This window comes from Bacillus rossius, chromosome 6 (genome assembly GCF_032445375.1).
Source record: "Bacillus rossius redtenbacheri isolate Brsri chromosome 6, Brsri_v3, whole genome shotgun sequence".
Lineage (NCBI taxonomy): Eukaryota > Metazoa > Arthropoda > Insecta > Phasmatodea > Bacillidae > Bacillus > Bacillus rossius.
The window spans coordinates 71903244-72047422 of NC_086334.1; the positions used below are offsets into that span (position 1 = coordinate 71903244).

General features: G+C 40.7%; 2 protein-coding genes across 6 annotated transcripts; one reads left to right on the top strand and one right to left on the bottom strand.

Annotated features, from left to right (window-relative positions):
- Positions 1-58214: 58214 nt before the first annotated feature.
- On the bottom strand, positions 58215-100876 carry LOC134533297 (terpene synthase). 5 transcript variants are annotated; one of them, XM_063370772.1, is made up of 7 exons: positions 100424-100876; positions 97147-97268; positions 95034-95299; positions 82842-82981; positions 82327-82429; positions 74779-75020; positions 58215-68047 (listed from the first exon to the last, which is right to left on the bottom strand). In XM_063370772.1, exons 1-6 carry the CDS (start codon positions 100490-100492, stop codon positions 74824-74826), a joined length of 897 nt encoding a protein of 298 aa, XP_063226842.1. In that variant the 5' UTR covers positions 100493-100876; the 3' UTR covers positions 58215-68047; positions 74779-74823. The 5 variants fall into 5 exon arrangements, with proteins under 5 accessions (XP_063226842.1, XP_063226839.1, XP_063226843.1 ...); XM_063370769.1 differs by having other exon boundaries at positions 97147-97301; positions 100424-100689; XM_063370773.1 differs by lacking the exon at positions 58215-68047 and adding an exon at positions 72624-74419.
- On the top strand, positions 85330-89661 carry LOC134533296 (uncharacterized). The gene is made up of 4 exons (XM_063370768.1): positions 85330-85957; positions 87312-87916; positions 89116-89252; positions 89344-89661. The coding sequence occupies exons 1-4, from the start codon at positions 85945-85947 to the stop codon at positions 89564-89566; spliced, it is 978 nt and encodes a 325-aa protein (XP_063226838.1). The 5' UTR covers positions 85330-85944; the 3' UTR covers positions 89567-89661.
- Positions 100877-144179: the final 43303 nt, after the last annotated feature.

Below are 144179 nucleotides of genomic sequence, written 5' to 3' on the forward strand. Positions count from 1 at the left end.
CATCTATAACACACAGTAAAACAGAGTTAGAGGAGATAGGTCAAACGACAAGTGCTAGTCACTCATATGGTAAGGAACATGTGTTCGATACCTATCTCAGTCATTGTAGCATCTATGTATTTTTCTTACCTCATGTAGAAAAATATCTTCCAATGCATACGAATTTTAAATTATTTTCGTGCGACTAGTAAAAAGTACCTAAAATCAAGCACGTTAACCTCAAAGCAAATTAAAAAAAAAAAATCTCAAGGATAGAGGCAGAGACTACACGATCGAGACACGCCTACCGTCACCCGCAAATGAACATTGACCCCTTGCGCAGGAGTTGCAAGCTTGCAGAATGCTGCAACAGTCATATGTTTGCCCGAGACATGCGTACATCACGTCGCTAGTCTTCCCACTAATTTCACTTAAAACTCCAGTGAAATCGTAATCCAGCATACGTAAAGTACTTGCTGGAACCACTTCAAAGTATGCATCACTGAACCAGAGCAGAAAATCAGCTTACGAATGAATAACTTGCTACCAACAAAAAAATTTGTAGCACATATACGAGAGGAGTCAGGCCCTACATACCATACTGTGAAAGTCGATACTCGGATAATTATAAGCGGCAAAATATTTTTATTCAAGACCCCGACCAGTATACATTTTTTTTGATGTTGTAAATATTCATGTTAGTCATCAGCAACGAAGGAGTGAGTAACTTGATCGATGAACCGCTTACCAAGTATCCAGAATCTTACTGATACAGCCCATACAGTGCACCAGCTTACTCCGAAGTGTGCTCAATTGATTTACATTCTTTAAATTTTTAATATCATCACCGTAGTGTACACCAATATAGGATAGGTTACGATTTAAGACCACAAATTTTCCTCAAGTCTGTTAGTTTAATTTTGGGGAGTAAATAATAAATCAAGTTCCTATCAGATTTTCTCTAATGTTACGGTATTACCTGTACCAGCACTTTACCAAATCATCTCCCATAAAAAATCTTAAGAATGCAGATGACATACCTACTCAGACAAAAATAATTTTAGCAAAAAAAACTGTCTTCAGGATTATTGGTAAAAAAAATATACACACAAACAAGACAAATCGAGCAATACAAATCCGACCTAAATTTCGTGTCACATGTAGTTTTTTACATTACGATAAACGATGTAGGTTAGAGAATAATAAATAAAAAAATCTTTAATTCTTTAATTTATTTAAAATTGTACATTTATACACATTAAAATCTCACACTGTATATATATTGTATACATTGCTCAGTCCATGCGACATTTAATTTTATTAAATTAAGTTATTATAAGTAGTTCGTATTAAGAGTGACAAAATACAACTAATTCATACAGATCACGATACATCAGTTCAGGAGTGTAACACATTAGAGGACCAGAAATGTTGATGCTAGAAACCTTCCTTTACAAAACTTATAATGTTTTTTCAAGTAAAATCCTTGTGTAACCTGTGCACCGCACTTCTCACACAGAAATTTTACACGGTCAAGATTTCTTCTGCAGCCATGCCTTTCATGGATGCGTGTACTTCGTACTCGTTCAAAACGTTTACCACAGTAGCGTCACTGATATAGATATTCATCGCAATTAACATCGCTTCCCCGATGTACAACTTGCAAATGAACTTTGCTTTTAAAATGCCTAATCAAATTACTTTTGATTGTGAAATCTACACCACATGGCTCACATATATATGGTTCGATAAATACAAATTTCCATTATGGTGGTCTTGATGTCTGATAGGATGATGGTAGTAGAGGATTTAAAGTCTCTTTACGAATGTTGAACGTGGTTTATTGAAATTATGATCTTTTCATAAAATTAAACATTTTTGCATCGATCGGGTATCGAACCGAGGACATAAATCGATCGAATAATAATGTAAATTAATGAGTGATTTATTTAATGAATTTTGGAACTTTTCCCGAATTCATAGCTAAATAATTACGGATTTTCAAGATAGCGGCCAAAATTCAAGATGGCGGGTGTCACAGTAATAAATGATTACTGCACTTTAGCGGATAAGAATTAAACTAACATGGCGTCAGCGCACTCTCGCCGACGATACAATGATGATGGCTTCCATAATCGAAGACAAGATGGCGGACATGGCGTCATACTAGATGACGTTATATATACTTTGAAAAAAAGAAAGTGGTGGGAGTCAGGCTGCCTGCAGCCACCATGAGGGAAGGATCGGTCGCCATTTTTTAATTTTTTTTGTCCTCGTCGGGTTCAAACCGAGGACTCCGAACTCCGTGTCGTAAATGTTTGTTTTTTAGATTATTTTTATTTAATTTTTATTTTTGAATTTTTTTATAAGTTTTAATTTTTTTTCCATTAAAATCGGTTAATAAATAAAGATTTTAAAGATGGCGACCGTAACGGAAATTGCAACGGTGACGTCATAATTCGAAATGTCGGTCATGGTAACCTTATTCCTAGAAATGGCTTAGACTATAAGCGGTTAACTCTTAGGAGTTTTTAGCCAGTTTAAGGAATTTTCAGCCGCTGGGATTTTTAAGGACTAAAAACGGGAAATTTTCCCTCGAAACGGGAAATTTTTCCCTCGAAAAGAGAAATTTTTAATTTATGGAATTTTTTGAGATTTTTTGGCAGAATTTTTTTACCTAAAAAAAAGGAAATTTTGGCGATTTTTGAGGAATTTTGGGCAAATTTCGCTAAATTTTGACTAATTTTGAAGATCAAATTCAAGGTCAAGGTAAAAGGTCAAGGTCACAACCATCTAAGATGGCCGCCGTGACGTCACAATCCAATATGGCGTCCCCGGCAACGGCACCACGCTCCTGGCGCCTGTTTCCGGAGCCCCTATTATATACTACTATTGTACCTTCACTAGACTGTACGTACTCCATAATGGTTGAATAGTGACTAAAGTATTTTTTAGGTACTTCGTATTATTATGTATGGACATTCGTCAATTATTTACGACAAAAGATTTTTTTTTCTCATTTAAAAAAAAAATCATGTCCCAAGTAGTTTTTACTACCCACCTTCATATTTCCTCATACGATGGGTTGTAACAGCAACCGAAGTTGGTTGTAGGTTGCGGAATGCTCACTCACGATCTGTTGAAAAAGGTGTGCTTCCCTACATCTCAAGAGGAAGAACATCGACCTTATTTAAAAATTAGTGAATAATGTCATGGCCTAGCGAGAATCACAAGATAACCTATTCACATATTAGCAACCATCATGCATCAGTTGTCTGTATAAGCAGTCTCTGTTGTCTGTATAAGCAGTCATTGTTTTGTGTGGGATGCGGGATGCTCCCTAACGATCGCAACAGAAGGAGGGCTTCGCTAGAACTCAAGGGAAAGGGAAATCTTCGTGTGTGATAGCGTTTCTCAGTTGTTTCATGACGTAGTAATCGTCTGATTAATGAACTTTTGTTTTTGTCTGCTTTCCACCTGATAAAAAAATTTAAGTGATGATTTGATAATATGAATTCGGAAATTTATACGAAACTCTGAATAAAATTACCTGTCTTAGACATCAAGGACAATGCAGTTTTTCTTACATGTTAATGCTTCTCAGCTGTCTCAAAGCATATTATTTGTCTGAGTAAGGTTATTTTTCTAATCCACCTGATAAAAATATTTTAAGTGTCAAGTTATTAGCAGAATTTCACAAATTAAATGTAACTCTGAATAAAATGACATGACTCATTAAGTAAAAATTCCTTCATGCAGATATCGATTTCTTACAAATAAGCAGGAGCACTCGGAGAAAACCATCAGATGTCTAGCCAGGAATAATCAGAAGCATTTGGAGAAAACCATCAAAATATTAACAAGTATAATCAGGAGCACACGGAGAAAACCATCTTAATATTGACAAGGATAATCAGAAGCACACGGAGAAAACCATCAGATGTCTAGCCAGGAATAATCGGGAGCACACGGAGAAAACCACCATAATATACAAGGATAATAGGGAGCACACGGAGAAAACCACCATAATATTGACAAGGATAATCAGGAGCACGCGGAGAAAACCACCATAATATTGACAAGAATAATCGGGAGCACACGGAGAAAACCACCATAATATTGACAAGGATAATCAGGAGCACGCGGAGAAAACCACCATAATATTGACCAGAATAACCAGAGCACACGGAGAAAACCACTACAAGTTAACTTTGATATCATAAAAATACAGGGAAAAAAATATTTAAATTAAAAAAATAATAAAAAATACATAAATAGATTCTGCTAGCTTGTAAATTTACATTGTTGAGCAAAGACTGAGTTCTAGTACAAGCCAGAATTTTATGTATTTTATTATTATTATTTTTATTTAAAATATATTTTTTCCCTGTATTTTTATGATATCAAAGTAAACTTGTGGTGGTTTTCTCCGTGTGCTTCTGATTATTCTTGTCAATATTATGGTGGTTTTCTCCGCGTGCTCCTGATTATCCTTGTCAATATTATGGTGGTTTTCTCCGTGTGCTCTCTATTATCCTTGTCAATATTATGGTGGTTTTCTCCGTGTCCTCCCGATTATTCCTGGTTAGACATCTGATGGTTTTCTCCGTGTGCTTCTGATTATCCTTGTCAATATTATGATGGTTTTCTCCGTGTGCTCCCGATTATTCTTGTTAATATTTTGATGGTTTTCTTCAAATGCTTCTGATTATTCCTGGCTAGACATCTGATGGTTTTCTCCGAGTGCTCCTGCTTATTTGTGAGAAATCGATCTCTGCATGAAGGAATTTTTACTTAATGAGTCATGTCATTTTATTCAGAGTTACATTTAATTAGTGAAATTCTGCTAATTAATTGACACTTACAATATTTTTATCAGGTGGATTAGAAAAATAACCTTACTCAGACAAATAATATGCTTTGAGACAGCTGAGAAGCATTAACATGTAAGACAAACTGCATTGTGCTTGATGTCTAAGACAGGTAATTTTATTCAGAGTTTCGTATAAATTTCCGAATTCATATTATCAAATCATCACTTAATTTTTTTTTATCAGGTGGAAAGCAGACAAAAACAAAAGTTCATTAATCAGACGATTACTACGTCATGAAACAACTGAGAAACGCTATCACACACGAAGATTTCCCTTTCCCTTGAGTTCTAGCGAAGCCCTCCTTCTGTTGCGATCGTTAGGGAGCATCCCGCATCCCACACAAAACAATGACTGCTTATACAGACAACAGAGACTGCTTATACAGACAACTGATGCATGATGGTTGCTAATATGTGAATAGGTTATCTTGTGATTCTCGCTAGGCCATGATATTATTCACTAATTTTTAAATAAGGTCGATGTTCTTCCTCTTGAGATGTAGGGAAGCACACCTTTTTCAACAGATCGTGAGTGAGCATTCCGCAACCTACAACCAACTTCGGTTGCTGTTACAACACATCGTATGAGGAAATAAGAAGGTGGGTATTTAAAACTACTTGGGACATGATTTTTTTTTTAAATAAGAAAAAAAAAATATTTTGTCGTAAAAGATTGACGAATGTCCATACATAATAATACTAAGTACCTAAAAAATACTTTTGTCGCTAATCAACCATTATGGAGTACGTACAGTCTAGTGAAGGTACGATACTCAAATATCGATCTCGATCTCAAGGACATTGTCCATACTGTAGCAAATACTTTGATAAAAGCTATAATGCTCGTAGACATGAAAAGAACAATTGTGTTAAAAGTCCATTCCATAAAAATCTAAGTTTTGGCAAGTTCGGTAGGCGGATGACACGAAGGGAGAATTTAAAAAATACACGGCAAAACTTGTAAAGCCAGGTTCGCGCAGGAGATAAAGTACATAGATGTAGACGATATGCTCTCCAGGTCTTGAGAAAGGATATAGCTTAAATGGTATTGGAGATATAAGTAAGGTAGAAGATAATGAAGGTAACATCTCCAGCAAAAAGTGGCAAGTCGACTTATGGTAGACTTCTACGGACATTGGAATATTTTTTTGGTGAATTATCAAGTAAACTTGATGGAAATGATGGTACTACAATGTCAAAAAATTCGAAATCCTGGGATAAACACGATGAGGATGTCAGTGTGTTTGATAAAGATGTGGATAGCACCGATGATGATGATTTAAATTATCATAAACATTATTACAACGATTTTCAGAATATGTTCAGCAAACACTCGAAGAAATTGTTGTATCAAGTGAAATTGATTATATATCGTGGAAAGACCCGAACGTGTTAGTGAACAGGTTGCGACTTTTACTTGTTTCGCAAGATGACGAAATTTTATTAGTTATCAAAGAAACGTTGACTATTCTTGATGAACTAAGAATTTCAGGGTATATAGAATAAGTTATTAATGTGTATTGACTGACGAATTTTTATACTTTTGTATTTTATATGTATTTATAATTTTGAAAATTAATATTTAAAATGTGTCGTTATTCATACCCTAATAAATTTCATGTGTTTGCTACTTTAAAGGATTGAGTTGAGTATGAATATTTTAATATATAGGTGTGTGTATGTGTGAATGATGGAAAGTTTCCATTTTATTGTATGTAGATGATGGAAAATAAGTGTCGAAGTTGGAAAGAGTATGTAAAATTGAGTGTCGATGACGGAAAAAATGAGTGTTGATTTGAGTGTCGATTATGGGAAATGAGTGTTTATGATGGAAAATTAGTGTTGAATTGAGTGTCGATGATGGAAAATTACTGTTGAATTGAGTGTCTATGATGGAAACTTAGTGTCGAATTGAGTGTCGGTGATGGAAAATGAGTGTCGAATTGAGTGTCAGTGATGGAAAATGAGTGTCGAATTGAGTGTCGGTGATGGGAAATGAGTGTTGAATTGAGTGTCGTTGATTGAATTGAGTGTCGGTGATTGAATAGAGTGTCGAAATGAGTGTCGATGATGGAAAATGAGTGTCGAATTGAGTGTCGATGATGGAAAATGAGTGTCGAATTTAATGTGGATTATGGAAAATGAGTGTTGTATTTAGTGTCAATTATGGAAAGAGAGTGTCGAATTGGTGTCGATGATGGGTAATTTGCATTTTATTGCATGTTAATGATGGACAATGAGTGTTGACTCGAGTGTCTATGATCTAATATAAGTGTCAGTGATGGCAAATGAGTGTAGAATTAACTTGCATCCTGCACTGTGTATGTGTAGCTAGGTTCTGAAGGTTCAATGGATTTCTGGTCATATATAAAAGTAAACTTTACTAACATGTTCACTGTCAGGCTTATTTAACTAACCGACGGCATGCTGTTAAATAAATAATAGGTTGATAATTGACTTCTTGTAGTTTTTGTATGCTGAGTGTAGCCGAGTAGACTGATGGACGTAAGTGAGGAGCTTAATGTAGAATGGTCTTGTGTTGATGAATATGTTGGTGACCTACTTACTGTATGTGCATAATCGAATGCTTGTGGTCTGATAATATTTAGGGTTATTTACGAAGATATTTATCGATGTGTGCTATGACAAGCTTAAAAATATCTGGTAAACTTATAGAGTAGGTCTCTTGTTTCGGAGACTTTTGTCGTAAGGCTTAACAAGGATCGTCCCTGAAGGGTTAGGATTTTGAAGATGCATGGTACTGAGCATGTCTTGGCTGTAGCTATATCAACACTGAAGCTCCCCTGAACTGTAGATGAGAGGTACAAAAAATAATTGACTTTGGACCTAGCCTGGTATCGGATAAAATAATTTAGTCATGTATTGTAGACATTTGGAGTCAGTTGAAGGTTATGTGTAGCTGTACATAATAAAATTTACATTTGAGTAGTTTAAATTTTGTTTGAATTCTGAAAGTTCCATTGTTTACAGACTCTTGCTCCTCTAGTAAGTCTAAATGAACCTTGTATGTACGATGTGCGATTAGTTGTTTGAATATATAATTTAAACTTTTATTCTTTGAAATTCCTACTATTTTTAAGTAATAAGAATGAATGATGTATTGACTTGCGTATTATACAAGCGGACACTGTTATTTAAGTGAGTCTTAGACAGCAGGTCCCTCAGTCCACCTCTTGAAGTGGTACAGTGCAGATCTGATGAATTGTCTTGTCTGCATATAAGTCTGGTATATGAATATTCATATGTATTCGAACTCAATGGTAGCAACGTCGACATCGGTATGAATCCCAATGGTGGCGGGATCAACGGCTGCAGAGATCTTGGTGGAGGGTCTCGCGTCTTCACCGGGGACCCTGACGACGGAGGCGATTATGACGAAGAAGATCCCGATGACAACGATGAGGGCAGCTCCAGATATTCAGATGGTAACGAGGCTACCATCTCCAGAGATCCCGATGATGGCTGTATCTACTGCCTCTACACTCCAAGAGACTTCAATGTGTGCATTAACGAACGCAGAGGAGACTCCGATACATGCAACTACACCGCATTTGGTAAATAAAACATTTTGTGAGCAATTCCCAGCTTCTGCATCAGTCGTGTATACTTCAGATTCTGTGACATCCAGTACAGATGATCTGTCAATGTCGACTGGGAAATCTCCAGCTCATGCAACATACGGGACTTCGTCGCATACAACAGCAGTGTACATTGAAAGTAATATACTTTCCGAGCCGTTGGTGACTCAAGGTGTAACGACGAGACATCTGTGTACGTACTGTGACAAAAGTTTTAAATACCGACAACATGCAAGAAGTCGTGAAAATCATGTCTATAGAAGAAACGTTAATCGTGTGACATTTACGTGTGAGCCATGTGGTGTACATTTCACAATCAAAAGTAATTTGATTAGGCATTTTAAAAGCAAAGTTCATTTGCAAGTTGTACATCGGGGAAGCGATGTTAATTGCGATGAATATCTGTATCAGTGACGCTACTGTGGTAAACGTTTTGAACGAGTACGAAGTACACGCATCCATGAAAGGCATGGCTGCAGAAGAAATCTTGACCGTGTAAAATTTCTGTGTGAGAAGTGCGGTGCACAGGTTACACAAGGATTTTACTTGAAAAAACATTATAAGTTTTGTAAAGGAAGGTTTCTAGCATCAACATTTCTGGTCCTCTAATGTGTTACACTCCTGAACTGATGTATCGTGATCTGTATGAATTAGTTGTATTTTGTCACTCTTAATACGAACTACTTATAATAACTTAATTTAATAAAATTAAATGTCGCATGGACTGAGCAATGTATACAATATATATACAGTGTGAGATTTTAATGTGTATAAATGTACAATTTTAAATAAATTAAAGAATTAAAGATTTTTTTATTTATTATTCTCTAACCTACATCGTTTATCGTAATGTAAAAAACTACATGTGACACGAAATTTAGGTCGGATTTGTATTGCTCGATTTGTCTTGTTTGTGTGTATATTTTTTTTACCAATAATCCTGAAGACAGTTTTTTTTTGCTAAAATTATTTTTGTCTGAGTAGGTATGTCATCTGCATTCTTAAGATTTTTTATGGGAGATGATTTGGTAAAGTGCTGGTACAGGTAATACCGTAACATTAGAGAAAATCTGATAGGAACTTGATTTATTATTTACTCCCCAAAATTAAACTAACAGACTTGAGGAAAATTTGTGGTCTTAAATCGTAACCTATCCTATATTGGTGTACACTACGGTAATGATATTAAAAATTTAAAGAATGTAAATCAATTGAGCACACTTCGGAGTAAGCTGGTGCACTGTATGGGCTGTATCAGTAAGATTCTGGATACTTGGTAAGCGGTTCATCAATCAAGTTACTCACTCATTCGTTGCTGATGACTAACATGAATATTTACAACATCAAAAAAAATGTATACTGGTCGGGGTCTTGAATAAAAATATTTTGCCGCTTATAATTATCCGAGTATCGACATTCATAGTATGGTATGTAGGGCCTGACTCCTCTCGTATATGTGCTACAAATTTTTTTGTTGGTAGCAAGTTATTCATTCGTAAGCTGATTTTCTGCTCTGGATCAGTGATGCATACTTTGAAGTGGTTCCAGCTAGTACTTTACGTATGCTGGATTACGATTTCACTGGAGTTTTAAGTGAAATTAGTGGGAAGACTAGCGACGTGATGTACGCATGTCTCGGGCAAACATATGACTGTTGCAGCATTCTGCAAGCTTGCAACTCCTGCGCAAGGGGTCAATGTTTATTTGCGGGTGACGGTAGGCGTGTCTCGATCGTGTAGTCTCTGCCTCTATCCTTGATATTTTTTATTTTTTTTAATTTTCTTGGAGGTAAACGTGCTTGATTTTAGGTACTTTTTACTAATCACACGAGAATATTTTAAAATTCGTATGCATTGGAAAATATTTTTCTACATGAGGTAAGAAAAATACATAGATGCTACAATGACTGAGATAGGTATCGAACACATGTTCCTTACCCTATGAGTGATTAGCAATTGTCGTTTGACCTATCTCCTCTAACTCTGTTTTACTGTGTGTTATAGATGGGACATGGTTGTTTTCAGAGATGATGGTTAAAATGTCTTGGGCAATGTGTGCTTTTTTTTAGGAATTACTATGTGTGGTAATTATTTTAGTCGAAGTGATAATTTAATAAAACACGTAAATATTAACTTGGAGCTTTTTTTTTCTAATGTGTCGACAGATCAATGATAGGATGGATTTGTATGTAGAACTAGTAGTATACCACATCTCTTGAAGAACACTGCATGGTATATAATGTAAGACTCTTGGGCTCAAGAAACTATACAATATAGTTGGGAAGGATGATGCGGTTCCTAAGATTAAATGGAGGAACTTTGTTGATTTTTTTTTCTGTATACTATGATGATTTAATTGTGTTTGGGATGATGGGTTGAAGGATTAAATACTAAAACTGGATACATATGCTTTTAAAGAAAATGAGAATGGAGCTAATCATGTCTACAAAACAATAGAGAATATTGTGAAGCTAACAAGATCATAGATTGTGATAAATCTCTGACAACTGAAATGTGGTAACGATATCATAAAATGAGTGATATTGATGCAGCTCCTGGTATTATAACTGGTAGCTACGATAGACTTTGCATCTGTGATAGTGACACGGACGTGAAGATTTTAAGACTAATAAAAATATCTAAAGAACATGGAAGCCGTAGTACGCCGATCGTGATGAAGAACAAATATTGAAGTATGCTGATGGCTTCGGGAAGACTGAAACTAATGGAAGTATCAACACCGTGAAAAGTGAGTATACACTGAAGCCTATATTCAGTAGATCCTCCATACTTTGTAAAAATAATGGACTCCTAAAAAGGAAGCATGAAGGCGATGAAGACATTTCGACATCAACGAGATCAAATTCTTACGGTAATCTGGGTGAAGACGATGCCTTCTACGGTGATTGCTACAGTGACTCTGAAGCTGGCGACGTGATCGAAGACTGTGCTGAGGCAGCTAAAGCTGACAAGACCGAAGACTGTAATGGTGTCAAAACGATGGAAACGTCGTGTTATATTAAATAAATCTTATCAAGCTTGTGATGATCACTGACTCGATGATTAAAGTGACCTTGTGGTTGGTGTTAAAACGGAAGACACCAGAGAAAATAATACTTATTATAAACGTGCAAGGGAGATGGTGGAAGATGATTACACATCATGGAAAGATTCATACATATTGGTTGACCGGCTAAGACTTCTACATGGTTCGCTTTGTGAAGGTAACTATTCGAGCATCAAAGAAATATCCTTCATACTCAAAGATCTGAAGGAGGCTGGCTACATACAATAATGACTTGATTTACCTGCATTTGTATAATGTTGGGAAATAAAATAGATAATTTAAATTATGGAAATTTAATGTTTTATTTATTGTATTCTGGTTTCCAACTAAGCCTGTGTTTCCGCTTCTGTGTGTGTGATAATTCCGTTTCCTGTATGTACTGTGTGTACGTTCCGTTTCCTGTGTGTACGTTCCATTTCCTGTGTGTGTCCGTGTGTCCATTCCGTTTCCTGTGTGTATATTCCGTTTTTTTCCTGTGTTTTTTATGGTTGAAGTGTGTCATTCGTTTAATGTGCGTAGTAAAATTTTTTATTAGCTGTAAATTGTGTGCAGGGTCAGAGCGGTGTCCTCCGCGCAGTGTTTCTTGGCGCGTCCAACAGAAAAATGAAGGTAGCTCCCCCCTCTATTCTGTTCTGGAGGAGGAGGCGTGGCTATCGCTTCCATCGGTGAGCGGACATGCTCTTGCGAATTTCTCCTCCTTCCGCCTAAGACGCACACGCACGTGCTTTGTGGTCATCACCCGCCGGATGCGTGGTATATATACGTTTCCTCTCCTAGCACTGCTGAACTGTATTCACGTAGATGTTTCTATAAATGTAGAAAATTTTTATTTTAAATATCACTTTTTTTATAAATGTAACACATAAATATTTTAAATATCAATTTTTTATACGTGTAACCCATTATTATTTTAAATATGAATTTTTTTATAAATGTAAATAACTTTTATATTGAAACTTTTCCCTGCTATTTTTTAATACATAATAATATTTAATGTGAAACTAGAATATTTAATATTTTTGAAACATTAATTTAGTATAGTGATGGAGGGTTAATATAAACATTTACTTACACACATAAATTGGATTTATTTTATTTCCTACAATTCCCCGTCTGGTACCAGATGAATACAGAGGACGCATTTCAATGTAGAGGCGTAGTTCATTACATATAGTTCAGTTTGTATATTTTCTTTATAATCTCACACAGAACATATACATTTTTATGGGTGATAAAAATATAAAACGTAATTTTAAATCACTGATGATGATTATGATTATTTAGTTCACACTTGATTCACATAGTAGTTTTGATATAGCTACGGAACAATAACTATCGCAACAGGAGTGACAAAGCTTGAACATTGTAAATATCTCACGCTATACTTGACGTCACGCAGATCATTTTTCTTCTTCTGAGAACTCTGGTATGGAACGTTGACTATACGTACACTTCGGCACGGGATGGTGTTGTGGTAGCGATGGCGACGGTGTAGATTTAGCAGAATTTGTCAATCAACGTGATGCAATTGACGTTGGCGGCGAAAATGGACTCGTTAGGGTGGAAGATGACAAAGATGGTGATCCGTCACGAGATGTAGCAGGCTCTCGAACAGCACCAGCAATGGTGGTGTGGAGCGATGACGACCCACGTGATGGTCCATGGTTCACGAACTGACGAGAGTCCACCTCTCCAAACACTTGACGGACAGACTCCACTGGTGAGAGGTCACGTTCGGGGGATCGACCCCATGGCTCGTCTCGCGACCAGCGACGTCCCTGTCGTCTGCAGCACTCGATGGCATACCAGTTGTGAAGGTACGTTTCCTCATCTTCTTCATCGCTTATATCGTCACTACGTATTTGCGTCGAGGACTCCAGCATCCATGGGTCATCGATTGATCATTTCGTTGACATGTTAGCTGCTGCAAGGACCTCGATGCTTGCGAAGAGGAGAGGAACTGATGTAAACTGAAGGCTACCGGGGCCGGCGGTATTTATAGGCTAAAAGGTAGGATAGGGGGTAGAGGGGTCAGAAATTTGCGGTGGGTGTAAGTGGTGGAGGTGGTAATGGTTGGTTCATGGTAGGAAAAAATAATAATAATTTTTTTTCGGCCGTGGGGGGGGGGGGGGTTATTTTGGGAAGAGGGGGGGGGGGAGAAATTCCGAGAGACGAATATTTAGGGGAGGGGGAAAATTTCCAAGGAAAAAATAGAATGACGGAAAAGAGAGGGAAAGAGGGAGGGAGGGTGAACAACAAAAGTAAAAGTGTGGGTTTTTTTTTTGGGGGGGGTGGTTACTCCAAAAAAAAAATTAAGAAAGGGTGGTGGGGGAGGGGTGGATAGTCATGTGCGAGATATAATAATTTCTTTGGAGAGCGGTGAGGGGTGTGAGTGGTAAGGGATGAGGGGGGGGTGTTTGTAAGTTCGTATATGCACATGGTAAAAGTGGTGGGGGTCAGTCTGTCATCACCCACCACGGGGGAAGGATCGGTCGCCATTATTATTTTTGCCCTCAGTGGGTTCGAACCTAGGGCTCCGAGCTCCGTGTCGTAAAAGTGATTTTTTTCAATATTTTTTCTCTCAAATTTAATAATTGAGTTCTTTTGCAAATTTTTAAAATTTTTTCGTTATATTCGGATAATAAATAAAGATTTTAAAGATGGCGGCCGTAATGTAAATTGAAACAGTGACGCCATAATTCAAAATGGCGGAAAACACAACGCCGGAATGTTCGAGAAAACAAAATGACGTCATCTAAAATTGCGGATCCGAAATGGCCGCTGGGCCAAGGTCAAGGTCAAAGGTAAAGGTCACACACATCCAAGATGGCCGCCGTGACGTCACAATCCAATATGGCGATCGGCTCTACAGGCTCCACACCCTGGAACCTGTTTCAGGACCGGCTATTCTATACTACTAAGGAGACTAATTGCGTCTCAGGCCGAAGTCTATACTCTCTTCTCATGTTGGGTTTCAGCCATGCAGGAGGGGTAGTATGCATCATGTTCTAGGAGGGGGATTGGTCAGCCATGGCTGCGATTGGCGCCGTGACTAACTCCCCTCACTACTTAACTCTTGATTAAAAACTAGGTAAGTTGGGCCCAGGTAAATCCTGCATAGACACAGGGAAAATCCTGGCACTTACATACGGGATGCGAAATTTCGTGCATTAATTACAAGCAGGTTGGTTACGGGACACAGAAGGATGATTCAAGAAAGAAAGAAAGAAAATTCTGGGACCCCTCTCAGCATAAACCCTCCGGGGTGTCGTTGTTCTTGTAATTAATAGGTGTTACTGTTAGTGGTCTCACAGCATATAGAGACCGATACCCCAATCCCTAAGGTTCCACTCGGTTGGGGTGCAAGGGTGGCCCCCCTGTGCGCTCTCCTTTTCGAGAGGCTGCCACCACCCGTCCCCCAACTCCCTCCCCCCAAGGGCACCAGCCTCCACACACCATCAGCACTTCCAGCACTGGTAAAATTAGAGAAAAATAAATAAAATTAGAAACATTTTAATGGGAATACAACGTGGTGTGAACGAAGAAAATTACAAAACACAAAACAATTCACACCAAGTTACACAATGCGCTCATATAAGTAAAGGAGTATATAAATTCACCCTTTCTATTAAGTGTACCTAGCAGAGCGTGTCTTGTAAAAACAATATATCTGATTACTATAAATTGTAAGAACAAGAATAATACGTTTAATCGAATTGAGTTCTTTTTAATAATGTTTTCCATAAACGTTCACAAAATACATGCAAAATACAAAATGAGATTATGCCGGTCTACAAGGACATAAAAAGAGGACAATAATTCAGACAATTTCTTCAACAACATATGCTTCATTAAGGCCGCAGCCAAAGTTCATTTAGTATGTTACAAATTCGTGATGCGACCTCAATTCTCATGAGCTTAAACTTTCATTCACTTTACGCAACAATTTGCGTTAAATAATAACATGTTTTTGAATAAATACAAAGAACGTGTGCGTTGCCCAATAATGAATACTATCTCTACGTGCATATGATGCACCCTTACATGATACAGGACAGAAAGTTAGGTTTACTTTATAAATTGTACGAGCATTTAACAAAATATTACATAGAGCACCAACGTGCTCCGCGCGGAGCTACAACAAGCAAGTTACAAAAGAAAATATGTAAAAATTTAATATTTAAAGAATTGTAACATGTAGACTAGATATCAAGGCCGGCATAGCCGTTTACAGGTTCCTACAAACCACGAGCTCTCCAAACATAACAAGTGCATGGCCCGAGGGAGCACTTACCCTAGACGTGGCGAGAAACAGATAGGAAAGACAACAGCAAGGCAAAGTCACTCAGGCAGGCAACTCGTGACAGCGGCACTTATGGTGCTTAAAAAATAAGGTACAACGACATCAGGAGACAATAGGCATGAACGGACGGCAATGCAAACCGCGACATGAAAGAGTGAAAAAGAACCTGGAATAGGCGAACCATCGAGGTCCCAGCAGCCATACAAAGACAAACCTGCATAATGGCAAACAATTACATTACTTTAAACGCTGGGATCCTCGGAGCAAACTGTAGCTACTTTACCACACGGCCATCTCGTGCGAGCAAACAAAAAACCAAACCACAGCAGTCTCTCCCTCGGCGCCGTCACTGCCTAACAAACTAACTGATCACATGCTTATCACAGCTCAAAGTATGCTAAGCTAAAGAGGCCGAGGCACAGCCGACGGCTGCTTATAAAGCCTCGCATAGAGCGCGCTGCGGTCGGAGCATCGGTAGGGAAGCTGAAAAAAGGAGGGGGGAAACAAACTCACAAGGAAAAGAGGAGAGAGGAGAGAGGGGTGGGAAGGCTGTGACGTAGCGACATACGAGGTGGCGGGCCGCTTCAGGAAAAGTAAATATTTTTACTGCCTTAGGTATATTAATGTTTGGGAAATTAAAAATAGAGGTTAAAATTTGGAAAAGTGTATCCGGGCTTGGAAATCTCGTTCGGAAGTCCATTTTGGGGGGTCCCAAAAGGGGGTCCACCCAGAATGGAGGAAAGCCTTTAGCCTGGGAGCCAGCAGACTAGCGTTACCCGTATCTGAAACCCCCCTCCCCTAAGAGGGGGGACAGGGGGGACTTTCTACTATCCCTCTCTCCACTTCAAGAGCGCCGAGCGGGGCGGGAGAGGGACGGATAGTGGGATGGTTCATACATACATATGTCACAGGGGTTTCCCCCCCATTTTCTTTGTTAACCCGGCGCTCTTAGCCTAACGGCCCTACCGCCCCGGGCCCCCCATGGGCGTGGATGCGGATCACGCCACATACGCAACCAGGAAGGGCGTTAGAGATTTAGCTATACACAGGGGCTGAGGAACTCATCCCAGCATATGTACCACCTCGGCCCCCTACCCCACTCGGCTAACCAGAAAGGAGGATGCTCCTTTAGCCCTCTAGAGTTGTCATCACTCCTGGCGCCTGTCCCGATCTTCCGCCTCACACTGGGACTCCTCAAATCACCTAGCGAACCCGCGGTCCGGTGGAGGCCTATCCAACCTCTCCCAGCTATCCAGGCCGGTAACCGGAGCTGTCTCCGTCACTCACTACGTCAGCATGTCTCAGGGCTAGGGAACCCTCGTGCTTGTCCCTAAAGCACACGGGGCACCACCGCCTAGTGCGAGGCCGACACCAATTGTGGTCCTGGGCCGACAAAGGAAACCTCAGTGGGTAACCTGTGTGTCAAGGTTTAAGGTCAAGGTCACGGTCATCCAAGATGGCCGCCATGATGTCACAATCCAAAATGGCAGTCAGCTCCTCTGGGTCCTCCTGCGAGCGCCTGCACCAGGTCATACTATTATATACTACTGTGAATTATTTGTATGATAAAAAATTCAGTATGGGTACCACCACTTTTGTTGGAACCCATTGTTTCTGTACTTCACAATAAGTGACACTTTCACCACTTTTTAGTTTACATGACATGGACACTTATTTTTGTTAAATAAGTCACAATCCCACTGTATGCAATTAGTCAGGTTTTTGACTAAGCATTTCAATAATGCAGGTAGCAAAAGATTGTCACTTATTGGTAGTAATGATCCTGGCTCAGAATTCAGGGTTAGTTGCTTAATGAAGCAACCCCAAGCAGACATCACGTCCGACTGACAGGGGTTTCATCGCCCGTGCGGGCCTAGGGGGCCGATACCTAGACTTGGCATCGAACACCGAGGCCCGTGAAGGAGTCCCAGGTCGCGTGATGCGACCACTAACCTCCTGGTTTGACCTATGTGTGTTTAGTTTTGGCGTATTCGTGAATTGTTTTCTAAAAATACTGCGAAGTAGTGGTGAATGTAAGTGGCCAAAAAATTTAAATTTAATTTCGTGTGGTGGCTTTATTTTTTACTTTAAACTCGTGGTGTTGTCCAGCCCTCTCTTTAAGTTTAAGTTTAAAAGGAGGGGGTATATAAGTTTAAGCTGAGCAATTGGCCTTAGCTGCTCAGGTTGTCGTGATAATATTATTATCTGTTGTTTATTTGTTTATTTAGTTATGCTTGTGGGAAATGGCTGGACTAATTTACTGTGTTTTGCTACGTATTGTGTGTCAGGCGAGGTTCCTGAGACTGTGGGCCACTGACCCCCTCCCTTTACGGGATGAAGGGCTAGGCCGGCGGAGCTGGCTCGCTGTGTACCTGGGGTGGCTCAGAACTGCCAACTGCAGCACTGCGCCGCGCGGAATAGACTGCAGCTAGGTGCGACCCCAGGCCCTGTGGGCTGGTTCGGCTGGGAGGTGGGCGCCCTGGATGACGAGTCGGCCCCCAGGAGTCGAGTGGCCTCTTCTGAAGTGGCAAAAGCCACTCGGTGGAGGCCGGTGGGGTGCCCTGTTGCCAGGCTGTTGGTTCGCTTGTGGCCGACCTCGCGCAGTGCAGTCTCCACTTCTTCAGTCGGCACCCCGGCCCCTCCACCGCCCCGGAGGACGACAAAGTGCCAGGGCACTCTCTTCAGTTGCGGAGGCTGCTGGCGTCGCTCTTCAGCAGGCTGTACTCGTGGCTCCCGCGCAGCTGTGGTCGCCTCCCTCTTCTTGGCAGGAGCGGCCTGTGTCGCTATGCGAGCTCTCGGCATCGGCAGCTGTTGTTGGTGAGCTGTGACACCTGTGCGAGCAATGCTGGCATCTTTCACTGCCGTGAGAACGGCTATTTGTGTCCCTGAGTGTTTCCACTCGGCTGGGGCGGGCATCTGACACGAGGTGTGTCGGAGCTTCGCTGGCTGGTCTGTCTGTGTGCTGCTATTATGCAGCTCTGGAGTGGACTGGCTGAACTGCGTAGACTGGCTGGGAAGAGTCGACTGGGCTGCACTTTAGCCGGAGTCTCTCCTCGCATGCTACCACAGTACTGTACGTCTCCCAGGAGATGTACTCATCTTCCGGCTCTGCTGGTATGCGGACGGCCGGGATGAGTTTCCCTATGCGGTACCTGGTGTCTTCAACTTTTTAGTGTTTCTTCATGTAGTAAGACTCTCGTAGGTACACCAGTGCTTCAGTGAAGCCTGGGGAAGTGGGTAATTTTAACAACCACTACTTCCTCCTGGTATAATTCTTCCGGATCTAGGTATTCGCAGATCAGCTGGCGCAGTTTCTCCGGCTCCATGTCACCATCCCACGAGAGCCCGATGCAGAAGACCAGGGAACCGAAGTACTCCGGCATGTCGCCCTCGTACCTTATTGCGACAAGGCCCACAGGCGAACTGCACCGCAGGTGGTTTGGCGACACTGCAGATCCGAAGTCCGCTTCCATATCTTGGCTTGAGTCACGCTGCTCTAGATGCTTGTGGCTGTTGTTCTTCCCCCTCCTCTTTCGGTGCTGGCTTGGCATCTTGACGGGAGCGAAGAGAGGACACGACCGATCAGGCTGGCAGCTAGGGCGCGACTCCCAGTAATGTTCCTGTCCATCTTCCCATGAGGCATTGAGCAGGGGATCCAATCCTACCTCTGGGCATGTTTCTGTAATGCAGGAGAGCCAACATAAAATCTGTATCTTTTACATGGCATTTTGACGATATTTTTGATTTTTTGAACGTAATGTTCAGCCAATCCATTTGAGCAGGGAAAATGGGGGGTGGATATGCAGAGTTTAGTTTTATATTCAACCCTAAAGGATTCGAATTCCCAAGAAGTGTATTGAGGGCCTCCGTCTGTTCTCATTTCCTTTGGGATGCCTTGCAAGGAAAAACAGTGCTTCAATTCTCTGATTACAAACTTACGTGTAGTTGATCTCAAAGTACAAAATTTAAAAAAAAATACAGAGTAACTGTCTGCTATGACCATTTAATTAGATCCTTTAAACTCGAATAGGCCATAACCAACATACATCCATGGAAGAGAAGGGATATATCTCTCACTAAAACATTCTTTCAGGGAGTCTGTATTTGATTGTAAGTAACACATTGACGCCGTCCCCGCTGCCTGTTTTGAAATTACGTTAATTAAAAGGTTTTAAAGAATTTTGATCTCAAGGGCGGGGTTCCTGGCCTCGTGGCTGCAGGCAGGGACGCGTCGGCAAAGGGCTCCCCGGGCTGTTATGGCCTCCCAGGACGCCGTATTAGAGAAAACACACACGTACATTTACTAGATTTATTACGTCGCACACATTACACTTCTCTACATCACATGTGTCACTCTCACGCTTTTGGCCGCATCATCGTCGACCTCCACTCAGCCTACACCACCCTCACGTGGCGGTACTCTTTATGGTCGCTTGGTAGCCCGGCGGCTAGTACTTTAAAAGGGGTAGGTAACCCGGTGAGTTACGAGACGAATGCTCGGGAGAGCGGCAAGTCCGTTTCTGCACACGTGGATGTTGGTGCGGGACGTAACACGGGGTACACTGACGTCTGGTTATACAAGTTCACTTAACAAAGAAAGATTACATTAGAGTCACTAAGGGTTAGTCCCGAGTTCGGGGTAAAGTTCAAGTGTCCCACTCAGGTGGTCACACAAAAGCGGCTAATCCGCGTGGTTGCGAGGGCCACGTTATGCTGGGGACGGGCGCGGTGGAATCCGGCGGGATATCTCGTCCGCGACCGTTGCACGCAGGGCCGGAACTAAGGGGGGGGGGGCATGGGGGGCATGTGCCCCGGGCGGCAAATATCAGGGGGCGGCAAAATATGAAAAGTGGTTCACTAAAACAAAATGAAACTAGTCATTAAAAAAAGTTTTCAAAGTGTACATATCGCAACCAATAAGTTAGCCAAGAAATGAAGAAATTTTATTTAACTTGATTATGCATAATTTGTAAATATATTCGTACTTCAAATGCGTTACTTCACTCTAAGAAACAAGTATTACCATAATTCGTGGTCTGGAGTGAGTAAAACCACTGCGATGAGAGCTGGTATCTCAAGGACCCGTTGCGCGGGTGGTCACTTGGCTGAGCAAGATGTACAGTCCTTTCTCTGATAAATACCCTCATTTTTCCAGCCCCTACTCAGTCGCACCTGTGTTTTCGTACCATGTGCGTCTCTGCCTGAGGACGGGAGCAGATAGCAGTTCCCGAAACGTCGCTTGTTTCTGTTTTGGAAAAACTATTGTATTTGTTTCGTCTTTTCGTTTTGTCGTGTTATTGTCTCGTTTCAACTGTTGTGCTGAATTTTTTTGGGTTCAATATTTTTGTGCTGTCATAATTTGTGGGGGTTTTATCGTTATATTCTGTTTTGTGTTTGTTTCGTCTTTTCGTTTTTTCGTGATTTTGTCTCGTTTCAACCATTGTGCTGAATTTTTTTGGGTTCAATATTTTTGTGTCGTCATCATTTGTGTTTTTTTTTCGTTCTGTTAGTACATTTTTCTTTGTTTTTCTTTGTTTGTTGACCATATTCCTGTTACGGAATATTTTGTAGTGTTTATATCCTGTTGACAACAGCAATTTTTTGCTTAATTTGTGCTTTTTGTCTTTTGGTTATTTTTACTTATTTATTTATTTTATTTTTTAGTTTTCTTCTACAGAAAAAGTGCTTAGCAATGGCGTATGTCCAAAAAACTTACATCAAGTAATGTTGGAAGTCATTGACAGATTAATTATGGATTTTTAAGTGGTGTTCAAATTCATAAAATGGAAGTAGAAGATTTAAAAGTCAAAGGTGCAGAATTAGGAAACACAGTGCCGATCTTAACAAAGAAGAATTCATATTTGAAATTGAAAGTTTTAAGCACCATGCATTAACAGTAGGCTATGAATTAAAAAAAGATGCTACAGCATCAACAATGTTGAAACTTATCTACAAAAATAAACTGGAGGAGGCACATCCTAACATTACTACTGCTCTGAGAATGTTTCTCACCCTTCCAGTTACAATTGCGTCAGGTGAAAGAAGTTTTAGTAAACTTAAAATTATTAAAAGCTATTTGAGAAGCACGATGGGCCAGCAGAGATTAAAATATCTAAGTATTATATCTATTGAACACAAACGAGCTGATTTGATCAATTTTGATGATATTATTAACACTTTTGCAGCTAATCATGCTCGAAAAATTAAATTTTTAACTGAATTTCTTTGTATGGTTATGAAAACATTATTATACTTAATTCAGAATCACATGTTTCTTATGTAATTTTAGTACTTAATAAACTTATTGGTAAGACATTAATTTTCACTGTTGTGCAAACAATAAACAATACCTAGTTTGATAACAATCTATTTCATTATAATAAAAAATGTAATTGTATTAGTTTTCCAATTAGTGTACTTGATAAATAAAAGTTCTCAATTATGTATAAGTGAATTGTATCATTTCAACCACCGCTTCTAACGAAAAAGGGTATTTTATAATGTTGGTAAAGAGGGGGCAGCAAATTAAGCTTTGCCCCCCCCCCCCCCCCTAACGAATCTCCTAGTTCCGGCCCTGGTTGCACGTCCCAGGTGATGAATCGTTATTAAACTCCGTTTCGCATTCGGCACTGTGTCGCCCCGCGTGGGCTATGAACTAAGTCCCCGAGGTTTTTTTTAATAGCGTGAGGCGCAGGTGCCACGACGGGCCGCCTAAACAATTAAACTTACGTAGCACTGGAAAAGACTCGATGGCGAGTCACACATTTTAACGAAAGACCGCACAAAATATCGTACGGCCAGTTCGGGCCGACCGGGGAGCTGTTGAAAAGGATTTGAAGATAGTTACCTATTGCTGTTAACGTGGAGATGGCGCGAAAGATGAATGCTCCCCGTGCGCGGGGCTGCCGGCCCAGGTGAGAGCTAGATCGCTACTGCGACTGCCTAACCTCCCTGACCACTGTGGCAGGGAGGGGGAAAATTCCGCGGGAAACTGCGGAGCGCGGGAAGATGATTCCGGCCAGTTTTGTGAACGATATTGGTTTACAACATGATTAGTTAGATAACAATAATTATTGGCTATTTTAAAAGTTTTAGTTTTTGATTGTTTTATCAAATGCATGTACACAGACTACCTAGTTGCGCAGTGCCACACCCGGCCGGGCGCTTTGCACACGTAGGAGGCCGTGACTGATGTCACGCCGTTCGGGGCACTGCACTACGTTGCACGCACGGGCGTGTTCGTGGCACGGCACTGATCAGGTGTTGAGGACACATAACGGCCTGTGCTCTCAGAGGGAGCACCGATGGCGGCGTAAACATATTCAATAATGTCTTGAGTCATTCCTGGCCAGAACATGCCATCTCTTGCCAGTTTAAGTGAACCTTGGATTCCCTTGTGACCACCATGCACGTGTGAATGAGTTCTGGAATGAGTGTCTGTGTTCCTTTAAATATGATTTCGTTATAAAATGCTAAGTCTTTTCTGTAGGTCCAGTATTTTTACAGACTTGATTTTAACAGGAGACTATATAGGATGGTGTTGTGCAAGTCTAATATTTCTTCATTTGGGCCTCTTATTTCGTTAAGATCTAAAGTAGGTACACTCTTTCTTCATTGGAACCACAACATGAACTTTAAAGGTTGGCGATACTTTAGTTTCGAACACACTGTCAAAATCTCTTCTGAGGGTAGGCCTACATATATGCAAAGCACAATTGTGAACTTTTTTTGTGTGTAAAGGTAGGATAATATAGTAGTACTTCAAACAGGATTCGTTGAAGCCTTGCAGGTGCATACAGTAGTTTTTTGAATATGACTTCTAGGGGCATATGGTTTGATTATACTAGCTAGTGTTTATTACCCCGGATATACTCGTGAATTTTCTTGCAAGCTTTTAAAATGACAAGTGTTTCAAACTTTCAAACTGACTGTAATTCAGTTGAGCTATTCTTGAGTCGACGGAAAACATTGTTAGTCCTGCTCTTTCACACCACCGAAGTTAGCGTTAAAGTTACCTCCACAAAAGCCAATTACGTTTTTATTCAAATCGTTTTGCAACAGAACAAAGCATAAGTAATTTGTAAGAATTTAAGATGTTTCACCCGCCACAGATTTGAAATCTAACAAATTTAATTGCACACCTGAATTAGGATTAAAGTAACGCACAACAAATGGCACAAGTTTTATTTCCTGTTTGATGCATCCATACTTACAGATACGTAGTTTGACTTGGTCAAGTCTTATTTAAGTACTTCTTGAGCTAAAGGAGCTATGACTTTTAAAACTATTGCCTCACACTAAGTTTTTCCGAGTGAGAATTTAGGTTCATAAAACTTAAAAATAAGTTTTGATGAACAATTATTCAAATTGAAAACTTAGGCCATGGTTTGCTGTGTGGTAAGCAAAGGTCACCTCTTTCGCTGCTAATTCTTTAAGTTTTTGTCATTAGAACTCGCAGTCTTAAAAAAAAACTGGCCAGTTTTGATGAGTTAGCAGCACATGCTAAACTCTTTTTGTGTTTACTCGACTGCAAATGATCGTTTATATCGGAGCGACCACTGTGAGCAACCTAAAACTCAGAATTACAATGTGAACATTTAACTCTATCATCTTGCTCTTAATTACCAGTACCAGTACATACCTTCTTCAAAAAAGGAAATTCATTCTGTAAATCCTCGGTGAATTTACACGACCGTTTTGGCATTTTAACAGAAAACGCATAAACTTTATCTTAAAACATAAATAAAACAGTGCTAGCTCACTAACACAACAGGCACCGCTGACAGGGACTGACAACTGACTGACTTATCTCTATCGCAAACGGCTGGTGCCAAGGTGGGCGAGTACAGTTTATTGCACACGAGGGGGTGTAGCGTGCCGCAAAATCTCTTCTGGCGCTAAATCTACACCCCTTAGTCTCCCTCCAATATTGAACTCGCCCGGAGAGCCTCTCGCATGGTCACGATTGGCGAGACAATACAATACGATGGCAATATTATTTATTAGCAAACCATCACTCTTCTATAGTTTTCACTTTTCATACAGTACAGAAATAAATGACAAAGTTATCATGATAAACCATTCACCACAGTTAATTATTTTTAGACTTTTCTGGTCATCTATAAAATCAAATTTAATTTGTACCGGGACGTGAAGTAAACCGGCCGGAACACCGGGATTTTGTCTGAAAACCAGGACTGTTCCAGTCAAGCATATGTACACCTGAACCTGTCTTCATTTTGGGTTGACGCCGCCATCGGTGCTCCCTCTGAGAGCACAGGCCTTTATGTGTCCTCACCTGAATTAGGACATGTGTAACGAACACGCCCGCGCGTGCCAAGTAGAGTAGGGTAGGGCAGTGCATCGTGCGGCGCGACACTAGTCACGGCTGGCTATGTTGTGCGAGAGCCCGGCCGGGTGTGGCAATGCGCAATACGAACATAGTGCACATGCAAATATCATTAGGAGAAATAACTAAAACTTTTTATGTACTTAATATTCATGAATAATTATTACATGTTAATTGATATGCTTTTATGTTACAAAACTGGATGCCACCATCTTCCCGCGCTCTGCACCTTTCCGCGGGAATTCGAGCCCTCTCTGGCCGGGTTGCCAGGGAGAGTCGTCAGTCGCCATCTAGCACTCACCAGGGCCGGCAGCTCTGCACACGTGGAGCCTTCAACCTACGCGCCAAAACCAGCATGTAGATTACATAGGTAAATTCTTGTAATCCGTTTTCATCCGCTCCACGGTCGGCCCTAAATCGACTGTACGATATGTCGTGTGGTTTTTATTAATAATGTGTGACTAAGCCACGAGTAGTTTCGCGTAATACATAAATATAATTGTTCTGGGCAGCACGCCGATGTGCCTGCGCTTCACGCCATAATTCCTCCCTCAGGAGATTTGGACTTTGCCCACGCAGGGCGGCATTGCGCCAAACGCAAACAGTGACTTAATAACGATTCAGTTCCTGGGACGTGGCGCGGTCGCGAGTGAGTTTCCGTGCCCTGGTACCGTCGCGTCCGCGCCCAGCATTACGTGGCTCCACGCTGCCGTCGTCCGGGGTCTCGGGCTCGAGTCCCGGTGCGGTTCCTAGCGGGAGTGGCTGTTGCGAATGTAATGAGTCCGGGTGGGCGCCAGACTAGTTCTGGTGCTAGTCGGTAGTTGGGTCGTGGGGTCGATTGCCCTGCGTGGCCCACTAGGACCATCGGCGGTGTTACGTGGGTCTGAGAGATTCCCTACTCGGCGGTGGTTGGGGATAGCAGGTTTAAAGAAGCGTACGCTGGAGTGAGTTAATAAATGACGTGTGTCATTTATTCAGTCGACAGTGGCTCTGGTGTAACGTTGTCGGTTACACGCCACGTTGTACAATAGGTGACGTTACAAGATACAAATTACACAATTACACTCAACTGAGTCTGAAAGTTAATGAATTACCGTAGCACAAGTTTACAAAAGGAATGTTACACGAGGTTGCGTTATATAAGTTCACGAATGTTACGTGGAGAGGTGCGTCGCACAAGTTTACAAAAGAAATGTTACACGAGGTTGCGTTGCACAAGTTTACAAAAGAATGTTACACGAGGGTGCATTGCACAAGTTTACAAAAGAAATGTTACACGAGGTTGCGTTGCACAAGTTTATACAAGAATGTTACAACGTCAGTAGTTGTTCCGTATTATCGTGTCCCTAGGCGTTTCTGAGCCTGACTGCTCAACGAGGGGTGAGGGTGATTGGAGGCGGCCAATCCCGTAAATCTGCGTATTGAGGCGGTGCTCGCGTCCACGGCAGTGGAGCACGGACCGCAGCTAAATTCGCTCAAGAGTTCCCTTACGGGGAGTGTCAGCGCCGGAGCGACTGAGATTAACAAAAGTTCTGTCCTCGGGAGTCGGCCCGTACCGGATAGTGCACCTACCCCGCGGACCAAGTGTGGTGCAGGGGGGGGGTGTGATATTTATGCGGCCGGATTAGGTCCTGGACCGAAAAAGCTGGACCGGGTACACACGGAGAGATTATTAAAAAGGTTTTGAAGAATGACTATAGTTACCAGAAGTGAACTCGGTGTGGACAAAGGATGATGTCTCTCCGTGGGACGTGCGTCCGCCCCGGTCCACGAGTCGCGCTGTACTGGCGTCATGTCATGGCGTCCGGCCGAGGCTCGGTGGCCCTCGCGCCAGGGTTGACCTCATTACGTTAATTTCTGATCTGATAAGTTAATAAGAGAATTTAATGATGTTAAATTCTTATATAAATTATAAAGGCTGAATTAAAGTCATTTGTCCCTTCTATGAATTGAAAGTTATTATATTTAAGAATTATTGTGTTTGAATTTTTTACGTCACACCAGCGACTGTTCGTTTCTCGTCAGATTGTTCTGGTGTGGTTAATGACGCAACACAAGGTTTGAATAATTATGTCATAAGGTCTGATTGATTGATTCAGGCAGAAGGCCGCCAGGGGAACACTCACACGCGTATTTATGTAGTTGCACACGTGAGTGCCCAGGCCCTCCTACGTCGCATTTCTGTCAATCGACTTTAAATTACTACGTAATATAGTTTAATAATTAGTGTTTGTTTTTATACGTGGTTGATTGAAGTGACGGTCTGTTTATTTGGGGGAGGCCGGGTTCTACCTTAGTTGTTGGTGGCTCGCCTGACTCGGGTGGGCCATGGCTAGGGGCGCGTTCCGTTAGCGGGGTGAATACTGGCGGTTGCAGGTCGGGCTTTAGGGTGGCCTTCGGTCGGACGACGTCAAACGCCCCCCCCTCGAGAAGCCCGACCTTGCGCTGCTAGTGACCCCGCTACGTGGGGGCGCCCCTAGCTTCGGCAGCAGCTCCAGCCAGGTGGTGCTCGCGGTGGCCGCAGCTGGTAGGGTCTGCGTACTGGATCCAGGTCGTCCCACGTCGAACAGCCGGGTGTTGGCTCGTCGGCGTGGTCCGGCAGCTGATAGGGCCCGCGCTCTGGACCTGGTGCGTCCCGCGTCGAGTGCCCGAGGTGGTCCGGCAGCTGGTAGGGCCCGCGCTCTGGACCTGGTGCGTCCCGCGTCGAGTGCCCGAGGTGGTCCGGCAGCTGGTAGGGCCCGCGCTCTGGACCTGTTGCGTCCCGCGTCGTGAGTCCAGGTGGTGGGACGTGGGCGGGGGCCCGTGGCGCCTTCCCCCGTACGTAGTCGTCCAGGTACCTGGGTGGTCGGCGGTTTCTCGGGGGGAGGTTCCCTGGGGCGTCTCCTGGGCCCGGGGGCTCCTGGGGCGATGTGGCGGCGTCTGGCCGTAGGTCGTCCAGGGCTGAACGCGGCGTAGTGTGGTACGGACATCTCTCCCGCTCTGGGATGCCAGGCGGCCCCAGGTCAGTGGTCTCGTCGTCGGGTTCCATCACCACGGGAATGGTCTCAGCCTCGCCGTCCTCTGTCGGGGTGCTGAGGGGGTCCGGGAGCTCGGTGATCGAGAGTGTCTCGACGCCGTCCTCTGGCGGTCTCGGTGTAGTCGTGGGATCGTCAGTGTCCGGAGGCCACTCGATGAGGGGTCCTTGGGGCTCGTCTTCGCGGGTAGGTGTTCCGCTGGGCTCGTCGGTTACCTCTGGTGCCGGTGTGGCCGTCGTGTCCTCGTACACGAGCGTCCGTGGGCGGCTCTGACCAGTTGGGCTTCGTGCCGGGGTGGTCTCGGCGGGCGTGTCCCCCTCAGGCGCTCCCTCGGTGCCCGGTGTGGGTGCTACCTCCTCGTCGGGGGGTTCTCCCCGGGTAGGTGGGCCAGCCGCAGATCGTCGCGGTGTACCTTCCTGTCCCGTCTCCCGCCGGTGCGTACTAGGAAAGTGGTCCTCCCGAGCCGTCGGCGTACGGAGTGGGGGCCGCTCCACCTTGGGGTGAGTGAAGCGCAATAGTTGCGGGGCGCGTTGGAGAGGGGGTGCACGCGGACAAACACCTGGTCGCCTACCCGCACCGCAGGCGGGGGGTGTTCGGTCGTGGGTGTTATTTCCTGTGCGTATCGCCTCTGACGTTGTCGAGCCTCGTCGTGTTCGGTGGTGCGCCGCCGATCGCGGTCGGCTGTGTCTTCCGCCGGGTGGGGTGGTCCGTGTGTGGTCCATTCCCCTGGCAGTGGCAGGTTGTGCCCCTGCACCATCTCTGCCGGTGTGCGGCCGGTGGCGGCGTTGGTGCGTCTCCGGACGCAGAACAGTGCGTCTGGCACGTGGGTATCCCACTAAGTGTGGTCCGCCCCCAGTCGTATGCGCAGTTGTGCCTTCAGCTCCTGGTTCCGTCGTTCGGTGGGGTTTGCCCTCGGGTGGTAGGCTGGCGTCGAGTGGGGTTCGACCTCGTGGTCGGTGCACCAGGCCTTCCACTGACGACCCAGGAACTGGCTGGCGTTGTCTGTTAATATGGACTGGGGGTAGCCCCAACGTGACATAAACTCGTTGGTCAGGATGTGAAGTAGAGTGGTGGTCCTGATGTTGCTGCACGGGTACGCTTCGGTCCACCGCGTGAATAAGTCCGTCACGACAAGCAGGAAGCGTTTCCTGCGAGGCGTGCGGGGGTAGGGGCCCATCACATCCAGTGCAATGGTCTGGAAGGCGGTGGTGGGCTCCCTGGGCCGTTGTTGCTCCTCCCCGTCCCGTCGGCGTGCCTTTCGTCTCTGGCAGACCTCGCACTCGCGTACGTACTCATGGACGTCGTGGGTCAGACCTGGCCAGTGGTAGTGTCAGCCCACTTCACGGCGGGTCTGGTCCGTCCCGGGGTGCCCCGCGAGGTCGTGGTCGTGGTGGAACCGCAATGTGGCCTCTCGCGCCTCCGTGGGGACGTAGGTTCGCCAGTCGCCGTGGTTGCCTGGGGTCCGCGTCATGACTACGCCGTCCTGCACACGCCAGGTACCGTGCTCGGCCGCTGGGATCTGTCGACGTCGGCGGTCGGCGTCGGCTGACGTCTCCTGGGCCTGGCATACGCGCCGATACAGGTCGGCGGCGGTGTTGGGCGGTCCTTCCTCGTTCTGGGCATCGGCCGTGAGGCGGCTACATGTAGTGCCACCGTGTTCGGGTGGGTTTGGAGTGACTGGGGGTAGCATGGCGTCCCAGTCGTCGTCGTCCCGCAGTTCGGTGTTCTGGTCGGGTTCTCGTGATAACAGGTCGGGCAGCTGATTTTCGGTGCCGGGGACATGCTCTACCTCAAAATCAAACGATTGGAGAAACAAGGCCCACCGAATCAGTTTGCCATTCCTGCCCTGCATTGTGTGTAGCCACGTCAGGCATCGGTTATCTGTCCGAAGTGTAAAGGTCTTTCCCTCGAGGTGTGGCCGGTACTTTTTCATGGCCCAGACTACGGCTAGGCACTCCTGCTCGTTGCTGTGATATCGGCGCTCTGCCGAGCCAAGCTTTGCGCTAGCGTAGTCTGTGACCTCACGCTCGCCGTCCGGGCCTACGTGGTATAGTACCGCGCCCACCCCGAGGTTACTCGCGTCTGTCTGCAGGTAGAGGTGACGTTCTGGGTTTACACGTGTGAGCGTGTGACACTGTGTGAAGGCGAGTTTGACCTCTTCGAATGCGCGCTGGGCGTGGTCGTTCCACCGGTAACGTGCCTGGGGTGACAGGAGGTCCGTCAGGAGGGCTATTGTCCTCGAGAAGTTAGGGACGTAGCACCGGAGCCAGTTGATCAGGCCGATGAAGCGCTGTAACTGTTTCCGCGTTCGCGGTACCTCGGCTTCCGCGATCTTCGTGAGGTGGCTCGCTTGCGGCCGGTTACCCGCGGCGCTCACGACATGCCCCAGAAACTCGACTTCCTGCGTCCCGATGTGGCACTTGTGTTGCGCGACGGTCAAGTGGTGGGTAGCGAGGCGTTCTAGGACCAGTGTAAGGTGTCGGATGTGTTCCTCCCAGGTCTCCGAGAATACGATTACGTCGTCGAGGTACGCTAGTGCGAAGCGATCGACGTAGCCCTCAAGTACACGCGTCATCATCCCCTGGAACGTCGCAGGGGAGCATTTCAGTCCGAATGGCATCGCTCGAAATTGGAATTTGCGGCCGTCGGGGATGGTGAACGCGGTCTTCTCGCGGTCTTCGGTCCGGATGGGAACCTGCCAGTACCCTGATTTAAGGTCGAGGGTACTGAACACCATTGCTCGTCCTAGTCCTGCTACCGCGTTCTCCACGCTGATCTGGAGTGGCGGGGCGCTAACTGTGATAGTGTTCAGTGGCCGGAAGTCTACGCAGAACCGCAGTGATCCGTCCTTCTTCGGCGCGAGTACTATGCAGGCGTTGTAGCGATTATTCTACGGTTCAATAACACCATCCCGGAGCATCTCCGCGACCTGTTCCCGTATGGCACGTTGCTCCCGGAAACCGTATCCTCTGGGGGGGCTCGTACACCGGGTTGTTGTGGGTGGTCGGGATGTGGTGCTCGGTGACCGTGGTTCGTCTGAGGGGGTCGGACACCGTGAATATTTCCTGTCGCTCTGCTAGTACCCGGTCTACGGCGGCGCGGTACTCGGGTGGGACGTCGTGACGTACCTGGTGAAGTGTGACGGTTTCATGAGCCCGTGTGGGTAGGGACCCGACGGCATAGACTACCAGCCGCTCTTGCGTGCCGATGTGTACCCGAGTGGCCTTGGTCTCGATTACGGCGTCCTGCTCCGCTAGCCAGGGCTGCCCCAGGACTATCTCCTCGCGGAGGTCCTCGACAACGAGGGCGGTCACGGTGGTGGTGTAGCCCCTTATCCTAACCTGGAGTGTCGCTCGCCCTACGGTCAGGCCTGGTCGGGTGTTCGTGGCTAATTGCAATTCCGTCTGTTGAGGTTGGAGTTTCCTGGGCGGTACCAGGTGGGGGGCTACGAATACGTGACTCGCCCCTGTGTCGACTAGAGCAGCCGCGGCTCGCCCGTCAACCTCTACGGGGATGCGCAGGAGGCTGTCCCGCGGGTGGGTCAGCTGGTACAGTTGGGGGGGTCTTTCCCTTCCCGTGACAACCGGGAGCGGTGTACCTAATGCTCCGCCCCCGGGTTGGCGTTTCCCGGCGGTTTGTTCGCGCGAGGAAGTGGTAATGGGCAATCCTTGTGCCAGTGGCGTGTACCATCTGGGCAACCTCGCTGGCACAGTGGTAGTCCCTGGACGTCCTGTGTTGCCGACCTGGTGGGTGTGGCGTTGGTTTGGGGCGTGTTTTCGATGGCTCGTCGTCGGGTCGGTGGCTGGTTGTCAGCCCCCCCCCCTGTGGTGAGGCCTGGCTGAGGCGTCCCCGACTCGTGTTCGGTGTGCCCCGTTGCCAGAGGTCGCGCAGGTTCTGTTCGATGGCCGCTGCTTGTTGCACGTATTCCTCTACCGACTCTGGGTGACAACAACGCATGAAAGGCTGGAGGCCGGTGTGGAGTAACGCTGTGACAGTGGGTAGCGCTGTCGCGGGTCGAGCATGCGGGTTGACGCGCGCGAAGAGACGTAGTTTCCGTGCTACGAATTGTTCGGCCGTCTCGCCGTCCTTCTGCCGCTCGCCATAGAACTGTGAGGTGCAGTCGACTAATGCCTGTTCAGTGTCGAATCGGCGGGTTAGTGCGCCGGCGAACTCCGTCCACGGCATGCCGAACCGTCCCCATATATCCCACCATTCGTGGGCTGTGCCTCGCAGTTGTCCGCTGGCCTGTCCCGACCACTCGTCTACTGGTATACCTGCTCGGGTCAATCGCACTTCACAGTTTTCTACGAAAGTCCGTGGGTCCTCATGTGTGAGGCCACCGAATTCAGGTAGTGTGAACTTGCCCTGATAACCTTGGGGGCGGTTGTACGTAACGAGGTTTGGGTCGGCGGGTGGCGTTGGCTGTTGCGCATGGTGTTCCTCTTTCGCGGCGTGTGTGCATGTCGTGCAGGTGGTCGGGCGGGTGCTCACCACGGTGGTGTTACTTACTGTTTCCGTCTTTACGGTTGGTGCTTGGTTCTTCCCCGGGAACTGTCCGTCCCACGGCTGTACCCATGAGTGGTCGTGTGGGTCCTAACTGTGGGGGGTGCATTGGCAGGTCATGTACCATGGTCTCGATCCCGTCAGTAGATCTGTCCCCCTGGGCAGCAAGCACTGGGCGCATACAACGTCGGAGTTCCGGGTTTGCATGTTGCGCTAGTTATGGTGCGTGTTTAGCGGTGTTGGTCTGTGCTTCTCGCTCGCGGCTCTGTGCGCGCGGCGCAGGCTTGCGCGCGGGATCGCGCTCGCCGGCTGGGCAGGTGCCCGGACAGCCGCACAAAACGGAGGCCGAGAATGGCCGCGGCGGAGGTGGTGCGCAGATTGTCGTGCGCAGCGGCGGCCGAGAGCGCCCGGACAGCCGCACGAAGCGGAGGTCGAGAACTGTCCGCGTTGGGGAGGGGGTACGGATGAGCGTGCGAGGCAACTGGCGAGGGCGCCCGGACACTCGCACAAAGCGGAGGCCGATGATGGCCGCTGCGGAGAGGGGGGTCGGGCTGTGACGTAGGCTTCTGCGTCGCGGCTGGCGCTGGAATGCCGAGTGGGGTGGAGGGTGGTTGAAGCCCCTTTGTCCGCTTGCTTCGTCGCGCCGGCCTGTCTTGACCCTAATTACTTTTGCCTGTGCAAAATGGCCGTCCCGTGTCCGTGCTGTGGCTTGCGTGGCCGGGGAAAAAATTTTATGATTTAATAATGGCTCAAAATTTCCGTTTTTTCGTGAAAGTTCTTGCAATTTTGTGTGGGGAAAATCTTGATTTTTCTATCTTCGCCCCACGCAGCGGGCGCCAAATGCCGTCGTCCGGGGTCTCGGGCTCGAGTCCCGGTGCGGTTCCTAGCGGGAGTGGCTGTTGCGAATGTAATGAGTCCGGGTGGGCGCCAGACTAGTTCTGGTGCTAGTCGGTAGTTGGGTCGTGGGGTCGATTGCCCTGCGTGGTCCACTAGGACCGTCGGCGGTGTTACGTGGGTCTGAGAGATTCCCTACTCGGCGGTGGTTGGGGATAGCAGGTTTAAAGAAGCGTACGCTGGAGTGAGTTAATAAATGACGTGTGTCATTTATTCAGTCGACAGTGGCTCTGGTGTAACGTTGTCGGTTACACGCCACGTTGTACAATAGGTGACGTTACAAGATACAAATTACACAATTACACTCAACTGAGTCTGAGAGTTACTGAATTACCGTAGCACAAGTTTACAAAAGGAATGTTACACGAGGTTGCGTTATATAAGTTCACGAATGTTACGTGGAGAGGTGCGTCGCACAAGTTTACAAAAGAAATGTTACACGAGGTTGCGTTGCACAAGTTTACAAAAGAATGTTACACGAGGGTGCGTTGCACAAGTTTACAAAAGAAATGTTACACGAGGTTGCGTTGCACAAGTTTATACAAGAATGTTACGTCAGTAGTTGTTCTGTATTATCGTGTCCCTAGGCATTTCTGAGCCTGACTGCTCAACGAGGGGTGAGGGTGATTGGAGGTGGCCAATCCCGTAAATCTGCGTATTGAGGCGGTGCTCGCGTCCACGGCAGTGGAGCGCGGACCGCAGCTAAATTCGCTCAAGAGTTCCCTTACGGGGAGTGTCAGCGCCGGAGCGACTGAGATTAACAAAAGTTCTGTCCTCGGGAGTCGGCCCGTACCGGATAGTGCACCTACCCCGCGGACCAAGTGTGGTGCAGGGGGGGGGTGTGTGATATTTATGCGGCCTGATTAGGTCCTGGACCGAAAAAGCTGGACCGGGTACACACGGAGAGATTATTAAAAAGGTTTTGAAGAATGACTATAGTTACCAGAAGTGAACTCGGTGTGGACAAAGGATGATGTCTCTCCGTGGGACGTGCGTCCGCCCCGGTCCACGAGTCGCGCTGTACTGGCGTCACGTCATGGCGTCCGGCCGAGGCTCGGTGGCCCTCGCGCCAGGGTTGACCTCATTACGTTAATTTCTGATCTGATAAGTTAATAAGAGAATTTAATGATGTTAAATTCTTATATAAATTATAAAGGCTGAATTAAAGTCATTTGTCCCTTCTATGAATTGAAAGTTATTATATTTAAGAATTATTGTGTTTGAATTTTTTACGTCACACCAGCGACTGTTCGTTTCTCGTCAGATTGTTCTGGTGTGGTTAATGACGCAACACAAGGTTTGAATAATTATGTCATAAGGTCTGATTGATTGATTCAGGCAGAAGGCCGCCAGGGGAACACTCACACGCGTATTTATGTAGTTGCACACGTGAGTGCCCGGGCACTCCTACGTCGCACTTCTGTCAATCGACTTTAAATTACTACGTAATATAGTTTAATAATTAGTGTTTGTTTTTATACGTGGTTGATTGAAGTGACGGTCTGTTTATTTGGGGGAGGCCGGGTTCTACCTTAGTTGTTGGTGGCTCGCCTGACTCGGGTGGGCCATGGCTAGGGGCGCGTTCCGTTAGCGGGGTGAATACTGGCGGTTGCAGGTCGGGCTTTAGGGTGGCCTTCGGTCGGACGACGTCAACGCCACCATGAGGATGGACCCTCGGTAACTATGTTATTATAATCTGAGTAGTATTCCTGTATCAGACTCTTCCGACCTACGGGACAATTCCCGGTCAGACTCTTTCCTCCGACCTACGGGACAATTCCCGGTCAGACTCTTTCCCTGGTAGCGATGTTAGTATTAGTTTTCAGCCCACAGCCAATCACGTGTGGATAATCCTAGTGGTTCAACTAAGACAGTTATTCATTAATTAATTGGAGTGTTCCTCTGTTTCACTGTCCCGAGTATCATTAGCCACAACCTCTAGATGCGCCACGCACCTTCATCGCCTCTACTACGGCTCTCAGGGTAGCATGCAACCCTCGGTGGGGTATTTCTAGGGAATTCCGCAAACCGTGATCAATACCGCCATTCGAGGGCTGTGTGTACAGGTATGAGAAGGTAGACGATGATACGGCCAGTTACGTGATGGTGTTCTGTATCAAGTGACGTAGTGTACCATGTGACGTGTTAATAAATCAAGTACTATTTACGTGTTATTTTAATCGTATGGCATCCTGGGTGGCCTTAACAGCCCAGGGAGTCCTTGTCGACGCGTCCCTGCCTGCAGCCACGAGGCAAAGAACCCCGCCCTCGAGTCAAAATTCTAGTTTTCATAATTAAAATTCAGTAATTTTAAAACAGGCAGCAGGGCGTCAGGGTAGGCGGCAAAACAACCAAATTGTTACTTAAAAAAAAAAAAATAAAAAATCGCCTATGTGACCAAAAGCCAAATTTTTAGGATTAGTAACTGAATGAAACCTGATGTTAAAAAAATACCCACATAAGCACATTGTTGGATTTTCGGCTACTCCATGAGAAGACGCAAAATGTTTGCATTTTCATGGAAAAACAAATAACTAATTTTTCAAAGAAGATTATATTTAGGTGGTGGTGTTTTTTAAGCAATGTAATATAAAGTTTTATCCAAATCTGCATACTATGTTAGAAAACAATACGATATTCATGTATCCAAATAGGGGAGAGGCTTGTACCTTAGGACGCTTTTTTAAAAATATTTTTTGTAAGAAGCATTTTAGGAATTCAATATTGTTAGAAATGGTACAGTAATACTAAATACATTATTTTTCATCTCCCATGAAGTATATTTTTGTAATACAAAAAAATAATTCACAATTAATTCATAAAAAATGTGCATTTGTCCCAAGGTACATGAAGGTCATGTACCGTGGGACAACATAAATAGCTGCCCAGTAAAAGCTAATTATTCAGTTTGGTTATCACTTATGCATTTTAGAAAATCTTGGAGATGATTGCAATACACCACAAAAATTATTCAACACTATAACCTTTAAAATGTTCACGGGAAATAACAAATTTGCGTTGCCTTGCTGTTGGTCCAACTCTGATGGGAGGAGACAGTTTACACACAATGTCTTCCGTGGTGACATCAAATACAGTATCACTGTTGTATACAAATTTATTCGTACCAAGCTGATTTTTAACTCTCTTGAGATATTTAACTTGTACTGCCGTCGCCCGGGTTCTCGTGTTCGAGACTCGGCGGTGTTCCTAGCGGGAAGGCTGTTCTGTTGCGGGGAAACGTGTCCGGGAGGGTGCCAGGCTAACGCGGTGGTTAGCCACGAGGTGGGTCGTGAGGTCCGAAAGCCCCTGCGTGGCCCACTAGGAACGGCGGCGGTGGTGATGATGGTGTTAGGGATCCCTAATGCTTGTTGCCCCACTGGCCCTGCACAGCATAGGACGCTGGTCCCTAACTAGGTTGGTGAGGTTCAGAAATAACGTACACAGTTTTGCACTGTCGTTGACACATCGCGCACAGAGTGTGTGGAGTGGACGTTTAATTACGATGGCAAATTACACGGCACTTACAATCACACGAATTCCCTAACATAAAGTACATTGTCAATTACACACGAGGCGCTCTGACGCGCCGTCACTAACGTTATGCCCTCACGCCAGTTGCAGTTGAGGGAGTGTTTGATTAGAGTCGGCTAATTCCGTAATTGGTAAACTGCGACGCGCGGGCCCACCTGTGTGGACCGCAGCTCGCTATTAAATTAAGAACACGTCTACGATTGGATGTAGCCAGTGCCTGTGCACTTGGCAATTAATTAAAGGTCTGTGATGGTGGGAGTCGGCCCGTACCGTATATGGCACGGCCCCACGCAATGCGTTGTGTGGGGCGTGTTAAGTTGATGCGGCTGGGTTAGGCCCTACACCGAAAAGAACCGGTCGCACACGGGGAGTATTTAAAAAAGGTTTCGGTTGTGACTATAATTACCAGATGGAAGTTCGATGGATACAAAGAGATGATGGCTCCCCGTGGGACGTGCGTCCGTCCCGGTCCGCAAGTCGCGCTGTACTGGTGTCTGGCCCTGGCGCGAGGGGAGGGGTGAGCTCCCTGTCACGCCAGAGTTTCTAAAGTTCCGTTATTCGTAAAAAATTACATTAATAAAAAGCAAGTGGCTCTAAATTCATACAATAAAACTTAATGATTAACTTAATATCTATATATGTTTTAGAAATTACATTTAATAAATTGGTATAAAATAAGTTTGAATTATAAGAGTCACACTGGAGACTGTCTGTTGCTTGATAACTACTCCAGTGGCAATATTGATAAATGCTAATTTGGGTGGTTTGAGTTACGTCACATATTACACTATTGAATTTAGGCTGAAGGCCTCAAGGGTTGCACTCAAAGCTGTTTTAGTAGAAAACTACACGTGAGTGACCCGGGAACTCCTACGTCGCACTTGTGTTGCATGGTGTTATTAATTCAAAGTGTCGGGTTCATTAAAGTATAGTGAATTTACTGTGTACATGACTCGGTTTGTCTTGCCGATTACGTTAAGGGCGTTGATAATACCCAAGTCCCGCGGCGCTCGTGTGACGGGTGGGCCATGGCTAGGGGCGTGTTCCGTTAGCGGGGTCGGATACTGGCGGTTGCAGGTCAGGCTTTAGGGTGGCCTTCGGTCGGACGACGCCAGTACAACACGGTCTTCCTTAGACATAATTTCCACGACGACGTCAGTACAACACGGTCTTCCTTAGACATAATTTCCACCACATAAAATTGCTCTTTCTTCTTCCCTACAACATGTGCCAAGGCAAAATCTCTACCATAAACTTCACAGGATCTTCTTTCATGATCATCTTCAGAGTCAGAGGTCTTACTGGTAGCTTCATTACTTGGGAATTAAGTTATATCATCCTCTGATGAACCAAAGTCAACCAATTTGCTTTTGATATTTCTTTTTCGGGACTTTCTTTGCATTTAGGACTAATTTCTGTGCCTCAGTTTCTATCTGAACTTTTTCGGGATTGTCAGTTAGTATTCGACACCTCACTTGGTTGGGTTCACTTCGCAGTCCTTTTCTTGCTGGAGCTTTGGGATAAGGTCTGATCTCTTGAGGCATAATGGTCGGCCTACTCTGTCCTAGCAAACTACATTTATCAGCCGGTTCATTGTAAGGCCTACTAGAAGATTCTGTTAGGCCTACTTCAAGCCTAGAGGGATTTTCTCGGTCTGTATCATAGCTCGTAATAAACTCATCATCAGAAAATACATTCTCATTCAAAGGCCATATTCCTGAGACACGAAAAACTGAGCAAATATTTTGTGGTGTAAATGCACGAGAATAGGCCTTACCTATGCATTCAGCAACATCGTTAATTGTCAATGTACAACCACAGTTGGATAGCATCCACTCAGTGCAAGCTAAATTGTAATATTTTTTTGAAAGGTTGACATCGTCCGGGCCTGCGGCCCCTGTTAAGTCCGATATTCCACCGCCCAAACACCACCCACCCTCCATTCAAACCTCCCGCCTACCCGTGCGTACGTGAGCGTGCGTGTGTGTTCGCCCTATGCTATGTATTATCTACACATATACACAGAGACCGTGTGGTGTTGTTAGGTAGAAACAAAAATATAGTCGTTTTGGCTATTACTATTTTTAATAATAAAGTTAACTCTGTTTCATACAACCTCCTTCACTCAGTTAAAAGCATTTAGTGTAATGAGATTTGAATAATAAATGATTCTCTTTAGCTATTTATGGCTCTGTAAAATAAGTATATTCTTAAATTAATTTTCAAAATTGATATATGGGCGCCACCCTTATGCACAACTTAAATTCCTTAATAGGTCAAGGCTAATGTAGTGTGGTACATAAGAGAAATATTAAATATTCTCGCAATTTAAAATCTTCAAAGGGCATGAGACTAAACAACAGACAAATTGAAATCATAAAGGACACATACACATACACTGCAAAATGACGACAGGTAAACATATGATTAACACAAATATCCTTTAATAAAATAAAAATATAATTTAATTTCTGGTTGGTCCAGTGGTAAGCCATTCATATTTGATAAAATTACTGGAGTTAGGTTGCACACATGATAGAAGGAAATCAAAAGTTCATATAGTTCAAAATAATAATGTCTGTTGAAATCTCAATTTATAATCGAAAATTAGCGTGAGAAAATAATGTTTATTTGTAGTGTTCGTGATTAAAGTTGATTTTTATATTCCGCGGCTGAACTCAATAAATAATTGCGGTAAAGCATCTTGAGACATCTGTCTCAGTTCACCTCTGGGTGTTTGAACAAAATCAAGTGTAGAAACAGGATGCGTAATTGTTTTTAATAAAATGTTTGTCTCAATAGGTTCTTTAACATGCTCAGCAATAAAATGTAATATTTAAAAGTCCGTCGGAAATATTACGATGTTTGTAGGTAGAAAACAGTTAAATTAGTATAGCATCATGAGTCGGCTGTTTACTCACGGTAAATCACTCCTAAATACACGTCAGTTATGACGTGCCCTAATTAAATAACATGTACTTTAGGTTTATACGACGTTTTAAACATCCTGGTTGTAGGATGATCTACCCAGCTATTTATCTTCGTTGATTTTTGAGGGGATTTAAACCCGGGCTATGCAGCCATCGTCGCCGTTAATTGAAGACTCTCTACCGTTAATTCCGTAGTGACGCTTCTCTTAAGTAACACGGCCACTGATTGGCCGAAACACTAAGATTGTTGACCTAATTACACGTTCAAAATCACTCACAGACAATTAACAAAACAAATTAATACATCAAAATGCCTTAAATTTAAAATAGGATTTTCCAACAATGAAAATTCTGTTGTGTAATTATTGAATAAAAAGTTCAATTTGCCGTTTTAAGTCTATTGTTCCCTAGAGGGGTCTTGTTAATTGAGCTTCCGCGTCACTCAGATTACACCATAGAGAATGGTAGTTGCAGATACGTCCAAATACATAACCATAGAACAAAACATAAAATGTCAATAAATAATAATAATTAAAAATGTTATTTAAATAAAACAAAACTTTCTGTGCGTAGGACAGTCATGTTTCAGCACAGAATTGCCGCCCTTGATAAGCATAGTGTGTTGCAGTTTTCAAATTTTCAAACAAGACACGGTGTGCTTTTCAGTTGGAAAACTTGCCGCTCAAGTTAAATAAAAAAAGTTAGTTGCCAGGCAACGACTCGCACGACACCACAAAACGACGAAAGAAAGAGGGAGAATAAAAAAACTTTGGCGCGAGAAAGGACACCTGTCCCGCACCCCTCTTCCTGATTCGTGGACTATTCTAGAGGTGTAAAAGTAACGAAAAAATGTGTACCCGTATTTATTCGTTACTATAACAATTAGTACTCGTTACTTTCGTATCGTTACTCGTTACTTCTGATACCGCATGACATGGCACATGCTATGTTATGTAACAGCATCGAATCGAGTCGTATTTCGTACGCGTACAGTATGACGTCGCGTAAATAAAAATAAAACGAATATAAACAATTAAAAATATTTGATAATTAACAGCTTTTGTTAACCAAGAAACAATTAACTCTCATTAGAGCGGCTTTATTATAATATATATTTTAAGATAAGAACATAAAACGTGAAAATACGCGATTATAAAAAACAAAAACATACATATTTATAATTTGTAAAAAATACTTTCTTACGTTGTTTCTGTTAGAATCTAAATCTTTGTCTACACACACAATACCTTTAATAAACAGTAAAAAACTTGGACGACGAATTTCCAAATTATACTTTTATTAATAAACAAACATCGTTCTTTGTAACGAATACGCGCGCGCATGCGTGAAACATACGAAAGATGCGAGTAACGAAATGCATTCGTGTGTAACGTTTCGTTACTCGTTACTAGATGCCGCACCCGTTACTCACAGTAACGAATACATACGGTTTGCTACAGCTCTAGACTATTCCCTCAGTACGCGGCACTCCGTCACAGAGTTCAGACCTGCGCTGGTCTTCGGTGCATTTTCACGGGAAAACTTGCAATCTTGTTGAAGTTCTCATCATCGTCAGTCCTGGAACTAAGTTGGATGCAGTGGCACTCGGAGGATAATACTTACAGTAAGTATTCGTCGCAATCACAAGGGAAATATGTGAGGCAATGTACATGTTGCATAACAATGGGACTTTATCCAGGTCATCACTGTAGCAGTGGATCAGCCTCCATCCGTGGTGCTGGCAGCATTCTGTGGAAGGCGGACCTGGGACCATACATCACCGGGTGGTGATTCAGCTGCCCTTGGACAGCCCTGCCGACCAAATCAGCGCGGGACGTCAGCTGACGTCACAGGCGCGCGGCGGCGACGGAGCAGCAGACGGGGTCACTGCCACCTGCTCCCGCTGGGGTAGTCGTCTCAGAGCGACGACACCTGCCGCCCTGGTCCTGGCCCAGTGCGTGACGCGGCGGAGCACCGCGGCGCCAGCACATCGTTTGCAGCACACGTCATTGTTAGGTACACTTCCGAAGGAATTCGCGTCTCTGTTCGCTCCTATTGTCGAGTGTCATCACTGCACTCACTTAACTTAAACCTCTCGTTCGTAAATCAAAGTTTATCAATTACAACATGTGTGATCGTGCACTTGCAAGCACGAGTGTCTGCAGGCCTATCAACTTCTTTCCTTGATGCAGGCATACCACTAGACAACCAAATATACTTAAAATATTAATGCTTATATGTAATAATAATAATAAATAAAATCATTTAGATAGCTCTCGGTTCGTAACCTATTAACAAGAATAATATCTTAGCTTAATTAACAATAAGATCATTAAACATGAGTAACATATTTCTTGAAAGTTTTAAATTCAAGTTACCACAACTTTGCATAAATTAATTAGAAAATTAATTCATTTCTCATATTGTTAAAATGTGATTTTCACAATGTTCATTTGCATGCAGCCTAAGCCTAGTGCTACCTGTATGCTTCACAATATCATTTCACATATCAACTTCATGTATATCTTACATTTACATTTCATCAACAATTCATAAAAATTTTACAATTCACAATTTCATATCATAATATTTACATTACATTTATATACAGTGTTATAGGCTGTTATTATAATAGCCTGATTTTAATAACATTTTAAATGAGTTCTTTAAATTCTTTAAACAAAAATTGTTTTTAGCTAAACAAAGTGTTTTTAGCTATGTAACAAGGCTGTGTGAAAGAAATCACACTATATGTTCCTTTTATTGTTTAATCTTCATCTGCCTCTTTTCTTACAGCAGCAGGCGAATTCTCTTGTCTTTTCTTTTTTTCTTTTCTTATATCAGTCGTCTCGGCGAGTGAGTAACTTGAACTCTGTTATCTGACTGGTGGTCTCCGATTTCACTCCGGCGACTATCAGAGCAGATCAGCTGTTCGGTGCTCTTTCATTTCACTTTCATTTTCGTCGTGTTTTATCGACCCGCAGCGGGCCTCGCTGGGTCGGAAATTCACGTTAATTTTTCACGAATATATTCCTCACAGGAATTTAGCCTTGTAATGTGTCTGAGGCTTCTAGCCTCAGTGTAGATAGCAACATGCTATCTTATCAATTGTAAACAAAACATGTGTTCTTCAGGATAGCTTGCAACAGCTCCTGTTAAGTAGTACATTTTTCATTTCCTCTTTTCTCAGAGCTGAATTAAGTATTTTAATTATGACAAAAAAAAATTATATTTTCTTGAAAATTTTTCTCTTTTGCTGGGAGAATTGTATAGCTTGAAGTTGGTTTACTTTGAGGCCTGTGGACACGCACTGCAAGAGCGTGTCATCTCGCAACATAGGATTCTACACAGTGTTTTTCAGGTCAGCCTATACCAAGATTTTTCTTCAAGGAAATAAAATACATAAACAACTTCGAAAAATCGAGTGATTCATATAATGAAAATTTATAAATTTTCTGTATAGGGTCCTTTCTCACAATAAAACTTCATATAGATGTTTTCTGCAAATTTTCTTGTTATCATTTCATAGCAGATCAGCATACCCCTTTCTTTTTCTTTTAACAACAAATATAGGAATAAAACCTAATTAAATTCAACACTACTAACAGATTGGATTTGTATGCGAAATGAATGCATACTTTTCTAATCAGTATCCCCAAGTGATACCAACCTAAAACATCAGAAAAGGGATTACTCCTTCATATTTCATTAGTTTTCTCATATCAAACCAAAAATAATATATCTATTTTCATTTTAAATTGTGGTGAACTCTGCAAGAAAAAGTGTTACAGTGCAACGAAATATCAACTGGAATAACCTATAACAAGGTAACCTAGAATAATTTTGCTTGTAGTTGCAAAGTGTTTTGTGCTTGTAGAACTGCTTTGCATGCCAGTGTTTACACATGTGTACACAGCTAGGTGAATTAACATCACACTTGTATTATGTCGAACACAGTTACACTCATGTCGTCTTGCTAGATAATTACAGAGCTCTTCACAGTAAATAGGGCGAGTCTAGTGCTTCCCAATATGTGTTAGTGTTAGTGGGTCAGTACCCAAATCGAAGAATACATTAGCCGTAAAATACTCAAATACCTCATAAATAATTTATACCCATAATAGCTTCACTGGCTACTCAAAATCCCAGTGCGTGTGGCATGTCACTTCACCTCGTCACAGGACACTGGCGGGAATTACACTTCTGCTCTTATGCAAGGATCTACTCAACGGCTATATTACGCCTCTTCTGGCGTACCATATACATAACAACATAACACACTATAAACACGGGGATTATATGGCTCTTGTGTTAGCCATCACATACAGACTGCTCTCAGCTGTTACTCCAGCTTACTCGCTCACATGACAATGAGGTAAACATTAACTAGTGCATCGACCAATATTTATTTTGCAGTGGTAGGGTTCTTATATTCCCTCAGCTGTGCAATGTTGTAACGGCCTATTGACTGGCCTCTTGATGGCTCGGCTAAAGCATAGCAATTTTCATGAGTGGATCCAGTTATAACATATGGACCATCAAATAATAAAAACAATTTCTTGGTAACATTTTACCAAGCTCTGCTCACTGGATTAGTTTCCTTGAGCACTAGGTCACCAATTTTGAAGGTTGCTAATTTTGATGCGGGGTGCCTCCTCTTGCGGACTGCAGCTTCTGCTGTAAGCTTCTTGCTTATAAACTCCTCCACATCTTCACCAGTGGGTAAATCTTTCTCCTCTTGCTCTTGACTCAGTCGGGGCAGGTAGATAGGGTTGATCGCCTCGGACCTATCCAATTAGTACAGGGTGCCTGCTGATACTCGCGCATCCTGCGAGTCTGGCACAGTCCTGTTGTTGTTGTACCATGTACTGGTACCAGCTGCTTCCTGTACTGCGGACTTAAACTCTGCCGCAACAGGGTTTTCCAGTAGATAGCGTGGACGTGCTCCATGCTGATTGGTCATTTCAGGTTGTTGGCTCTGGCGAAACGTCCTGTTGGGCGACGCCGGTTGCTCAGACGGGTGGCTGTAGTGGGGCTTGCCTCCACCGCTGTCTGTCGTCTTGGGACTTCGGTAGTATGGCAGGCGGGAATCTTCACGCTGGTCGTGGTACTGTCTCTCCTTCATCCTACGGTGCTGGTTGTAGTGATATTCTCTCTCGTCATCGGATGAGGCACGACGACCGTAGTTGCGGGACTCCCTGGGTGGCCGTTGCTCTGGCGAGTAGGACCGCCTTCTCTCTTCATAACGGGCACTCTTCCTGGCTCGTTCTGCCCCCTCTTCACCACTGTGGTATCCCTTGTTGCTGGGCCACCAGGTACACTTCCTGTTGTAGTGTGCCCCTTTGTATCTGTTGTGGTAGGGTCCGCCGTTACCACGAGGTGCTTCCCCCCTTGCCTGCCAGCTCATGTAGTTTACTGCGGCCTGGCGCTCTGGTTTCTGTTTCCCCTCACGTCCTTGCCAGTAAGGGTTGACCTGGTGCTGCTTCTGGTGAGGTGGTGCTCGGTCTGCCTCCTCTGTCCTAGGTACTACTCGATCCAGTTTCTCGAGCTTATCGTATTTGAGCAGCCGGTCACAGTGACATCACGATAGTGTAGGCCAAACAACTGCTTCTGGTATTTCAGCGGCAGCTGTGTTAACATGGCAGCCACAAACTCCTCATCGGTCATAGGGAGGTCCAAATACCTTGTCTTGTCATACATGGTAGACAAATGTGCCTCCAGAGATGTGCCCTTCCTTGGGTCGTATTTCTCTGTGTGGAGTTGTGCCCTCAGATTACTCTGGATTCTGATGTTCCAGAATTGCAGTCTGAACAGCTCCCTGAACTGGGTGAAACTGTGGGTGTTGGTGCTGGTCAGCTCCCACCAATAGAATGCCTGACCCTTTAACACGTTGTTCAAACATTTCATAACCTCTCCGTCGGTGAGGTTAAACATGGTCACATATTCCTCGAATTTTCTGAGGAACCTCATAGGACTCTCATTTGCTCTGCCTGTGAACGTAGGCATTGCCTCTGCCCACAGCTTTGCTGGATGGTGCATCAGAGCTACCGGGTCCAGATGGCGCTCTGTTGTTGTTGTAGTTACTCTAGGCTCGACTGTTGCCCTATTCTCTACAGACTGTCTGGGTAGTGAATCAGCAGGTTGGATGTCATAACTGCACCCAGGTGTGTTGTACGGCTGTCTATCTGTACGTGTAGGTGGCACTTCAGTTGCCTCTCGATGTGTATTACCAGTTGTGTCAGGTGTACAACTCTGACTTACAGTCAGATTCTGCAGGCAATCTCGTAGGCTAGAGGTCGCCACCTCTATGTCATCCAGTCTGACTTCGAGTCGTTGAGTCTGTCCATGCAGCTCGTCCCTCATGCTGACCTGACTGCGCTGACAAAACTCCCTCAGACCATGTTGTTCTAGGGTCACATTTTCGCGAATGGCTAGTAGTTGTGTTTCCAACTCACCTACCCGCTCAACTGTCTGAGTCACCTTCTCCACTACCTGGTTAACCTCTCTTTGTTGTTGCACAAGCTTCTCCTCTATGCTATGTTCCAAACTTTGTACACTGGAACAAGTGAGGTCTAGTTTTGTCTCCATCTGCTCTGCCTGCTTGGAGAGTTGGGACATGATTCTATTTTCAGATTGCTCTGTGTGTTCGGCCTGTTTGGCGAGCTGTTGTAACACCTGTTGTAGCATTAGTGTCATGTCAGGACTCGATGTGGATGTTCCCGGTGCAGTTGTAGTTTTGTCCTGTTCTGGTGTTACCCCTGCTGTGGGAAGAGGTGACACTGGCCGCCCTAACCTCTCACTATGCTGCGTGTGTGAGTGTGTAGGTATATCCATTACTCTTGTCTCTGGCGAATTACAGTCCTCCATGGCCGACGATGTGTCACTGTCGGAGCTGTGAGTCGTGGGGCACTCTTCACACATACTGTTGGCCCTACTTCTTAAATTATATGTCTGCTGAGCCATTGTGTAAGACCTCTAACAAACTACAATTAACAATCACAACAAATATCCTGCGCACTTGAAAGTTCAATAAAATACTTGTATGTAAACAAACCTGATAGATTTGATACAAACAAATCGGGCCCCACTAGTTGGGTTGCCACTTTCTATGCTATGTATTATCTACACATATACACAGAGAACGTGTGGTGTTGTTAGGTAGAAACAAAAATATAGTCGTTTTGGCTATTACTATTTTTAATAATAAAGTTAACTCTGTTTCATACAACCTCCTTCACTCAGTTAAAAGCATTTAGTGTAATGAGATTTGAATAATAAATGATTCTCTTTAGCTATTTATGGCTCTGTAAAATAAGTATATTCTTAAATTAATTTTCAAAATTGATATATGGGCGCCACCCTTATGCACAACTTAAATTCCTTAATAGGTCAAGGCTAATGTAGTGTGGTACATAAGAGAAATATTAAATATTCTCGCAATTTAAAATCTTCAAAGGGCATGAGACTAAACAACAGACAAATTGAAATCATAAAGGACACATACACATACACTGCAAAATGACGACAGGTAAACATATGATTAACACAAATATCCTTTAATAAAATAAAAATATAATTTAATTTCTGGTTGGTCCAGTGGTAAGCCATTCATATTTGATAAAATTACTGGAGTTAGGTTGCACACATGATAGAAGGAAATCAAAAGTTCATATAGTTCAAAATAATAATGTCTGTTGAAATCTCAATTTATAATCGAAAATTAGCGTGAGAAAATAATGTTTATTTGTAGTGTTCGTGATTAAAGTTGATTTTTATATTCCGCGGCTGAACTCAATAAATAATTGCGGTAAAGCATCTTGAGACATCTGTCTCAGTTCACCTCTGGGTGTTTGAACAAAATCAAGTGTAGAAACAGGATGCGTAATTGTTTTTAATAAAATGTTTGTCTCAATAGGTTCTTTAACATGCTCAGCAATAAAATGTAATATTTAAAAGTCCGTCGGAAATATTACGATGTTTGTAGGTAGAAAACAGTTAAATTAGTATAGCATCATGAGTCGGCTGTTTACTCACGGTAAATCACTCCTAAATACACGTCAGTTATGACGTGCCCTAATTAAATAACATGTACTTTAGGTTTATACGACGTTTTAAACATCCTGGTTGTAGGATGATCTACCCAGCTATTTATCTTCGTTGATTTTTGAGGGGATTTAAACCCGGGCTATGCAGCCATCGTCGCCGTTAATTGAAGACTCTCTACCGTTAATTCCGTAGTGACGCTTCTCTTAAGTAACACGGCCACTGATTGGCCGAAACACTAAGATTGTTGACCTAATTACACGTTCAAAATCACTCACAGACAATTAACAAAACAAATTAATACATCAAAATGCCTTAAATTTAAAATAGGATTTTCCAACAATGAAAATTCTGTTGTGTAATTATTGAATAAAAAGTTCAATTTGCCGTTTTAAGTCTATTGTTCCCTAGAGGGGTCTTGTTAATTGAGCTTCCGCGTCACTCAGATTACACCATAGAGAATGGTAGTTGCAGATACGTCCAAATACATAACCATAGAACAAAACATAAAATGTAAATAAATAATAATAATTAAAAATGTTATTTAAATAAAACAAAACTTTCTGTGCGTAGGACAGTCATGTTTCAGCACAGAATTGCCGCCCTTGATAAGCATAGTGTGTTGCAGTTTTCAAATTTTCAAACAAGACACGGTGTGCTTTTCAGTTGGAAAACTTGCCGCTCAAGTTAAATAAAAAAAGTTAGTTGCCAGGCAACGACTCGCACGACACCACAAAACGACGAAAGAAAGAGGGAGAATAAAAAAACTTTGGCGCGAGAAAGGACACCTGTCCCGCACCCCTCTTCCTGATTCGTGGACTATTCTAGAGGTGTAAAAGTAACGAAAAAATGTGTACCCGTATTTATTCGTTACTATAACAATTAGTACTCGTTACTTTCGTATCGTTACTCGTTACTTCTGATACCGCATGACATGGCACATGCTATGTTATGTAACAGCATCGAATCGAGTCGTATTTCGTACGCGTACAGTATGACGTCGCGTAAATAAAAATAAAACGAATATAAACAATTAAAAATATTTGATAACTAACAGCTTTTGTTAACCAAGAAACAATTAACTCTCATTAGAGCGGCTTTATTATAATATATCTTTTAAGATAAGAACATAAAACGTGAAAATACGCGATTATAAAAAACAAAAACATACATATTTATAATTTGTAAAAAATACTTTCTTACGTTGTTTCTGTTAGAATCTAAATCTTTGTCTACACACACAATACCTTTAATAAACAGTAAAAAACTTGGACGACGAATTTCCAAATTATACTTTTATTAATAAACAAACATCGTTCTTTGTAACGAATACGCGCGCGCATGCGTGAAACATACGAAAGATGCGAGTAACGAAATGCATTCGTGTGTAACGTTTCGTTACTCGTTACTAGATGCCGCACCCGTTACTCACAGTAACGAATACATACGGTTTGCTACAGCTCTAGACTATTCCCTCAGTACGCGGCACTCCGTCACAGAGTTCAGACCTGCGCTGGTCTTCGGTGCATTTTCACGGGAAAACTTGCAATCTTGTTGAAGTTCTCGTCATCGTCAGTCCTGGAACTAAGTTGGATGCAGTGGCACTCGGAGGATAATACTTACAGTAAGTATTCGTCGCAATCACAAGGGAAATATGTGAGGCAATGTACATGTTGCATAACAATGGGACTTTATCCAGGTCATCACTGTAGCAGTGGATCAGCCTCCATCCGTGGTGCTGGCAGCATTCTGTGGAAGGCGGACCTGGGACCATACATCACCAGGTGGTGATTCAGCTGCCCTTGGACAGCCCTGCCGACCAAATCAGCGCGGGACGTCAGCTGACGTCACAGGCGCGCGGCGGCGACGGAGCAGCAGACGGGGTCACTGCCACCTGCTCCCGCTGGGGTAGTCGTCTCAGAGCGACGACACCTGCCGCCCTGGTCCTGGCCCAGTGCGTGACGCGGCGGAGCACCGCGGCGCCAGCACATCGTTTGCAGCACACGTCATTGTTAGGTACACTTCCGAAGGAATTCGCGTCTCTGTTCGCTCCTATTGTCGAGTGTCATCACTGCACTCACTTAACTTAAACCTCTCGTTCGTAAATCAAAGTTTATCAATTACAACATGTGTGATCGTGCACTTGCAAGCACGAGTGTCTGCAGGCCTATCAACTTCTTTCCTTGATGCAGGCATACCACTAGACAACCAAATATACTTAAAATATTAATGCTTATATGTAATAATAATAATAAATAAAATCATTTAGATAGCTCTCGGTTCGTAACCTATTAACAAGAATAATATCTTAGCTTAATTAACAATAAGATCATTAAACATGAGTAACATATTTCTTGAAAGTTTTAAATTCAAGTTACCACAACTTTGCATAAATTAATTAGAAAATTAATTCATTTCTCATATTGTTAAAATGTGATTTTCACAATGTTCATTTGCATGCAGCCTAAGCCTAGTGCTACCTGTATGATTCACAATATCATTTCACATATCAACTTCATGTATATCTTACATTTACATTTCATCAACAATTCCTAAAAATTTTACAATTCACAATTTCATATCATAACATTTACATTACATTTATATACAGTGTTATAGGCTGTTATTATAATAGCCTGATTTTAATAACATTTTAAATGAGTTCTTTAAATTCTTTAAACAAAAATTGTTTTTAGCTAAACAAAGTGTTTTTAGCTATGTAACAAGGCTGTGTGAAAGAAATCACACTATATGTTCCTTTTCTTGTTTAATCTTCATCCGCCTCTTTTCTTACAGCAGCAGGCGAATTCTCTTGTCTTTTCTTTTTTTCTTTTCTTATATCAGTCGTCTCGGCGAGTGAGTAACTTGAACTCTGTTATCTGACTGGTGGTCTCCGATTTCACTCCGGCGACTATCAGAGGAGATCAGCTGTTCGGTGCTCTTTCATTTCACTTTCATTTTCGTCGTGTTTTATCGACCCGCAGCGGGCCTCGCTGGGTCGTAAATTCACGTTAATTTTTCACGAATATATTCCTCACAGGAATTTAGCCTTGTAATGTGTCTGAGGCTTCTAGCCTCAGTGTAGATAGCAACATGCTATCTTATCAATTGTAAACAAAACATGTGTTCTTCAGGATAGCTTGCAACAGCTCCTGTTAAGTAGTACATTTTTCATTTCCTCTTTTCTCAGAGCTGAATTAAGTATTTTTTTTATGACAAAAAAAAATTATATTTTCTTGAAAATTTTTCTCTTTTGCTGGGAGAATTGTATAGCTTGAAGTTGGTTTACTTTGAGGCCTGTGGACACGCACTGCAAGAGCGTGTCATCTCGCGACATAGGATTCTACACAGTGTTTTTCAGGTCAGCCTATACCAAGATTTTTCTTCAAGGAAATAAAATACATAAACAACTTCGAAAAATCGAGTGATTCATATAATGAAAATTTATAAATTTTCTGTATAGGGTCCTTTCTCACAATAAAACTTCATATAGATGTTTTCTGCAAATTTTCTTGTTATCATTTCATAGCAGATCAGCATACCCCTTTCTTTTTCTTTTAACAACAAATATAGGAATAAAACCTAATTAAATTCAACACTACTAACAGATTGGATTTGTATGCGAAATGAATGCATACTTTTCTAATCAGTATCCCCAAGTGATACCAACCTAAAACATCAGAAAAGGGATTACTCCTTCATATTTCATTAGTTTTCTCATATCAAACCAAAAATAATATATCTATTTTCATTTTAAATTGTGGTGAACTCTGCAAGAAAAAGTGTTACAGTGCAACGAAATATCAACTGGAATAACCTATAACAAGGTAACCTAGAATAATTTTGCTTGTAGTTGCAAAGTGTTTTGTGCTTGTAGAACTGCTTTGCATGCCAGTGTTTACACATGTGTACACAGCTAGGTGAATTAACATCACACTTGTATTATGTCGAACACAGTTACACTCATGTCGTCTTGCTAGATAATTACAGAGCTCTTCACAGTAAATAGGGCGAGTCTAGTGCTTCCCAATATGTGTTAGTGTTAGTGGGTCAGTACCCAAATCGAAGAATACATTAGCCGTAAAATACTCAAATACCTCATAAATAATTTATACCCATAATAGCTTCACTGGCTACTCAAAATCCCAGTGCGTGTGGCATGTCACTTCACCTCGTCACAGGACACTGGCGGGAATTACACTTCTGCTCTTATGCAAGGATCTACTCAACGGCTATATTACGCCTCTTCTGGCGTACCATATACATAACAACATAACACACTATAAACACGGGGATTATATGGCTCTTGTGTTAGCCATCACATACAGACTGCTCTCAGCTGTTACTCCAGCTTACTCGCTCACATGACAATGAGGTAAACATTAACTAGTGCATCGACCAATATTTATTTTGCAGTGGTAGGGTTCTTATATTCCCTCAGCTGTGCAATGTTGTAACGGCCTATTGACTGGCCTCTTGATGGCTCGGCTAAAGCATAGCAATTTTCATGAGTGGATCCAGTTATAACATATGGACCATCAAATAATAAAAACAATTTCTTGGTAACATTTTACCAAGCTCTGCTCACTGGATTAGTTTCCTTGAGCACTAGGTCACCAATTTTGAAGGTTGCTAATTTTGATGCGGGGTGCCTCCTCTTGCGGACTGCAGCTTCTGCTGTAAGCTTCTTGCTTATAAACTCCTCCACATCTTCACCAGTGGGTAAATCTTTCTCCTCTTGCTCTTGACTCAGTCGGGGCAGGTAGATAGGGTTGATCGCCTCGGACCTATCCAATTAGTACAGGGTGCCTGCTGATACTCGCGCATCCTGCGAGTCTGGCACAGTCCTGTTGTTGTTGTACCATGTACTGGTACCAGCTGCTTCCTGTACTGCGGACTTAAACTCTGCCGCAACAGGGTTTTCCAGTAGATAGCGTGGACGTGCTCCATGCTGATTGGTCATTTCAGGTTGTTGGCTCTGGCGAAACGTCCTGTTGGGCGACGCCGGTTGCTCAGACGGGTGGCTGTAGTGGGGCTTGCCTCCACCGCTGTCTGTCGTCTTGGGACTTCGGTAGTATGGCAGGCGGGAATCTTCACGCTGGTCGTGGTACTGTCTCTCCTTCATCCTACGGTGCTGGTTGTAGTGATATTCTCTCTCGTCATCGGATGAGGCACGACGACCGTAGTTGCGGGACTCCCTGGGTGGCCGTTGCTCTGGCGAGTAGGACCGCCTTCTCTCTTCATAACGGGCACTCTTCCTGGCTCGTTCTGCCCCCTCTTCACCACTGTGGTATCCCTTGTTGCTGGGCCACCAGGTACACTTCCTGTTGTAGTGTGCCCCTTTGTATCTGTTGTGGTAGGGTCCGCCGTTACCACGAGGTGCTTCTCCCCTTGCCTGCCAGCTCATGTAGTTTACTGCGGCCTGGCGCTCTGGTTTCTGTTTCCCCTCACGTCCTTGCCAGTAAGGGTTGACCTGGTGCTGCTTCTGGTGAGGTGGTGCTCGGTCTGCCTCCTCTGTCCTGGGTACTACTCGATCCAGTTTCTCGAGCTTATCGTATTTGAGCAGCCGGTCACAGTGACATCACGATAGTGTAGGCCAAACAACTGCTTCTGGTATTTCAGCGGCAGCTGTGTTAACATGGCAGCCACAAACTCCTCATCGGTCATAGGGAGGTCCAAATACCTTGTCTTGTCATACATGGTAGACAAATGTGCCTCCAGAGATGTGCCCTTCCTTGGGTCGTATTTCTCTGTGTGGAGTTGTGCCCTCAGATTACTCTGGATTCTGATGTTCCAGAATTGCAGTCTGAACAGCTCCCTGAACTGGGTGAAACTGTGGGTGTTGGTGCTGGTCAGCTCCCACCAATAGAATGCCTGACCCTTTAACACGTTGTTCAAACATTTCATAACCTCTCCGTCGGTGAGGTTAAACATGGTCACATATTCCTCGAATTTTCTGAGGAACCTCATAGGACTCTCATTTGCTCTGCCTGCGAACGTAGGCATTGCCTCTGCCCACAGCTTTGCTGGATGGTGCATCAGAGCTACCGGGTCCAGATGGCGCTCTGTTGTTGTTGTAGTTACTCTAGGCTCGACTGTTGCCCTATTCTCTACAGACTGTCTGGGTAGTGAATCAGCAGGTTGGATGTCATAACTGCACCCAGGTGTGTTGTACGGCTGTCTATCTGTACGTGTAGGTGGCACTTCAGTTGCCTCTCGATGTGTATTACCAGTTGTGTCAGGTGTACAACTCTGACTTACAGTCAGATTCTGCAGGCAATCTCGTAGGCTAGAGGTCGCCACCTCTATGTCATCCAGTCTGACTTCGAGTCGTTGAGTCTGTCCATGCAGCTCGTCCCTCATGCTGACCTGACTGCGCTGACAAAACTCCCTCAGACCATGTTGTTCTAGGGTCACATTTTCGCGAATGGCTAGTAGTTGTGTTTCCAACTCACCTACCCGCTCAACTGTCTGAGTCACCTTCTCCACTACCTGGTTAACCTCTCTTTGTTGTTGCACTAGCTTCTCCTCTATGCTATGTTCCAAACTTTGTACACTGGAACAAGTGAGGTCTAGTTTTGTCTCCATCTGCTCTGCCTGCTTGGAGAGTTGGGACATGATTCTATTTTCAGATTGCTCTGTGTGTTCGGCCTGTTTGGCGAGCTGTTGTAACACCTGTTGTAGCATTAGTGTCATGTCAGGACTCGATGTGGATGTTCCCGGTGCAGTTGTAGTTTTGTCCTGTTCTGGTGTTACCCCTGCTGTGGGAAGAGGTGACACTGGCCGCCCTAACCTCTCACTATGCTGCGTGTGTGAGTGTGTAGGTATATCCATTACTCTTGTCTCTGGCGAATTACAGTCCTCCATGGCCGACGATGTGTCACTGTCGGAGCTGTGAGTCGTGGGGCACTCTTCACACATACTGTTGGCCCTACTTCTTAAATTATATGTCTGCTGAGCCATTGTGTAAGACCTCTAACAAACTACAATTAACAATCACAACAAATATCCTGCGCACTTGAAAGTTCAATAAAATACTTGTATGTAAACAAACCTGATAGATTTGATACAAACAAATCGGGCCCCACTAGTTGGGTTGCCACTTTCTATGCTATGTATTATCTACACATATACACAGAGAACGTGTGGTGTTGTTAGGTAGAAACAAAAATATAGTTGTTTTGACTATTACTATTTTTAATAATAAAGTTAACTCTGTTTCATACAACCTCCTTCACTCAGTTAAAAGCATTTAGTGTAATGAGATTTGAATAATAAATGATTCTCTTTAGCTATTTATGGCTCTGTAAAATAAGTATATTCTTAAATTAATTTTCAAAATTGATATATGGGCGCCACCCTTATGCACAACTTAAATTCCTTAATAGGTCAAGGCTAATGTAGTGTGGTACATAAGAGAAATATTAAATATTCTCGCAATTTAAAATCTTCAAAGGGCATGAGACTAAACAACAGACAAATTGAAATCATAAAGGACACATACACATACACTGCAAAATGACGACAGGTAAACATATGATTAACACAAATATCCTTTAATAAAATAAAAATATAATTTAATTTCTGGTTGGTCCAGTGGTAAGCCATTCATATTTGATAAAATTACTGGAGTTAGGTTGCACACATGATAGAAGGAAATCAAAAGTTCATATAGTTCAAAATAATAATGTCTGTTGAAATCTCAATTTATAATCAAAAATTAGCGTGAGAAAATAATGTTTATTTGTAGTGTTCGTGATTAAAGTTGATTTTTATATTCCGCGGCTGAACTCAATAAATAATTGCGGTAAAGCATCTTGAGACATCTGTCTCAGTTCACCTCTGGGTGTTTGAACAAAATCAAGTGTAGAAACAGGATGCGTAATTGTTTTTAATAAAATGTTTGTCTCAATAGGTTCTTTAACATGCTCAGCAATAAAATGTAATATTTAAAAGTCCGTCGGAAATATTACGATGTTTGTAGGTAGAAAACAGTTAAATTAGTATAGCATCATGAGTCGGCTGTTTACTCACGGTAAATCACTCCTAAATACACGTCAGTTATGACGTGCCCTAATTAAATAACATGTACTTTAGGTTTATACGACGTTTTAAACATCCTGGTTGTAGGATGATCTACCCAGCTATTTATCTTCGTTGATTTTTGAGGGGATTTAAACCCGGGCTATGCAGCCATCGTCGCCGTTAATTGAAGACTCTCTACCGTTAATTCCGTAGTGACGCTTCTCTTAAGTAACACGGCCGCTGATTGGCCGAAACACTAAGATTGTTGACCTAATTACACGTTCAAAATCACTCACAGACAATTAACAAAACAAATTAATACATCAAAATGCCTTAAATTTAAAATAGGATTTTCCAACAATGAAAATTCTGTTATGCAATTATTGAATAAAATGTTCAATTTGCCGTTTTAAGTCTATTGTTCCCTAGAGGGGTCTTGTTAATTGAGCTTCGGCGTCACTCAGATTACACCATAGAGAATGGTAGTTGCAGATACGTCCAAATACATAACCATAGAACAAAACATAAAATGTCAATAAATAATAATAATAATAATTAAAAATGTTATTTAAATAAAACAAAACACTTTCTGTGCGTAGGACAGTCATGTTTCAGCACAGCCCGGCAAGAGGGCACTGTCAAGTCAGTACACCGCACCCCTAAAACATAATTAAATGTTATTGTGTTATTTGTTTTAATGTTACCCAAGTGCAACGTGACGGCAGATCGGCTGGAGGGTTTTATGTACTTTTAATTAAAATAAGGTATCAAAATATAATAGCGTTTCTGGACATTCCAGAGGAAACCCGAAGCCAGACAATAATTAAATGTCATTCTTAATAATTGTAATTTGTAGTATTCTTTTGCATTATTCAGAAAATGTCACGTAATTTTTAAATCATTCTTGTTATGTTACTTACTTTAGTTTCCCGTGGCACGAATTCACAAATATCTTCAACGGCAATTGTTTCGGCGGGAGGACGCCATGTTAGTCGAGCTGAGCCATGAGCTCAGCCCAGTCTTCCGCTATCAACGACCGAGAGCAGACGCTTCAGCACTCCGGGGACCTCACCGCTTGTTTTCACTGCTAAGTAATTCTGTTTAACTTTAATTCTTTCCAAATCGTTTTCTTTTCGTCCTAGGAGCTCCTCTCGGTCGGGGGACTGTTACGACCAGTAATGGTCCTTTCTTCTATGTATTACGTAATTTGAAATGTGACCACATGGTGGGTCTTTACACCTAAACCGATTCGTGCCGCGGGCGTTTTATACTGTTTCAATCGTGTACGTGTGTGAGTTGAATTAGCCGAATAAATCAGGTGTGTAAATCTAACGTATTATTTTATTATTTAAATCTGTATGACCACGTGGAGTGTGACGGCGTGTGGGACGCCTGAGAGTCCACTGCGTGATAATAGCGTGCCCGACGCTGAGAGCGGGCAGGATTTAGTGCTAGGTGTTTTCAGGGGGTAAAATCACGCCTCACATGGGTGACGTCACACCCTGAGTTAGGAGTCTCACCGGGTCCACGTGCCTCACCACGTGGTGGCGCCCACTAACATATCACCTTAAAACCGTCCGAACAACCCCCGGCCCCAGCAAGTGCCCCCGTAACAATGTGTAAAAACTGTGCGAACTAATGGCTGGAGCTTATGGCTTGTTTGTGGCGGGAAAGTCAATAAAACTAGTCCAGAATCCTTAGAAAGATATAAACAGTGAGTTAAAAAAAAACTAACAGTGCCAGCTATTGGTTCTTTGGCATACAATACCGTGATGATCGTGTCACTGAGATAAACATCCAAAAACTTCTGCGAGTGCCTTTCAAAAAGCAACTAATGAAGAGCTATCTTAAACCCCATGAAAATTTGTGTATTAGTTTTGGAGATTAGTGTGTTAAAACAGAAAAATGTTAAAAATAGTCATTGTATTTGTTACACTAATTACATCACCTGCAATATTTTCAATTTACAGACATGACGGTTTACAGTTTTATTATAGTATATGATGGGGCCCCAAAAAACCTGGATTTCTATCACAAAACAATTATATATTACTTTGTTTACAAAATTCCTTCAGACACCTTCAAATTATTCTCCATTAGATGCAATGCATTAGTCAAGTCTTTTTCCCCACTGTTTGAAGCACCTCTGGAACTCTTTAAATTTTATATCCTCCAATGCCCGTTGCGAAGCTGTTTTTACCACCTCCACATCAAAATGCTTCCTTTTTAGAATTTTTTTCTTTTATTCTCGGGAACAGGAAGAGCTAGGTCTGTTGAATACGGAAAGTGGGGAACGATAGACCATCCCTGAGAGGCTAAATAGCAGTTCACTCATAAGGCCATGTGTGCGGGGGCATTGACATGATGAAGAAACCAGTCACCTGATCGCCAAAGTTCCGGGCATTTCCTCAGCACATCCCACGCAAACGTCTTAAAACTTCCAAATAAAGTGCTGGTTAACTGTCTGGCCAGGGGGAACAAATTCCCGGTGCACAAATCCACGAACATCATAAAAGATAATGATCATTGTCTTAACATTCAACCTCACTTGTCTTGCTTCTTTTGGTCTGGGGGATATGGGAGTCTTCCACTGGCTTGACGCTTGGTTTCTGGGTCATACCCGTAACACCAACTCTCAACACTCGTAATGACTTCGGTCAAAAAGTTTGGACCACTTACAATCTTTCTTTTCAAGTCCTGGCTCAAATTAAAATGGATGGTCTTTCTGATCCTGTTTGAATGTTAGGAACAAATTTAGCGACAACTCATCTCATTTGCAAATCCTCAGTCAAAATCTGCTGGCAAATGTTTTCAATGTTTTCATAGTTTCGAGATGTCAAAGGGCGCCCAGAATGAGCATGGTCTTCAACACTCATCTCACCATGTTTACAGCACCCAAACCACTCAAAAACTTGTGTGCGGCTCATAGCATCCTCCTTGAAAGTCTGCTAAAGCATTTGGTAAGCTTCCAATGCTGATTTTTGAAGTAGGAAACAAAATTTCAAACATAATCTTTCTTCTTTTACACCTGCCACGACGACTTTGCAGGCGGAACACGAGAACAGTAAGAGAAAAACAATACTATGATCAAACGTTAACCTAAAAAATGATGCCGACTGGGCAGCTGTTTAGTGAAGGTATCTACTAACCCCATATAGCGAGAGAACTCACTACTACATCTACGAATGGGTCCTCCCTCATAGAAGTACTATACAAGAGGAATGAGAAGTTGTGAGCAACCTATTATAATATAATAAAATTTAGCATGAGAACCTGTTGATAGTATAAACATTAGGAATTTTACAACCCATAGAACCAGACTTTTGTGATATTGACCATAGGAATACAATAATATGTACATATAAAAATTGATGGATTTTTTTTTTTTTTAGGTGATCAGGTTAGAAATAAACTAGAAAAATAATCAGCACAGCAGTTGACATTAAGTTCTCTGTCTTTATGACAAAATCATTAACCTACACAGATGGTTGTTGTACACAGCCATTTCTCATAATACGTGTGTAGCTCCAGAATAACTTAGGATTCTGCTTAATTTTGTTAATATATTGTAGCCAATATTTTTTTATACCTAGATATGAGAAAATAATGGCTCTTTACGATACTGAAAAAACTAAGAATAATAATATTGTTCATGTTGCGTTTGTATGATTATGGTTATGTGTTTTTGATTTCAATGACTGAGTATGTTGTTTAGAGATGCAATGTGGATATCTATATATTGATTTCACAGACTTTGGCTATAAAGTTGTTTATATAATGATTCACTGTGGAAGTTAAATAATCTACCATAATATTTTACAACACACAAATTATAGATGACAGACCATTAATGAAAAAATAAAATAAATACAAAAAAAAATATTACCATCAATGTAACTTCCGACAAAAGCACGCACATCAACTCCTCTCTTGACTACCACCATGATTTTTTGTGGTTCCCCATGCCCCAAGATCAGGATGCATTAACATGTGAATTTGTAGTTGACAATATGAACAACAGCAAGATTTCAGTCCTGAAGATATCCAGGAAAGGAAAGAATCAAATATCGTACTGTCTACACCTGTCAACTGAGGCTTACGAACAAACTGAATTAATTGACTGTAAAAACACATCTGTCCACTTCAGACATTCGGCCGCAACGAGAGTACAGTTTGAATGGGAATACCAAATGTAAAAGCGTTAAATGTTAAATGTAATTCTAGAAAACAGGAAGCACTGTAAAGATAAACTCTGAGCGAACTCAAAATGAAGGCAGTGCATGAATGCAACTGACAGCCTAAAGGTCTAAAGCCCGAATCCAACTGAATCATATATCATGTATCATATCACATATAACTGTCACACTTTAAGCTGCTATTCTTGTGGACAACTAACTCAGTTGAAGGAGTGCTAGTCTCGTAGAAGGCTGCTCACTTGGTCTGGCTAGAGACGAGAGAGCTTCTAAGGTGGAAGGGATGACATAGTATCAGGGCACTGTACACTGAATCAATGAAGATATACAGAGGCAGGAACCTCACATTTATATCTTCCTTACATGTTCATGATAAATACATAAAAAAATGTTTTTAACACAGTTTTGTGATAGATTATTTCATTTGGGGCAATATGTTAATATAGACAATAGAGTAAACCACAATGGAGTGTAAAAATTGTAAAATACATAGTTAGCAAAAGTTGGATATAAGACAGAAAATAGCAAACCAAAAAATTATTTAAACAAATTTATTGAAACAGTTAAAATGTAATTTGTTCCTGATAATTGCCATTACTTTACAGCTAACAAACAATTAGTCACTAAATACAGAAAGAAAAAGCTTATATTGTCAGTTCATAATAAACAATTTTATTACATCTTAATATATGCTAGCAATATATTTGCTTGTCAAATAAACATCAAAATAAAAATTAATACAATTTGAGCCACTCTGTGTTTAAATTTTATCTGGCCGTGACAAGTAAAGTTTGAATTTTAATTCATAACTTAGTAGATTGCACAGGCAGTGAATATTGTTAGGTATTTCATTCAAAAAATTTGGAAGCTGGACTGTCTTGTAATGCAAACAGTAGAGACTTGCTGACAGAGGGCTTTGTGATTTAATCCATCAAAACTTACAGATAAGTACACATGAGAACTATATACATGTAGGTACCGTATTTACTCGCATATAGGTCGCCATCGCAGATAGGTCGCACCCATAATTTGAGGTCTTGAATTTGGTATTTAAGATTCCCCCCATATAGGTCGCACCGGTAATTCATTACCGCGCCGTGGGCCGTGCGCGGAGAAAGGTCATTGTACCTGATCAGCTGCTGTTACGGCGCGCCTGCTCGCTCTTTGGTCACTGAGCTGCGCATGCGCAGTATAACTCACTCAACGCTCCGCCCAGACTCGTGACGTTCCATCAGCAGTCAGCCAGTAGATGAGAGTTTGGTGGAAAAAAATATAAGCTCCACCTCCCGTGTACCAGTTTTTTACAGTTCTAATACCAGTTTATTGGTATACGCACCAGTTTTCTCGCTGCCGTGACATGTTCAAGTTTACGTTAATCTTGATGTCTTGACCAATAATTAATTAATTACGATCCCCAGAAATAAATTGTTGGTTTAAAAAATATGCGTCAACTGTACAATACTTCCGAAATTATAAAATACGTATAAAACAGTTACCAAGACTCCGCTCATTTTATCTTGTGAAGTTTGTCTCGTACCAGTATTTCGGCTAAGTTGTGACATAAATACAGTATCAGAAATTAACAATCAGCCACGTTCTACATTCGTGAGTTTACGTTTTTTCCTCGTGCGTTTTAGATTGTCTCCTGCTATAATTACTCGGACTTTTACACGCCTAGGCTTAAATTATTACATGTTTAGAAATAAAAGCAACTTTTCATGTTATAAAAAATGTATATTTTGCGATTTAAAATGTTCATTGCCGACTATAAGCGCAAATGTTTTTCACGATGTTTTTAGTGTTTTTAGGCCTACTAGCTAATCTTATTTACTCTTAAAGTACCCACTGTATTTTCTGGTTGTTTATGGTTGTTACGTGACGTAAATAGCGGGATGGATTCGATTTTTGAGTCGTAATTTGCGTGAAAGTTTTGTATTGGACTAAATGGGAACTAAACGGGACCTGAAGAATATAGTGCAAATAACGGGAAAACGTAAATAACGGTAACGTAAATAAGGGGTTTCGCTGTATGTGTACATTGTAAATAAATTTGCCTATACCTATATAAACTTTTTAAAGCAAAATACTGCAAAAAAATTCCTCAAAAAATTAAAAAAAAATTTTTTTCACATATAGGTCGCACTTCATTTTTTCCCCACAAAATCTGGTAAAATTGCCGCGACCTATATGCGAGTAAATACAGTATATATCGGCACCTTAAAAAATTACTATGAAAACATGTACCTTATTTATCATTAAAAGAAGAAAAAAAACTACAAATCAAAAATGTTCAACATGGGACTAAATACACGGTTCATTACACTGCCCAGCCAAAATATTTCAAGTGATTATGGTTGCGAGCTTACAAATAAATGTTTTTATTTAAGCTATTCCCAATGTTGTGCAAAACGTGTTTTGTAAACCAGTTATTTTACATCTCATTAATTTAAATCTCTTAGAAAAAGTTTGCCCAATACCCAGTGTAAACTTAACTGGTGCATGTACTTCCAGCATACAGTGCACTCAACCAAAAATTCACCACACTTTAATTACTACAAATATGACAAATATATACATTTATAAATAAATAAAAACTGACTTTTATCACATATCAAATGACTTCATTTTAAATCACACCATAGTTGTTACCTATAAAACATAATACTGATGCCATGCCTGACAAAATAAATTTACGTAAATAAAGAATATTTCTACGTACCTAAAAAAGATTTTATACATAGCACCCTTCTTAAAGAATGAACATAATAACTAACTGTAACACTTCCACACATTTAACCAATTTCTATGTAAGGGTTAACATTGAGGAAACATGTATTTATTGTCAATACAAGAAAGCTTTCAGACAAATGCTGTGTATTCGTAGAGCATTATGGCACTATAATATGCTACACTATATCACTTACATTAACTGCCTGGGACTCCGACTCAACATAATGCTTATAAAAACATCGTTGAAGAGCACAGAGCTCACTACCAAAGAAGTCTACACGTGTAGCTGACTACCATTAATGGAAACATCTGCACAGAATACTGTAGCTGCCAATGTGATAGTCCTAAACCTCCATGGCACTATTGGGTAGACGCAGGCACCCGTAAGCAACGTGTTTGACACGTGACATCACCACAGAGGAACTGGCCAGCCACATAGCTAACACGATCACACTTTAAGCTAAGTATACAAGTATTTTAGCTCTTTCAACAGCACATTAACTTCATTCGAACACACTGACTTTTACTGTTGTAGTGTCCACACATGCTGTCAAAGACTGCTATAAATCAAACACGTTGTTTAAAAGAAGATGTTTTGGTGTTGAAGTATACTTACCATAGATAACTGTAACGTATCTATACACACGCATATACATATATATGAGAAGCAGAATTGTTTTTATAAATTAGAATTTTAGATAAAGAAATTATTAAAATAATTAAGTGAAAGAAATATTGGAACAACAAAAAATGGTAATATAAAAATCAAAACAAATAGCACATTTCTTGTCATACAACATTTCATAACGATTTTTGTTTTAAGTTGACTTAATTTATCATCATCTCTAGCTACCCTTTACTTACATAATACATTATACTATGTATATACAATAGAGAAAATTAAATTTGCAAATTTATAACCAAAATAACACATAAAAGGGAAATACATTACTTTTGTAAAATCACTGTACGTATATGACACCAAAAATGTTTATTTACTGTAAATTTAACAAACATTTTCAGAAAAAAAAAAATAGTTTTTAAATCATCTTATAAATATGTGATTTTTTTTCCCTCCACTTAAAAAGTAGCCAATACTGATTAAAAAGTATTATGAGATGTAGCCTAACATAACATTTTCAAATTTGAAACATTAATGATCAATATAAAGAACTGTACCCGAACAGGTAATCAGAGCTTAGCCAGAACTCCCCATCCAATTTGAAATAAATATCATTTAAAAATTGAAACTTAATTAAAAACAAATATGCATGCCTACAAATTCCTAGATAAATCAAACTAAAAATAAAAAAAAAAAAATATTCTAATGCAACTATATCATTTAGTATAGTATTTGGTCTGCAAAAGAAATACAACTTATCTTCTTCACGTACTTACGAGGGCCATTTAATAATTAAAGAGACAAATTGATGAAGAAATGAAACAGTTCGTAGGAGGAGTTTTGTACTTTCATGACTTTAGGTTTGCATCACTTGGATGAGCTGAGAAAAGCTGAAGGTTAAAAATGTTTTGTTTATAACCTCAATATTGCATTTAACAATGGCATGTCCGCTTAAAGTTTCCACATTAGTTGAACAACGTTCAGTAATAAGTTTTTTTGCTATCTGAAGGTGAAAAACTGGCTAAAATATTATCTGAAATGATTTTACAGTACGGTAAAAAAAGTATGAACTGCGGAAATTTTTATAAGTGAGTAAAACAGTTCAAAAACAGTTGAATCTCCGGGATTGATGAGCAATGTCTTGACCGGCCAGTTTAAGTGTCAACTCCGCTGGAAACCAGCACTGATGACATTATTCGTGAAGTCAGATGTGTTATAGTTGAACATATAGCAAAAACAGTTGCAGTAAATATTGGCAAAGTTCATATCGTTATCAGGAACAAGCTCAAGTACAGCAAAACAAGTGCACGATGGGTCCTGAAAGAGTTAATGCAAAAACACAAGGAAACAAGACTCAAAGTGTGTACAGACTTGAAAGAAACCATGAAAAGGAAGATGACTCTTTTCTAAGCAATATTTTAACATGTGATTAAATTTGAGTCCACCATTTTGAATCAGAGTCCAAAAGACAAAGCATGGAATGGAAAAACATCAGCTCACCTGTCCAAAATAAATTCAGAGCGCAAGCATCAGCGTGAAAAGTCATGTTGACCATCATTTGGAATGGCCAAGGTGTCATCCTTTGTGATTATTTGGACAATCAGCGTACAATAAAGTGTCTACTACTCAGACATGTTGACCATCATTTGGAATGGCCAAGGTGTCATCCTTTGTAATTATTTGGACAATCAGCGTACAATAAACAGTGTCTACTACTCAGACAGTTTGACCATCATTTGGAATGGCCAAGGTGTCATCCTTTGTGATTATTTGGAATGGCCAAGGTGTCATCTTTTGTGATTATTTGGACAATCAGTGTACAATAAACAGTGTCTACTACTCAGACATGTTGACCAACAAAGTAGCCAGCAAAGAGAGCTAAATCTCGCAGATCTCCAAAAAAAAAAGGCACAATGTTGCTACACGACAATGCTTGCCCTCACTCCGCCAAGCTGACCCAGAAACCAGTAAAGAAATGGGTTGGGAGATACAACCTCATCCTCCCTACAGTCCAGATTTGGCTACCTCAGATTTTCATGTCTGGTCCACCCAAGGGACGTTACGTGGAAGAAAGTTCAGTAGCGATGATAAGGTCAAGGAATTTGTGGGAAAGTGGGTCAAACAACAAGACAAACCCTTCTTTGCATCAGGTATAAAAAAATTGTGAAATCATTGGGACAAGTGTATTAATATTGGTAAGGGTTTATGTTGAGAAGTAGTAAAAGTCTCATTTTGTTAAAACACACAGTATTTATTACATCAATCTGTCTCTTTATTATTGAATGACCCTCATATATGTCCCTGACATTGCAACCATACATGCAGAACCCACATGTTGTCTCAGCAGCTCGTATTAGAGCCAAAGGCAAGACGTGTAGTGACTCGTGATGTCACGCACATTCTAAACCCATAGTGCCATTCCTCAGCTACAGAAATAAACAGCAGCTTACTTCACAGTCTTAAAAATACACTTATCTACAACTGCACCGCTCTCATAAGTACGTACCTCTTACCACAGCTAACAGCAGTCACTTCCAAGTTAGTAAGTACTCCACTATGTTAACTTGCCAGTTAGAACAGCAACTATGTATGCACTTTGTACTACATAGTTAACATTTTTTTAAATATATAAAATATACATTTTGAACGTAACTTCAATACAACTTTGTATCTCTTGCAAATTACTGCTTTCCCAACTCCAGGCCAGACCAGCTCTCGCAAATTTTAACTGTCAGAGAAAAATCCAAAAGCATATGAGTAGCATTCCTTCTTATTGTGGTATTAGGTAAAGCTTGCCAATATTATTTATTCATACACCTACAATTTTCACAAACATTTTACAGTTTGATTGTAATATGCTCATGAAGCAAATATTGTAATATAATGTAGATATGAGATTATGTCGTTTTCACTGCTCCTTAGTCATACAAATACAGGGAATGAAACCTTAAAGTATGATTTGCCAAAAATTTTTTGTCATCTTTGGACGTGTGCCGGACAGGTTTCCACTACTGTGCACTCATAATATTGCCATTTGAAGAACAATGGGAATTTTATATTTAAAATCAGCTTTGACGATGTGTAACTTGCAGAATTAGTAATGTAAACAAGCCAAGTGTTTTGAAGGCAGTGCCGGGCATTTTGGGTAGCTTGAAGCAATCAATGGTCAGAAGATTTACGTGTGCCCAAATGCCACATTGTTAGTATAAATATCAATAAAACAAAACAGTTTTTTAGTTTAAACTCAGCATCTTCAAAGTAACCCTAGACTAACTACCCATCAGAATGCACATGTTAAATTAAAAAGTACGGTATACAAAAGGACGACAAACAATTTAAATTATTTAGTCATGCAACAAAAACAAATTTCGTTCAACATAAAATAGAAAAACCAAAACAGTAACTAAAACGTGAGCAAGAATTAATGTTGTGTACGAATAACTATTATTGTAGTTAACACTAATCACGAAAAAGTGTAGGCTATAGAATGTAAATTAATCGGCATGAGACAGAGCGCACACATTGCATGCTTTCAGCGCGCTCTCTATATGGGCATCAAGTAACAAAACATGAATGATGCCAACTAGCCATGGGTACATTTTTATACGTGCTACACAGAGGCGAGGATTGTAGTTCTGTTAATTAAATACAGTAGTTAAGTGGTAATATCGTAACGAATAATGTATTTAAACTTTAAAATACATAACTTTATATGGGAAGAGAAGTTTACGGGCAACATCTTACATAGGTTAAAAAAAAAAAAAAAAAACATCTTATGGAGCAAATGGCGGAACCAAAACATTTGACTGTACTGGACGGGAATTCATATTGTGCAGGCAAATCTTAAACAAGTTTTTAATGACTATATTTTCCCATTATAACTACCACACGGCCTGACAGCAATTTCAAAACCGTCGCTGTTGCATGGAGCTTTGTCCTGTGATATTTGGCAAGGTCATGCTTACTATGTACACAAAGAGCTCGAAATCTAACAGCGGAACCAAAAATATCAAGCAAAATGCGAGAATTATTTTTCCAAATTTTTAAACTATAATAAAAGTGTGAAAGAGCTATGCGAGTGATGGTTATACTATAAAACATGTTAAGTGAAAGAATGAACACTCAACATTTCCTGGACATCAAGGTTGGTAGAGACGATGAGGGTTTAGGTATGTGGAGGGAGCAGTGATGGAAGAATTGGTGGAGGAAATGGGAGCACCCTGAAAAAACCCACCACTTCACTGCATCGTTTACCACGTTTATCACTTGCGAAAAATTCATGTTGGATCCAGCTGGAATCCACCCTGATGGCCTGGACCAGCGGGCCCCAACAGCCAGCGATGTCAGAGGGCAGCAGCCATCCGGCCAGGGGACGCGGGTGGGGTCCGGACCCCTTCAGGGAATTCAAAGCAATCAAAATCAAGTGATGACAGAATAAGAAAATTATAGCAACTTGGCTACATAAGATCACTGAAAGATTATTTGAAAGAATTATTGTAATCATTAATGGACTACAATATAGTATTTCCTCTCCTTTATAGCCCTCATACACTGAAGCGGCAGGAAATGTGTTTCCAAGTAATGTATATTTATTACCCTTTAGCACATGTTACTGTAAGCCAGTGTTTCATATGAACTTAACATGTTTGTTTCATGTTTCAATAATTTTAATATATATGTATGTATGACTTGTTTTAACAAAATTGTAATAAAATGGCTTAAAGAAAAAAGTATTAAGAACAACTAAATAAAAACCAAAATACGGTATAAAATGATCAGTTTTCTTTTCTCAAAGCACAATCATTACCTACTTAAATTTCTACGTATAAATGTTGAAGTTCTAATTGTCTACTATGTTCTGAGATTTAAGTGTTTCTATGAAATTTATTTAAAAATTCAATTATAAAAAACTTAATAATATGGAAATGATATTAAGTAAACTGGAACCCCTCCAGGGTGGCCACTACATTGCAAAAACCTAATTTCAGGTTTTGTCCATGATTTCCAAGGTTTTTCTAAGAAAATCCATAAAATGTTACTACAACCAAACAAAAATATACGTAACTTAGCTTACAATGTTGGTTACATGAAAGCTGAAACAAATTAACAATTTAATATTAAATACAAATCATTTTATATTAGGTATGTTAAATAGAAAGTACTCCTGTAAGACTATTTTACTAGTAATAAAAGTGTATTTCTTCCCAAACATAATGCTATAACTCTTTTATATTGTTTAAACTTCAACAGCAACAAAAAACTGCATTATTTTAAGAAACGAAGGCAAATTTTCAATTTTTCTAGTACAAAAGCAGATGTTTAGCTGAAAACATAAACTCTTATTGGACTTCAGACTCAAAAAATACCAAAGAAATAAGTCAGTGTAATGACCAGGACACTACTGCACTTTTAAAACAATTGTAAATCAAAGTAAACTTTGTTTTACAAAACAAATAACACAACCTTGTTTGTCTTGCAAAATTAACAAGCAACAGAAGCAATAAACTGACTCCATAAATGTTTATAAAACTTGTGGTTAGTAAAACTGTAAATATTTCTAAGAATATTGCAAATCCTAGAAAAAGAGATATTTTTTTTTTAAATTTACATTAGGTATATATGTACTTAGACTAATTAGTACATATTCATAACTAATGTCATTTATAACACAAAATTCCAATACTACACTAGAACCCCGATTTTACACACCCCGGATTTTACCAAAACATCCACTGAAACCATCAAAAAACCAAATTTTTGACATCAAAATAGCATCGCAAAAAATTGAAAAAACTACCATGAAAACTTATAAAAATATATTACTTCCAAACACACAGCATACATAAAACTAATGTTCCTACAAGAACAAAAAAAAAATGGGACATCCTGTTAAAAAATGCAATGGCTTCTGCGAGGTAGGTTGTGAGCGCGAAACTCGTCTGGCTAGGCTGGCGGTGGCGGCATGACGTCATATGCTTACCTCTCCCTCCCCTGTTGCACATTCTATCAAGGCTCCTCCCTCCCAGAAACCCAAGCCATCTAGTCACACCCCCCCCCCCCCCCTCACAAAGTGAGAAACTGCCAGCACCCTCCTCTCCTTCTTCAATAAGTCATTTCCCGGTAAAATGAATATCTTGAAGGCCCACGCAACAACCATTTACCGTTAGTAAATACTGTATAAGTTATTATGATACACTTTGTTTATTAGTCACACAGCAGTCTTTCTGTTGGGAAATTACTAAAATTTGAAAATTTCTTTAATGGGAAAAATTACCAGGGGCTTAACAATATTTATTTTACCGCAAGTGAACTATATTCAGCCTTCCTTCAGCCAACATTTCCGGTACGTGACGCATAGCAACCTTAATCGTGTGCAGCGCATAGCTACGAAACATGTTAGACCCCCACTCCAAAACCCTTTATTTTATCCTGAAAGGTGTTACTTAATCTATGTTCGGTGTTTACGAGTTCAGACATATTTTACGATACCATTAGTTTGATATCTGAGTTTGGCTGTTATTTTTGGATTTTGAGTTTTGATTAAATTTGGTACTGATTGCTCTGTTGCTTGTTAACAACTGGTTTACTTTATTTTTATTTTGCTATAAGTTTGGACATTTAATTTCTTGAAATGAGTAAAAAAAGGAAAACTTTCACTACTCAACAAATTTTTAAAATTATTAAGGAAATTAGAGAAGGTAAGGTGCCGAAAGCCGAAATAGCGAGACGTCATAAGATCTCGGCGTCGACAATGTCTATAATATAGAGCAGCAAGGATTTGATCATCAATGCTGTGCAGGTGGAGTGTTGTAACGTAAAGGCGAAAAGCCTTAAATGTGAAGAGTTTTCCGATTTGGAAAATGCAGTGTCCGATCGGTTTACCCAGCACAGAGCACAAGGTGCTCCAGTTAGTGGGCCTATGATATTACAAAAGGCCGACTTTTTGCCTTGAGAATGGGTTTAAACTTCAAGGCCTCCAAAGAGTGGCTGGATAGATTCAAGAGTTGCCATCAAAACCCATAAAATGCACGTAAAAGTAATTCTGTTCCCGAGGGCTCAAGGGGAAACTGGTTGCACAGCATCAAGAAGCGCTACCAACCATAATGTGTTAATTGAAATTATTTATTTAGGTTTATTGGGTATGTTTACACTAATTTTAGTTTGGTAACATTTTAAAATAAAATTTACAGTATGTTTTCATGAATGTGTTTGTCATTACACCTATTATCACTTTTATGAAACGGTTCCCATCGAGTCTGGAAATCAAATTGCATCTGTAAAATTTTTTTAACGAGAAGCTGTTAGAGATTAACTTAAAAAGCTGTTTGGGGAAGCTTGTAGGAATGTAAGGCAGGTAAGTAGTTCTTCAGCTTATCAAGTCTTGACTAACTAGCCTCTGTTCCTCTTTTCACCCCTCCTTTATCAATCCCATAAAAATTGTATACTGACATGTCTTTGGGCGGAATGTTAACAGTGGGGAGGAAAAAAGTGTCAGTGGTGACAAAAGAAGTGAGGAAAGGTGGTCAAATACGAGCAGTTACATGGTTTCTACTGTTTCGAATTCCAAAATTCCTTGACTTTTCCAGATTTTCTACACTTGAATTGACAAATTTCCCTGACCTTTCAGACACAAATAATCCTGTGGCAACACTTGATGTTGACACTTTTTTCTGCAGGAAAAGAAGGTTGTATGTACCGTTCAAATGTAAGCATACCAAAATAAATTAAAAATTACATGATAACCTCTTTTCTCTGAAGAAAACACTAGCAAAGGACTTCAACTGCACCTATCTATAAAATGTTTTTACTCAGTAGAACTCACCCTATTGATATTAGTCCTAATTCTGAAGGAAAGTAGCATTTTTCTGGAAATGTTTCATTTTTACACTCTGACAAAATTTCCAATCATTAAAGTTGTTTACCAGTAGTTTACCACTCTTGAGTGGTTAGGTTAGCTCTTAGTGTGATATCATCATAATCAGTCAGAATATGTTGGATGCATTAATATTTTTAAAATCATAATGACAGTTGATTCATATAGGTTAGCTACATTAAAAATACTTAAAATGCATTTGAAAGATTGGTTATGAATTAACTATTACAGCTAACTTAACCTAAAATTGATGTCAAAATGAAAAATTAATAATAAGTAGAAACCACTTAATAAAATAACTAGTATAACCACATTTGTAATGTAATTTAATTTACAACTAATATAAACTATCACTATTTATTTTGTTAACTTGATCTTGCCAGTTTCATAAGTTGAGGTTATTTGACTTTGAAAGTTAGTTTTACGAGACACACACTTCATACAGACGCCCGTGCAGATTTGCTGATTATGGTCATGCCCCACTTCATAGCACATTGTGTTTTTTCTCTCAAATATTTTTAGTTTTAAATTTTTAAATGATTCTCAATGCCATTTGTTTTCCCCACCGACATTACAACATGTGCAGTCTGGTTTTACGTTTAATATATTTTGTTTAATATTAACATATAAGCCCTACCTATGCATCCAGTCTATAGGAACATAGCAGAAATCACAAATATATTCTCTTTAAAAACACTTCGGTCTTGATATCCTTACCAAAACAAAAATTATTAATTTAAATTTTATCGGAAATGATTAAATTATTCTGCTCTTTTTTAATAACTCTTCGTAACTTTATTTCTATTAATTCACAGAAGCCGATCGTCTCCAGAATTAATGTAAATAAATTCCGCATTGGATTATTGATACATGTCCATCAAAATAAATGGCAGCTTAGTAAAATTAACGCAGTTTGAGATTGAAATACATGTTTGCAAATTATTATTATCAATTCTCCAGAAACTATTCAGTAAAGGCTATCGAACTTGTATGTAAACATGTGAAAATATTTTTTTCTCGTAAAAACAAAGTGTTTACAGTAAAAAAAAATTGATAATTCACGAAAAAAAGGTAAATCAACCAAAATTTGTAATATTAAACATTTCTGAATTTTTTGAGATGCCTAAACACCAACAAATGTATTTTCTGTTTGACTTTTGTTAGCAAAAGAAAATATTCTCGAAATAAGCTGTGATTTCCCTGACATTTCCCCAAATTCCCTGACTTTTTTGGTTTCCCTGGTTTTTTCTAGTCCTGTAGTAGCAACCATAAGTTATTAGTATTAACATTCCACACGCTATTCACAACCAGAATAAGTCACTACTCACATGATAATTGGATATAACAATGTTTATGAAAAGCGAGCATGATTCCACCACATGATATGCTGCAACGTACAGTAGATATATTTAATGTTTGCTACGGGAGAGACAGTAGCATAGACCGGCCGCAGGGCAGGGGAGGGGAAGGAGGGCGGGCGGGCGGTCGCCAGTCCGCGCGGCGAATCACTGTAGAGGAGGGGCAGCGCGCATTCCTTGTTTGCACGCTGAGGCGGGATGTTATTTTCTTTTTAGGTTGCATATTGGTGTTAATATAAAGGTAATTTTTATTACAACCAAATACACACGAATAATACTAGATCTATTGATTTAAAAAGTAAAACAATATTTATCATTAGGTAAAAAGGGGAATGGCGGGGTGGGGTTCAAAATGGGCAACCCCCGATTTTACGAAGGCAGCGATTTTACGAATGCAATCCGTGGAACCATGAGCATACGTAAAATTGGGGTTCTAGTGTATTAACACATTTTCAAGTCACAGACCAATCCAGATAAAGATAAAATACTAAAACCTAAAAGGAAAGTTAAATTAATGGTACTGTGATAAGGAAATGTAAGGATATGGTAAGTGAGAAGAGAAACACAGAGGACAGGATAAGGCAAGATAACCTGAGGATCAGTGTAAAGAGAAATAAAATATGTAGGCCTATGCAAGTATTAGAAAATTCAAAGAAAAATTAGTAATGATTCTGATATAAGTAATGAAAGGCAAACTTCTCCAAAAACTAAAAATACACTTTTAAGATAAACCTGTTTCAGTTAATGAAACAAAAATCTTTAAAATCAATTTGCTTCAACAGTGGTATAAAATTGTTACTTTACGATCCAAAACTGTTACAAATTCAGTAATAAATTCAATAATTACCATGAAATGAATTTTAGATGAATAAACTAGAAAAACAACAAAACTAGGTGATACGTTAGGAATTAAAATAATTCTTAACTTAGAGTAAATGAAGACTTCATATAGTGATTTAAATGACTCTACTGTGACAGGAAGCCTTCAAGAGCATAGTATCTTAAAGCAACCTTGAGAAGTAAGCATGATAAATGGCACTAAAATACACACTGCTTTATTTTTCTTAGTAGATTGTACATATTGTCTATCACTGTACAACTACAGAGGTCTAAGTTAAGAACGCACTACGTAATATGTAGCCACTCCACTCAGGAAACCTCAGCAATAGCCCTCACACTGCACACATCTTTTAACAGTTTCTGGAGACCAACATTGTCCTGTATCTTCCAAGAACAAAATATCTGCTACACACCATCCTTACAAAAAAAATTGTCATGAATTATTTGAGCATGACAGAGCTACAAAATCCACAATTACCTGGTTAATGTAAAGGTCAGAATTTCTGATCAATTATTAGTCATGGCTGAGAAGTTTTCTGCTGTTTCCCAGCTCTCCCTGGCTAACGGCAGCTGCTGGCAGGAGTGAGCGACACCACGGCCTACGGTGGTGCTGCTTACCGACTACGCGATGCTACACTGTTCGCGGTCCTCCACCTCTCTCAGGCACGCACACTGCCACACGCTGATGACAACCCTATATGCGACAAACAGCTTGTCAGCACACTACCTGGAACACCATCCTCTCATAAGATGAAGGAGTTGTGGCCTGAAGCTGACTCCTTCATAAAAATCCATAAATACTTCAATCACAAAAGTTTGCATTTATAAGAAACTTGTGGCACAATTCTGGACCAAATTTCTAATGTCAGGTCACTTCTCATACAAGTCTTCCCCGATGATTATTCCGGGTGAATATCAGTGATCTAGAAGTTACTTGGTACGGAAATGGGATACATCCGGGCACCGTCAAAATCCGTTATCTGTGAGCTGGATGCTGTTACTATACAGTATTGTGAAAATAAGGACATATGCAGTACATGAATGAGTACCAACCAAAGAAGGGAGCAAGCAGGCACCGCTGTGGTGGGCTGGCGAGGCCTAGGAGCGCCAGTTGAGGAGGGAGTCCAGGATCTCGACAAGCAGCGGGTTGCCCCCCAGCCGCGCTATCTCCTCGCGGGCCTCCGCGTCCAGCTCCTGCAAGGTGTCGCGCGTGTACGCGAACGAGCCGAAGCGCTCCAGCAGACTGATGCAGTACTTCTTCAGGTCCACGTCCCGAGTCCTCTGGCGCAGAATGTCTGACGCCCCTCGTCAAGGAACCACACACACCGTAGTTACCTACCTGCCTCTATAATTACAGGCATGAAGATTTGACATTTTTACGGCAAGAGCTACCTTAAATATGAGTTGCACCATGCATTTGCCTACAGTACAATTCTGTAAATACAAGCAACCATTCTTTTACGACCCTTCAATTTCTTCTCCGCACTACTACCAAAAAAAAAAAATAGACTGATGGAAAATATGTATGGTACACTTTTTCCCTTCCCACTCACCTATCATACACTCACCTCGAAGTTAACCCTCTTATTAATAAGTTAAAGGAAAACAGAATGATAAACAAAAACATTCACCCCCCCCCCCCCAATAAATTACAGGTTAATAAAAAAATTGATTTTTTAAACACTATAAAGTGTGTTCGTGACCTACCATTTCAATCAAGAAACTGCTACTGTTAAAATCAGATTACAGTATTGTCAAAATAAATTCAAAATACAGTAAAACTACGTTGTTACAATATTTATCATACGTTATTTATTATGACCACCTCTCTATAACAATTCCTTTTTGAGGAATCATGAAAAAATTTTAGTTAAAAAGTAAAATTTGTTGGAAGTGCATGTGGCAGCATTTCTCTTGGTAATCACTGTACTGAATGTAGTGCAGTAGACACTCCCTTCCCCTGTCTGGTCCTCTTATGGATCTCTTTTATACCTGTCATAGAGACGACACGTCACCAGCATGACGCTTTGCCACTAAAAGCAAGCATGAATTGAAAGACATCTTTCGTAAGGCGCCGTCAATACAACATACCCGTCACACATATTATATTTATTTAATCTCATCATACAGCACATAACGTGTCTCTTTCATTTAATACTTTAAGTAATATTTTCAAATAAGTACAATAATACATTCTGTCAAATTTAATGTTTTGCCTCACTCCTTTATACTCAGAAATGATGTATCTGCGACATATGATGGATCTAAGAACAAACTTCGAAACTTCTCATCTCCTATTAACAGTTTCTTAGCATAAATTTAGTGTTATATGATTTGTGTGAATAAGTCACATCGATTATTATTTTCTCATTATTTTTAACAGTAAATACTCATTTTGCCAAAATATGTCATATTAAAAAAATCATCATCAAAGTTGAGATCATATTATTTCAGAGATTACCAAACATGTTTTAAAATCTGCATGAGAATCAGTAGCATCAATGAATTAAAATAAAACAACGAAAATGCATTTTTTTTTTTTATCAGTTGTCTCATCAGAGTATATGGAAATACTTATCCCTTTAAGTTAATTTTTCATTTAAGCTACCTTGCTTTCTTGTAGAGCAGGCAAATACTTTTCGCACAGAACTCTCACACACAAAATATCTCCAATTCCTTCAATAAATCCGTTAAGAAAGGTTTTACGTGTACATTTTAAACTTTTTCCTGCAAAATGTCTGGAGTTGTGAAGATTTTTTATCCCGTCCTTGAGCACTACTTACATGTTTAGTTAATTGCAGGTGTTTCTCCAGAATCTATCCGTATCCCACAACACTTTACAATTGCAGATCTTGTACATTACAGTATTTCTGTCTGGGCAATAAATGCCATCCCATTTTTCAATGAAAAGCTCCGTCTACTGCACAAATGTTTTGGTTGCGCATTGCTAGCAAACTGTGCCCTATTATACTACAGTAATAAAAATATTACTGTACTATATGATACACACAAATTTCATGTGTGAAGCCCTTACCTGCCGTAATCCATGAGGCCTACTTAATGCAAATTATTGAATATTTTTAGTACGGGAATATATCTATAACAAGAAAATAACCCAACTATTGGATTGTAAATGTTTTTGTTTACATTCATCGAGGTGACAACACTAACCTACCAACTCAACGAGGTAGCGACCAAGACAAATCACTATATTGATAATTAACGTGATATAAATTAGCATAAACAAAAATTATGAATATTGATTTATAATAGAGAAGTAATGGATTAGTTATGTTACATTTGAGAATTGTAATGTTAAAGTTCAGAATTTGAACAAATATTTACATTACACAAGTTAGTAATGTCAGCTTGCGTGTATTGGTGCTACTGGACTATTTCTCTCAAGTTGCAAGATGCATCCTTCAATGGTATTCGTCACCTTCACGATGCATGCCATGCACGTAATATTAAGAAAAAAATAAATGAAAAAAGATTTCAAATAAAATTGATTTCAGATGAAAGATGACAAATATCACTATCAGAAAAAATAAAAGTAACTGCCAATTAGAAAAAACATTTCAGTGAAAATATACAATGTTATGAACAATCTTGTTGCTATAAAAAAATAAGTAAAACTAAAATTAATATCACTTTTCATTGGAAGATGAGGATTTCGTGAAGTTTTTGTTAAAAGTGAGAAATTCCTGTTTTGGTGCAAAATTTCAACTTGGCACGAAATATTAGAGGTAGTGAAAAATTCATGTGCCTATCTATTACATTAGTTTTTGTGCATTATTACATACCAAATGTTGGTAACATTAAAAGACTGTGTTTGTTTATCTATCCCGCATGACAAATGTATTGCTACGTGAGGTAACAGAAATGCACGAAAAATACCAGGAATCTAACCTAAATTTAAAAACGTCAGTTTCTGGTAGGGTATTTTAAAGGAACCAAATCTGAAACCGAGAAATGGGGAATCACATAGGCCTAGCAGATAGTAGATAAATGAAAATGGTAATATTCCAATTTGGACAGAATATACAGTCAAACCTCATTAATACGAATCCGCTTAGTACGAAATTCCCGTTTATGCGAAGTACTTTCACAGTCCCAGAAAATAAGGTATGCTTTCCTATGTTATTACTACTTTTTATACGAAATACGGTTAATATAAATTACGAAGTTGTTTTAATCCCTCAAGTAGCTGTTAACGTGTATAAGTAAACGGTTAATACGAATTTCACAGCCGAAGTCTAAAGTAAATTACGTCTTCATAACCGTCATGTAAAGAAACGTATCTCCAAAGATAAGATGTATGTATCCTACAGCGTAAAATGGTCGAAAAATCAGATGAAAAGTTCAACTCTAGTGGCGATGTTAGTAACTAAACTAGAAAATATACCATGTTGTAAACGGAAAACGAAAAGGAAAGTACTCTATACCTTAATATTAGTCGTCGAAAGTGTACATACGAAGAAGTTTAAACAATCTATGGAAAAAAGTTCTGATATTTTCAATTGTTCACGCACGTGTGTCTTAACCTCAATTTTGAGTGTGAGTTGTTTTGTAATATGATTGCGAAACGTAAACGCCTCGACCTTACATTGCAAGTTAAAGTTAAAATTATTGAAGAAGTAAAAAATGGAGAGAGAACAAAAACTGAAATTGCGAGAGAATTTAACATCCCGCAATCGTCGTTGTCGACAATACTAAAAAATCGTGAAAAGATTGAATCGGCTTTTGCGAGTCCGTGCAAATTATCAACAAGAAAATAATGCGAGGCCCAAAACATCAAGAAATGGAAGCTACCTTGTTGCAGTGGTTTGAAGAAATGTGTGCATCAAACTTGCCTATTTCTGGACCTATGTTTCAGAAGAAGGCAGACTACCTAGCATTGAGGTTAGGAATTTCAGACTTCAAGTTCAGCAATGGGTGGCTACAACAGTTTAAGGATCGCAACAATATTGTTGGCAAAACTACCATATTTACTCCCATATAGGTCGCCATCGCAGATATGTCGCACCCATAATTTGAGGTCTTGAATTTGGTATTTAAGATTCCCCCCATATAGGTCGCACCGGTAATTCATTACCGCGCCGTGCGCCGTGCGCGGAGAAAGGTCATTGTACTCGATCAGCTGCTGTTACGGCACGCCTGCTGGCTCTCTTTGTTCACTGAGTTGCGCATGCGCAGTATAACTCACTCAATGCTCCGCTAAGACTCGTGACCTTGCATCAGCAGCCAGCCAATAGATGCTAGCTTAGCGGAAAAAAATATAATCTTCACCTCCCGTGTACCAGTTATGTCCAGTTATAATACCAGTTTATTGGTATACGCACCAGTTTTCTCGCTGCCGTGACATGTTCAAGTTTACGTCCATCTTGATGTCTTGATACCAATATTTAATTAATTACAATCCCCAGAAATAAATTGTTAGTTTCAAAAATAAGCGTCAACTGTAGAATACTTCCGAAATACGTATAAAATACGTATAAAATCCGTATAAAACAGTTACCAAGACTCCGCTCAAATTATCTGTGTGAAGTTTGTCTCATACCAGTATTTCGGCTAAGTTGTGACATAAATACAGTATCAGAAATTAACAATCAGCCACGTTCATACATTCGTGAGTTTACGTTTTTCCCTCGTGAATTTTAGATTGTTTCCTGCTAATTACTCAGACTTTTACATGCCTAGGCTTAAATTATTACATGTTTAGAAATAAAAGCTAAATTTCATGTTATAAAATATGTACATTTTGTGATTTAAAATGTTCATTGCCGACTCTAAAGGTTACGTTTTTTACAATGTTTTTAGTGTTTTTAGGCCTACTAGCTAATCTTATCTACTTTTAAAGTACCCACGGTATTTTCTGGTTGTTTATGGTTGTTACGTGACGTAAATAGTGGGATGGATTCGATTTTTGAGTCGTAATTTGCTTGAAAGTATTCTATTGGACTAAATGGGAACTAAACGGGACCTGAAGAATATAGTGCAAATAACGGGAAAACGTAAATAACGGTAACGTAAATAAGGGGTTTCGCTGTATGTATACATTGTAAATAAATTTGCTTATACCTATATAAACTTCTTTTTCGCATTTTAAAGCAAAATATTGCAAACAAAAATTCTCAAAAATTTTTAAATTTTTTTTCTTCACATATAGGTCGTACTTCATTTTTTCCCCATCAAATCTGGTAAAATTGCCGCGACCTATATGCGAGTATATACGGTATGTGTGGGAAGTCGGCAGCAGTAGATACGACCAAAGTTAAAGATTGGATACAGACTGCTCAACCAATACTTGATCAGTACTGGCCTTTGATAAGCTTTGTAATGTGGTAAACAATGCCTATAAGAAAAAAATAGTGCAAACCAGAATTGATGCTTTTTTTAAACCAAATGTTTGAATAGAAAATGTGTCATGAATGCAAGTTTATTGAAGTTTGTATTATGATTTATTCTGAAGTGTTGCATTGTGTTTTTTTTTTTTTTTTTTTTTAGTGTTTACAAATTGTTATGTATGTAGTGAAGCCAGCTTATACTATCAACAGTGTATATAATTTTCTTTATGGTTGTAAATATAGGCATTTAAAGTTCAATCAATTTTTTTTTGTCATGATATCCCAATAGTTTGGTTAATACAAACCCTCATTATTACAAAGTGCTAATATTATGGTCCCTTCAGGTTTGTAATAATGAGGTTTGACTGTATACTGGTTTTTATAATTCAAAATTTAGTATAAAATTACGTTAAGATAAGTAGGCCTGTGCGAATATTCGAATTTTCGAATATAAAAACGAATAGTTTATTATGCGTATTCGATTCGATTTCGAATACTAACACTTCGAAAAAACGAATATTCAGTCATTTACGAAAAAGGCTGAACGGGATCACTGAAACCGGAAAACATTTCGGGATCACGGGAGGTTTCTCTCATTGGGCGGGGGCAAAAGTTCCGCGGTATTTTCGTAATGTTTTAGAGTTATGTATGTGGATTTATTCCACTACATCTGGCCACGTAAAGCCCGTTTGAACACAGTAATTCGGAGCGATAACAAACGTATTCTATGTAGAAGAATGTCCTCAGGTTGTTTAAAATAGATTTGAACTGTCAGCATACTGATAAAGATAAATACGTGTCTGTAAAATCCACAATACCGGGGTGTTATAGGTGACAGTTTTCAGATTAGAGGGTGAAACATGGTTTGTCGGCACTGTAATTTCATTCCGAACGTGACGGCGAAGAGAAAGAAAATTGTACAGACCATGTGGAAAACATCTGGCCGCATACTCACAGCAAAGACTCCAAAAGCCTAACATGCTACGTCAATGTTTTTCAATAGGATAATACACAGTAAACTATCGGATGCAGGCGGAACCCCCCCCCCCCCTTCCCCTTCATTCTCTTCCCAAATTCCTCGCGTAGTGACAGCTCAGGCAATTATCCTGTCCCACGCGTCAAAAAAAAAAAAAATCTTGCCAAGAACTTTAAAAGCTTGCGATCACGTTACACGGTGTACCAAGATTGTGAAGTAAATGTGTTTTCTATGATGGTAGATCCACGGTTCAAAGATTCACTAATTGAGGATGAAAATAAAAATATGGGTTGAAAATTTGTGCAGGGAGGTATGTAAACTGTGTAAGCTGAACACAGTAGCTGAAACTATAACTGAGACAAGTGAGGCTACAAGTGAAATGCCTATTAAGAAGTCATCTCTGTGGGCCTACGTGAAACCTTCAACAGGAGCTCAGTCTACTCTTGCAAGCTACGAAGAAACTATCCAAGGAGAAGTAAACGTATATCTGGCAGCACCCTTAATCCCAAAGAATGAAAATCCTTTCAGTTTCTGGTCAGAGAAGGGACGCACTTGTTTCCGAAACATAGCTGTGGTAGCAAGAAAGTACTTGCCTATACCTGCCACACAAGTGTGCAGTGAGAGACTTTTCTCAACAGCTGGCAACATTGTGGCGTGTAGAAGAGAGAGTCTACTCCCCGAAAATGTAGAGCAGCTTGCGTTTCTTCACAAAAATTTAAATTAGTTAATATGTAGTGATGTGACAAGACTCTTTTTAATACGAACTAATTATAAAATTGGAAAACCTTAAAATTTTAAGTACTGCCAGTTTTTTGATTCTACATACATTGTATCAGTAAATATGTACCTGTTATCATATTGTAATGTGATGTGATATAACATGTTTTATGGGTTTTCAATTCTCATTCCAATTATTCGAACTCAATATTTGTATTCGAGAATAATTTGGTATTCGTATTCGAATTTGATTCAAACTAAAAAACTGATATTCGCACAGGCTTAAAGATAAGTTAATGAAAACTTGTGTAAAATACAAGTTAAAAAAATAGATGTACATAAACCTCCCACATATAGAAATATATTATTTTAGTAATGTGTGACGCTGAAGTGAAACATACAATAAGTATTAACTTCACTTTAAAATTGAGCCAACCAATTAATGGTCAAACATTAATTGGAAATAATTTTTAAAGAAAGATAATAAAATGGATCAAATAATTCAGAAAGCTAAATGTTGGCTACAATTCTGACAAAGCAAGCCACGGAGTAAAAGGATACTTATGACCTGGTTGTCGCTCGGTCGACTTAAGATTGCATGAATGATCGGAAAGCTGAATTTCCCCTCAGTCAGGTCCTCACAGAAGCTTTTGTTTTCAGCGTACTGCAACAGTTCACAACAAACAAAACAAGCAATTACAACAGGCATTCAAGAAAACATTTCTACAAAGATATAAAAATAAATAATATATTATGTTGAAGTCCTATTTCTCCCCAAATTCATTGTAACTATGCTCTATACGTTGTAACTCTACTCTATGACATACATTTTTCGCGCTTTATTACATCGCGAAACGTTGGTCACATTGAAAGAATGTGTGTTTACCTTAACAGCATTATAAACATATCGCTATGTGAGATAACAGAAACATACAAAAAAGACCCCAAACTTAAACTGAAGCTTTGAAAAAGTAGTTTTTGAATCGGTTATTTTAAAGGAACTGAGAAACCGGGGAACCAGACAGGCCTAATCACGAAAGAATGACTTCGTTGGTTGGTGACCCGCGAGCACTCACCTCCTGCAGGCACAGGTTGCAGTAGTCGTCGCGGATCTGGAAGTACAGCCCCAGGATGCCGGTGAGGTGCGACAGGTCGCTCTGGTTGGAGCTGAACAGCTGCATGAGCCGGATGGCCAGCATGAACAGGCCTCCCGTCTCTGCAAGGACCACACTCCCATGCACCGAGCACTGTTCGTGGCCTCTACCGTCTCAAAACTACCACACGTCTCAACTACAAGGATCACAACGGCATATGAATTATTACGTATTTGTTTCGCAAAGTCTGTCTCACAAACAGTAAAATTGTATGGTTTTGAATTTCTAAAGTGTGTATTGCGAAGACAGAAAAAAAAAAAACACAGGATGGATATTGGGACATACATTGAAGAGAAGGGAACTTTATGAGATTGAAAATGAGATAGTTAAGCAATAAGTATCAACTATTCTGTTCTAAGTTTAACATCACCCTGTTATTCATTAGGCTTACGTCTACAAGACAGCCCAGATTATAGTGAACTCTGTATTACTTGGGTACAGACTTGTTCTCATAAAGGTAAGTCATGTACGGGTGCTATTATTCAAACTACAACCTTAAAAATTACTGTAGGGATGGGGCGAATCCTGATTTCCTCGAATCCGAATCCTAACTCAAATCCTCGACTGGAATTGCCGAATCTCGAACCCAAACCCAAATCTTTTAATAGATGATGCCCACATATCTAATGTAAGTGAGATGTATTCTGCTTGCACTAAAAGTCCCTTGACTTTATCACATGTAGTTTGGTACATTTCTGGTATAAGTGTATATAAAGACAAAAAATTTTTCTTGAGAAATTTCAGTTTTAGTACAGATTAGCGGTTAGGATTTTTTCTATAAATAACTAGAGGTCTGCGAGCCTAAGAATTTTACTTCCAGCCGAGCTCGAGCTTTTGTGGTACAGTTACACTTTTGGGAAATTATTTTTATCTTAAAACTTAGTATAATGTTTGAATAAAGTATTAAAATGAAGTGGGCTTATTAATTTTGGGTAACTATTTACAGAGTGTGTTTACATTTTGCACTGCTAGAAAAAAAATAACATTTTTTTTCCCATTGAATCTTACCTGTTTCCATTGGTTCATTAGTAACATATCATCCAACTAACATAACCAAGTATATGTTTGTGTAAATGTAACATATCTTTGGAAAAATTTCATCCTTGTCAAATTTTCTGGAGTCCTTACTGAGCTTCAACAAACTTAGCACCAAAAATCATGTTGTTTGAAAAGTACATTCACATTGTTTCAACATTTCCACTTTTCAGCACAATAATTCTGAGAGAGATTGTCACAGAGTATTAAATTTTGTTCTTTAATCTATCATGCAGAACAATAATTTGTTCTGCACGTTCAGGAGTTAAATTAGCTCTACGATTGGAGATAGTGTTTCCAGCAAAAGAGAAGCGTCTCTCGCTGGCAACCTGCTTGGCTGGAATGCTTTAGTAAAATTGCTTAACCTCAAAATTAGTGTCATAAATATCTGTAACTGGTCATTAAAGTTTAATCAATTGAAAGTAATAAAAATAAAAGCATTTTACTTCATTCAATTTACACTTGCAAAAAAAACATACACACAATAAACCTATAGTCCATCCACGGTAACCTCCTACTTTTTTAAACGAACCTTTGAAAAAACACACCAGGATGCAGCATGTTTGGTTCGTTTGCAAAAATACTTTCCATCATATGCATATTAAACATGCATTAACACTAAATTACCGTATAATGATGTTAAATAAAATTTTACAAAAAAAGTAACTATCTATGTACAATATTATTAATATTAATGATCTCGCATGTGTGTAAATGAAACAGTGAGAGAAGTGGTGTGTTGGCAATGATTAGAACGAAATAGTTCCATAGCCAAAATATATATTTTTTGACTTTCCGCGTGTATTTAAGAATTTGTGTGGGTATTTGTTAAGTTTGAACATTTTTTTAAATCTCTGGTGAAATAAAAACGTTATGTTAACGGTAAAAAAATATTACGTGCCGAAACCGTGGTCGCGCATTAATAATGTTAATAGTCACTTGATTGTTTTCTCTTTCAGCCGTTTGCAGTCTGCACAGATTACGCCATATTGCAGTGTGTTTTAATATATTACTGACCGTGAAATAACGTACAGTTTGTGTTTCAGGATTTTGTGTTAATATTGTGTATTTTAACTTTGTTATATTATTTATTATCTACGATTGTAATGATGGAATTTGTTATCGTTTTGATATTTTGTGTGGTTCTTGTGATTGCTGTAATGGTAATTGGTTCCGGAATGGGGAAAGCTACTTCTTCGCAGCGTCAGATGGACATCATTAACGTCGCTCAGAACTTATATGTTTTAATTAGGAAAGGCGACTTGAAGAAATGTGACGTTACGCAGACGACCGCGTTTCTTCTCAACATCGCAAAGTCAACTGTTCTCAAGTAAGTAGGCTTTTTTCGTTTTCATGCACGTAAAAAAAATATCGACTGTGTCCTAAGTATTGTCGGCCTGTGTTTTAACTCACGAGGTTTTTTGTGTTTTATTTCCAATTTATATTTTTTGGTGTGAGACAACACCGCCATGTGGCGTCTCTGTTGAAAAGTTAACCTAAAATCATATTAGGCCTACTCAGGTCCTAACAATAACAATATAGGCACTTTCAAGTATTTTTATGGGTGTGATACACGTTTGTTTATAACGATGTTTATAAACTTTATGATAGGTTTAACTATAACATAAGGGAGTGATTTTATAATTTGCATTTAATTAGTTTTTCATCTGTTTGGGAGATCACAAAATAAATAAAAAAAACACTTCATTAATTTCGTGGACAAAGTCTGTCATGTTTCCATTTAGTGACCACAAAGCAAATATTTGTGACAAAATGCCATATTTGGAACACTGCCTAACTGCGTATTGTGAACGGGTCCCCGGAAAAGTGTTATGACAAATGTTTTTTTTTTTTGGTTAGGTACTACAAGAAAGACATTGAAGAAGTTTCAACACCAGGAAAAAAGAGGAAAAAAAGGCCACAGGAAGGAAAGTCACTTGACACAGTCGACGATTTCACAGTAAATGCAATCAGGAATGCAATTTACAGGATGTACGCTGAAGGTAAAAATTTGATACTGAAGAGTAGTTTCAATATCACTGGGGTAGGCCCTACTTAATTGTATTCATTTCATATATCCATATGCAGATTGACCGGTTCAGTTTTTTTCCCGATATCATCTGTCCTTTAAAAATACTTAACATTTTTGGGTGGTTTGTTAGGTTTCTTTATTGATATGGTATTGATATATAGAATATTGTGCAACATATGAAATAGGTACACGTCCTTTTAAGGTTAGGTTAAAGATAGAAAGAAAATTGTTACATTCTAAAACTACAAGTAATGTTTATATCGTTATACACAGTATACATATTAAATAACCTCAACTTTTATGATGTATCAGAAGGTTAAATAATGAATATTTCCAGTATCAATAATATCCAGTTGTGCGCTTTAGCAGTAATTGGTTACAAATTAGTGAGTTGTGGTCTAAGCAAGCATGGTTATTAAAAAAAAAATTGGGATACTTAATTGGCTAAATTGTACTGTGTGGCAGGGTCCAGTACAATATATATTCTATTGCAAAATAGTGTCATGCCCCGCCTAACCCTTTAGAAAATATAGGGGTATTGTTATTTTATAAACAATAGGCCTACTTCATTGCGATGAAGTATCATATGAAAACACAACTTAGCCAGACAAACTGTGTGTTAGTGTATGAAGTAACAGAAGGTTATAAAACAGTAAAAGTTTAGTATCGCGTATCCGATTCGATACATTGATCCTGATCGCATGATCCTGCAAATATTGATCCTGTGATTGATGATGCTTGCTTTTCTAATTTATTACGTTTAAAAATCCTGTACAAAACCAAAACTAAAAACCTGTGATGTAGTAATGAGTTATGATTTAAAGTTGAATAATAATGAAAATATATATGTTTTATTAAACTTATGATAATTATTCTTGCTATACCACAATATTTGACTATGTTCAGGATCTTTGATCTGAATAAATGAAAAAAAGCATGCACCACACGATCAATAGGATGTACAGGTTCATGCATAAAGATCTAGGGATCACATGGGATACACGATACAAAACATTTACCTATAACACAGTGTAGAGCTTGTAACTTATTGATTGCTGAAATAATAATGTTTTACACAACTTCAATACAAACGCGCAATATAATCGTCATATCATTGCAGACAGAAATACTGCAATGTAGAATTCCTCTAAGCAAACTACAAAATTTAAATTAATTTAAAAGTATTTTTGAAATGTAAGTTTATTAAAACTATTTAATAAATGTAAATTGTGCACTTAAATTATCTTCTGCGGGGTTGTGGTTTCGCTTAGTTTCGTGTACCTCTGTTATTTCATGTATTGTTAATGTATGCAATAAATTTACAGGTTTGAATGTTACAGTCGACACCATTTTGAAAGAAATCAGGGAAAGACAAATAGATTATTATGGTGGAAGATCAAGTCTTCATAAATTGTTAAAGAAGATGGGATTTTCATGGACAACTGTTGATGGACGAAAAGCTTTGATAGAGAATGAAAACATAGTATTGAAGCGAATAGATTTCTTGAGAAAGTATACAGAAGAAAAAGAAAGAGGTGCCAATTTCATATTTGTTGATGAAACATGGATTTTCCAGAGAGGCAAGGCATTAATTTATTTGAAAATTTGTTCTGTGGTCCAATACAAAGTATTTCATTTCCATTTCATATATTTTTCAGGAACTGTATCAAAGTCATGGCAGGACAAGAGTCTACAATCTGCGAAGAGACGTACTGTTGGAGATGGTAAAAGGTTTATTGTTGTTAATGCTGGAGGGCGCACTGGCTTTGTGCCAGGAGCAGGATTACTTTTTGTTTCAGGTCAGAAGACTGCAGACTACCATGGCGAGATGAATGGGGAAACTTTCTTGATGTGGTTTGAAGACATGTTGGTGCATCTGGAGGAACCCAGTGTCATTATAATGGACAATGCTTCATATCACAGCACCCAGGTATGTGCAATGGTAAAGCAGTGTCTTTTTATTGCTCAAATTGTAATGTGAAAAATTTACATGTGTATAAGTACGAATATTCGAGACTAATACATTTTGCCAGCAATAATTGTTATCTTAATAGTATGCCTACACTACATTTTTATAAACTATAATGTTTGAGCTGAAATTGATTACACACACACACACAGATATATATATATATATATATATATATATATATATATATATAATGTAATTGAATTACATCATAGTGCAAACTAATTTAGTAGAGGGTTTGAAATACCAAATAATTTTTTTTTATTGCAAATAGCATTTGAAAATGACATAATTACTTGTTTGGTAAAAGGACCCACTTTATGAATGCTCTGTTGCCCTACTTAATAAATTAAAATAATATTTTCGAAAAAATTTCTAGTCACTAAACTAACATGCTTTGTTAAATTTAGAAAAATCATTACGACAATATGCCAAAACACATGTTTGCTTTGCATAAGTACAGTAGAACCCTGTTATAATTTGTTTTTAAGGGGCTACAAGAAAAAAAAAACATAAGCAGGAAATTCAATTGAGTACTTTTTAGTGTGGATTTATTGCCAATGGACTCAACAAGCTGCATAAAGATATATTTGATGCTCCAATTTGCTTGTAGCTAGCCAAAAACAATTTTTCTTTAACATCATGGTGCTTCCAGCTTCTATCTGCTTTGTCTTTACTTACACATTGTCTCATTGCTGTAAAATTGTCTCATTTCTGTATAATTGTCATAATTCACGACAGTGTTTACAGTGGAAATGCTTAAGTCCAGTTCTTTTGCCACTTGAACATGTGATTTAAGTGAATACATTTGAAAACACACAGAATGGCTAAAAATTTATGAATTTATTTGTTTTCCAAGGGTGTCAACAGGCAGTTAACTGCTAACATACACATATACATAGACAGTATAGACAAAGGCTTTTAATTTTTTTCGTCTTCTAAAATTTTATGAAGTGAACATTACAAGCACGAAACGCATAATTTGTGAAACATTATATCCAGGAATTAAATACATTGTCCTTATAGGGAAAATATTGGACTTGAAAAATAATACATTATAGGCAGGAAAACTTTATAAGCAGTAAAATTGTAACAGGGTTCTACTGTCATGAATTCTTATCAGCTACTTGAGTATTTAGTTAAATGTTGGCATAACGTAGGTTGAGAAAACACCTACAACGAACTGGACCAAGGATGCACTGATCGCGTGGCTGGAGAAGAATGAGATAAAACATGAAAATAATTTGTTGAAAGTGGAGCTGCTGAGGATAGCTAAACAAAACAAGCCCCGAATACGGTATATTATTTCGTTTTTTTTACAGCATTTCTTTAAAAGTGAGATAGTTGCAAAAAATTACGTATACGCCTTGTTCTAACACACTTTTCAGATATGAGGTAGACGAGTTGGCTTGTAACTATGGCCACGAAATTCTACGACTCCCACCCTATCACTGCCACTATAATGCAATCGAACTAGTTTGGGCTCAATGTAAACACCATTACAATAGTAACGTGGGGCGGGCCAAGAGATTTGACAATGATGCAGTTGCAGCCATCTGGAAAGAGGCTCTTGATGCTTCCACACCAGAGAGGTATTTTCATGTTGCATGACCAATGGGGTATTCCTTTTGAAGTAGAAATTGTTTTATTTTCCTGTAGAACATTCCTCAAGCTTCAGCAAAACCCTTACCATACATTTTTACATAATACGTAAGTATTGTTGCCTAGCAGCCTGGTCCTACCATTCCTTTTGATAACTTTGTGTGCTAGTGTGGGTATAGTGTGATTATCATTTTGTGTATATTCATATACCAGTAATACAGTTTTAAAACAATTGGTAAAAATAAGTGGTTTGAATTTGTGTAGTTGTCGTTTTGAAAATGTGTTGCATGTATGTGTTTGTGTTCGTGTTTGTGTTTGTAATTTTATTCCCATGTGATTCATACATATCTGTGTAGTTTCTAGATCTAACAGTGGTGACTTATTTGCAAGGTTTTTTTTTTTTGTAATTGCAGTCCATTTGCAATTGTTTCATTTCCATAAATAGTTTTGTATTTATTAGTAATTGTGATATTACTTTCTGTTATGCTTAATCTTGTGTCAATGACTTTAAAGTTATGGTGGGTTCAGTGCTGTAGGCAGATTTCTATATTCAGATAAAATTTCAACGTAGAGAATTTTGAATATTTTCATCTAGCGAACTTGAATAGGTATTTACACATGTAGTTCTTGCACATTAGTATTTTCAAAAGTTATGTTATTATAGTGAAATACATATACAGTAAATCATCAAAACTATTCAAAAAATTAAATTTTCGCTATATCTCACTGTTTTTGTCTGGGACAAATTTTAACCAAAAACAAACACAAAAGTTATGAAATAAATATTTTATCATATGCATTCTAAGCCTTTATTGATAACATAGAAAATATTTACAGCTTTATTATATCTTGAATAAACCACTCAAATTTTTTTTTTCAGATAACATAAAACAAAACATGTTACTTCAAGTATTAAATAATAGCTTTGATAGTTGAGGAAAACACATTAAATGAGTTTTGTTGTGTTTAAAAATAGTTTCTTGTGGAGTGAGTTCAAAATTGTATGTAATAAAGAGCATGCCATGCATTGTTTACTATGCCGTTTTGACAGAAACAAACATATTTTGTTATAGAGTGGTTTTTGCTATAAACAGGTCATTTATATAGAGGTTTTACTGTATACATTAATTTTTTTAGATGGGTGAGGTGTGTGGATCACGTGGAGAAGCTAATTCAAGCAGACTGGGAGAGAGAAGTCCACATAGACAGCGGCACCATTCCTCCACTCATCATCCACCTCGGCGAGGATAGTTCAAGTGAAGACAGTGACAGCGAAGAATTTGAGGTTACGACACAGCAAGTAGATGGAGACAGTGAAGTACTGGCAGTTCCTCTTGATGATTTACCCGGGTGTTCTTATTGAGGTCTGTATGTAATAAACACCTGGGCAACTGTAAGTATTGGGGTTTGAAACATTTTTTTTTTCTTTTATGCATTCCCATTAAGTATGTTGATTACTGGAACTTTATGTATTAACTTTATATTACACATATTATAAAATTAATAATAAATTTCATTTCTGGATTCGTATAGGTGTATGTGAAACATTTTATTTTGTTGTGTCTCTTCATTTTTCAGTGAACTTACTTGGAAAACAAAAAGCCAGTCCCCATCCAGGGCCACAAATAAATAATGCATATAAGTGGTATAGAAATTACTGTCAATTCTTTACCACAATTTTACTGTTCATAAAATTATGATTTTGTCTAATAAGTATACTCAGGAAAATGTATATAACCATATTTTTATTTGTGGCCTTAACCGGCAAAATGGTAGGGGTTTATTAAATAAAAGAAGAAAATTCATTTTTAAATGTTTTCATCTGAATTTGTTAATTTTATTAAACCTTCAATCCTTAGTCTTTTCCAGATTGCTTAGATGGACAGCCATATGTATAATTTACAATACTTTTTTTTTCAGATGCAGAAAACTGTGTTGAACTGTACTAAAGGATGATATTTATTGCTTACATAAATGTTGTAAATTTATATGTTCTCCTAAAAATTTACTTTAAATTATATGTTATTTATTTAGCTAACAAACTTATTTTTTAATATTTTTACCATTGGGTATCATAAATGTTATGCACATATACATGTATACTTAGATCATATTCAAATTACTTATATATATATATATATATATATATATATATATATATATATATATACACACACACACACACACACATTGTTTTGACAGCTGGTGATTGTAAACAAACCATTTGACATTTGTCACATGGCAATGTTTTTGTTTACATACGGCGGAAGGATACATAGTGACATTAAAGTAGATCCGGTGAAAAGCAGGGCTTCAGAAAAGTAGGAGGTTACCGTGGATGGACCATGGAAATTAAAGTCTTTTTCAATATCCTGAAGTCTGAAATATGTTTACTCATGTCATTAAATGTAGAGCTGTATTGAAGAAGCCAATTTTGCCAATATTTAGTTGAATCGGCATTTCTGCCGACTTCCGATACAGTACACTCGTTAATTTTCGGCCGATATTACTGAAAAACGAAAGAGACTGCCATAACCTAAAAATCCACAAGTACCATTTTCACTTTTCGTAGTAGTACTGCATTCTTTCAGATCGCATTATTTCTTAGCAACATGTGCCAACCGTACATATCAAAGTTTAACATCCTTTTTTTTTCAACAATGTTCTTTGATTTAATATGTCATAAATAAATAATACATTACTATCACGGTAAATATACATCTCAGTTGTTACGGTAACTATAGTGCAAATATGGTAGCTATCATGCTTCTGTAGTATTATGGTATTCTACAAAGAATCTTTAGTTCTTTTTATGGTAATTATCTTAAAATAACTATTGGGTTTGTACTGTAGTTATGGTACATCATCCATATTTCTTCGTATGTTGTTCATTTGTCTTTTCTTCATATTTACGTGTGCCATTATTTGAGACGGGAAGTTTCAGAAAAAATTTTAACGGACATTATATCACACATTTAATGGCGTAAATGATGAGACCTCGGGTAATTTAAACGCTTTATACGGAAAAACCTACCATGCGGGACCTCGTAAGCGAGGTTTACTGTATTTTTTTCCACGTAAATAGTAAAAAACCGAATCCTTTGACGAATCCTATATCAGACCCGCCGAACCTTCGAATCCCTAGGATTCGGCGGTTTCGGCGGATATTGGATTCGGTCGCCCCATCCCTAAAAATTAGTAAACATGGCCATCGAGAACTCAATATCATACCAGTGTATGATGAATGATAGATGACCTTTGGTTACAATAACAAGGGTCTGGAGGATAACATTGCTAACAAGTATTAACACTCTAGCGCCAGTTGACACAGTCAGGTAACGAAAATCTAAGCAAAGAGTTTGCATTTTAATAAAAAGGAGTAATAAAGGAGAAATACTTTTTTTGTCTTAAGATTTAGCCATGAATAATAATAATAAGTTGATACAGGAAAACGGGTTACAAAAAACATGAAACTAAGAAATACAGTGGGTCATATACATATAGTCACAACAGTAAAAAAAAGGGTGATTTTTGAGACAGATTAAACCAATGTCATTTTGAGAAAGTGACTGATAAAGTGAGATAATAATGAACAGTGAAGGGACTTTAACCCAGCACGTTTGGGTCTAAGGCCATGCCCATTTAGCAAACAGCAAAATAGTTTTAATGGGAATACTAACACAAAATTAATATATCTACAGCAAAATAGTACTCAAAACAAGTTTGTTGTAATAAGATTCCCTATTGAAAGAAAAAATATAGATAAGCCTTGGGCATCTTCAAAAAGTAGTTATGGAATTTAATATTGAAATATAAAATGTAACCTGCTAGAAAACAGGACTCACTGTACCAAAATGATAACCTACAGTTATGATAAACTCTGAGGGACTAAAAATACGGGCAGGGCATTAAAGAGACCTGACAACTAAGGTCAACAGCCGTAATTCACCTGAGATATCTGAAGGTGAGCGAATCAATTGGTACCAGACTACAGAATGTGTTACAAATGTTGGATTAAAGACTGTTCACTGTATTCGGAGTACCTGTGGCTCATCAAGGTTTATGTTTAAGTAAGTTTAGTTTTCTGTTATGCCTTACAAGAAGTCAGCAAGCAACATCACTCCCTGACACTGTTAGGAATAACAGAACATTTTCACTTTAAAAAAACCAAAGTTGAAAGAAAAATTTACTAAATAAAGATTTTACATAGTTTATTATAGATATAAAAAAAGTCCGTTCAATGTTCTTTCAAAACTTTTTCAGCAATAGATTGAAACGAAAAGAGCAATATTGAAAGAAAATTTTTTTTGGCAATCTAAAGACATTCAAGATAAATATGTTCCTAACTCATTGACAATATGTTTGCTAACTGAGAAAGAGAAGTTTTAACCAAGTTGTCTACAACACAAGATTTAAAGTCCAGCCAAACATAGAGTATTAGAGCAGAAGACTTAGAAAGTTAATTAAAACAAGTTTCACTACAGCATCAGAATCACCAGGTAAAGAGGTTCACAATTACAGTCTCTCACCAGAAAATAAAGATAACCTAAAGCACGACACTTAATTAGTCCATTATTAAGAGTTTGTTTGGAAATAAAGAGTAGGCTGATCAGATTCTATGTATATTTTGGTGGGGGAGCCATTGTGTTCTGGATATAAGTTGTAGACTCATATATGAAGTATTCAGTTTGTGTTTTTGCTTATATCTGTAACAGTTATAATAAACTGCAAAATTAAAGCAAATTTAAGTGCTAATCTGGTTCTAAAACAAAGAAAGATTCAAAACAATACACTTTAAAGACAAGATACAATTGCTGTAAGGACTGGCTTCTTTGTTACGTCAACTATAAATTCTACGTCCCCTTGAAATATTGATCCTTAAAAAGATACTGCCATTTTTCTTAGGAAATTTGAAAAATTTGAAAATCAGAATATGGAATGAAATAGATGGAAAAGGTACCCTTTTTAGCATTTTTTTGGGGGCATTCATTGTGATTCTCTGTGTGGGTGCTGTACTACCTGACAGCATGCATTATCTACCCTTGAAAGCCAGCCAGTTAACAGAGTGGAGACATTTCACATAAGGTTTGTATGATGGCTCTCATCAATTTTACTATCACACCGATGTCAATTCAAATGTTAACACAAACGTTCTCATAGCAGTGAAGACTTTCCAATTGAAGCCGTGTCATAATGCTGCTGGCTGTCACTCGATGATGCTGGTTTCAAAGTGCAGTGAAACATCGGTGAACTTTACACCATGACGTGGCTTCAATCCAAAGCCTACACTGCCAAGGTATAAGGAGTGTTTCCATGTGGTTTAAAATTAGACTGATGTTTGTTGATTTTGTCTACTATTTCAAATGTCGGTAATATCTTTATCATGCATAATTTTGGTATCACACAGGTACTTCTTCTATTTCTAAGATATAGCTCTAAAAACGCAATGATCATCAAAGCAGTTGAGTGGACGTACTTCTCTTGGTCATGATGCGGTACTCGTCCTCCGAGGGGCAGATGTAGTTGTCTCGCCAGTAGATCTCCATGCCCTGGCCCCGGTGAAGCTCCAGCAGCTGCTCCGTGCAGACTCGCGTCGCCTCCGCGTGCCCCAGCGCAAACGCCTTCTCCACCGCCAGGAACATCACGTAGTTGGCCGAGTTGATGGTGCCCGCGATGCCGTAGATCGAGTGTGCCACCGGGATGCCTCGCCTCAGGATCGAGTTGTCCTCGATGTCGTCGATCCTGCCGCACGGCGTTCACAGCACCATCACAACCCACAGCTAACAGCTCACGCAACACATTGTGGATTCTTTTAACTTCAATTGTTCTATACACGAGCAAGCCACTTCAGTTTCTCATTTTCTGATACTAAAGTTAAATTTTTTTTATTTCTTGGACTGTACTGCATGTTAATGGGTAAATTTTTATTTTACTTGTCAACAGAAACTCACTGTTTCTCTACTTATTCCTCTTGAAAACACATTCCACACACAAAAAACAATATATTTCCCAACACCATACTTACAAATACAAAAGTCATTGGATCTTATTACAGCATAGACTGTGTGATGACGTAAGGGAGAGGCTACACTAGCACACAGAACAATGCAATGAACAATTCACCAGTGGATGCCATGTTCAGACTGCTGACTTCACCGCTAAGAGGCACTTGTTCCAACATCAGGGCCTCTCCTTGCCTGTGAAAGTCTACTAGAGCAGTGTTACCGATGATTCTGCAGGTTACGAAGGCTGCCCCGTGCATTAGGGAACAAGCTAAGAAACCAGTTATGAGATGGATGCAGCTGACTAACATCTTCAACTCATTATGGACATAGGGTAGCAAAAAAATAAACTAAATTCCATTAATATTTTTCTTTCATACTAAAATTGAAATTTCAAGCATAAACACACAGATATTTGTTAATGGATATATACAGCTCAACAGACCATGCTACAAGTTTGTTCCAAGTTTCACTTAAATTGCGTTGGAAAGAGTGGGATCTTCCATAAAAGTGATGTTTTTTTTTAATGATACTTGACACTTGGTACGTCACCTTCATGCTTGATATTTTTAGTATGGCTTCTCCGGGAAGTGGAAAGAGCAAACAGGCCTACACAAAGCATAGCACTCTGAAGAGATTGTTGGTCTGAGCACAGACGTCACTACAGCTCTGCAAATAATCGTCCCCTCAAGCCCGATGTACTGTGTCTCCAGGTCAATGTGTTGACCACTGCGTCAGCATGTGTGTGTGCGCGCATGCCTGTGTGTATTTGCACGCGTGGCTGATCCACAGCGAGCCAGCAACCTCCGAGAGATGGCAGCAGTACATCGGTGATGTTATTTAGTGTGATTTGTAAGTACTATTTAGTTTATTTTATGTTATAGTAATACTGATATTGTTACACCATGATTATGTAATATAATTTTAAACATTTGGACAGCACCTCATAAATTTCCAGCTCACATAACTTGTGTATTGATATGAGCCTGTCATTTGCTAACAAGCTAGTTTTAAAGATAGGCAACATTCATCAGCTCTAGACATCTGAAAAAAAAAAACTGTTGTGGAATTTTAGTTATGCACTTTTCCTCATTTAAGCAGGAGTTTTAGAACGTCATGTTAAGGGCATGGGAAACCTTTACAGCTAAACTTGTCATACCAGTGTGTGAGTAAGTAGGCTACAGCATCCCTGATGCTCAGAGCAGGAAAAGTATTGACGTAGTTGTGAAAATTCAGGGAACTCTCTAGTCAGCCCCGAGGGCAACATAAAACCCTTCGAATAAGACTAGCCAGGTTTCTACTCATAGAGTGGCACCTAATGCAAACCCTCACCTTTAAATGTGAGTCTAAGTTAAAGACAGCAAGTGAAAATGAGCAACGTGAAGATTTTTAACAACTGAAACTAGCAATTTGAGCTCTCCCAAAATGTTTTCTTTTTGAAAATAATTTCACCTTGCCGAGCGCAGCAGTGCAATGGCATAAGACTAAACCTGCCCTTGGGACGACCTGCAAGTCAGTTTACCCGCGATCGCTCCAGGCCGGGCCTAACTGTAGGACACTGTTCCTCCAGGAGCAGCACACACTCACAGCAGGCTGGCGTTGTGCAGCATCTGGATGATGTCGCCCACGGCTACCAGCTTGTCTGCCGGGATCTCCAGCCAGTAGTTGAAGGCGTGGGCCAGGCGCGCACGGATCTGCTTGCCCGGCACCTGCAGGATGTACCTGAACGGCTCCAGCAGTTTCTGCCCGCACACAACCACCGCACCGCTCTTCACCCGCTACAACGCATCTGCACGTCCCACCACTGCCAACACCTCCACCGGGTCTCCAACTGTCTGACCTTCAGGCAGCGAGCCAGCCCGTTGGCTGTACAGTACAATACTGCTAGTAACAGCAGTTCAGATCATACAGTATTATTCAAAACCAACAGCACGGTTCTGATTCAGAGCACTTGTCAAGTGCAGAAGACATCTGTTTATATTTTTAAATATGTACAAATAATTGTGACCACACTGAGACAAGTGCTGAAAGAATTATTAATTTATTTTGTGAATGTGCAATTCTTCATGGTGTAAGTTATTATAGTTTTTAGTTTAGGCAAAATTTTCATGTGAATTTTGGAACTAAAATTTATAAAAGTTCCAAAACGGTGAGTTTTTGGATGTTGTTTTACTTGCATTCTTTTTTAAATTTTTGTATTCTAATCTTGTTAATTTTTGTAGTTAGCTGTGAACCTAGATAAATGCAGACCTATGTCATGCATATTTGGTCATGTTCAGCCAGGCCTATTTAAAATAGTTTAAAAGTATTATTAAATAAGTCTCACAAAAAGTGCATTATTAATTCAGACTGAATACTGAAAACTGTTGTTGGATGTGAAGGGCTATTAAGTTTTTAGTGGAGGATTGGCTGTTCCATATTCTATTAAACATGAATAAGATTTATGAAAACATTTATAAAATTAATACAGTTATAACATCTGCATTAAAATTACTACAGATATTGTCACTTTAGGTTAGTGACGTTAAAAATACTTAAAAATATTGTGGACGGTTGGTTAGGTCAGGATAGCGACATCTTAAATTGGTAATTCCTAAGAAACCATTAGAAATAATTTAAAGTTTTTTTAATGTAGTAATTACTAACCCAACCAAACGTCCACAATGTTTGAAAGTATTTTTAATGTAGCTACCTTACCTAATAGACCATTCAAAATGTATGAATAAAGTTCATCAATACAAACACACAAACCGACAAGGGTAAACAGTTAATGGTGACCGCAGTGGCAATGCACAGGTATTGAAATTTGAGATAAAAACTGTGTTTTCTCAAAAACTAGTAGGAATTTATTAACGCTTATTTCAAGATAAATATAGGAACGCCTCTAGTGTTCCTAAATGGTATTTTCGTAATTTTATTTTTACATTGTCGTAGTTTTGTGATGTATGATATTTAAGGTAAAGTTCAGTTGGCTACATTTTATACCTATTGGTAGATAAATATAGGAACACCTCTAGTGTTCCTAAATGGTATTTTCGTAGTTTATTTTATTTTTACATTGTCGTAGTTTTGTGATGTATGATATTTAAGGTAAAGTTCAGTTGGCTACATTTTATACCTATTGGTAATTCTCAACCAATCATTAAAACTTACAGTATTTGAAGAAAAGCTAACCTCACCTAACCAATGTTCCACACTATTCTAAAGTATTTTAAATAGTCCTAAACCTAACCAACCATCCACACAAGAATAAAAGTAATTTTAATGTACCTAGCTAACATAACTTAACAGAATATTCTCACAATATCACAATATTTATAATATGTAACAAGGTAAAATCATAGGTTATCCACAAGTAGACAACAATTATACCAAATCTAGGTTGTATAGCGATACCAGTATTTCATATGGTGAAACCGAGAATTTTGCCATAATATTATAGCGGTATCATGAAGTAGACTATAGTTCCATCCAGTGTATACTGTATTTTATGACACCAGTATTTAATTTTTTGAAAGTGAAAATTATCAGCATAATATTTCATCAGTAGCCTACCATGAAGTAGAATATAATTCAACACAGTCTAGTCTATTTTGCGATACTAATATTTAATTTTTTGAAAGTGAGACTTTGAGATAATATTAAATCGGTATCATGAAGTAGAATACAATCCCACCCAATCTAGTCTATTACGCAATACCTGTATTTTATTCCTCATTATTTACCACTTTACCCCTTACTTTTATTTTTCACTATCATGAAGTTTTCTAATAAATAGTACACACTGTTATATTTCACAATACCGCAATAGGTGAAGTCGACAGACATGGTACCTAATTTCTTTGATAATGAAATATTTGAATCACAAAATAGACTAGATCTGGTGAGGAGAGAGGGAATTATATTCTAGTTTAACAACACCAAAAAAGTATAATAAAAAATAGTGTAAGAAATAGTGTGTTTATAGTTCTCCCAAAACCCCCGTAATCCACGTAAGCGACGCCATCTTGGTGACGTGATCAGTAGGTATAGTTATGGAATTGGGATCTACTTACCACTTGTTAAAATGATAAACCTTTGGTTAACAGTTAAAATATCACAATGCCCTCTTAGAGAATGATTAAATTGTGTTATTTAAAAGGGTAGAAAAAATTAATTTTCTAGGAATCAGTATTTGTTCCTTATTGAATAACTGGCTGAATTAAAAAAAAAAAAATGGTATTTGTGATGAAAAACTGTAGAATCATAAAAAATACTTATATTTGATTTCGAAAATATTTATAAAACTTTGAGAAACATTGTTTCCAAGAGCAATTGTTCTGTGTAACACATCCAATTGTATCTTAATGTTAAATATTAAAATAAAGTAGGCAATTGAATGTGTGGTACTTATTTGAAACAGTACAATTACCAAAATATTTTTGATTTAGAAGATATATAGGTATTATAAAGCTTTGATACATAATAGATATGCAATAAGGAACAGTTACCCCAGCCACTACCTAATAACAGTGGGAAATTTAAAACAATGTTTGGATACATACTTTTAGCATGTTTTCATAGTATAACTTTGTTTTCAAATACTACATAAGATTATGTGCTAGATAAGCTACAAAAGATTGGTTTATTAAGTTAAATCAAATTATTTTTTTCAGTTAATAGGCATTGCTTGCCTACAAACAAAGTGCATGTTATTAAGAAGTTAACTGGACATTGCCTAGGGAAATTATTTCATTAGCTATCTTGCATTTTAACATGTAGCATTAAGTGTAAGACATTTGACACATCCCCAGCGAAGCTGTTCAAATTACACGCAGAACATGAGGAGATGAACTGCGAAGCCGGTAAGGCGCACCGCACTCACCTCATCTTCTGCTCTGTCTCCTGACGACCCGTACAAGATGCCTGTGCCGTCACTAACTTGTGTCTCCATCGTCGACAGACACCGTCTCGCCAGCCTGCTCTGCCTCGAAACTAGAGTTCTGTAGCAGTGGTACAGTAGGGAGGCCACTTTCGCAAGGACCAAGGACGTGAATTTATAACCTCAACGATGACAGAACATCCCGAAGTCCAAACAAACATGCGCTGCCACCAACACAACACCAAAAGTTAAAATAGCAACCTAGAAAAAAACATTCACAGCAGATGTTAACTACGCACGAAAGATGTGAACATGTGGTGTATTCCTTGAGCTCGTCAGTTTTGCTCAATTTTTTTTAGTTGCTAGACGCTTAATAAAATATTAAAGTAAAAAGAAAACATAAATTTAATACATGTTGCCGCACTGTTTTAACTGGCTAATGTTCAAATCTTCAATCAAATACTCGAAAGTCCACAGAGATAAAACAAACAAAATGTTTTTATTTATTTATTTATTCAATCAATTTTTTTTCTGTAGATCCCATATGGAGGTAAGGACTCCGGGATATAGAACAAGTCAATTAATAAAAATATATACATATATACAAACAAACTGTACAACCACAAAAAATACTTAAATATTACACAGTACTTTTACATTTCAAACATAAGAAAGAGATTTAAAAAAAAACATGGGTACTGCCGTCACCCGATCTCTGTGAAAGGCCCGGGGGGTACCTGACGGGCACTACGGGCGTCGCGATGCTATTGTTGTCCGGAGGGGCGCCAGGCTAGCGGGCTGCTAGGCAGTTGATGTTGGGTCGTGGGTACTCTGCCCCCGCGTGCCATGCCAGGTACACGGCTTGAATCTACCCTGAATGGCTCTCCCTTGACTGTAAAGGCCGCTCGGCCGTGTGGATGACAAGAGACTACGGAAAATTAGTGTACACGAGTTGGTGAGCATTACCTTCAATTTAGTCCCGCTACAAAACACTCTCACCAACACTTGGCGACGTCTAGCCGTTACACAATTAACACCAAAAAAAAACACAACACTACGCGACACTAATTGTTACCGCGGCAGTCTCGCGGGGCGTGGGTCGATGCTCGCTGGAGACGGCCAGCGCCGAAAGTTAACGGATGCAGGGGGGGGGGGGTCGATGAGCGGGCTCCTAAGTTCGGCGAAACACTTGAAACATGCAACAGCCACGTCGACGATGACGTCAGGGCGCGGCCACTGCTATCCCGTCTTCTGTTAGGCTTTCTCTCTCTAGTTCCACCTCTCACTCCTTTCTTGTATCCCCTCCAGTCAGGGTTCTGCGCGTGCGCGCCTGGCCGGGGCCATGTTATTTAAGCCCGGGAGAGCCCGGACTCGTTCTTATTCTTCGTTTAGGTCTGCACCGACTAGTAACTGTTGTAATTACTAATCGAATGTAGAGGTCTAGAAAAGACTTAGGCGAGTGGCGGCGGGGCAGCGAAAAACGAGCATGGCAAGTATTCGATAACTGTGGTGTACGTGGCAGACGGTGGCTCTGCGCATCCATGATTTAAATTAATGATAGTTCTCTTTTCCTCTAAATTATATGTTTTGGATGCCACCTGGAAAAAATTAAAGTTTGGGTTATATCGGTTTTGGATTGCGTTTGTGAGAATTTAATGTTTTGAATACTCTGACGCCGACCGCCAATGCTCCTCTGTCGCATAGACCGCTATGCCTCATCAGCGTCTCGCAAAAGCGTGTGCACCGAACGCGCCCGTGCGCGCAGCAAAGTGCAGTTCGTGCGACGAGGCGAACGCCATACAACGAGTGCTACACCGGCGCAAGGATCCGGCCGGGTGTGGCATATCCTTCCGCCGCACTACAACAAATTGTTATAATTATGTTTTTCCACAGGATTTTATTAAACATTATTTTTTATTAATTAATAATTAAGTCTTTGCAAAATCATGTTTCACGGTGCGATTTGTCCCGAACCTGGCTGGTTCAGTTTCCCGCGAAATTCACACGTTTCCGCGGGAGGGCTGGCGGGGGAGGGGGGTCGTGCGCGGCGACACCGCCAGTGTCCTTCGAGAGCTCAACCAGGCCGGCAGCCTGCGCGCAACGCGGAACCTTCAACCTTTGCATTCACCGACATGTAGTTTTCCATAGTGTAATTTCTTTTCAACCTTTTGTACAGTTCCGCGGTCGGCCTAAATTTACCATGAGGTACTTAACTTAATTCAATCAGTGCTCCGAGATGAGTATTCCACGTCATACGTAAGTACTGTGGGGAGAGTATGTGGTTTTACGTCGGCGCTTCACGCCCAACCTAGCCTACAGGCTACTTAGTTTTGGCCCGCACGGGGCAGCCAGCAGGCGACACGTGCCATCAAACTTAATAACGATTCAGTCCCTGGGACACATCCAGACACCACGTAGAGTCGCCGGAGACACGGGCCTACGTGCTGCTAGCCCAGTTTATCAAGTGTAATATGTTAGTGGAATAGTTGTTCGCCTAAGTGTAATTCGTCATGTCAGGGCTTATGTATCACCGTCGTACGGCAGTGCGCCACCAAACTTAATAACGATTCAGTCCCTGGGACACACCTAGACACCACGTAGAGTCGCCGGAGACACGGGCCTACGTGTTGCTAGCCCAGTTTATCCAGAGCTAGGTATTAGTGTAGTGTATTGTGCTTCAAAATATCGTGTGCCATGTCAGAGTGTCTTTTGTAACTTTCGCGTCACGTATACGAGTCTGCCCCTCACGCGCATAAGAATCGTGAGCCGCCACTGAGGAAGTGAGCTGCGCGTGTGACTAGTCGCGTCGGGCAAACCGTTACGGCCAGAACGGGCAGCACCATGTATTGGGCTGTGCTGTATTAAATTCACCAACTATCTGAAGAAGTCTTGTGTTATTATTCAGGCGTCCCGAGTGGCCTCAACAGCTCGGGGGGCCCTACTGCGTTGACCCCTACCTCTAGCCACAAGGCCGAACCCTCCCTGAGAACACGAACCGGACAAAAATTACGTTTAAATAATCAGAGGTAGCGGGGACGGCGTCAACTCTTTAGGGAGCTTCACTCCTCGAGACCTTGCCATGGGTCGTTAACCGCAGCCACGTGCGTGGATCTTAATTGTAAAGTCGCCCTTTAATATCACGTTGGCTTAATTGAAATTTCCGTATATTCTAACGTGACGAGTCACTGTAAATGTAATTGGCCATTTAACTTTTCCATTTTAAATTGAATCAGTAAGTGGTCCACGTGGCCAGTTGCATCGAGCTGTAGATGCTGGCGTAACTATTAAGAAGATTGTTTGTAGTGGGAATATGATAAGGATTCATTCCCCTGTTCAGTCTTGATAAAGTTGCATGTTCGTTCGCAAGGGATTAGATGAAGCGTTTATTCGCTAGAAAGAAAACAGGCGGGTTTAATGGGCATTCAATGCTTAAACCTGTATTGTCTTTCATGCCCAGCATATTCAGTCGTGTAATTGTCGTTTAAATAAGTTTGTAGATTGTTTAAACACGCGGGACGTTTGTGTCCCTGTGGCGTATCACATGCACGTGCGCGTGTCGACATAAGTGTTACGATCATTGTAAATTATCTATTTTAATGTGATTGAGAATATATGTTTAATGTCTTATGAGCACTATTTTGTCCTAGTGCTAATTATCTCGGAAACTTAAAGTTTTCTATTTACTGTTGTCAAGATAAATATATAAGTAATAAAGTTTTGTATTCGGATAAAATTGTGAAATGACACTTAATGTCTGGTTAGAGTAGAATAAATAAGGTCGACTTGAATAAACTTTTCCTTATGGTTCACAACCCAGTGCCAAGCTTCCTTGTCCATTACATGACCTTGTATGTAATAACATAAAAATTATGCGGCTAGTGTAAACTACGCTAGGACTTAGGGCTATGGACATATAGGCCCTTAAGTAGACGTTAGAAATAGTAGACCAAATTTCACACTTACGTGAGTGATACGATACGCAGCGCGGTATCACGATGAAGACGGTCGGGATAGGCCCGGTTCCGCAAAATACGCACCGAGTCGATGTGGGCAGCGATGAATTAATAAAATGATTAAAATTTGAAGGGGTGGTGCAGAATAAAAATAATCGATGAAACAAACTTGAATGCTGACCACGGACACACGTCTGTTCCCAGCGCGGAGTGGTTTGAGACTGCCGAACATGGCCGCCTCGCAAGGAAGAGAAACTTTCTCTTCTTTGTGAGTCGGCATCAAAAAACAGTTAAAACATGTTCCAGGTGCCCAATTAAAATGTAGCACCTGGTAATTGGGTGCTTAAGGCTTAACAATGGTTTAAATGTATTTAATTATTCAAATTGTGAGACATCAAGTTGGCGACTGTAAATTTACTAACATATTGTCCCACTGCGAATTGTTTTAGAGGGATTTCTCCTAGTCTAACTTGATCATAGTCATGTGCATTTTAATTAAGGCCAGTGGCCGCAGTGACTGTTAATGAGGTTTGTTGTCTGCTGCGTGTGTGGTGTGCTCGCCCGGAGTGGCTACGACGCACTTATTACATGTCGGGTACTTAGTAATTTCGTACTAATGGATTTTCGTTTAATTGAATTATGGGTTCGAGCCTCCGGGGTTCCGTACCTTTAAGTTTCATTACGTCTATTGGGGTCACACCCGAGGCGCTCGCCTGACTCATTCCGGCTGGGAAAAGGGGCGTGCTCCGAAAACGGGATACGGTATTGGCGGTGCGGAGCACGGGCTTAACGGCCATGGTCGGTACGATGTCAGTACATAAAAAAGAACATGGGTATACAAGAAATTGTATAAACTGAAGTCTAAACCTCAGAGTGAAGAGTAAGTTTAGAAAACTCAATATTTTTCTGGTTTCGTGATGTATTTAAATAAAATTTACCAAAGTTCAAATTTCTTATCTGTTATTAGGTCAAAGAATTCTATCAGAGAGTAGGAAGGATGTTCTAACCAGGGGCACAACAACTAAATATCCAAAAGGGGGGGGGGGGGCAATATACCTTTTTATAAAGAATCATCGATCCCCCGTAGAGAAGCGGTCCGGGGGTCCTCCTCCGGGATAATTTGTATTTCAAGGTGGAAAAAGGTGCTATTTAAGCAGTTTTATTATCTAAAAATTGATTACACAGCACTTTATTTGCCCCTGTTTGTCACCACTTCAAGGTATAAGGGGGGGGGGAAATTCCCTTGCCCCCCCTGTTGTTGTGCCCCTGGTTCTAACAGAACATGTTTGATTGTTCTTTTGAATATAGGTAAATCGGTTATATTTGTGACATTCTGTGGCAAAAAGTAGTAAATTTTTATGCCTATTGACGCCGTCCCCGCTACCTCCTATGATTTTTATGTGATTTTTGCTTGGGTTCGAGATCTCAGGGAGGGTTCGGCCTTGAGGCTAGAGGTAGGGGTTAACGCAGTAGGGCCCTCCGAGCTGTTATAGCCACTCGGGATGCCTGAAGGATAACACAACGTTTCTGGAAGATATTTGATGAATTTAGTACGGTACAGCCCTATACAGGATGCTACCCGTTCTGGCCATAACGGATTTCCCGACGCGACTAGTCACATGCGCAGCTCACTTCCTCAGTGGTGGCTCACGATTTTAATGCGCGTGAGGGGCGGACTTGTACACATGATGCGACAGTTACAAAAATACACTCTAACATGACGAACAATATCTTGACGAACAATACACTTCACTATAACCTAACACTTAATAAACTGGGCTAGTGGCATGTAGGCCCGTGTCTCTGGCGACTCTACGTAATAACTAGATTTGTCCCAGGGACTGATTCGTTAGTACATTTGGTGGCACGATACCGTGCAGCGGTGATACCTAAACTCTAACATGACAGATTACACTTTGACAAGCAAACATTTCACTACTACATAACACTTAATAAATTGGGCTAGTGGCACGTAGGCCCGTGTCTCCGGCGACTCTACGTGATACCTAGATGCGTCCCAGGGACTGATTCGTTAGTACGTTCGGTGGCATGTGTCGCCTTCCGGAGTGACTGGCGCGCGACTCCCTCTGGCAGCAAGAGCCCCTCCCAGTCCTGGCCATCCTGAAAGGTGTTGTGTGGGTCGGGATGGCGCGACAGCTCGTCAGCGAACTGGTTGTCCCATCAAGGGACTTGCTCGACCGCGAAGTCGAAATTCTGGAGCATCAGCGCCCACCTCGTGAACTTCGACTTGCGGCCCTGGGCGGAGTCCAGCCAGCGGAGACACTGGCTGTCCGTCCGCAGCGTGAACCGGCGGCCCTCCAGGTGGTGGCGGGTAGCGGCGCATAGCCCAAACGACGGCCATGTACTCCTGCTCGTTCACATGGTACCGCCGTTCGGGCTGGCCGAACTTGGCACTGGCGTATTCCACCACCCGGTGCACACCTTTGTCCCCCACCTGGTATAGGATGGCCCCCATCCCCTCCTGACTGTAGTCTGTCTGAAGGAACAGGGGAAGGTCAGGCTGCAAACGGGTGAGCTGGTGGCACTCGCGGAAATGTTGTTTTACCGCGTCCAGGGCGGCGTCCGCCTCGCTGGTCAACTGAAACCGGAGCTTGGGTGACAGCAAGTCCGTCATCGGGGTTGTGATGCTGGCGAAATGCGGAATGAAAGAGCGCAGCCAGTTGAGAAGGCCGATCAACTTCTGCAGCTGCTTGCGGGTTCGTGGGGCGGGTTTGATCTCAATAAGGTTCAGGTGCTTTGGCAGAGGGCGGCAACCCTCTGCATCCACTATGTGCCCTAAGTACTCCAGTTCAGCCATGCCCACGTGGCATTTCTGGGGGGCGCACGTAAGGCCGTGTCTGGCCAGCCGCTCACGGACCAGGCCGAGGTGCCGGGCGTGGTCCTCCCACGACCGTGACCAAATGATGACGTCATCCAAGTACGCGGCGGCGAACTCGCCTGCGTACCCATCTAACACACGCACCATCATGGCCTGGAAGGTCGCGGGGGCGTCCATAAGCCCAAACAGGTTGGCACAGAACTGGAAACATCGGCCGTCAGGGGCAGTGAACGTGGTCTTCGGGCGGTCCTCTGGATGTACGGGCACCTGCCAGTACCCAGACTTGAGGCCCAGGGACGTGAAGATGCGGGCATCGCCCAGCCCTGCCAAAGCGTCCGTTATGTTGATAAGCGGTGGTGGGGCGGGTATGGTTACTGAATTGACTGGTTTGAAATTGACACAGAAACGCATGGAGCCATCTTTTTTGTTTGCCATTACAATCTGGCAGTTGTATGGCGACTCACTGGGCTCGATGACTCCATCGCGTAGCATTACTGTGATCAGGGTCTGGATGACGTGCCTCTCAGTGGGTCCGAACCCGTACGGCTTTACGAACTGGGGTTGGTGAGGTCGGGTGGGAATGGTATGTTCCATGGTTGTGGTATGGTGGAGCATGTCCATGGCCGCAAATACCTGTGGCTGTTGGGACAGGACACTGTTTATGAGCTCTACATGGGCAGCGGGCACACCATTCCTCAGGTCCGCGAGCGTGATGGGAGTCTCCTGCTCGGCAGGTAGCCGATAGCCCAGGCTGTAAACCGTGCACCGCTCGTGATGGCCAACGTGTAGTCTCCCCTCCCTGACCTCCACAGTGGTGTCCTCCTGTGCTAGCCAAGGCAGTCCTAGGATGAGCGTCTCCCGTAGCCCCTCCACTACTAGTGCTGTTGTGTGGCTGACATGGTCCCTGATGGAGAGGATGGTGTTCGTGCGACCGACAATACGAGCTGTTGCCCCCTTCGTCGCTAAATGTACCTCCTCCGCACCTAAGTCAATGTAGCGTACGCTCGATCACTGATCCGACACATACATGTGGCTGGCGGCCGTGTTGACAAGGGTATGCACTGGCTGTCCATCCATCCTGACGGGAATCCTGAGTAAATGACCCGCCCCAGGTCCCAACTGCCCTAATTGGAACGACTCACCGCACTGCTCCAGGGGCGCTGCCGCTGCCGTCAGGCGGTCCGCAGGTGCTGCCGGTGTCGCCGGGGCCACCTGGTGTCCGGTGCGGCTCGCCGACGACCCGGTGCGGGCCGCTGACGAGTCGGGTGAGCGGCGCCTGTCCATCCTGACGGGGCGCGCTGGGGTGACAGTGGAGGCCGGGCTAGGGTTCCAGGGACAGTGGCCAGCCATGGCACTACCCCCTAGCGGGCGTTTCCCGACGTGGGACCGCCCGCCCCGCGGGCTTGCCAGACAGCTGCCCACGTGGGACAGACGTCGTGCCAGTGGTACCGCTCCTCTCGGCAGTACTTACAGCGCGGAGCCCCCTGGGTTGGTGCCCCGGTGGTTTCCCTGGTTGCGGCACGTCGGGACGGCTGCTCCCCCTGTTGCCTCGCACTGGCGCCACATACGGTACCAGAGCCCTGGAGTCCTCGGGTGCCGCTAACGTCGGTGGCGACGCTCCTGGCCGTCGGGTAGACGGCTAGCGGCCGTGGCAGACGATTTGCATGTCGCGCTCTACCTCGTTCGCCAACCGCACGAACGTCTCCAGTCCTCTGTCGGTGGCGGCCCTAAGGAATGGCCGCAGATCGGGCAGCATCAGCTGGACGACTACCCTTAGCATGCTGCTGTCGTCCTCTCCTTCCGCCAGCCGTCGGTGGAGCCGCGCCTTAGACCTGATGAAGGCTTCCGCACTCTCCCCCGCCTCCTGAGGCCGGCAGGACAGTGACTGTTGACACCGGGCCCGGGCACTGGCGTCGTTGAAATGTTCCTCCAGTCCATTAGCGAAGTCGCCCCACTCCATGCCGTATTCTCCGGCTGTGGTCCACCAGTCAAGGGCACACCCCCTCAGCTGATCGCACACCTTCTCCATCCACTCGTCTGTAGGAACCGAGTATCGTGCCAGCCTGTCTCGGCAAGTCTGTAGGAACTTTGCGGGGTCCTCGTGCTCCTGCCCTCCGAACTCTGGCAGTTTGAGAGTGCCGCCGGGGCACGGTGCGATAGGGGCCAACGGCATCGCTGACGGTCTGTCCAGCGTGAGCTTGCATGCGCGGCACATGAACAGCCCATTCCTGAAGTTGAGGAACTCCCGGGCCTCGGTGAACGAGCGGTGCCTCACGGTGCCGCACTGATGGCAGAATGCCACCTCATCGGGCCACCGATGACACCCCTCGCGCCGCACTTAAATGTAGACGTCGGCCCTGGTTTTCCGTCGTCAATGTCCATTTTGGGCTTCTTCTCCGTGTCGCAGGTACAGGTGGCGTAAGTCCCCGCCACGGCATGATTTACCAGCAAGCCTGGCAGAAGGCATGCATGGCATACCCCTTCCATGTCTATGCTCACGGCTCCATCACGGCTCATGTTCATGTGCGTAGCAGCTGCACAGCTGCACCACCAGATCCCTGTGTGAGGTGCGCGGACTTACGCTTCCACAGCCGTTATCGTGCCTGGCGCGTAACTTGATGCGCGCCTTTATCGCGCCTGGCGCGTAATTCGACACGCGCCTATCGCCAGGTGCCCGCTCCTTTGGCCGTCTGCGCGTCGAGTCCGTTTCCGCGCGATTCCTTTGTTCCTACACGAGCCCTTACTGGTACACTAATTTTGAAGCACAATTAATTTGAAAAATTTGAAAGTTTTTTTTAAGAAAATGAAAGCCACACTAGTCGGGCGCCATTTTGACGCCGTCCCCTCTACCTCCTATGAATTTTATGTGATTTTTGCTTGGGTTCGAGATCTCAGGGAGGGTTCGGCATTGTGGCTAGAGGTAGGGGTTAACGCAGTAGGGCCCCCCGAGCTGTTATGGCCACTCTGGATGCCTGAAGGATAACACAACGTTTCTGGAAGATATTTGATGAATTTAGTACGGTACAGCCCTATACAGGATGCTACCCGTTCTGGCCATAACGGTTTTCCCGACGCGACTAGTCACACGCGCAGCTCACTTCCTCAGTGGTGGCTCACGATTTTAATGCGTGTGAGGGGCGGACTTGTATACGTGATGCGACAGTTACAAAAATACACTCTAACATGACGAACGATATTTTGACGAAAATTTCACTTCACTATGACCTAACACTTATTAAACTGGGCTAGTGGCACATAGGCCCGTATCTCTGGTGACTCTACGTGATACCTAGATGTGTCCCAGGGACTGATTCGTTAGTACATTTGGTGGCACGATACCATGCAGCAGTGATACCTAAACTCTAACATGACCGATTACACTTTGACGAGCAAACATTTCACTACTACATAACACTTAATAAACTGGGCTAGTTGCACGTAGGCCCGTGTCTCCGGCGACTCTACGTGATACCTATATGTGTCCCAGGGACTGATTCGCCATCTGGCTGCCCCGTGCGGGCCAAAACTAAGTAGCTGGTAAGCTAAGTTGGGGCGTGAAGCGCCGACATAAAGTCTCGTAGACTCCCCACAGTACTCACGTATTATGTAGAACACTCATCTTGGAGCACTGATTTAATTAAGTGAAATACCTCATGGTAGATTGAGGCCGGCTGCGGAACTGTATGTAAACGATTATGAAAATAATAAATTATTGAAACTACATGTCGGTGAAAGCAGAGGTTGATGGTTCCGCGTTGCGCGCAGGCTGCCGGCCTGTCGGAGCTCCTGAAGGACACTGCCAGTGTCGCCGTGCGCGACCCCCCTCCCCCGTCAGCCCTCCCGCGGAAACGTGTGAATTTTGCGGGAAACTGAACTGGCCAGGTACGGGACAAATCGCACAGTGAAACATGATTTTGCAAGGACTGAAATATTAATTGTTGAAAAATAATGTTTAATAAAAACCTGTGTAAAAATATACATAAATTAATTGATTGTAGTGCAGCGGAGGGATATGCCACACCCGGCCGGATCCTTCCACCGGCGCAGCACTCGTTGCATGGCGTTCGCCTCGTCGCACGAACTACACTTTGCTGCGCGCACGAGCGCGTTCGGTGCACACGCTTTTGCGAGACGTTGATGAGGCATAGCGGTCTATGCGACATAGAGGAGCATTGGCGTTTGGCATCACTATGTATTTTGTGCCCTTTTCATACTGACTGGTATTATGACCTGTTATCCTCAATTTATTGGAGTCTCTTGTGTTGTATAAATGAATATCTAGATTTTTTTGTAAATAGCGTTTCTCCTTATGTATGAATAATAGTATTCTTAGTATATACTCGTTTATGGCTGTTAAGATTTTAAGTTTTCTGAATTTTTGTTTACAGTGAGCTGACATTTTGTCATGTGTCATTATACGAATAGCTCTTTTTTGTAATTTTAGAATTGTTTTACTTCCCACAGAGTTTCCCCAGATTTCTATATTATATGTCATTATAGAGTGGAAGTGATCGTAGTAGATAGTTTTTAATGTTTCAATACTAAGTAACTATGTCTGCCAGTCTTCTTAGTACATAGCAGGATACACTTAGCCTGCTAGCGACAGAGTTATTATGGTCTTTATAATTTAGCTGTTCATCTATGTTCACACCAAGGAATTTAACATTTGATGTTCTAGTTATGATATTACTGTTAAACTTTAAATCAAACGTTTCTTCCACTGGATTATGTCTGTTCCTAAAATTTATACAATTGGTTTTAGAGGTATTTAGTACAAGTTTATTTGCTTCCAAACAGTTATTTAGATGGCTAAGGATTAAATTTGCTTTAGATACAATGTTGTCCACATTTTTACCTTTCACTAGTATTGAGGTGTCATCAGCAAATAGCACTGTGCTGGCTTGTGGGATGTTTAAAGGCAGGTCATTAATATACACTAAGAACAAAAGAGGTCCTAAGTTACCGCCTTGAGGGACTCCATTTTTAATGACTTTCCAGTCTGAGAACACTATTTTATTGTTTGATTTTATTTCCACTCTCTGTTTACGGTTGTACAAACATGAATACTTTAGCTCAAGTGCTTTGCCTCGGATACTGTAATGATTAAGTTTTTCAAGCAATATTTCATGATTAACAAGATAAAAAGCTTTAGAAAAATCACAAAAAAAACCTAGTGCTGTGTTGCCACTATCCAAGATTTCGAGAGCTTTTCTAGTAAAATTATATATAGCATTTATTGTCGATTTGTGTTTTTGGAAGCCATATTGATTAATGTTCAGAAATTTACAGTCCGTGAAGAAGGATGATAGTCTATTTTAGAGCACTTTTTCGAAAATTTTGGCAACAATTAGTAATAAGCTAATAGGCCTATAGTTTGCTGCCTCTAGTGTATTTCCCTTTTTATAGACAGGTACCTAGTATTTTTGGTTTTTTTTTAAACAATCTGGTACAATAACTTCCATAAAAACCTCATTAATTAATAGTGATAACGGCTTGGCAATGTGATGTCCAGCAAGTTTTATTATTTTGTTAGATATGCCATAGACAACTGTCGAATTTGAGCTTTTTAAGTTATTAATTACTTTTAATATTTTCTTAAATGATGTTGGGTATAGGTAACTTGATTTATTGTTAAATGGGCAGTTAATTTTCAGGTTTTCAATAGCATTTGTTATTTTACTTGACACCGACCGCCAATGCTCCTCTATGTCGCATAGACCGCTATGCCTCATCAACGTCTCGCAAAATTGTGTGCACCGAACGCGCTCGTGCGCGCAGCAAAGTGTAGTTCGTGCGACGAGGCGAACGCCATGCAACGAGTGCTGCGCCGGCGGAAGGATCCGGCCGGGTGTGGCATATCCCTCCGCCGCACTACAACCAATTAATTTATGTATATTTTTCTACAGGTTTTTATTAAACATTATATTTCATCAATTAATATTTCAGTCCTTGCAAAATCATGTTTCACTGTGCGATTAGTCCCGAACCTGGCCGGTTCAGTTTCCCGCGAAATTTACACGTTTCCGCGGGAGGGCTGGCGGGGGAGGGGGGTCGCGCGCGGCGACACCGGCAGTGTCCTTCAGGAGCTCCGACAGGCCGGCAGCCTGCGCGCAACGCGGAACCATCAACCTCTGCTTTCACCGACATGTAGTTTCAATAGTTTATTATTTTCATAATCGTTTACATACAGTTCCGCGGCCGGCCTCAATCTACCATGAGGTATTTCACTTAATTAAATCAGTGCTCCAAGATGAGTGTTCTACATAATACGTGAGTACTGTGGGGAGTCTATGAGACTTTATGTCGGCGCTTCACGCCCCAACTTAGCTTACCAGCTACTTAGTTTTAGCCCGCACGGGGCAGCCAGAAGGCGAATCAGTCCCGTACAGTCGCCGGAGACATGGGCCTACGTGCCACTAGCCCAGTTTATTAAGTGTTAGGTCATAGTGAAGTGTATTGTTCGTCAAGATATCGTTCGTCATGTTAGAGTGCATTTTTGTAACTGTCGCATCACGTGTACAAGTCCGCCCCTCACGCCCATTAAAATCGTGAGCCGCCACTGAGGAAGTGAGCTGCGCGTGTGACTAGTCGCGTCGGGCAAACCGTTACGGCCAGAACGGGCAGCACCCTGTATAGGGCTGTGCCGTAATAAATTCATCAAATATCTTCCAGAAACTTTGTGTTATTCTTCAGGCGTCCCGAGTGGCCAGAACAGCTCGGGGGGCCCTACTGCGTTAACCCCTACCTCTAGCCACAAGGCCGAACCCTCCCTGAGATCTCTAACCCAAGCAAAAATCACGTAAAAATCATAGGAGGTAGCGGGGACGGCGTCAGACTGTTTTTTGTAGAGTTTAATGAATCAGCAACATCAGAAAAATCCTGTTGAATTCTAAAGCAAACTGGTCACTCTGTCATGATTTATTTTACCATTTATTTCCAGATTATATACTTTTTTTTTTTTTTTTTTCGATTTTAGTGCCCCTGCTTAGTTCAGAATTAATTATTTTCCATGTGGTTTTTATTTTATTATCACTTTGAGTGATCCTGTTTTGTAATTTCTTTCTCTTTGCGTCTTAAAACTTTTTTGTAAATTTTTTTATAGTTCTTATAGTAGGCTATTGCTGAAATTTGGTGTTGTGACAGTCTGTTTCACTAAGATAATATAAATTTTTTAGCTTTACACCTGATGTAATTATTCCCTTGGTTAACCATGGTTTAGGTTTTTGGTCAGTCCTAACTTGTCTTATTGGAAATTATGCATTAGTAAAGTTTATCAATTTATCAATCAGTAATTTAAATTTTTGTTCAATGGTTGTCATTTCATCACTATTTAGCCAAGTTTCTTTACCTAAAATATCTAAGAATGTTTTTTACTATGTTTATTAATGCATCTGTATTTTAAATAGTTAAATTTTCTATCAGGTAAATGTGCTGATTGCACTCTAATTACCTGAGCCATATGATCTGAAAGTCCATAATCAATGACATTACTTGTATAGTCTTTATAGTCAAGGTTGGTAATAATATAGTCAATTGCAGAACTGGTTTGTTTAGTAATTCTAGTATGTTTATTGATTATGTTAAGTAGGTTATAAGAATTAAGTATATTAGTAGTATAGTAAAGTATTTCCGGAAACTGGCTTCTGGCTGTGGAGCCGGAAGCCGGACAGCCATATTGGATTGTGTCGTCACGGCGGCCATCTTGTATAATCGTAACGGGACACAGCGTAATGGGATAAAATGTAACGGGACAAGTATATCACTGCGCCATCGTGGATCCGCCATTTTGGATGACGTCATTGTGTTCTAGAAAATTCCGGCCTTGTGTTGTCCGCCATATTGGACTATGTCGTCACCGTTGCAATTATCGTTATGGTCGCCATCTTGAAATTTGGACGCCATCTTGAAAATCTTTAATTATTATCCGATTTTAATGAAAAAAATTCCAAAATTCATCAAAAAATTAACTTAATAGAATTCTGATTGATTAGATCGATTCCCGTCCTCGGTTCTAACCCGGTGAGGGCAAAAAAAAAAAATGACGACCGATCCTTCCCTCGTGGTGGGTGCAAGTTGTTTCGGGCCGAAGCCCGGCCTAGCCTCACCACCTCCACCTCCTAGGACTGAACCCGTGAGGGTATTCCAGGAGCACTAACTTTTCTTCTTTTCATCCTGATGTCACCTGGTCTTAATGGCATCAGGATGTTTGGCCTCAGATGTTCATATGCCATGATTTGAATGGTTTAGCACCATTCGTTTGCCTCAACCAGAAACAACTTATCCATTCTGTTTGAGCCGCCGTGCCTGCAGCCAGAATATAGCTTTGTCAATTTTATAATATACTTTGTCAAATGCATCCATGCAGATTTTAAAACACGACGGCTGATGTTAAAACTCTTCTGTCATTCCGCGTGGGATCTCTTGTATGCCATTGCTCCGGGACGGTTGCCAGTACCCGGGGCAATGAACATGCAAGGGCACCGATCCCACTACCTTTCTGGGTTTTCTGTCTTTGCCTTCTTTGACTGCTGTCCTTTGCCACTCTTCTCCATTTTGCTGATTCTTCAGCCCACTCCATCACCTGCTTTCTTGTTCCCTTCCTGTTCGTTCTTGTTCTGTCTTCTTTTGTCAATTCAGTTAAAATTTTGTCCATTATAAAAATTTTTTGGTCTGAGATATAAAAATCCTCTGGATCTTGATGAGCATCCGAAAAAATATCTCAAGTCTTTGCTTAAAACATCCAATATTTTCGTTTTGATCTAAAATTCTTATAAAATGGTGTCCAATCTTAAAATCTCTATCTCTACTGTTTTTCTTCTTCTTGGTCTCTCCTCGGTTGTACTTGTCACGTCCATGTTCGTGTTTTTGGTAAGCTGGTCTGCTGCAAGCCTTATTGTCTTTTGACCAATTTATATTCATAAAATGGCTTCGTATGGTCGAACACGAAACGACCATAGGTCATTGCAGCTTGCTTTTTAATTTCCTCGAAATCGATGGAAATTCCGAGTCTTTCAAAGTTGGTGCGCAGTAGGGATCTCAGCTCGTCCAAGTCCAAGGGGATGTTATTCCTTGCGAGGAGATGTAGATCCACGATTTCCATATTTGGAAAGTTAATCATCCTCCCTCCGTCCATACTGCGCACCAACACAGCTATCGCTGCCTGTTGGATCTTTGGTTCGTCCAGTCTGGCCAATCTCATGTCATACTCGAACTTCGAGTAGATCATAGACGGGTCTTGACCAGCTCCAACATGCGCATGCACCTCAGGTAACTCCTCTTCAAGTTGTATTGAAGGTACTGTTCCATTTGCGTATTCAGCAATGTCCTTTTGAATCTGCAGATGAGTTATAAGTTCTTTTTCCTGTGGTACACTCGCATTTAGAGCTGATATCTGCTTGTTATAATCGTGTGTGGCCTTTCTTGTCTGATCTCGTATAATTTTGTCAATCGAGTCAATTTCTCTGCCTTCACGGACAAAGCACATAGGCCTCCATGTGCATGGCCATTTTGATTAACTGCCCATTTCGGTTTTGTAGAGCACCTTTTTCATCTAACCATTTATCAAAGTACTCTAAACGTTTGCCCACTTCATGTATGTAGCTATTCCAAACTTTATATCCTTCCTCGCACTGTAGCATTCCCGCCATGTCTTCGAGCCTTAATGACAGTTCTTTTGCCTGTCTTCTGTACCTCTCCCTGATGTCGTCTATTTTTCTACACTCAAACAATATATGAGCTGCAGTATCCTGCACTTCACATGTGACACACTGGTTACTTGTTACCAGATTCCTCTCCCAGAGTTTTGCCTTAAAATTCCCGTGTCCAGTCAGGAACTGCACCGTGTAGTGATCGGGTGATATCCACTTCTTCTTTAATCTCTCTCTGACATCAGGGAAGAAGACATATGTATAACGTCCCTTGCTGGAGCGGTCCCATCGTAGCTGCCATTCATCTAGCGTTAGCTGTCTAGCTATCCATTTGTCTTCTTTTGTTATTACTTCTCTTGCAGCTAGCAGAGCCAGTTGACCTCTTTCTTTAACTTTGAGATCTATAGGTATTATTCCTGCAACAACTTGCAGTGCTTCCGTAGAAGTGGTACGATAGGCCTTGGTCATGGTTAGTAGGGCTGCTCTCTGTGCCCCTTCTAGTACCCTTCTTCTATGTGCAAGTTCTGCCTCATAATACCATGTAGCTGCAGCATAGCAAACTACTCCTAGGAACACTCCAGCATAGATCGTTCTCAGAGTTTCAAATATAAGGCCCCAGTTGGCGGGTGCTACAGCTCGCAACTTATGGAATAGCAACATGGCCTTGTCACTTGTCTTTTTTATGTGCGTAGTATACCGTCCACGTGTATCTATGTGAACGCCAAGGTATTTGAGCGCCGTAACTGCTTTAACTGGTCTGCCTTGGTATCTGACGACTGGTGGTCTTGCCGTGCTTAGGGAGCCTTTCAATATTATGGCCTCCATTTTATGTGGTGCAATTTTGAGTTTACATTTACTTGTCCACATACTAACAATGCTTAATTCCTCCTCTGCCTTCTCTTCTAGAGTCCTTCTAGAGTTGCCTGGTATTAAGAGCAGTCCATCATAAGCGTACCCGTACACATTACATCCTTCTGGCATTTTTGTATTGAGTATTTCATCAAAAAGGATGTTCCATAGAAGCGGTCCTAGAACCGAACCCTGGGGACACCCTTTTGTTAACACCTTCTCATAGCTGTTTTGTCCGATGATACATCGACAGGTACGATTATCAAAGAATGCCATTATAGCCTTGTAGATGTTTCTTGGACAACCAAGCTCTTTAAGTCTCCTCAGGACTTGAGGCCACCAAGCATTGTCAAATGCACCAGCGATATCAATAGTGACTGCAAGTACATACTGTGCGTCACTGCTATTGACTTCTCTTATTACATCCAGTATTGCAAGTTCCGTGCTCTTTCCTTTTCTAAATCCATATTGGCGTTCACTGATACCGTGGACGGTCATCAGGTAGTCATTCAATCTAATGTATAGTAGCTTTTCATACATTTTGCCCAGAATCGGGAGCATGGTCAGTGGTCGGTAAGAGCTCAATTCTCCAGAGAATTTTTAAGATTCCTGTTTTCCATTCTTTTGGAAAGATTCCCCTTTCCAATGCATTATTGTATAGTTCAAGAAGAACTATTTTTAATCTGTCAAATACTCGCCAAATTATCTCAGTCGTGATTTGATCATGGCCTGGGGCCTTTTTGGGCTTTAGTTGTTTAGCAATCCACTTTAGTTCCTCAATTGTGAATTGTGGTGTATCTAATGTGTCCGGTAGTTCTTCTGCCTCTTTCCTTGTGTTTTGTTGCTCAAAGGTGTCTTGCAACGGATCGTCATCAGGTAGTAACCCATTGACTATGATTTCCAAATTCTCTTGGATGGAGGCTGTTTGTATCCCATTTATGATAAGTCCCGGTAGCTCAATCGGACTTTTAATCTTACCAGCACACATTTTATACACCAGGCCCAAAGGGTCAGTGTTTCCTTTTTCACTGACTAATTGTTGCCATGAACAGCGTTTTGCTCTTTTAACTGCCTTAGTATACTGATTTCTTTTTTGGCGGTATTCAAGGAGATATTACATTCTTGTTACAGGATCTCTCTGTGCCTTCATTTTCTTCCTTAATCCTTTAACAGTTTTTCTAATTCCTTCGAGCTCCCCGTTCCACCAACCATGTCCGCCTCTTTCTTTGTTTTTCAGTTTCTCCATATGCTTGTCGCATATTTTAATTATCAGTTCCCTTAATTTGACCGAATCTTGTTCAGGATTGCCTGTTTTCTGAACATTGTATTCATCCAGCAGAGTCAATAGATCTTCATCGAACCTCTTCCAATTGACTCTGTTGCAGCCGTAACGAACATTTTCCATGTTGAATACTTGCGGTTCTTTTCTGCCATGTATCTCGTATGTTATTAATCTATGATCGCTTGTGATTTCGTCCAGTACAGTCCAGTTCACAATATGATCTCTCGTTTTATGATCAGTTACTGTGACATCCAGGAATGATTCGCTATTACATGCAGGCGAGATGTATGTTGCCAAGGAACCTGGGACATTAACTGTCCAGAGATCTTTGGCTGTTATGTATTGCGATACAAGATCTCCTTTATTGTCATTAAAATGTGATCCCCACATTTCTGACTTTGCGTTTACATCAGCACCTATGATTTTCCTTTCATTACTTGCGAATTCAAGGATGTTATCCCAGTGCCTCAGATGAATCTCCGTATCGTCCGAGAACTGAAAGTACGAGGACACAAGTATCATATTCCATGGCTTCATTTCAACTTTTATGCAGATATGATGTTCATTACTTATTTTTGGTAGTAGTAAGATATCCAATTTTGGATTTCTTACCCATATTGCTGCTTGTGGGGTGTCCCCAACCGTATAGAGCCTTTGAGGGATTTCCAGCACTTTCCCTCTTACCGTATAGGGCTCCTGGATGAACACAATGTCCAGTTCCATTTCCTTTGCATACCTTACAAGTTCAGTAGAGGCGACAGCAGACCTCTGGAGGTTTATTTGTCCAACTCTGAGCAAAATGCACACATTACTCATAATTGGTCCTGTCGAGTTCCCTGGACAGGGCCTTCTGGTACTCGGGGCAGTCAAATGAGTCAACACGATGGTTATGCTCCCTTTTGGCCTTTTTGCAGTTAGCGCACTTTTCTCCTTTATCCTTCTCCTTGCACTCAGCAAATTTATGCCCAGGATCTCCACATGCAGAGCAGACTAATTTTCCACGGCACTTGGCTGCTGTGTGGCCGTAAGCTTGGCATTTATAACACCTTGTTGCCACAATATAGTCCTTCACTCTACAGGATGAAAATCCAATGTAAATCCTTTCTTTGTCCATGAGAAGATTTCTTATCTTAGAGTTCACCTCAAGGACAATGTGGACCTTTTCTTTATTGTCTTTAGGCCCTTTCCTGAGTCTGATGGTCGACTCACGGATAAACATTTCCTTACTTATATCGGCCTCCTTAAAGTTCTGCGCGTGTATTGACTCAATCAGATCGTCCCTGTCCAGGTCCCTAGGGACATCATATATGATAACCTTTGGTCCTCTGCCCTTTGGGGTTTCAAACCTGAGACCCAGGGCTTTTAATCTCTCTGCATTTTTTATCTTTTCAATTGAGACAGCATCTTCCGCCTCAATTACAAAACCTCCCTTTGCGATTTTTCATAGTCCCTTCACGTGCAGTTGGTCCTTGATGGGATCTACATTTTTCATTAGCTTGGTTTTCGTCTCCTCACTGTTCTGCGCCTCATCCACAGGATACGCAATTATCAGTTGTTTCCGAGGCCTAACTGTTTTCCATTGTTCCTGTGAGGTTACATCCGTTCCTTTTTTCAGTACAGCCGCAAAGGAGGGCTGCAATTGAGCCACAGCTGGCACCTTCTTTTCTTTAGTCTCGAGTTGGCCTCTGAGACGAGCGTTCTCCAGTAGGGACCTGTCAAGCAGACCCTTCAGTTGCACAATTCTCGGCAGGATGAAGTTTGCCGCTGATTTATTCACTCTCGAGATGTCCTCGGTGGTATATGTAGTTATTTCCCTTAGCAGGATTTCCGCCTTGCTCAGGATTACCATTTCCGAGGCATCATCACTACCATCATTTTTCTCTGTTTGTGATTTTTCCTTTTTAGCCATCAGATCTGTTATAACCATCTTGGTTATTGCCATGTCCTGTCCGAAAACCACAGGATGAATGGCCATTATCCATTTCTTTTCTGCCAGGTTTGGAGCTGGCAGGCTTCCCCAGTTGGTCTTGGGGTCAAGTAATTTGTCAGTCCAGTAGAGCATCTTGCTCAATTCCAAATTCCTTTCATTTAGAATACGTCCGAGCGCCGCCCGTCGCTCGCTCCAATCGCCTTCGATTGGGTTAGTGGGAGCCTCTAAGAGGTCCTGGTACCACATCCCCTTACTGGTCGCCATCTTAAATTATTGATTCCCTTCAGTCGTGCCGATTATCTCCTTTATTTATTCAGGCCTCCGCCTCCCGGCGGGGGGATTAGTATCCCACACGGCCTATGCCCTCTTAGCCGTCTGAGGTGCTTATGGCGGCGAAGCTAGGAATGCTTCCTCGGTCCAGGAAGAAATGCCAAGGACCTGCCGAGTTATTGCCTCAGAGCGTTGCCACCCTTCGGCCCACGTTGAGGGGGGGTATTGTCCGACCACAAAAGAGGCTCACTACTTTCCTCAACACAAATTGCTTTGTGGGGTTTTTCCAGGTACGGCACAATCCTTAGGGTAAATAGGAGATACCCCGAGTGGTGGGTGCAGGCAGACTGACTCCCATCACTTTTTTTCAAAGCATATATATCTTCACCTAGCATGACGCCACGGTCGCCATCTTGAAATTTGGACGCCATCTTGAAAATCCGTAATTATTTAGCTAGAAATTCGGGAAAAATTCCAAAATTCATCAAAAAATTAACTTATACAAATTCTGTTTGATAAGATTGATTTACATCCTTGGTTAGATTCCCGGCGAGAGTTAAAAATAAAAAAAAACAACAGATCCTCCACAGAAGCCACCTACAGACTGATCTACCAAGGTACATATATCGTCAGCTGATATGACACTATGTCCGCCAAATTGGCTTCATCTAGTGGAGACTATCATCTTGTTTTCGTCTCCTAGAGTGTGCAGGCGACATGTTAGTATAATTTTCTGGTCACCATACCCTTGTCCTCAACTGTAGGCATTGAACTTTGACCTTGACCTTGAAATTTGACCTTGACCTTGAAATTTGACCTTGACCTTGAAATTTGACCTTGACCTTGAAATTTGACCTTGACCTTGAAATTTGACCCTGAACTTGATATTTGACCTTGACCTTAAAATTTGATTTGACCTTGAAATTTGACCTTGACCTTGAAATTTGACTTTGTCCCTGAAATTTGACTTAGTCCTTGTCGACCATCATGGATCCAACATTTTATGTTCAGTACATGCTACCAGGAGCTACCACCTGCTGGAGTATGACATCTTGTGTGTGTACTTGTATTATAGAGTACATTTCCACCTGGATAATTTTATTCTAACCCGCTAACCCGCTACGTAATCATTTATTACGGAGGTGCCCCCCGCCATCTTGAAATTCAGCCGCCATCTTGATATCGTTTAATTATTTAGCTAGAAATTCGGGAAAAATTCCAAAATTCATTAAATAAATCACTCATTAACTTACATATCGATTCGATCCGCTCCAGTCCTTGGTTCGATCCTCGATCGATGCAATATTGTTTAATTTTATGAAAAAATAATAATAACTCCAATAAACCATGTTCAACATTCTTAAAGAGACTTTAAATCCTCTACTGCCATCATCCTATCAGACATCAAGACCACCATATTGGAAATTCGGAATTGTAATGCTAGAGATTTGGGAAAAAGTTCAAAATTCATTAAATAAATTTGTAATCTATATACCGATTGATTAGATCGACTAAGATCCTTGGTACGATCCCTGGCCGATACAAAACAAATTTAATTTTAAAAAAGTACCAGAAAAGGGTAAGGTTCAGGAAATAAAACCCACAAAGTATTTTACAAACATAATATTTATTACACAATTTCAATCCTACTACAGAATCACTTGCGAAAGCCAGCAATCTTATAAACATTTAGCCCTGCATAGACGTGCAACGACTACTTCTTAACTCCAACAGCTCCAAATGCTCCAAATGGCTCCAACAGCTCCAAATGGCTCCAAATGCTCCAAACAGCCTCCAAATGGCTCCAACAGCTCCAAATGGCTCCAACAGCTCCAAATGCTCCAAATGACTCCAACAGCTCCAAATGGCTCCAAATGCTCCAAACGGCCTCCAAATGCTTGACAGCTCCAAATGTCTCCAGCATCTGCAAATGCTCCAAATGGCTCCAACAGCTCCAAATGCTCCAAATGACTCCAACAGCTCCAAATGCTCCAAATGACTCCAATTGCTACAACAGCCTCCAAATGCTCCAAAGGCTCCAAATGCTCCTAATGGCTCCAACAGCTCCAAAAGGCTCCAAATTCTTCAAAATGCTCCAATTGCTCCAACAGCTCCATCTTAAATTGGTTCCAACTGATTCGAATTACTTTTCTTATCGAACTTGGCATGATTACTAACATGTCTTTATTAGTATACATTTTGACTGGCAGTGGTAACGTATTTTGCACCTTTAAGTTATAAGGTTTATTTAGAAATCAGATTTTGATAAATGGTAGATACCATTTGGAAAGAAAATATATTAATTTATCTTCAAGTTTATACACATACATTTAATATAAGCCATTATTGTATGTAGCCAGCTTCCTTCAGTTCTTTGAGTATGAAGGATATTTCTTTAATGTTCGAATAGTTTCCTGCACAAAGCGATCCATGTAGTAGTCGTAGCCTGTCAACCAATATGTTAGGATCTTCCCATGAGGTATAATCAATCTCTTCTGCTGCGTTCATCATCCTTACATGTTTATAATAAATATTAATATCTCTGGTGTCTATCGTTTTAACACCAACCACAAGGTCACTTTCGTCATCGTGCCAGTGATTATCACAAACTTGATCAGGATAAATTATTTTATTACGTCGTTTCCATCGTTTTGGTCTCAGACCGCCATCACAGTCTTCGATCTTGCCTGCTTTAGGTGCTTCAGTACAGTACTCAATCATGTCAGCAGCAGATGTGTCACCACAATCATCAATCATGCCAGCTTCAGATGATTCATCAAAGTCTTCGACCTTGTAAGCTTCAGGTGGTTCTCCATCTTTCACATTTTCATGGAGACGACTAGATATTGGAGTAAATATATTTTCATTTCTAATGTGGTTACAACTTCCTTCGTTTGTTTTAAATTTTAAATTATTATCTTGCTTTAGATCAGTAATATTAGCATTAGCTTTTTCGCCTTCGTTCCTCTTCCACGATGTTGTAGCACAGTCTTCGTTATCTTTATTCATCTTCATTGTACAGGTCTTCTAATGTCTATCCAAGTAATATCTTCTACCAAAGGATTTCTGACACTGACTGCAATGAAATGGTTTTTGACAAGGACCCAAATTACACTGGCTTCTCTCATGTCGTTTAGCATTCTTTCTCAAGGTAAACACCTTGCTACAGTATCTACAGTGATGTCGTTTTGATACAGCAACTAATCCCGAATCAGGATTCATATTAGTTACTGAGACTAATGCCAGACGCAAACTAAGAGTTTTAAATTAGATATATTACTTAAATAGAATTTTTTAATTATTTCATCAGCGAGAATTAATTTATCTCATTCAAAGGTACTTGTTGCAAGTAGTTCTGCTTTTCAACAACAGATGTCGCCACATGTTACTTGCAGGTAAATAATATTTAGTTCTTTTATGCGGGATGCGGGATGCTCACTAACGATCGCAAAAGAAGGATGGCTTCGCTAGACACCAAGGAGAAGGAATTTCGTCTTGTACGTCAAAGCTTCACAGAAGTCTCATGATATATTATTTCACCGAGTAATGATTTTTTTTTGGTTTCCACCTGATAAAATCCTTCATGCACAGATCAACTTCTCATCTGTGACCAGACGCACTCGGAGAATACCATAAAATGTCTAGTAAGGAATAATCAGAAGCACTAAGAGAAAACCATAAAAAATATTGACAAGAATAATCGGGAGTACACGGAGAAAACCAACACAAGTTTTCTTTGATATCATAAAATTACAGAAAAAAAATTAATAAAAAATTAAAAATAAAAACAAAAAAATACAAAATTAAATTCTACTAGCTTGTGAACTTATCATTGACGTGCAAAGTTAGAGTTCTAGTACAAGCCAGAATCTAATTTTTTTTGTTTTTATTTTAAATTTTTTATTTAATTTTTTTCTGTAAATTTATGATATCAAAGAAAACTTGTGTTGGTTTTCTCCGTGTGCTCCCGATTATTCTTGTCAATATTATGGTGGTTTTCTCCGTGTGCTCCTGATTATTCTTGTCAATATTATGATGGTTTTCTCCGCGTGCTCCTTATTATTCTTGACAATATTTTTTATGGTTTTCTCTTAGTGCTTCTGATTATTCCTTACTAGACATCTGAAGGTATTCTCCGAGTGCGTCTGGTCACAGATGAGAAGTTGATCTGTGCATGAAGGATTTTATCAGGTGGAAACCAAAAAAAAATCATTACTCGGTGAAATAATATATCATGAGACTTCTGTGAAGCTTTGACGTACAAGACGAAATTCCTTCTCCTTGGTGTCTAGCGAAGCCATCCTTCTTTTGCGATCGTTAGTGAGCATCCCGCATCCCGCATAAAAGAACTAAATATTATTTACCTGCAAGTAACATGTGGCGACATCTGTTGTTGAAAAGCAGAACTACTTGCAACAAGTACCTTTGAATGAGATAAATTAATTCTCGCTGATGAAATAATTAAAAAATTCTATTTAAGTAATATATCTAATTTAAAACTCTTAGTTTGCGTCTGGCATTAGTCTCAGTAACTAATATGAATCCTGATTCGGGATTAGTTGCTGTATCAAAACGACATCACTGTAGATACTGTAGCAAGGTGTTTACCTTGAGAAAGAATGCTAAACGACATGAGAGAAGCCAGTGTAATTTGGGTCCTTGTCAAAAACCATTTCATTGCAGTCAGTGTCAGAAATCCTTTGGTAGAAGATATTACTTGGATAGACATTAGAAGACCTGTACAATGAAGATGAATAAAGATAACGAAGACTGTGCTACAACATCGTGGAAGAGGAACGAAGGCGAAAAAGCTAATGCTAATATTACTGATCTAAAGCAAGATAATAATTTTAAATTTAAAACAAACGAAGGAAGTTGTAACCACATTAGAAATGAAAATATATTTACTCCAATATCTAGTCGTCTCCATGAAAATGTGAAAGATGGAGAACCACCTGAAGCTTACAATGTCGAAGACTTTGATGAATCATCTGAAGCTGGCATGATTGATGATTGTGGTGACACATCTGCTGCTGACATGATTGAGTACTGTACTGAAGCACCTAAAGCAGGCAAGATCGAAGACTGTGATGGCGGTCTGAGACCAAAACGATGGAAACGACGTAATAAAATAATTTATCCTGATCAAGTTTGTGATAATCACTGGCACGATGACGAAAGTGACCTTGTGGTTGGTGTTAAAACGATCGACAACAGAGATAATAATATTTATTATAAACATGTAAGGATGATGAACGCAGCAGAAGAGATTGATTATACCTCATGGGAAGATCCTAACATATTGGTTGACAGGCTACGACTACTACATGGATCGCTTTGTGCAGGAAACTATTCGAACATTAAAGAAATATCCTTCATACTCAAAGAACTGAAGGAAGCCTGCTACATACAATAATGGCTTATATTAAATGTATGTGTATAAACTTGAAGATAAATTAATATATTTTCTTTCCAAATGGTATCTACCATTTATCAAAATCTGATTTCTAAATAAACCTTATAACTTAAAGGTGCAAAATACGTTACCACTGCCAGTCAAAATGTATACTAATAAAGACATGTTAGTAATCATGCCAAGTTCGATAAGAAAAGTAATTCGAATCAGTTGGAACCAATTTAAGATGGAGCTGTTGGAGCAATTGGAGCCTTTTGAAGAATTTGGAGCCTTTTGGAGCTGTTGGAGCCATTAGGAGCATTTGGAGCCTTTTGATCATTTGGAGGCTGTTGTAGCATTTGGAGCCTTTTGGAGCATTTGGAGCTGTTGGAGCCATTTGGAGCATTTGGAGCTGTCTTAAGAATTTGGAGCTGTTGGAGCATTTGGAGGCTGTTGAAGCATTTGGAGTTGTGTTAAGCATTTGGAGGCTGTTGGCGCATTTGGAGCCTTTTTGGAGGCTGTTGGAGCATTTGGAGCCTTTTGAAGCATTTGGAGCCTTTTGGAGCATTTGGAGACTGTTATAGCAATTGGAGCCATTTGTAGCAATTGGAGCTGTTGGAGTCATTTGGAGCATTTGGAGCTGTTGGAGTCATTTGGAGCATTTGGAGCTGTTGGAGCCATTTGGAGCATTTGCAGATGCTGGAGACATTTGGAGCTGTCAAGCATTTGGAGGCCGTTTGGAGCATTTGGAGCCATTTGGAGCTGTTGGAGTCATTTGGAGCATTTGGAGCTGTTGGAGCCGTTTGGAGCCATTTGGAGCTGTTGGAGCCATTTGGAGGCTGTTTGGAGCATTTGGAGCCATTTGGAGCAGTTGGAGCCATTTGGAGCATTTGGAGCTGTTGGAGCTAAGAAGTAGTCGTTGCATGTCTATGCAGGGCTAAATGTTTATAAGATTGCTGGCTTTCGCAAGTGATTCTGTAGTAGGATAGAAATTGTGTAATAAATATTATGTTTGTAAAATACTTTGTGGTGTTTTATTTCCTGAACCTTACCCTTTTCTGGTACTTTTTTAAAATTAAATTTGTTTTGTATCGGCCAGGGATCGTACCAAGGATCTTAGTCGATCTAATCAATCGGTATATAGATATCAAATTTATTTGATGAATTTTGGAATTTTTCCCGAATTTCTAGCTAAATAATTAAACGATTTCAAGATGGCGGCTGAATTTCAAGATGGCGGGGGGCACCTCCGTAATAAATGATTACGTAGCGGGTTAGCGGGTTAGAATAAAATTATCCAGATGGAAATGTACTCTATAATACAAGTACACACACAAGATGGCATACTCCAGCAGGTGGTAGCTCCTGGTAGCATGTACTGAACATAAAATGTCGGATCCATGATGGTCGACAAGGACTAAGTCAAATTTCAGGGACAAAGTCAAATTTCAAGGTCAAGGTCAAACTTCAAGGTCAAGGTCAAACTTCAAGGTCAAATCAAATTTCAAGGTCATGGTCAAATATCAAGTTCAAGGTCAAATTTCAAGGTCAAGGTCAAATTTCAAGGTCAATGTCAAAGTTCAAGGTCAAGGTCAAAGTTCAAGGTCAAGGTCAATTTACAAGGTCAAGTTCAAGTTTCAAGGTCAAGGTCAAGGTTCAAGGTCAAGGTCTAAGTTCAAGGTCAAGGTCAAATTTCAAGGTCAAGGTCAAAGTACAAGGTAAGGTCAAAGTTCAATGCCTACAGTTGATGACAAGGGTATGGTGACCAGAAAATTATACTAACATGTCGCCTGCACACTCTAGCAGACGAAAACAAGATGATAGTCTCCAGTGGATGAAGCCAATTTGGCGGACATATCGTCATATCAGCTGACGATATATGTACCTTGGTAGATCAGTCTGTAGGTGGCTTCTGTGGAGGATCTGTTGTTTTTTATTTTTTCTCTCGCCGGGAATCGAACCAAGGACGTAAATCAATCTAATCAAACAGAATTCGAATAAGTTAATTTTTTGATGAATTTTGGAATTTTTCCCGAATTTCTAGCTAAACAATTACAGATTTTCAAGATGGCGTCCAAATTTCCAGATGGCGGATGTGGTGTCATGCTAGGTGAAGATATATATGCTTTGAAAAAAAGTGGTGGGAGTCTGTCTGCCAGCACCCACCACGAGGGAAGGATTGGTCGTCATTTTTATTTTTTTGCCCTCACCGGGTTCGAACCGAGGACGGGAATCGATATAATCAATCAGAATTCTATTAAGTTAATTTTTGTGATGAATTTTGGAATTTTTTTCATTAAAATCGTATAATAATTAAAGATTTTCAAGATGGCGTCCAAATTTCAAGATGGCGACCATAACGATAATTGCAACGGTGATATAATCCAATATGGCGGTCAACACAATGCCGTAATTTTCTAGAACACAATGACGTCATCCAAAATGGCGGATCCAAGATGGCCGCCGTGATATACTTGTCCCGTTACGTTATGTCCCGTTTCGCTGTGTCCCTTTACGCTTATCCAAGATGGCCGCCGTGACGTAACAATCCAATATGGCTGACTGGCTCCCGGCTCCACAGCCAGAAGCCAGTTTCCGGAAATACTTTACTATACTACTTATATTAATTAGTTTTCTTTTGGTATTAGTTTCTTTTAAAAAATCAATGTTTAGGTCACCACAAATAATTATCGAGTTTTTCCAGTGTTCCAAGCTTTTTTTTATTATTTTATCAAATTGTTTAAGAGATATATCAATGTCTCCATCAGGTGGCCTGTATATACACAATATTATACATCTGGCATATGCCAGATTGGTTTCGACAGCTGAGCATTCATTTAATTTTTCCTTACTTAATAAGACCAGATGTGTAGTTGCCATCTAATTTTTATTCTATTGCAGTATCAGATTCGTAACAAATAAAGATAATTACGCAAAAACGATTTTCTATGAACATGAATAATTAAAATATTTTCGTATTTGCAGGTGTGAATAAGAACATAGAATAAATTTATTATCGCACGGATAGGGGAAGTTGTTCAACCTACGGACACTGTGTACCTACGGAAGATAGCCAGAACATAATATAGAGATACTCGAGAAATTTCATTTAACAGCAACAAAGGGTTACAAGAGTCTAGCGGCAGGAACGCTACTTCCTGCAACTGGCTGCAAAAGCCGAGCCTTTCCGAAGTTGGCCGATCGGGAGCGCCTACCCCCTGGATGTTTTTTATTTTTACGCGCGCGTTTTTTCTCTCCAGTATAAAAAAAAAGCCACACAGACTGTTTAGTGTGCGAGCTTTTTACTAAATGTTTCATCATGTACCAATGTTTGTTTTCAGTTGTTACAGTGAGTGTTAAGCTATGGGAAGCCTTCGTTTCACAGACGAGAGAGCCACACCCGAAGTTCCCCGAAGTTCATGCTCGCTCTTTTTTATTTTTCGTTCTATCTCATTGTATAAACCAGTGTGGCATTAAATTTTTCGGTCGATTAGGATAGGTTAGCTACATTAGAAATACTTTAAAACATTGTGGATGGTTGGTTGTATTAGGTGAGTATAGCTACATTAAAAATACTGTAAAATCATTTTATGGTTTCTTAGCAAATCACTTTTTTAATATGTAGCTATCCACGGCTAGGAAACCGTTTACATGATTTCAAAGTATCTTTAATGTAGCTATTCTAACCAAATCAACCGTTCACAATGTTTTAAAGTATTTATAAAATATTATTCAATTTATTAAAATAAAACTTTGGAAAACAATATGCTTTATAACGTTTTTTCACCACACTGGTAGGTGTTTGACGAAGCTTAGTAATGAAACGCCCCTCGTACCCAATTTTTATATTATTTTAAATTAATCAAAAAGTCCTTGGAAACTGCTGGGCAAAATATATAGAAAATATTACCTTAATCACCAGAGGGGGCACGAGACGGTGAACAAGACAAAATTTACACTCCCTGCACACTCGTAACTTGGGAGTTCGTGGATCTTTACAATGAAGAAGGTATTTGATGAATAAATACACAACATCGGTAGCTTGGTCTATAGGTTTTCCTAGTTTATTATTAAGGAATTTTGTGTTCGCATTATTTATACCTGACAATAAAAATCTTAGTAGTTAACAAAATTAAAAGGGGCGCCCCGGCATTATTTAAAACAATACATATTACAACCAAACAATCAAACGAATACATTAACAAAATTTCAAATATAGCTCCCAACGATTACATATATATATAAGTTTCCTCGATTTTCCAGATTCTTGAGGATGACGTCCTTAAAACACTGCTCGCTGGTATCTTTGTTTTAGTTCCTTCTATTTAAGTGAGAAACAATATATATATCTCATATCACCCGGGTTTTTCCAGGATGACCTCGGACTGCGGGCCAAACTCTTCTAACAAGGGGGGGGGGGGGATCAGCTGGAGGTCCCGAAGATGATGCGGGGGCAATTTCTCCCTCCGTAAATTCGACCCTGTCTGAAACACAGCCCAAATTCAAAACGAATTAGACCTGCGTCCAGACAGTCATACACAGTTGGCACGAAAGCCAACAACGGGAATTTGGAAAAAAAAAAAGGATTACTCACCAAACAGGGTGTGGCAACAGGGCTCGCGAGATGTCTCGCGCCGACATCAGGATGACGCGCACCGAGAATCCGCGGATGCGCGAAGGAAACCAGAATTTTCGGAATTAAATATAAATAAAAAAAATTTAACTACGCATGACTTTTCTAAAAACTACCTCTGCCTGGCTACTGTACAAATGGGATCACATCCCTTAAGTAACTGACTACATCTTTTGTGCAACCGAAAATCGCCGTTCCCGCGAAAAGCCTCTTAGCGCAGAGGACGCCGAGAACACGTGGTCAGTAGCCGAGCTCAGAGAACTAAGTGCCCGCGGTGGCGGACCAGACTTCTAATTAAAACAGGCGCTCAAGCCCTAGGAAGGAGGGGGAAGGTTCGGTTCTAAGCCGAAAATTTCCGAAGGAGTCCGAGGCGGGCGTGACAAGAACACGACATGCGCGCTCTCTACCGGACCGAAACGAAGGCGACGAACAATCGACTTCTACAGGCCGCGAGAAGAAAGCATAGTGCCTTATGGCACCGCGACGCTGCTTTCTAGCGGTGTAAGGGGGAACTACTTGAGGTGGTGAGCTGACTTGCCACCAGGTGTCATGAGGGTAAGCTCTGCACGCTGGCGACCAGGCCCGCGGTTACATTTTCCTCCGCTAGATGTCGGGGATGTGTCTGTCGGACAAGGGAGAAGGTTTCTGCATCAGGTCATCGTCCCGTCCGGTCACTGCTCCTAGCTTGATTTCTCAGAACTAAAGTGTGGTGGAGAGTGAGGAAGGGGGGGGGGGGGGCAGAAATAGCCACTAAGGTGGGAACGCAGCTCCACTGGAGACTGCTTCGTGACGAGACATGCTATTCTCAGCAGCCCTCTACAAGGTAGCAGCTTGCAGCCCAGGAGCTGCTCAATGCAGTTTTGGTCATGCAGGGAATTAAAATTACAAACTCGGGACGTGACTGCAGGCGAGAGAAATCTCAACCGGGCTGACCATGTCCACATTAGCCAGCAAAATATCAGATAGGCCCCCCTGGGAAGGGGCTTCGGTCCACTGGCACAAAGTTTAAATCCGTGGTGTACACCGGCCTAACAAAAAGTAAATCACCCCCATTAACAACCAGATAAATTAAAAAAATAAGAAACCCCAAAAAATTTTTAAGTTATATAAAAAATTAAAAAGGTGACGAAATGCCTAATTTCCGGCACAGTAAACTAAATTGAAAATACTTCAGTATAGTCTGCATTAACATCATTGCGCTCGCTGAACGTCCGAGCACGCCGCCGGCCCCGGAAAGAGCGTGAGCGGTGCGGCATTTGCATCCAGTTGCAGGAAGTAGCGGTGCTACCGCTAGACTCTGTCAAAGACAAGACTGTAATTGTGGGAACAGCAACAAATTTTGTCCATGTTACAAGCTGCGGCCAGTAACACGTGACTTTGCCACCTGTATCGACATCGTTATCACGAAGCTTTACAAACAGCATATTATGGAAGGACATAAAAAAAGAACTTTGATTTTAATGTTGTGGGCGTGAGAAAACTTAGGAACAATTTATTTATGTGTTAAAATATTAACTCCCAATACAGCATTTGGTAAGAGTAATTTCGTGAATCGAACGAAAGTCGAATGAATGGAAATGTGTAGTCACGGTCCCAAAGGTGTAAAGATGGCATATCCGTGTGTAACAACATACATCTGTATATAGTGACGACATCCATAGGTGCTCCTCCAATCTGCCACCAATGTATTACCCGAGCGGCAATCGAGCAGGGCTGTTGCTCCTCATAATATTGTTATTGTATTTATTAAGTAATTGTAAAACAATGTTTTTACAAGGAATAATATAAAAATAATAAATAATAAGCTATTATTTTAGCATGACTGGGCAGAGGTCTTTGCTCGCATTACTCTTTTGCACACGACTTGTTTTCGTAGGAAGCCGGGCTTGGTGGCACGCAAAAGCCAGTCTCGATCAGTTCGTCACCACCCATATTACATACCAGGCGTGTATCTCTCCATCATTTGTCTACTGATACTTTCACTGCAATAGGGTCAATTACAGAATCATTGGTACTATGCATGGCCGACTTAAACTCATTAGACATGTAACGTAAATATGTATGCCCACACATGGGACCTTTCTGCAGACTATGTGTTAATAGTTTGTCAGGGTACAAGTCGCATCCTAGTTCATAGTTGTCACAATGTTTTCAGCTTCACCCACGCAGGGCTGCCGGTGAGGCGATATGTGCACCCACACATTATTTATGGTTAAGGGCCATGGACTTTCGGGGCCAACCTTTGTTCATCTCATGGGGCTCAGTTCTAGTTTAAGGCCAGGCACCACCATTATTTACTGTGTACTACATATTTCTTAACCACCTACCAATTGGCTTTTCATGTCTGGCCACGTCGTGTGTTAGGGTTTTGTATTTGCTGTAGTGTGACTATTTAGGAATAACTGCTACTCATAATGTGTAAGTGTAAATGTAATTGTATTCAGACATGTGTAACTTATAGTGCTTCAAGTATGCCAGGAGCTCGTCTGCAATTCAATGTAGGTCACCAGTTGTCTACCACAATGCCTCTTGTCTAAAGACCAGGGAGACCTTAATCATTTACTGTGAAACCCATCCATACTCGTGACCATGTAAGCATCTAAGCATGTTGCATCAAGCCCTGGCTTTTACAGATATAATGATGACCATGTTTGCAGTAGCACAGTGTATGAGGGCACTGTGTCAATAAAGACAATCTTACCAGAGCTTCCGATCTCCCATTAAATAATAATTAAATAAATAATACTAACTAATAATAATTAAATAACTCCCATTAGTTAATCAACCATCAGTGTGTTCTCTCTTCATAACTACTTAATCATTTATTAGCTTCTTTGGTGGCTGTAAACATCTCCCTGTCGTCCACCAGCCATGCTGCTACATCACACCCTGAACCAGTATCCGTACTCTACCTGAGAACTAGCATGCAAGCCCCGCATAAATTGCTAGTTGACGTCTATGGCAGCATTCACCAGTGTTACCAAGGACGGAGAGCTACAGGACATCAATAGTAAATTTCGCAATTATTAAGGGACATACCAAATTTTGAAACCCGCCTTCCGATCAAATAGGAAGGGGGGTCCCGTCCCCGACTCACCCTGGGTAACTATCAAGACAAAGAAAAAACAAAACCTGAAATAGGTATTGCACTCCAAAAGTTGCACCCGGGCGGTCGAGCTATGAAAGGGAGTATAATGACAAACGTACACAGCAAGACTTTGGCTCATTAAAAACACAACGCAGATTAATGCTATCCAAAATTTTAATATCGGCAACATCTTTCGTAGGACTCATAAACAAAATTATTAAACAATCGTACATGGCATTTACCTAAACCTACCTTGACATTATATTCTGAAAATATAAAGCTATTATAAAAATCAGAAAATACTAATACCATAAAAAATAGTAATGACAAAATACTATATATAAAAAAAAGTATTAATTATGAAAGTTCAAAAAAAAGTCCTACTGGAACCGGATTTATACTCGCGCACGTCCATCAATAATTGCATGTCTTGTTGCTTAGAGTCGAATAGCTGTTAACCGTGACCTTCAGAAAATGCATATATATAGTTCAGTCAAATGTGCCGTGAAAAGTCACTCAGTCAGCCTTCACTGAAAATGTTTTAGTTCCGTGGGCAAAACAAGCAGGGAAACCAAATTTAAATTATAAATCTCTTGAGGTAATGACATGAATTCCTACTAAAGTTTTGATGCACTCAACATTAATCAAAGTCATGCAAAGTAGCTTGATCCGTTATAACGAATGAGAGGGTCTAATCAGTAAGCTTCCTCTATAATACATGCTTCGTAGATAAGTTCGATTTGTAATTGTATGCTTCTTATGAATAATATATTCTTCATCCACAACCGCTACATCCAATGCTACGTGTCGCCTCTTTACCTTAGCGTAAATCTTGAATATATAGCCGTTGAATACGCCTCTGGGCAAGGCAAGGCCCCATCTCAGCAGGCACCGGCAAGGGCTGGTCGGTGCAGAAACGTAAAGCCGTTAAGATTGCCTCGCGACGTGGGCCCTCCACACGTCCGGTCACGGCGACTCCCAAACCAACAGCCCCGCGGCCCACAGTTCACCTCGGCACCGCCGGCACTCGGGTGCTCATGACGTCATCGGTGAATCGAACTCGCGCTCCCAGTAGCCGGCCATTGAAACACAATCGATAAATTTATTGAATAGGAATAAAACTAGAACGAAACCAAACCAAAATATAACTATAAAAGGAAATAATCACAATAATTAAATATTTAACCAAAAATACTGTACCTAAGATTTTACAAAATTTAATAGGATTCTTTAAAATGCAAATAATTCGTAAAATCAATAACAGCTAAAAAAAATATATAAATATCATAAATCTGGCCCGGGGGCCACAACCACCCCTCACAAAAAAAAAACTTGGCTAAAAAAAATATAATTGCTAAAGAACATCACCATATTCACAGGTGACATAAAAATTACGTTAAAAGAATTTACCAACTAAAATTATGTTTAGCTTAGCTGACAAGAGACATAGAAAAAGGTAAAGATTAAGAAAGATAAAATAGTTGAAAATCCTAAAATCACAAAAGACAAAGAACTTATGACTAGATAGCAGTACAAATATGTACTTAACAGCAGGTAAATCTTAAAAGCTAAGACAAAAAAAAAATCCAAATTTTAGTATTTCAATCCAAAAACAATATATTCAAAAAGGTTCTAGTACAATCAGTTCCGGATCGAAAAATTTACTTAGACACTTCGATCCATTCAAAAAATCGAAAAAAGTAAACATTCAGGTCCCGCCTCACAAATTTCTTCAAATGGCTTAAATGGGCCTTTTTTCCTTATTTGGCCTTTCGACATCTTGCAACAATTCGGTTACAGGTCCCAAAAACTTAACAACTCTGAAAGGTCTATCATTAGTATTTTCTAATTTTGCGGTTTTGTACATAGCCTTATCATTTAGCACAAATTGCTTGCGCAAAACTTCATCTCCTACTTTAAATTCATTTTCCACTCGTCCTTTGTTATAATATTTACTCATTTTATTTCTAGCTTTTTGCAAATTATCAGCTGCTTCGCCCCACATTTTTTCCAGCAGACGAGGACTTTGAGTACTCAAACATTTCGGATGCAAACGCTAGCAGTTAAGTAAGGGATGCGGTACGTTTCTCCCTAAAAATATTTCTGACGGAGTGAATTTAGTACCGCTATGCACAGTCAATTTAAATGCTAAATTTAAAATATGGATACTACTATCCCACTTACGCTGATTACGCTGATGGAAAATAGTAAGATATTTTTATTCATCCTTTCCACTAAATTAGGATTCGGGTAATAAGGACTGATAGTGATATGTTTAATACCCTAATCGATGCACATAACTTTAAAAATTTTACTAATAAAATACGTAGCATTATCCGACACAATCTGTTCTGGGCTACCAAACAAGCCCTATACCTTACTTTCCAAAGCTTTTATAATATTTTCACTTTTCATACTACGCAAAGGAAGAAATAAACAAAATTTCGAAAAACCATCGACCAAGATGAGCAAATAACTGTTACCATTTAAGGACCTTGGTAAAGGCCCAAAAATATCTAAATATACTCTCTCCCATGGTCTCGTTAAAGCCTCCACAGAATACCACCCTACATTACTATTCCTAGCTTGTTTGGTTAATTGACAGCCCTCACAGCTTTGCAAATAATCTTTTATTTCCTTTTTCATGTTAGGCCAAAAAAATTCCTTTGAAATTTTCTCCACGGTTTTCTCTACCTCTCCATGGGCTCCCACATTCGAGTCATGTTAATACCTTATTATCGTTTTTATCACTCCCCGGGGTACAAACACTTTCTTCTCCTCATTTTTTACCCAGTATAAAACACAGTCTCTCATATTCAGGTTTTTTGTCCCTTTTTACCCTAAATGAGAAATCAAATCTTTCACTTCCTGATCCTCAGCTTGTAATTCTTGCAGATTTATAAAACCTTGGGGAAATTCCCTTAAAACATTACATTCCACCTTTTCCCCATACCGCAGTTCTTCTTCCTGTAGGTATTCTTGTTCGTCGAACATACGCGATAAAGCATCCGCTACCACATTGTCATTTCCCTTTATATGTTTGATGTTGAAACGAAAACGAGTCAGCCGCATTATCCAGCGCCCTATTTTGCCGAATTGACGTGGGTGGGAAAAAAGCCACGTCAAAGCCTGGTTATATGTCCATAATTCAAAACGATCATGCTCCAAAAAACTTTCAAACCGCTCCAAAGCAAAAATGCAGGCGAGAGCCTCCTTCTCGTATACACTATACTTTAGCTCGTGGCGGTTTAAGGATTTGCTGGCATACATAACAGGCTTCAGACCTCCATCACGCTCTTGCAGTAACACAGCTCCTAACCCTACTCCTGAGGCATCTACTTGGACAATAAATTTCTGTTCAAAATCAGGCAATATCAGTACAGGGGGGGTGAGAAATGGCTTTTTTTAAATCTCTAAAGGCTTGATCCTCTTTTTCCCCCAGCTAAATTTCTCATCTTTCTTCTTTAAATTATTTAATGGCGCGCATAAGTTAGCATAATTAGGTATAAAACGAGAAAAATAACCCAACATCCCCAAAAATCGCATCACTCCCTTTACATTGCGAGGAGGATGGAAATTAACTTTAGGGGCTATTTTATTCCTATCCATCATTAATTCACCTTCTTTGACGACATACCCCAAAAATTTTATTTCGTTTTGACTCCAACAAATTTTTTCTGGGTTGACAGTAAAACCAGCTTCCCTTAATTTTTCAAGCACTTTTCTAATGTGCTCTAGATGTTTGTCAAAGGAGTCCGAAAAAATGCAAATATCATCTAGGAAACTGATAACGAAATCATATTGGAACTCCTGTAAAATGTTACCTAATATACGTGATAGACATTGGGCCCCAAAATTTACACCAAACGGATCTCTTTGCCATTCAAAATGCCCCCATGGGGTAGCAAAACCCGTAAATTTCCGGCTATCCTTGTCCAGAACACATTGATGGAAGGCAGAATTTAAATCAAGCACCGTAAAGAATTTTGCTTTACCCAAATATTGCAGAATGATTTCTACCTTAGGCATGGGAAACGGATCCAATTTTGCTCTCGCATTAAGTAAGCGGTAATCCAAAAATAACCTGTATTTTCCCTTCTCCTTTTTATCCACTAAGAAGGCTGGTGAAGCAAGATTTGATTTAGAAGGAGTGATAATACCATCATTAAGCAAATCACTTATTATTCCACGAAATGCTTGCATTTTAGGAGGCGCACATTGGTATGGGGTACATTTGATGGGGGTTTCATCCATCATGACAATTTTATAAGGCATTAAGGTGCACTTACCAATTTTGGTGGTAATGACATCATTATATTCTTCACATAGTCGTTGTATTTGTAGCACCTGCTCCCCATTTAACAATTCTTTCAAACCTTCCATACCTCCACAAACCATCTTCCCTCTTCGTCTATTTTCCCATAATGCTATTCTAATTATCTCATTAAACCCAAATTGGAGTACCTTTCTCCTAAAGTTAACAATGGCTTGGCTTTCTATCAAAAAATCCATACCCAAAATCATTTTGTGCACTAAGTTAGGAATTATCCAAAATTTACGTGTCCAAGACAAATGCTCCACTTTATAATGCAGTGCTATTCTCACTTTAACCTTATGCTCCGCGCCATTTGCCAATTGTACTATCATTTCGTCACCACATTCTATTTTGTATTTTAAATGTTTGTTAGCGCGTACTAAATTGCCTAAAAACTCTTGCTGTACAAAACTACAACTAGCCCCAGTATCTATTAGCCCTTGTATTTCCTCACCATACAACAGAACTTTAACACAGAGGCCTTGGGTCACTCTCGCCACTGCCAAAATGTGCTTGTTATTAAACTGAAACTTTCTAACGTCTTTTTTGAACCTACACCTTTTACTCAGGTGTCCCCTTTTATTGCAATACCCTCACACACGACTGCGTTCATTACCTTTCTTTTTAAAACAAAAGGCTTCTAAGTGCCTGAAGCGTTAGGATCGCCGCTTCTTTCAAACACCGAGCGTCTGCGCGGGCGGCGGCTCTTCGTCCCCTCCTTCCTTCCCCCTCCTAGTGTATGCCTGCTTGCTTCTCGCCTCCCCTCTCCTCCTCCGTTCGGCGCATGCGCGCTGCGCGGCACATATGTTATAAAAGCAGACGTTTTCAATTTATTCGGTCTTGTTATTCATGTATCAACTAGCTCGTAAGACCTATTTTAGTCTCTTGTGAGAGCTCGAATAATTGTTAGCCAGCATGTAGTCAGTCAGTTAGACTTTAACTTTGTACGATGTGCGCGACCAACGTTTATTGAATTTTGTGTGTCTTGTCTAAATTCCTTTTCGATCGCCACCTGGAAAATTACTTTTGGTTTTCATGTAACTTGACTTAATTTAACGTAACTTCACCTTGTTTGTAACTGTTCTCCCCTGAGTCGTCGACGTACGTAAAACGTAACGTAATTATTCATTTTAAGATAATGTAACTTACTTTTGTAATGCACGTAATGCGCATAAGGCAGTGGGTTTTCCCTGCATTTTTGACAATCTTGTAATTTGGCAGTTTCAATGCGTCTACCTTGTGACGCCCTCTTTCGAGGCCCCTTAATGGGACCGCGCATGTTTTGTACCACGATGCGCCGGCGTTAAATCTAACCTTTTGTAGCCTTGATAATGGCTCGTTTACTTTTGCTGTGTGTTAAACTCTTGTTACGTAATGAACACATTGTAATTTATTTTTGTTAAGTTTTATTAAACCTTTATTATTGTTTAAAAATTATTGTTGTGTTACAAATACCCTTTCGCAATCCTTGCCATGCTATGGCGTTCCACCCCGTCCTTATGCCTGTAGGCACAAAAATTGCAGTTAAAAACAGCGCTCTTGCCACTGCTACAATTCCTAGCCAAATGTACTTCTCTTCCACATTTAAAACAAAAATTATCAACTTTTCTCTCCATACTGTTTTTATAAAAATCTGGGTTGCAACGTACAGCACCCTTAATTTTCTCAAATTCTGGACTGCCTACGGCTGCGCATTCATGTCTAACCGCAGGCGTAATATTCTCCAAAATCAACGAAAGAAAATTATCACTTAACTTCACATCAAAACCTCTTAAGTGATTCACTATATTCTGCACAAACTCCACAGTGCTTTCATTCTCGCGCTGGAAACGGAAAACTAACTCACGAGTAGTATGTAAATGGGCATACTGAAACAGGGTCCAGGGTGTGGTGTCTGTGGCCGGTTGTGTCGACCGCCATATTGAATTGTGACGTCACGGCGGCCATCTTAGATGAGTGTAACGGGACACAGCGTAACGGGACAAGTAGGACCTTGAATTTTGACCCTCAAAAATTGTCAAAATTCGGCAAAAATTGCCCAAAATTCCTCAAAATTCGTCAAAATTTCCATATCTGTGGAAAAAAATTCCGCCATAAAATCTCACAAAATTCCACAATTCAAAAATCAGGATTTCGAAAATCCTCAAAAGTCGTTTTGCCCTAAAAAGAACCCTAATTCCTAAAAGCGGCTTAAAACTCCTAAGAGCTAGCAGCTCTAAGCCGCCGAGGTCATGACCTTGAAAACTAGGATGCCATGGCAGCCATATTGGATGATGACGTCACCGTTGCAATTTCCGTTACGGTCGCCATCTTTAAAATCTTTATTTATTATCCGATTTTAACGAAAAAAAATTAAAATTATAAAAAAATTCAAATAATAAAATTTAATAAAGTTTTTATAAAAAACAAACATTTACGACACGGAGCTCGGAGTCAGCGGTTCGAACCCGGTGAGGACAAAAAAAAATGACGACCGATCCTTCCCCCCGCGGTGGTTGCTGACATACTGACTCCCACCACTTTTTTCAAAGCATATATATCGCCAGTGAGCATGACGTCATGTCCGTCATCTTGAAAATCCGTTATTATTCAGCTATAAATTCGGGAAAAGTTCCTAAATTCATTAAATAAATCACTCATTAATTTACATAATGATTCTATCCGCTCCTGTCCTCGGTTCGATCCCTGGACGATGCAAAATATATTAATTTTAAGTAAACTATAATAATTTTAATAAATAATCATAAAAGTCCTAAATGAAGCATAGTTTCCAAATCAACCATCATCCTATAAGTCATTATGGTCACCATCTTGGAATCGTGTAATTATTTAGCTAGAGATGCGGGAAAAAGTTCAAAATTCATTAACTTAATGTGTAATCTATATACGGATTGATTAGATCGAATAAGGTCCTTGGTTCGATCCCTGGTCGATTCAAATCAACTTTAATTTTAAAAAATACCACAAAAGCGACAGGTTTGAGAAAAAAAAAACACCGCAAGTTCTTTTAAAAAATTTTATTACATAAACTCAATACACTACTACAAGTACAAAAAGAACACTGACAAATTACTAAAGATTTTTTGGATTCCTCGATTCAAACAGTCTTCTAATTGTACGGACTAAGCCTTTTACATGTCTTTAAATGTCTATCCGATCCGTTCATCGCCACAGCCAGAGACGGAAAGAAGTTCATATCACTTATATAGTCTCATTAGCCGGTACAACACATGAGTCAAATCAATAACCATGCTCATTTAACGTCTCGGAGCATTTTTTACAATGACGATGTAAGCTATCGAGACGTGAAATTAGTTTATTGCACTTATTGTACTGAAATTGTATTCTTTGAACATTAGTAGAACAAACGCTTCTTTCATGTCTGCGAGCATTTGAGGTGATAGTAAATGATGCACCACAGTATTTGCACTGATGCGAAGTACGCTCTTCATTAATTGAAGTATTCAATGCTGATGAAACTTCAGCTAATGGTGGAACAGCAAATATCGAAGTCTCCTCCAGTGTTGTCAGAGGCGTTGCCAACGGGATCTGCTCCAACATCGTCGGCGCTGACATCATGGTTCCCGTAGTCGATGGTACATCCTCAATCGAGTTCGACTTTAAAGTCGGTAAACATGTCATAGAGGTCTCAAGAACAGATAATTGACACGAGTCATGCACCAGAAGAAACAAACTAGGCGATCCTTACACCGCCGACGTCAGTAACAAACTGAGCGACCTGCTGTCTAGGACTCGCTTATATACATGCACCGTATGGAATAATACGCTAGTCAAATCAAGAACCATTTACAATAATACTAGAGTCAAATCTACAAATTATAAAAGAGGATCATTTGATCGAAAAAAAAAGAAGAAAAAAAATTCGATCTCTCCAATATACGCCAGGCTCCAAGAGCTACAATTCGCGTCATCAGATCCATCTACATTTTGCTCCTATGCTTCAATTGACCATTAGCTTCAAGTGCTCCAACAGCTCCATCAGCTCCAACACGTAATGTACGCAATGTACGCGCAATACATGCAATTTACGTGCAATAAATGTAATGATCACACAGTACACACAGGAAACGGAACGTACACACAGTACACACAGGAAACAGAACGTACACACAGTATGCACAGGAAACGGAACGTACACACAGGAAACGGAACGAACAAGCAATATTCACGGAATTGACGCACAGTACACGCAAAGTACACGCAATGTACGCAATGTACGCAATATATATGCAATGTACACACAATGACTACGCTTCGTTCGCGCAGGACAAGCATTTAATGAAAACGAAGCAAGTTTGGACGGAAATTCTATAAAACGAAAGCTCATTTAACGAAAAGGAGCACATTCTCTCGGTCATTCAACTTGGTAGGATACGATCGTCAATGATATGTTAGGATATAATCTCTCCAACAGTCTATGAATCCAACAGTTTATATTTCAAGTAGCCATCGACGCCAACAGTCATTGGCTCCAACAGTCATTGGCTCCAACAGTCATTGGCTCCAACAGTCATTGCCTCCAACAGTCATTGGCTCCAACGGCCTTTGGTTCATCAGCTCCAATGATATTTGGTTAGAATGCTACGACTCTAAGAGACTATGAAACTACAATTATACGAGTGTACAAGACTCCTCCAACTACCTTCAAGTGTACAAAGCTCCAACTACTTCAGCAGTATTATGTTATAAGATTACATGACTGCTTGTTTACATAGCTACAAGTCAACGAGGCTACTTGGCTACGTAGCTACAAGTATACGAGGCTCCAAGACATCATGACTACACGACTACGAGCCATGAGGTAACGAGACTACGTGACTACGGGTATTCAAGCTTACGAGACTGCGAGGCTACAGAGCTACGAAGCTTCTAGAACATAAGTTTACGAGACTGCGAGAATACAGGACTACAAGTCTACACGAGTACTTGACTACTTCTTATCTCCAACAGCTCCAGATGGCTCCAACAGCTCCATATAGCTCCAAATGCTCCAAACGGCCTCCAAATGCTTGACAGCTTCAAATGTCTCCAGCAGCTCTAAATGCTCCAAATAGCTCCAACAGCTCCAACAGCTCCAAATGGCTCCAAATGCTCCAAACGGCCTCCAAATGCTTGACAGCTCCAAATGCTCCAAATGGCTCCAACAGCTACAAAAGGCTCCAAATACTTCAAAAGGCTCCAAATGCTCCAACAGCTCCAAATGGCTCCAACAGCTCCAACAGCCTCCAAATGCTTAACACAGCTCCAAATGCTTCAAAAGGCTCTAATTATCGCATCTGTCTTCGTCGGCATTTTCTCTTTTGCTCCCACTGCTCCAACAGCATTATGTTATATGATTCCATGGATACTTTGTTACGTAGCTACAGGTATAAGAGGCACCAATGCATCATGTTTACGAAGCTTCCAGAACACGGTTACGAGACTGCGAGGCTACAGGACTACGAAGCTTCCAGGACACGAGGCTACATGGCTACGAGACTACATGACTCTAACTGATTACAATAGCACCACTCAGTGGTGAGAGTTAGGTTATCTAA

Excerpts from the sequence above, each read along its gene's own strand:
- LOC134533296 (XM_063370768.1), top strand. Across the intron at positions 87,917-89,115 it reads CTTCATATCACAGCACCCAG|GTTGAGAAAACACCTACAAC; the intron begins GTATGTGCAATG and ends GGCATAACGTAG. Across the intron at positions 89,253-89,343 it reads CAAAACAAGCCCCGAATACG|ATATGAGGTAGACGAGTTGG; the intron begins GTATATTATTTC and ends CACACTTTTCAG.
- LOC134533297 (XM_063370769.1), bottom strand. The coding sequence starts at position 100,492 with ATGGAGACACAAGTTAGTGACGGCACAGGCATCTTGTACGGGTCGTCA. Across the intron at positions 82,982-95,033 it reads CCGCATCATGACCAAGAGAA|AGACGGGAGGCCTGTTCATG; the intron begins GTACGTCCACTC and ends TGGTCCTTGCAG. Across the intron at positions 75,021-82,326 it reads GAGCGACAACCAGGTCATAA|ACATTCTGCGCCAGAGGACT; the intron begins GTATCCTTTTAC and ends GAGGGGCGTCAG.